Source organism: Tenrec ecaudatus, chromosome 11 (genome assembly GCF_050624435.1).
Source record: "Tenrec ecaudatus isolate mTenEca1 chromosome 11, mTenEca1.hap1, whole genome shotgun sequence".
Lineage (NCBI taxonomy): Eukaryota > Metazoa > Chordata > Mammalia > Afrosoricida > Tenrecidae > Tenrec > Tenrec ecaudatus.
Genome location: NC_134540.1, coordinates 64,894,132 through 65,038,310, shown reverse-complemented (window position 1 = coordinate 65,038,310; position 144,179 = coordinate 64,894,132). Strand labels below are relative to the sequence as shown.

General features: G+C 45.3%; 3 protein-coding genes and 2 pseudogenes across 6 annotated transcripts in view; 3 read left to right on the top strand and 2 right to left on the bottom strand.

Moving 5' to 3' along the window:
* The window catches only part of CD8B (CD8 subunit beta), a 13,195-nt gene extending 11,573 nt beyond the window's left edge, over positions 1-1,622 (top strand). The window contains exon 5 of the mRNA XM_075562538.1: positions 1,582-1,622. Coding sequence (XP_075418653.1) covers positions 1,582-1,622 — 41 coding nt within the window. The remainder of the gene's footprint in view (positions 1-1,581) is intronic.
* A 42,600-nt stretch (positions 1,623-44,222) lies between these two features.
* LOC142460743 (cytochrome c oxidase subunit 7A2, mitochondrial pseudogene) lies at positions 44,223-44,431 on the bottom strand (annotated as a pseudogene).
* Positions 44,432-48,328: 3,897 nt separating this feature from the next.
* On the top strand, positions 48,329-52,339 carry CD8A (CD8 subunit alpha). The gene is made up of 6 exons (XM_075562537.1): positions 48,329-48,377; positions 48,473-48,844; positions 49,520-49,630; positions 49,759-49,869; positions 50,427-50,457; positions 52,288-52,339. The coding sequence occupies exons 1-6, from the start codon at positions 48,329-48,331 to the stop codon at positions 52,337-52,339; spliced, it is 726 nt and encodes a 241-aa protein (XP_075418652.1).
* Positions 52,340-60,867: 8,528 nt separating this feature from the next.
* LOC142460948 (U6 snRNA-associated Sm-like protein LSm5 pseudogene) lies at positions 60,868-62,189 on the top strand (annotated as a pseudogene).
* An 11,069-nt stretch (positions 62,190-73,258) lies between these two features.
* On the bottom strand, positions 73,259-123,296 carry RMND5A (required for meiotic nuclear division 5 homolog A). 4 transcript variants are annotated; one of them, XM_075563116.1, is made up of 10 exons: positions 122,688-122,950; positions 100,927-101,069; positions 88,717-88,851; positions 88,022-88,122; positions 83,533-83,699; positions 82,717-82,882; positions 80,266-80,368; positions 78,802-78,956; positions 77,604-77,691; positions 73,259-76,464 (listed from the first exon to the last, which is right to left on the bottom strand). In XM_075563116.1, exons 1-9 carry the CDS (start codon positions 122,827-122,829, stop codon positions 77,628-77,630), a joined length of 1,176 nt encoding a protein of 391 aa, XP_075419231.1. In that variant the 5' UTR covers positions 122,830-122,950; the 3' UTR covers positions 73,259-76,464; positions 77,604-77,627. The 4 variants fall into 4 exon arrangements, with proteins under 4 accessions (XP_075419231.1, XP_075419229.1, XP_075419230.1 ...); XM_075563114.1 differs by lacking the exon at positions 73,259-76,464 and adding an exon at positions 76,842-77,108; XM_075563115.1 differs by lacking the exon at positions 73,259-76,464 and adding an exon at positions 76,842-77,104.
* Between the last annotated feature and the right edge of the window lie 20,883 nt (positions 123,297-144,179).

Sequence of the window (144,179 nt, the reverse complement as noted above, 5' to 3'; positions counted from 1 at the left end):
GCCCAGATGTCACTCTGGGTTCTACCATGCACCTGTGCCACTTTGAACATGTCGTTTACCATTTGGCTTCTCTGAAGTAGGGGAGGGGGCACGGGGGCATCAGAGACAAAGACTAGCTTAAACAAGTTCCCTGCCATCCAGTCGATTTTGACTCCCAGCGACCCAGAAGGGCAGAGTAGAACTGCCCCGGGAGTTCTTGAGGCTGTAACTCTTGGCAGAAACAGAAAGCCTCCTCTTTCTCCCACAGAGCAGGTGGTGGGTTCAAACTGCTGACCTTGTAGTTAGAAGCCCAGCGCATAGCTGAATCTGCCACCAGGACTCCTGGGCCAGACTAGTGTCGTGAGCCTTAGCTTTTATAGGTCACAGACCCCTTTGAACATTCGGTGACAATGTGGCCCTTTTACAGAGAAACACCTGCACACACTTGGGTACACAATAGCCACCACGGTGGGGTCTCTCTAATCCCAGGAGAGCCTTGGAGTTTAAAAGCTTTTTAGATCACGGGCCTTATCAGTATAAAAAACAACAACAAAATGTGACTATGACTTGCAATTCAATGTGCCGTATATGCTCGTGTATAAGCCGAGTTTTTCAGCACATTTTAATGCAGTTTTTGTGGTAAAATTAGGTGCCTCGGCTGATATTGGTCAGTTTATACTCAAATATATACTGTATTTGTTTGCTATATATTGTTAAATGTACTTGAGAAATAAGAAAGCAATAGAGGGTGAGATGCATGTGTAAATATACATATTTCTGTTTTCTGCCCCCAGCAGAAAATGGGACATTTTGCAGACCTGCAGAGTACACTGGCAAGAGCCCTGGTGGCACAATGGGTTAAGCCCTGAAGGTCCGCATTTTGCATCCACCAGCCTCCCTAGGGGAGAAAGCTGGGGCACTCTGCTTCCATAAACATTCAACCACAAAACCAAACACGCTGGCTGGCTGGCTGACATCGAGTCAATGCTGACTCAGCGACCCCCGGTGGGTTTCCAAGACTATAACTGTTTATGGGAGTAGAACGCCCCACCTTGCTCCCAAGTAGTTGCTCTGTGGTTTTGAACTGCCAACCATAGGGATCACAGCCCAACTCATAACCACAACCCCACCACCAGCCTTGGAAAGCCTATGGAGCAGTTCTGTTCTGTTCTGTAGGGTTGCAATGAGTTGGAAGCGAGTCAAAGGCAGTGTTTTTTGGTGTTGGTGGTGGGGTTTTTTTTGGCGGGGAGGGTATTGATGATTGTTTGTGTTTATCAAAAAAGGGCCGGATTGCGTGTTTAAGGACACCGGTTCAGGGATAGATGACTGGCCTTATATTCTGGCTTTACCACTCATGCTGCATGATTTCGGTCAAGTTCTTGCCTCACTTTGAGCCTCAGTTTCCCTATGTATAAAGTGAAGAAAATCCTAACAGATCCCAACTCCCAGACCTGCTGGGGGTTAAGACAGTTGCAGTAGAGTCCCAGTGCCCAGCAAGGCACCTGGGAAGCGTTGATGTGAGCTATGCCCACCACCGCTCGGCTCAGTCCCTGGACCTGGGCACTGCCCCCACTGACTGGTCCCCTTGCTGTCTTCTTTCAGGCCTGTGGAGGAGAGCCCGGCTGCGCTTTGTGAAACAGTAAGTGTCTGCGGCCCCAGAAAAGCAGCCCGCTGGGCCCTGGGTGTGGCCCTGGGCTCCTTCCTTCCTGCTTCTCACAGCTGCGTCCGAGAGCCAAAGCTCAGGCATCTCCTTCCCAAGCCCCAGTCAGTGTGTGTGTGGGGGGGGGGGAGGGGGGGGATCCATGCACAGAGCTCACATAAATAAGCAAAACTGATTCGTCATCTAACTTTGTTCCATGGTCAGGTTTAGCTCTCAGCTCCCCTGCTGATAGCTCTCAACTCTAGCTTGCCGACAGCACTGCACCCGGGGCGTCCCAAACTCTGTGCCACCCATCATCCGCTTCAACTCGATCCTCCTTGAACCTGGAGGTTTACCACCCCCACTGTACATTGGGGAGACTCGTTCAAAACCTCTCAACTACTCAAGAGCAGAATCGAATTCAAAGACGAGCAGGTTCACGCCACGGCCGTTGCTCCCAACCCAGGGCCACTCCCTTTCCCAGAAGCTGCCGCTGTAAGTTGGTGGCCTGCTCTGGTCCCCTTGTCTGTCCTGGACCCCACTTGGAGTCCAAGAGCTGGCAAAGCCATAGGTTGAGTGGCAGAGACACTTACCTCCGTGGGTAAGCAGGTACAGAAGCGAGAGACCGTAAGCCACCCCAGACCAGAGGCTGCTCCAACCTCAAGGATTTCTGATTCCACACCCGGCCCCTGGCATTGTCTTTGAGTGTTGTTTTTCCTTCCTCAAAATAGAGGTTTTTGCTAACTCAAACTGTGTCACATCGGCCTACGTCCTTGCATGTATTTTCTGCTCAGGATCACCTGCAGCTATCTGGCAGCCTTTGAGGGGATGAGGGCCAGCACACTCTTAGAATGAAGAGGGCAGGAGGCCTGGAGGCTGGCTCTGGCAACTCTGCCTTGAGTCCCGTCTGCCACTCACCAGCCTGGTGCCTGTAGGCAAGACAGTGCACCTCTCTGAGCCTCCAGCACCTCCTCTGGAAAATGGGTGGTTCTTGTGAGGACTCTCCCTCCCTCCGAGGTATCCCCCTAAACTTCGTGGGCCCTGGTCTCCTGCAGCAGAAGCACAAACCCGTTTAGTCTAGGTAAGCTCCACCCTAAACCAGGGCCTGCCAGGGGGATGAGGTGGGGGCAGAGTTTTGTTTTGTCAAACACAAGGTCCCCAGGGGCCTGGCAATGACACTGAAAAGATCACGTTCAACTCCTGAGCCCGGCAACCAAGAAACAGAGTGCTTTCTCAAGTACTTACTCTACAAGGGACCTTCTCATATCGTGCTGGCCTGGGCTCTGTATGGTTATGCGTGCGTGTGTGTCTCGTAATCCAAGGTTACTGTTCCTCAGACATGTAGGCTGTATTCCATGAGCAGTTGTCAATCATCATTTTGACTTTGTGTCATGTTCAGTTTATGCACTGGATTCAGAAAAGACCCCCTACTGAAGAAATAGTACCTTGGCTGCAATTGTCTAAGTCTAGACCTCCAGAATCCCCCGGGGGGTCTTTTGGTGGAGGAGCAACTCCCTCCCGCCCCCCCAACCAGCATTGCTCCCTGCGCCACACCATACTCTTTAACTTGCCCCCAGATGACCTGGTGCCAGTTTTGCATAGCAGCCCCCCTGCTTTGGAAAGCTCAGAGATTCTGAGGACCAACCAGCATGGGGAAGGAGCTGAGGGAGGTCCAGGTGGTCCCTGCGCCCCTCACCTGCTTCCCTCATGTGTTGTCTGTGTGTGCACCTCTCTGTAAGGCACCGTTTGAACACAAGCATCTGAGACTAAATAAAAAGGGGGGGGGACGTTGTTTTGTTTTGAAACCCACCTAAGGTTTTGTTACAGTAACCCAGGTGTTCACACGATAGTCTCTTGGCCTCACAGAGCAACTGTTGAAAACTCACGTTGGGATTTGGGGCAGATGGTCCCGAGTTCCTAACTGTCCTGTGAAAATGATCCCGTCTGCAGGCCGCCTCCTCCCAGCACCTGAGTCTTCAAGTGTGAATAGTTCTCTTCGAAGAAGGTGCAGCCAGAAGTAACACTATCGAAAGCCTGAGTTCTTTGACCGCTTTCCGGGAGCCTAGTTATCATCTTCATTTTCAATACATGATTAAAAAGTGCACTCTTCGGCGGGGGTGCAAACAGTGAGTGCACTCAGCTGCTAACCCAAAGGGTGGAAGTTCCCCGGGTGCCTTGGAAGAAAGGCCTAAGGACCTGCTCCTCGGCCCCATTGTGCTCCCAGTGGAGCACAATTCTGCCCGCCGAGTTGCTGTGAGTCTGAATAGACAGAAAGGTAGCTGTTATTGGTTCTTTATCTTGTTTAAGTGTCAACACCGAGCTCTTGGGCCCAGGCGACTTGGAGTTGAACCCCGCTTTGCTGTTTGTCATCTATCTGTCTGTCTGACTGGGAAAGTCAACAGTATTGGCCAGAAAATAAGTGGTTCCACGACTTGCTGTTTTTCAGGTTTTACAAATGAACCAAGCATATGCCTTCGGTGTCCTGCACTGGTCAATAGCAGGAAGGGACACAGGAACTCAAGAGACTTGGCTGACCTGCTGAAGCTGCCCGCTTTTAACTACGACTGCTGCTTTCTGGGCCCTCAGGCCTGGGAGAAAGGGGTGAGCTGGCCACCGGGAGTCTAGAGAGAAGGCTTCAGGTCCGCAGGACACCGTCCATCTGTCACTCAAAGGCTGTGCTGAGGGTTGAGAGGGAGATGCTGCCCTGACACAACCCTCAACTTCCGATTCCTGGACTTGCATGGGACGAGGCCTGGACTTCGGTGTCGGTAGTCCAGCCTCCATCTTCGCATGTTGCTTTGTGCTGGTTGGGAAGTGACAGTGGGCCCAGGGTCCCTCCTGGGATGGGGCAGGGTTGACTCCCCATGGGGTTTACCAGGGTGGGAACGACCATCCTCGCAGAGACGGCCCGAGACCAGACCCCGTCTGGGCTTCTTGTGAAAGACTGCCTGGCTCCCAGGCACTGCTTCATGTCCCAGCAGGAAGGTCCTCAGCTCTCACTTCAGCTCCTCTACAGCTTGTCGATGTCTTCTCCCGCTTTGCGGTGCTCTTAAAGAAAATGTCTTGCATGTAAAAATAAAAGTCCCAAGTCAAAAGAGGAAACAGGCTCGTGTGGGGTGAAAACGCACATGCCGTTCAACAGCGAAGATGCTGCTGCGAGCCTCCTGGGGAGTCACTAGGAGCGCGCGGCACACCCCACTTTCCATCTGCGTTCCTTCTTGGCCCCCTAACACTCTGTAGGCCAGGATGAGTACAGAGAACGCCTAGAGAGGTTGGGAAACAGACCGAGCCTTGTGGAGGTGCCCCAGGGACCACTCCCAAGCTGCCTGCATCAGCACCTGCCTGTGGCTGCTGAGAGGTGAGCCCCAGGGACTCGTGCACCTGGGAGAGCTCAGTGACCACAGGTCCATCGATGTCCTGCCATCTCTCAGCTCCGAGTGCCAGAGAAAGGACATGTACGGAGAAAGGGCTGAGCTGGAGTGGGGAGCAGAGAGGAAGAGCTGGTGCCTTTGGGAAAAGCGACCTGGATGAGTCTCAGTTCCACTTGACTGTGAGCCACACGGGAATCCTGGAACCAAAACTAAAATAAGAGAACAGAATGCCACCTTGGGTCCCACTGATAGAAGCACTGTGTCTTTCCTCAGAGGAGGATAGAGTCCAGCCGGCTTCCAACCCAGTCAGGGCTGGGAGGTGCAAGTTCAGAAGGTCATTGGTGAGCCAGGTCATTCAGAGGCAGCCACAGAAGAGGAAGAAGAAAAAAATCTGTTACAGAGAACAGGAAAGGAGCGATGGCTTGAGGCGAGGGGGCTGGCTGGCTTGGGGAACCGGAGGGCACCGCAGAGCTAGGTGGGCGGGTAGGCAGTAGAGGCGGAAGATCTGGGTGTGCTGCTGGCCAGCCAAAGGTTTCTGCCCACCAGGTCTGAGGACAATGGCCAGGCCAGCTCCCCGACCATGGGGAGGACCTCAACTTTGGCGTTCCCTAGAATGGTGGGAGAAATAGAAAAAGAAGGGGTCAGGGTAAGTGTGTCCAGATTCTGCCAAGGTTCATTTTTAAGATAGGCTCCCCATTCCCAGAGGGCCCACTTAAGAGATAAGAGACAGATTACCCAGATGTGGGGCCTGCCTCATGCCCAGTGGACAGCTGAAGTAAGACCAGGCCTCACGGGCCCCAAGTCTCAGGACAGATCGGGCTGCTCTCCTGCCTGTCACACCCATGTGTTTGAAAGACCCCCTGGGGTGGAATGGGTGCGGCAGGCACCTGTGGAGGTAGGCCCAGCTGGGTGGGGGCCGGGGAGACCGCTGGAGCAGGCTGGGCTGCCAGCAGCAGGGGCTGCGGTGAGGAGGTCTGCACCCGGCACCTGACTTTGGTTTTGAAGAGGGAACTGAGCGGTTCCGTCTTTCTGGGGGGCATCATGTTAAAGCCTCAAAACATGTACCCAGGCCTTGGGGGGCTCGCAGTTGTACTGCTCAGCAAGTTATCCTCGCTCGTCAGGAACTGACATGCACAGGGGCACACGGCAAATTGTTCCTGTGGCGAGGCCGCTTGACAACAGCAGATGGAAACGGTCGAGGTGCTCATCAAAAGGGGACAGTCAGAGAAACTGTGGGACACGGACAGCAGCGCTCACGTGACTCGTCGGTTATGGGTCGGCAAACTGCGGCTCCAGAGCCACCGCGGTGCTTTTGGCACGCACAGGTGGCTCTGAAGCAGAATCGAAAAACATTATCCAGATGATGGTGATTTCATTTATTTATAAAAATAGATTTATGGCTCTCGAATAACTTTTAAATTGTCGTGAAAGACTGGATTGGCTCTCGTCTCAAAAGTTTGCAACCCCCTAAGCTAGAGCCCATTCAGCTGAGATGGACTCATGATAGATAGACTTCTCTGTCCCTGTCGATCTTACTTCACTAAAGAGATGTTTTAGTATGGATTTTTCTGCACGGTCTCTTAAGACAGAAACAATTAAACCTTATACTATAGGATATACAGGGAGGATATAGAAAGTGTAGTGCAGAAACTGAAGCTTATTCTGCAGATGTCGTTCTGTTTCTCTTTTAAAACGAGGCAGAAGGAACACCTGTCATATAATGATGAAGGCCTTTGGGGGTATTCGTGGGAGGAGCCTGAGCCCTTCCACTCCCGTAAACAGGGACAGGCGCCGAAACCCTGTCCCAGAATCACCATGAGTCGGAATCAACTCGACATCAGAGTTTGGTTTTGTTTGTTTGGGTTTGGGGATCTATTTGCTGTAATGAGCACAGAAGACCTAGAAACACATCGTCCAAACTGTGCATGGTAGTCAGTTTGGGGAATTTCCGTTGCTGCTTGGCGCATTTCTATGAGTTTTTATTACTTTCACAGTCAAGGAGAAAATGAAATGTTTGAAGAAAAGACGCTAAGCTTCTTTTAAAAGGGGGCTCTGACCACTCATTTAACAGTGGAAAGGGGAGAGATTTGTGATTTTTAAAGCCAATAATGTGGTGCTTGTCTGTGGCGGCCAGATTTCAAGTCCTAACTCAGACTAGCTCCGGGCCCAGCACCTTCCAGCTTCAGTTCCCCGTTCTGGATCTTCCTGGCCATCAATGGAAGGTTCTGCTGGCCGGCTGGTTCCCTGGCTCCTACCCTCTTGGAAGATTCTGGCTGCACCTGCAGGTGTGGAGCCCGTCCCTGCCACATGGCACCCCACCCCACCCCTGCCTTTCATCCTTACTCATCCCCACCCCGCCCCCACAGCCCACATCTCTCTACCTATAGGAAGTGGGCAACTTGTTTTCAGAAAGTGATCCCCAGGGCCCGTGGGGGCTGCACGCTGATCCGAATCTATCACCCAGTCAAAGGGAAAGCGAGAAAGGGCTGCTTCTACATGCAGAGGCCTTGCCTTTCCCGCTGTGGAGATCGAAGGAGACTTCCCCCCCCCCCGTCACTTCTTGGGAAACCTCCCCTGCGCGTCACTGACTCTCCTGAGTCACTGGTCCCCGGCCTCCCCTGGCTGCAGGCTCAGCACAGGCCTGTCGATTCCAGTAGGAAGGGGCCCTTTCCGGGCCACAGAAGTAGGCTGGCCATGACTGCTCTCCCGCAGAAAGCAGACACTTGGGAAAGGCTCCCTGGGCTCTCTGGCCTGGTCCTTTCTCCGTGAATCTGCAGTACTGCACGTCCACCCTTCTTAGAGCTTGGCCTCTGAAACTTGAAAGGGAGCCACCTGCATTTCTCTCCATACAATTTAAAATGTTGATTCCACCAGCACCCCCAGTCCTGACATGCATTTATCACTAAACCGATCAATCACCCTGCCCCATCTCTGCCCAGGGCTCTTTTCCATAAGCTTCACATAGTATATATATATATATATATATATATATATATATATATATATATATATATATATATATATATATATATACACACATACATACATATACACGTATATATGTATGTATATATATACATACATATATACGTGTATATGTATGTATATATATATATATACTTTTACTGATGCTTTTCTTCGTGGTTTATAATTTTTATGTTCTGTTTAAGAAACATCTGCCTACTCCGAAGTAGTAATATGTTATCATACACTCACACACACATGTGCAAAGGTAAGTTCAAAAGTCTTTTTTTTAAATCATTTTATTAGGGGCTCATACAACTCTTATCACAATCCATACATACAGCAATTGTGTACAACATATTTGGATATTCATTACCCTCATCATTCTCAAAACATTTGCTCTCCACTTAAGCCCCTGGCATCAGCTCCTTATTTTTCCCCTCCCTCCCCGCCCCCTACTCTATCATGAACCTTTAATAATTAATTTATAAATTATTATTTTGTCATATCTTTCGCTTCACCCACTTCTCTGTTGTCCGTCCCCCAGGGAGGAGGTCACATGTAGATCCTTGTAATTGGTTCCCTCTTTCCAACCCACCCTCCCTCTCCCCTCCCAGTATCGCCACTCACGCCACTGATCCTGAAGGGATGATCCACCCTGGATTCCCTGTATTTCCAGTTCCTATCTGCACCAGTGTACATCCTCTGGTCTAGCCAGACTTGCAAGGTAGAATTGGGATCATGATAGTTGGGGGGAGGGTGGAGGAAGCATTTAGGAATTAGAGGAAAGTTGTATGTTTCATCATTGCTACATCGCAACCTGTCTGGCTCATCATCTCCCCGAGACCTTTCTGTAAGGGGGTGTCCAGTGGCCTACAAATGGGCTTTGGGTCTCCACTCTGCACTCCCCGCCTCATTCACTATGGCAAGATTTTTTGTTCTGATGATGCCTGATCCCTTTGACACCTTGTGATTGCACAGGCTAGTGTGCTTCTTCCATGTCCGCTTTATTGCTTCTGAGCTAGATGGCTGCTTGTTTACCTTCAAGCCTTTAAGACCCTAGACACTATATCTTTTGATAGCCAGGCACTATCAGCTTTCTTCACCACATTTGCTTATGCACCCGCTTTGTCTTCAGTGGTTGTGTCGGGAAGGTGAGCATCACAGAATGCCAATTTAATAGAAGAAAGTATTCTTGCATTGAGGGAGTACTTGAGTGGAGGTCCAATGTCCATCTGCTACCTTAATACCAAACCTATAAATATATGCACAAAGATCTATTTCCCCATCCTCATATATAAATATATTTACATATGTACATATCATTATCTAGACCTCTATAAATACCCTTTGCCTCCCTGCTCTTTCCTCTATTCCCTTTGACTTTCCTCCTGTCCCTCTATCATCCTCAGTCCCCACCAGGGTTTCAGCAATTCCTTTTGGTTACATTACACTTGATCATGCCCTACCAGACCTCCCATACCCTCCTTACCACCGATTTGGATCACTTGTTCCCTTGTCCCTGGGTTTGTTAACATCACTTCCTTTCCACACACCTCCCCCTCTCCCATGTCCTCCCGGAACTATCGGTCCCGTTGTTTTCTCCTCCAGATTGTTCATCCAGCCTATCTTATTTAGACAGACCTGCGGAGATAATAACATGCACAAAAACAAGACAGTACAAAACCAAGCAACAATATACAACAAAACAACAACAAACCAATGACAAAAACAAAACACAAGAAAGAAAAGCATGTAGCTAGTTCAAGGATTGTTGGTTCGCCTTTAGGAGTGTTTTCCACTCCAGTCTGTTGGGGCACCACGCCCTGGTCCCAAAGCCCACCTTCAGCATTCCCTGGGGACCTCGCCGCTCCATTCCCTTGCTGTTCTGTTGCACCCCCTTAGTGTTTTGCCTGGGTGTGGTGGGATCAGATCGGGTGCAATTCCCACATTGTGTCTCTGGTGTTGTCTCCTGTAGAGCTGTGGGTCACTCAGGTGTGTCATGTGTCATAATGGGGCTGGCCATGTGGTCCTCTCTGTGGACTGGCTGCTCTAATTGGGAACATCATCCTCATGGCCTGGTGAGCCAGGATGTGCTCCACTCTCTCCTCCTTCCCCTTCATCTGGTCCCGTGTGCTCCAATCAGATATGCCTCTCTCCGGGAGCTGCAGATTTAATGCCGTACTGTGAAATAAATTCTTCTGGGGGGAGGGGAGTTCAAAAGGCTTGTTTACTGGGTTTCGGTTCACTTGAGGAGGCTTCAAAACTTCAGGGGAAAGTTCCATTATTGTGAAGAAAGCTGATGGTGCCAGCGATCAAAAGAGACAGTGTCTGGGGTCTTAAAGGCTTGTAGGTAAACAAGAGGCCTTGTAGCTCAGAAGCAACAAAGCACACATGGAAGAAGCATACCAGCCTGTGCGACCACAAGGTGTCGAAGGGATCAGCTATCAGGCATCATCAGAACAAAAAATCTTACCATAGTGAATGAGGCAGGGAGTGCAGAGTGAAGACCTAAGGCCCATTTGTAGGCCACTGGACATCCACTTAGAGAAGAGTCTCAGGGAGCAGATGAGCCAGTCAGGGTGCGATGTAGCAACGATGAAACATACAACTTTCCTCTATTTCCTAAATGCCCCCCCCACACACACACACACTGTCATGATCCCAATTCTACCTTACAAATCTGGCTAGACCAGAGGATGTACACTGGTACAGAGGGGAACTAAAAACACAGGGAATCCAGGGTGGTGATCCCTTCAGGACCAGTGTTGTGAGTGGTGATACTGGGAGGGTAGGTTGGAAAGGGGGAACCAATTGCAAGGATCTACATGTGACTTCCTCCCTGGGGCACGCACAACAGGGAAGTGGGTGAAGGGAGACATTGGACAGAGCAAGATATGACAAAATAATAATTTATAAATTATCAAGGGTTAATGAGGGAGGGGGAGCAGGGAGGGAAGGGAAAAATGAGGAGCTGATGCCAGGGGCTTTAGTGGAGAGCAAATGTTTTGAGAATGATGAGGACAATGAATGTCCAAATGTGCTTTACACAATTGATGTCTGTATGGATTATGATAAGAGTTGTATGAGCTCCTAATAAAACGATAAAAAAAAGAGAATGGTTCCATTATTTTTGACTCCATTTCCCCATACATTTCTTGAAGCTCCTTGGCACTTCTACAGGTTTATTCCAAACAAAACGTGCTTCTTGGATCCTATCTCTGGGATTGGTGGGTGGTTGCAGACAAGGTCTCTGGGTAATGCGCTTGTTTGGGTCTCATTGGTCTCAGTGTGGTAACCTTTAAAAAAAGTCCGATCCACACAGTGCCGTGGGGGGTGAAGCTTGAGGGTCTGTCGGGCCAGTGAAATTCAAGGCCTAGAGGTCAGCTCAGAAGGTTATGGTGAATTGTATTTAAAAGGAGTGATTGTGTTGGGCCCAGGATGACCACAGAGGCTTATGATGAAGCAGTTTTAAGAAAATTGAAAACTGCGTCGAAGAGGAAAACACCAAGAAAATTTCACCTCCAACTCTTCAAGGGGAACAAGGCCTGTCCTACAAGAATGTCATTGGGAAGCTTATCCTATCCACTCCACAACCCTGATCTTGCCCTCCAGACTTCTTTTAGTTCCCCAAACTCATGTCGCAGTTACAAAATCCACTGTCAACTTGAAGAAGAGGTGGAGTCTAGCCTGTCAGAGGTTGCAGCTTGATGACCTCATTTGGAGGCGCAATGGAGTTAAATAGCTCACTGGAGGCCAGACCCCACTCTCTGCTTCATCTTCCTGCTGACAAGCCACATGGAGCTATGTTGATGAAGCCAGAGCCCTGGAGCTGGAGGAGCCATGTGGAGACCCACATCAGTGCTGAGATGCTTCCACCGCCACTGGATCCACAAGACTTTCCACCCACTGACCTGTGACCTTCCTGTATTCTGCCTCATTGCATGTGTTGTGTGAGTCTGAAGAGAAATTTACAACTGGTATCAGACCTATGGGCTAATATCGGACTTATGGGTTTGAACTGGACTGGGCTGGGATGTTTTCTCAATATATAATTACTCTTTGACATAAAGCTCTTTATTATACACATCTGAGTGTCTGTGAACTTGTTTCTCTAGTCAACCTGGACCAACCCATCAAGGAACACTGAAAAGGATCCCAATGGGAGGCCCTTGGGATGGCCAAGGGATTTGCTGTTTTGACGTGGTGTCCACCAGAGCGGGCAGCAGTCTCTCTGGGAGGCTGAAAGAGGGAACATAGCCTCCAGAAACATGTAGACCTGGATGGCAGGGTATGTTGAGAAACAGAAGCTTCACCTTTTTTTTAATTTAATAAAAGTGTTTATGATTTTTGAAGCCATACCTTTTGACGTACCCTCATCTATATATTCTAAATTATTATGGCAGTGAAATGCAGAACAAAACGCTTGGCATTTCAACGATTTTCTGGCCTTCTTGATACTTGTTCAGATGTATTAGTTTCTGTTGAACATTGTCTATGTGTCTGATGGAGCATGTGTCTCCACACAATTCCAGGGCAGAAGGGGCAGCACGTAGGTCCACCTGTCCTCCAGGGCTAGAGCCTTGCTCACCCAACCTTACCAAAGAGGCTTCCTGTCTTCCATTCACTCCTTGCTGGCTGCTTCCTCACCTGCTGTGAGGACCAGAGCCTAGAGGAACCCTCAGCCTCTTTCCTGTCTGTCATCCACCCAAATGGTCAAAATCCTTATGCCTTGAGGCAGTCTAAGGGAATGAAAGAGAATGAACGCCAGAAGGCTCTGCCAGGAGCTTCCTCAGGTTGCCACAAGCACGCTCTGTCTCTGAAGGCAGTAGGCCCAGAGCACAGTCTTCCCTGCTTGTGCCCTCAGTGTCCCCTGGTGGCTGTCCCCACTGCCCCCTCCCTCTGCTTCTTATGTTCCCACCTGTGGGGAGAGGTCAGATGCTTACAGACATCCTCCCCTAGGACAGTTAGTCACCAGACTATATGGCAGGCCTCACCCCCTGCTACTGGGGACAATAAACTATTCCTCCCTGAGGCCTGTGACCAAGCGTTCTCACCCTACGAATAATGATCTCTATCAACCGAGTCAGGGAACAGGCCAAACTGACTCTGTGACGTCCAAAGTTAAGTTATCCGCCCATCTTATCACATGTATACCCCCAATCCCTTCTCTTACTATTGCATGTATGTCCCGAGACCACCCCCTCTCATTATCACTGTATTACCTATGGCACAACCCCTCCCTGTGATGTATGTCCTCACCTGGAATTAGGGGGCTTGCACGTCCCCAGAGAATATAAAAAGCCTGGGTTAACATTAAAGAAAGAAGACTCTCTCCCTCCACGTGGACCATCGAGTGGGGCAGAGGTGAGCATGCTACCATGAATCGTGACTGACTCCATTTATTTCAATACTTCACTTCTATCTCTCATGCTCTCAATAACTTTACTATGATCTTTACCTATTATCGCTGTACAATTGCGCCTACCGGACCCGTAATGATGTGTTAGGGGCTGGCTTCCCCTGACACCCACCCACAGCTTGGTTGTCCAACATCCCTGAATATTTATTCTGCCAAGCTTGGTCAACAAGCATTTGCAAGAACATAAACTCAACAAATGAGACACTCATTAGCTTTTCACAAGTGTTCTAGGCAAAGAGGAGACAGACACTGCCCCCACCCCCCTCCCCCATGGACTAACTTTATCTGAAGGGACGGAGACCTAGGAATGGCGCTTGCCCTCGGTGCCTGGACAAGGAACAAATAGACAGCGGGATGATGCTGACACCTGGCAGAAGGCATTCATTTCCTCCTCACAAGAAGTTTTATTTGGCTGAGGGGAAATTTTGCAGCCTCTTATAGTAGATTCTGTGGAGGTCTCTGTGGTCGGGTTGGGGCAAGAGGAAGCGGGGAAGGTTTGAATGGTATTGACTGAAAAGCAGAGACCCACCTTCTCCAAAGTAGCACCCCTTCATCCTGTGGCCAAAGTTGGCTGCCTGACTAGCCTTGCTGGCTGGTAAGACCAGACTAGACGAGAGGCCTGGTCCCCACCCACCACCTTCCCTCCTATCCACACCCCCACCTACACCCCCCCCCCCGCCCGCCTCCAGGCTTCCGCTAAGCTTGGGAGACACGGAGAAGGAGGAGGAGCAGGAGACTTGACCAGCATCAAAGATGGGCCTGGTCTGAGAGCACAGAGACTCTGAGTGGGAAACGCGGGGGGGAGCCTAGCGTCCTAGTCACCCCTTCTTTCTGTCTCACCATCGCCCCTGCAGTCACACTGGTGCTTCTGGGAAAGAGGTGGCTGCTACCAGACTAGCAGGCCTTTGTGGGAGTCTTTTTCTGGACCCAGCTCAGAGCCTACCGCCCAGAAACTCAAAATCCCATCTCTAGCTGTCCATCCTCAGGTGAGGGTCCAGGGGTTCAAGGAGGCAAGAAGAAAGATTCACTGGAGCTTGGATGGAAGCCAGTCCTGGGTCCAACCGTTTCTCACAGTTTCCTCTGGGCAGTCTTCAGGAACTTAATTTTTCTCCTTTTCTCCCCCCTTTTCTTTCCCTCCCTCCTTCCCTAGTTCCCTGTCCCTTCCTCTCCTCCTTACCACCAGGCCTGGCCTAGTCATAGACTTAAAAGTGTTTTCTTTTGATATGGAAACCAGTTTTCTTTTTCTTTCTTCCTTCGTAATAACGGTGGAATCATAAAATGGTAAGATATTTATCTTTACGTGAAAGACTCACTTTGTCCGTGTCATGAGTGTTTGGCAGACTCATTGTTTTTGTTTGCTTCCATAATAAGCATGAGGAGTGCAGCAGCATCAGGATTCCGTGGATCCAGACACTGTCCTTTATGTCACATCACGGAACAGGTTAAGCCCCCGAGTGCCTTTGTCAGGAGGCCGTCTTGCAGAGGGGCATGTCCTTGGGGCACTTACCAACACCAAAGGAGCCTTATAACACGCTGGAGCCAGCCAAGGCCAGCCACGGGAACAAGGACAAGAGAAAGCATGGCTGAGAAGAGACTCTGCTGCAGACACAAGAGCTGTGTCCTTACTGATCCCAACTTGTAACCTGTGACCGTCCCTAAACCCCTCCCCCCCCACCATCCTGAGTAGTGTGTGTGTCTGCGGCAAAGGACGGTCAAGCCCAACCGAGAAGTAGGGTCTGTGGGAAATACATTAGCGTCAAAACAGGGCTTGAAAGGACGGAGGGTGGAGGCATGTCTGACCTCTACCCCATGAGGATGAGTCACTCATGGGCGGGTAGAGAGTTGGAATCTCTTTCTCCTTAAGGAAGCCGGAGGAGGTCAGACGGTGGCCTCTCACCGCTATTCCTCCTTTTATGAATCAACTTGACTTATTTCAAATTCAGTTTTACATTGGAGAGCGCCCACGAATCTGCATCGCTTTAATTCGCACGCTGTCTAATTCCCGAAAGGATCTGAGCCAATGTAGAAAGAGCTAGACACAAGCAAGGAGTAAAATAAGGGCAGGTGAAGGCTGCGTGTGGAGGTGGAGCCTCCAAAACGCCTCCTCCCCTCACCCCTGTTCATTTGGTGCTCCAGAGCCACCCAGGGTCCCTGCTCCCGGCACCCGTCTGACAGGCCGCTGCCGCTCCCTCTCCAGTTATACTTTGCCAGACAGTCCACCCCATTGCCTGTCTCCTCATCTCTTCCTCCTGACCTTCGCCACAGAGCTAGCTGCTCTGTACAAACACCGCAGCGCTGCTCTGGCCTGGGTGCCAGCACGTCTGCACCAAACTGCTCAGAAGGGTAAGAGGAGAACAAAGAGCTCAAATCTTACTTTTAGGTTTTTAATTAAAAAGCGCAGATGCTTCTTCGACAGCTTAAGTAGATAGTATCCATTCGTGCATTTGAAAAGCTAACACTTCAGACACGTTCAAGGAGGTTACTGACATGTGGATGTGTCACGTCTTTGCTTTTCTTTCTTTTTAGAAGCCCAAGAGCAGCATTTCCTCCCGCTCTTCAGAGACCTAGTCTTGCAACTTCTTGTGGGAGGACTCTGAGGTTTGAAGTCCCAGGACTTGACTGCTGTCTCAGAGGACCCGTGTCTCCTCCAGGCTCCGCCACGGAAGCTTTGCGTGTTCCACAAACGTGCTGCTGGTCGGTCGCCAGGTTCTGGGTTCCTGCTTCCACACCATGGGGTCCTGTTCCTCCAAAGGATGAAATGCCCAAAATGGAGGAATGGGATTCCATCATCTTTTTACAATCACAAGGGGAAGTTTGTCTTTCTCAAAGAGAACAATCTCCCCCAGGAGCACAGCCTCGGAAACCCACAGGAGCAGTTCTCCCCCACCCTGCCTGGTCGCTGTGAATCAGAACCAACTCAAGAGCAGGGAGTTGGATTTCGGTTTGCGCTATGGACTGGTCACTTGACAACTCTTCGTTTCCGTGGTTAAAATGATGTGGTGCACAAAGAAACCCATTAGATGTGTGTGTCAGCTGCGTGATCCCAGAGGCATCCCATGTATGGGGGAACGGAGGGTTACATATTAAAGGACAATTGGTTAACTCTTAGTTCTTATATTACAGGAGAGTCCACGTGACTTAATTAAGAAAACATTTTAAAATATATGCAAAAAGAAAACAGAAAGCTGGTCATTGAATAAATAATAAGCTCTAATCAGAATCAAATACAAACTTTTTACAGTATAAAGTTGAGTCGTTTAAATGTTTTGAAAATTTTGGATCATCCTGGAATGCATTTCGGATCAATAAGGTGCTGACAGTGGGGCTCCTTGTCATCCATTGCTGGGAGTGTGGTTGAGAATGCCCCTTCAGAAGGACAATTTGGCAAGATGTATGAAGAGTCATTATACATATGACATGCATGTTGTATATATGTGATGTGTGTCGTGTGTACATATGTATGTCATCTATAATGGCAAAAAAGTTCAAAATTACCACTATGTTTTAAAAGTTAGAAAAGAGTATCAAAATAGTTACAATATAACCCTCATTTAAGAGTGTAGCAGAATCCAAAAGATATATACAGACCCGAGGTTGTGGGCTGTATCTTTGAATCTCCAGAACGATACAACTGCTTTCTTTTCCTCCGCTCTGTGTCTTCAGGGTAGTCCCTAGCTTTTCTTTAAAAAGACCCGTGATTTTGATAATAAAAAAAAGAATGTCTTTAGGGCTACGACTCTTGAAAACGTGCTTGCGCGGGACGTCACCCTTGCCCCTGGGCACCGGGGTCTGCTTGGCTGCAGCAGCTGGGTGGCTCTCCTGGCTCTGGGGCCCTTTGCAAGCTCTGGAGCTTCAGACATGAAAGCAACACACAGGAGCATGTCTCGCATCTGGAAAATCTCTCTCTCTCTTTAAAGTTCTATTGACGAATAATCCCACGCATCGTAGAATCCAACCGTTCCATCGCCTTAAAAAGAGCGGGACAATCATCACCACAAACAACTTCAAGACATTTTCTTCCTGCTCGTACTCACTGTGAGGGGGACAGAAGTAATCAAGGCGTAAACGACGACAACCTGCTGAGAAAATAAATGCTTACAGACTTGTCTGTGGCTCCCACCATGCACCCCCTTCTCTGGTTCCTTCTAGAGTGTGTTGCCACCTCCGCTCTAGATAAAAGTTTAAAGTGACCAGTTGATTGCAAATCATCACACATTGATTATTATAAATCTACCTTCCCTTCCCAGCTACCGTAGCCACGCATTAAGCACGTTCGGAAATGACTCTACTGCAATGCTTTCGACTTGCTTGGTTTTTTATTTTTTGGTTTTTTTTAAATTTTTTTTATTTTAGCAATTTATTAGGGGCTCATACAACTCTTATCACAGTCCATACATATACATACATCAATTGTATAAAGCACATCTGTACATTCCTTGCTTGGTTTTTTGTATCAAACACAGTCCCTGGGGTGGTGTAAATGGTGACTGCACTGGGCTGCTAACTGAAGCACTTCAGGTTCAAGTCCACAGCGGGGCCTGGACCTTGGGATCAACATGACGGCAGCTGGCACTGATGTGCACTAGATCCTGTGTGCTATTTGATAGGAGCTCTTGCCACGTTGCAGGCAGGATTCTGAGCTGAAGATAAGTCAAGCGGCTAACTCAATGTCCGGAGGCTGGAAAGGTCCCCTGCAGGGGTGGGGCTTCATCCCAACACCGCCCTGCAGTGCCGCCTGGGGCTCTCGCTCTGCTCTAGTCACAGGGAAAGCAGTAGCACGCGGCAGCTCTATTTCAAAAGGCCAGACCACAAGAATGTTGCAGTTAGCAAAATCTTATTTTAAAATGTAATAATTTTATTGACCGATAATTCACTTATCACACAATGTAATGGTTTCAACATAGCAAAATCGTTAGTGGAGAGTGGGAGATCTCTAAATTGGAAAAGGAACTCAACATTTACCTGGCTCAGCTTCCCAAATCATGTTTGAAAGGACCTTAGCAACAACACTACCAAGCAATCTTCCACTGTACTTAAAACAAACAAATAACTCCCTTATGTGGAACTACCCATCTCTGGGGGGTCCATTTCACCTTTAGTGAACGCTTCTAGGAAGTTTTACTTCTTCAAGGAAGCCCCTGCACGCGTCCTAGAACCACTGGAGAACAAGGGGGCTCCATGGCTTGGATTTGGCTGCAGCTTGAATCACTAGTGCCCTGCCCCCAAATCCATGCCTACCACTTCCAAGACTGATTGCTGGCGTAGTGCAATGCTGCCCTTTCCACCCCACTCAAGACAGCCTACCAGACCGCAAATGAGCATTCTCAAAAAGACAGAACTCGGGAGGGGGGAAAGGGGAGGGAGGGGGAAAATGAGGACCTGAAGCCAGGGCCTTAAGTGGAGAGCAAATGTTTTGAGAATGATGAGGGCAATGAATGTCCAAATGTGCTTTACACAATTGATGTATGTATGGATTGTGATAAGAGTTGTATTAGCCCCTAATAAAACGATTAAAAGAAAAAAATTGTGAAAAAAAAAGAAAGAACTCACAGCCTTCAAGTGTATGCCCACTCAGAGAGGCCCTATAGGGCAGAGAAGAACTGCTCCCGGTGAGTTTCTGAGACTGTAAATCTTCATGGGAGTAGAAAGCCTCCTCCATGTTACAGGAAAAAGCTTTAACTTGCTAGGCTTACTTTTTATGATACTTTATTTTTCAAACGGCTTTAGGCTTATAGTAAACCCTTGCGGAGAATATAGAGAATTCCCATATGCCCTCAGCCCAGACACATGGCTTCTCCTGTTGTTAACATCTTGTCCTAGAAGTATAGTGGCTTACATATTAGGCTGTTCACCACAAGGTCCAAGGTTCAAACCCACCAGTCGCATGGCAGGAGAAAGATGAGGCTTTCTGCTCCCGTAAAGATTTCCAGTTTCAGAAAGCCAATGAGCAGGTCTGCCCTGTCCTGCTGTCGGGTGCCTATGAGTCAGAATAGACAGGGAGTTTCTTCCTGGTACATTTGTTACAAATGATGGGCCCCAAAAGGATACATTTTTATTGAGTAATGTCCACAGTTTACACTATGATTCATTTTGTGCTATGCAGTTCTAAGGGTTTTGATGGGTCAACCATTATAATATCATGCTAAAAAGATTCACTGTCTTTAAAAATGTCCTGTGGGAAGAGAAAAAAATTGTAATTAAAAAAAAAAGTCCTGTGCACGGCGTGTATACCGCTTCCCCCTCCCAGGGCCTCTGAGAGCCACGGAGATATTTTACCTGTCTTGTATCTCTCTCCGCAGCCCTGGTGGCCCAGCAGGTGATGTGTCTTGTCTGGCTGCTAGTCACAAGGACCGAAGTCCAGACCTACCAGCCACTCCCTGGGAGAAAGATGGAGCTTCCTGCTCCCATGAAGAGGTCCAGCCTCGAACGCCCACAGGGACAGTTCTACTCCGTCCTATCGGGATTGCTAGGAGTTGAATCGACTGGACGTTCGGTCTTTGTGTTTTACTGTCTGTGCGGCTTGCCTTTTCCAGAACAGCCGGTCGCTGGAGCCACGCAGTGTGTGGGTTTTGTTTCCGTTCTTCAGATGGGCTCCAACCACTGAGCAATATGCACTTTAGGATCCGCTACTTTTTGTTTCAAGGAAACGAGTGTTTGCCTCAAAGCATCTAGTCCATGCGCAAAACAAGTTTGCATTTGATGTTCATTAGAATGCACTACCAAAGGAATCACTGCCTTTCGGCTTTTCAAAGACATCTGCTTACTGGAACCGTGCGGAAGTTGTTTTGGTGTAAAAAGGAAAGGGTCAGAGTGCAATTTGTTCCGAAGGGTTAACCAATTCCTTGGCACCTGTATCTCATCCATTCTCTCCCTGTGGGTCAGCACCTCTGCTATCAGACCACGCCCAGCAGCGACACCGTGGGTCTCCACGAAGAGAGGGTGGCTTGGGGTTCTCTCTCTGTGGCACAGTGACTCACTGCCACCTTCCCGGGCCATCTGCTGTCCCCGCACTTGGGTTGGTGTTCCCGTTCCATAACCACTGCCGCTTTCAGCGCAACCACGAGGAATGGGTCAGCTTCCTGTTTCCTCCCCGCTTGCAAGCCTGCAGAGACCTTACATTCTCAGAATATCCCATTCTTGATAAGAAGTTTGTCCTGTGAGAGGTGGTTTTTGTTTTGCTTTGTTGGGGGGCAGGGAGCGAGTAACATCTCGGTTTGATAGCTCTATCACCCTTCCACACCCAGAGAGGCGGCAGATGTTTGGGGTGGGCTACAGAGGGGCTCAGGGTGCCCCCTCTTCACTCTTGAGACCCCGCTGGACTTCTCTCGCAAGCTGAGACAGAGCTCCGAAGACAATGCAGGTCCCTGGACTGTCTCCACCAGCCCACCCTTCCTCCAGGCTTTGGAGAGTACATCCAGGGGCAAATGAGGAGACTTTCTAAAAACCTCCTGAAAACACGGGGGCCTCCACCCACTCGGTCTACAGGAGATTCATCAAAGATGGGCGCAGCAGCGAAGGACGAAGAGCTCCAGGCCTCTGTGGTTACACAGCCAGGTACAAACTCTCTTCTGGTCCCCAGCCGGGCCCTCCTGACCCCTCCCTGAGGAAGTGGCCCTGGAGCTCCCTCTCCACGCTGCTGCGTCTTGCTGGGTGAGGGCTGCGTGATCCTGGTGTGCTGAGTCACTGCCTGACAAGGCCAGATGCAGGGGCGGAAAGGCTAGCCTGGAAGGGTAGGAGGTGAGCCCTGAGCAGAAAAGGGACCCCTTCTGGGGGGTTTTCCTCTCTCTGGCAAATCCAGCTGGGGACTTAGACTTGGAAGTGGCAGCAAAGCCACTGGCTATTTCTTAGGAAACGTCAGTATACATTTCTTCAGAGAGGTGTCTGCCCGGGGTCATAAGCCAACAGAGGCTTGAATTCAAGACCTGTCCACCTAGCGTCAGGCCTGTCCACCCACCTGACACCTGCCTTGGGTACCAAGGCCCAGCCCCCACCCCCCACCCCCTGCCCTTCTTCGCCTCCAGCTGGATCACAGAGACCGAGAGCCAGCTGCGGCCTGGGGTTGGCAGCAACATGAGGGCTGCGTTTCAAATAGGATCCAATTAAAATGTACAAGGAGCCCCCTGTACCCCGAGAGCCTTTCCAAAGACATTCAAAGGAGGGCCCAGGGAGCAGCTGGAGGGGGGGTACCTTGAGGAAGGAGTCTGCCCCCAAGAGCAGAGGGAGTGGGGCAGAGCAGCCGTGGCCCGGGGTCCCATCTGCACACCTGGCTCTTTCATGTGGGCATGTTAGGTATCGTCACCCCCCACCCCTCCCGGCAGCACCCTCGCTCTGGGTGCCCATGCAGCTTGGAACAGAACAAACAAGGTCACCTAAATGCGGGTGCAGCTGCCATCCCTGCTCTCTAGCCTCCTGACACCCCCAAACCCACCGTAGGTGCCGTGGGAGTTCCAGACAGGCCCGGTCAACGTCCGCATGGTCTTGAAATCCCGTCTGGCGAGGGATTCTCAGGAAAGATTGCACTTTATGTTATGTTATTTATTTAATAGCTGTTATGTTATTTAATAGCATGACTTACTTATTGTAGAAATATGCAAAACCGCCTAGCTATCTGACAATAAAGGGGAACCTTTCAGCAAGCTGTGGTCCGTGTGCAGTGATAGATGATTATCAGACCTCAGCACTTAGGGTCCTCGGAGCTTGTGAGCAGTACAGAGAGATTTTACTCTGAGATGAGGAAAAGCAGGGTAATCTCCCTCCCCCCCCCCCCCTCCACTCCACGTTTACGGTCAAGCCCATGGAAACTAGGCTTTAGGAACGAAGCAAGACAACGTTCTCTCCACTCTGCTCAGGAGAGACAAGAACCTTCTTCTCATCTTCCAGGGTGGGCCCTGCCCCTCTCCCCTTCTCCAGTAGGGCCTCTAGTTCTCTTCCTGGGGCCCAGATGGATTAGTAATGCACCCTGTCACTTTCTGCCTTTGCTCTGTTCTCCGGGCAGGTGGCTACTGGTCCATGAGCCTCAGTTTACATTCTTGAAATCAGAAATAATAATCCCCTACCTGCCATGCCCCCAAGGCCACTGGACTGACCCTCTAGCTGCCCAAACAGGTGCAGAGGCATGGAACAAAGTGTTGTCCTGGGTGTGGGTCTTGCTGATGCCGTACCTCAGGGCCAGGCGAGAAGCAGCCTTGGCTCTCAGCCAGCTCCTCAGGGTACCTGGCCCAGAAGGGGTGTGGAGAAGAGAGTATGGCAGAGTCAGGCCCGGCACTAAATACCATACTGGTTCTCAGTTTTGACCAAGCCAGCACTCAGGCCTGCAGGGAGAAGGGGCTGCATGGCCACCTCCCCACCCAGATCACACTCCTCTGTGACAATCCTCTGTCATCCTCTGTGACAATCCCCTGCACACGCGCGCGCCACAAAGCACATGCCTAACAAAGGCACTCTCTCCTCAGAGCTCCCTCGGCGGGGACACCCAGGTTCCTCCTCAGCCCCACTGGCTGACCCGTTCCCTCCTGCACTCTCCCCCATCGTTAGACTCTGTCCCGAAGGGCCCTGTCCGGCTGGGCCTGCACAGTTGGCTCTTCTCTCCGCGTGTCGCACCATCTTCTCCGCGTTTCCACTCTTCTCTGTCTCCCTGGACCCTCAGCTTCAGAGACCTGAGCTCACTGCCAAAGGCAGCGCCCAGCATGCCTGCCAGGATGGACCCTAAACATGAAATAAATAAGCAGATGAACACTAGGTTTAAAATGACCACACATCGGGGGCCTGGGGCTTTTCCTCAAAGACTTTTTTAAAAATAGTTTTATTGGCATATGCCTCACATATCAGACAGTATAATCACTGAATCACTAAGAGGAGTGCCTTCATCACCATGCTCTCAGAATGTTTCCTCCCTGTACTCCTTGTTGTTAGATCCTCACTTCCCCCTCCTCCCCTGCCATGCCCCTACGCAGCCATCATTCAGGTACTGCCTCCATAGACCTGCCTGTCCTGGATTCCATAACGCAGAAAATCATACAAAACACACAGGGATCAAACAAACAAGCAAAACCCATCAACCACCACGACTGGACCAAGCACAGAAAAGCCTCCATCAAAGAGAAACAGAATGCAGAGGACGAAGATGAACACACAGAACCACTGGAGGATGGCGGGCAGCATAGGAAGAAACAGCCCAGGCCTCCCCGGGCGAGAACTCACACTCACGCACATCCGTGCACACTCACGCTCGGCCTGATCCAGGATCCCAAACAGCCAGGTGATGTGGTTTCCTGATTACCCGGGCCCCAGAGCACAGGACAGGGAAGGGGAAAGAAAAAGAGAGAAATACAACACCGGCGGAGGTTTTTCCAGAGCGCCAGTCTGTGCCGAGCTGGGTTCGTCTGGAATGGAGGTTCAGGGGCCCCAACACCACGGGCCCATTTACAGCTCCACGAAGCGTCCCCCTCGGCGATGCGACGTGAATCGTGTTTCAGTTTTCCGTGAGCAAAAGCGGTAGACCGATTCTGAGATGCTCAGGCCTCACTAGTTTCATTGGCCCCTCCGTAGCCCTGTCGATGGTTTGCCTGAAAGTGCGCTGGGGCGTGAGTTCGGTGCCAGACCTGACCGGCGACCTGAGGTGGGGGTGCCTTCAGTCTCCATCTGACTCGTTGCCCAGTTCTCATTAAAAACAGTCAGTAGCTAAAGGGGGGAAAGTGCTGAAACAACACGGCAGAGATTCAGGAACTGGAAGAAGAGCAGAGGCAAGGCATCGGGATGAGTCTGCTTTCAATGTTCGCCAACGTTCGCACACGGTTGCGTCTTTAAAAAGGCGCATCGGTTCCCCTTGGGTTTGCGTCGCTGCCATAATTACACTACACGTGTGTGATGCTAACCATTCTGTTGAAAGGCGTACCATAGTTTCCTTAAATATCCCTTTAATTCTGAACATACCATGGTTTAGCTTCAATTTATTGAATATTTACTGTATCTTAAACATGACACTTTTTTCCATTTTTGAATTTTATTTTCCTCCTTGGGGTAGTGATATATGTAACAAAAAAGGTGTCATTTTTAACATGTGTTACATATATACTTTCCTCCCCCCCCCCCAAGAGTTTGAATGGCATATAATTCACATGTCATACAATTCACTAATTCAATCACATTAAGAAGAGTTGTACAATCGTCACCATAGTCAGTTTTAGAATATTTTCTTGATTCTCACATTCATCATTATTAGCTCCGCATCTCTCCCAACTACCCCTACCGTGTCCCTAAGAATCATTAATCCAGTTACTGTCTCTAGAGAGTTACCTACACCGGATTTCATAGACAGAAAAAGATTTTTTTAAGACAAAAAAAAACTAAGAATAATATTAAAATAGCTAAAACCTCAATCAAAAATAAATCAGAAAATATTTAAAACTAGAATGAACTTAAATGGATCACGATGGGTCCTGAATTTTCACCTAACTGCATCTGCAACAATCCACTTTGCAGCTCTGCATTCTGCACGGTAGCAAGGCTCCGCACCTTGCTCTGCATTCTGCACGGTAGCAAGGCTACGCACGCCCTGGTCTGGGTAAGAGGGCCTTCGCCAGAGGCTTAATCCATGTGTATCTCCCCTTCACTTTCTCTTTTAACTGAAATAGCTTTTAAATGGGTCAAAAGGAAGATCAAAATGTTACATTTGACCTACCAACGTGTGCCATAATCAACTGTACAATGAATGCCCATGCATATTTTCAGCATTTAACTTCTCTATCCCTACATACCCTCTTCTACCAAGTTTAAGATTGTTGCCACTGGAGAAGCAGTCCAGATCAGAACTCCTAAATATACGGGTGTAAACTTTTCTTTTCAGCTTTCTATCCTGGTTTCAAATTGTTGTCTGACGTCGTCAGCATGGGCCGATTTATCCGATCTTACCAGCCGTCTGTATCTCCGGTCTCGGTTTTGCTTTCCTTGAGTGATGGCTGGGCACTGTTTCCCTGCCTTGGCATCATTCTGAATAGCAAGAAGGCAGCATTTCTACCTGTGCTTCTAACTGGAATACCTTTTCATACCTGGCGGATGTGCTTCTAGAACGAAAGCTGTAGAGTTTATGCTACAAAGTGACAGGCACCCCAAACCCTAGGGAGTTACCACACCGCCCGAGAGTTCCTGCAGCCACCAAGCGAGGTGCACTTGAGCGAGGATGTAAGAATGTTGAGGATGCTGGGCCCAGGCTGCCGGACAGGCGGACACTTTTGGGCCTGAAGGTCAAGTTCTGGACTAGTCTGCACCATACTTCCCGAGTGAGAGAGTAGCAGGAATGGTAAAGACAGAAGGACAAAGGGGTCAGGACAGATGGAGCTAAGGAACTAGCAACAGGAAAGAGATGAGTTTGTGCAGCAGGGCGCCCCAGGCTGTCACAGTTCAGCAAGAGTATCCGCCCTGGAGAGAGGGCTCGGCCTTGAGGGGCTTTCCCCCTCCACAGCAGGGTCTTGCTAAAAGTGAAACTGTGATTTCGAAGAGTGCTGAAGGGGTTTGCCCTAGGAGGCAAGATGTTCCATTTGGGGGTCCCACACTGACTTAAAAACACCATCTCGCACCTGCTTTCGGTTCTTGAGGTCCCCTCAAGCCAGCTGCCTCAGTCAGCGCCGGCTCATTCCCAGCCGGGAACTCTAGCCCATCCCGTGTCCCAGTCTGAGCCAGGAAGTGAAGGCCCCAGAAGAGTGGTGGCAGGACCAGACCCCGCCCTGCTTCCCGACCAGCACTCACGCAAGAGCACTACTGTTTTCACCTGTGGAGTGCTTATGTTCACAGCAGCCGACTGGGGTAGATATTAGGTGAGGAAACTGAGGCCCAGAGAGTTTCAGAGGCACACACAGAATAACACAGCTGAGGAGCCAGGGAGATGGGATTCAATTCCCAGCCTCCCCCTACATGCCAGAAGGAGCCCAGTTGTTCCTCTAGATCAGTGGTTCTCAACCTTCCTAAGGCTGCGACTCTTTCACACAGTTCCTCATGTCGTGGTGACCCCCAAATCAGAAAATTAGTTTCGTTGCTACTTTATCACTGTAATTTTGCTACTGTTATAAATCGGGAGATCCCTGTGAAAGGGTTGCTTGACCCCCAAAGGGGTCTCGACCCCCAGGTTGAGAACCACTGCTCTAGACACTGAAGAACAGCAAGCCTCCTGAGTTTAGGGGAAACTCAACAAACACATTGTCATCCAGTCAGCTCGGACCCATAGCCACCCAGTAGGGGGTGTAACCTACTAAGGAGACCTGCTAAAATGTCTGCTTGGTTGAATTTTTCAGAGGGAAATCATAGCGTGTCATTTTAAGATCATCTATATGCATTGTGGTTACCCGTGGGGCTGCTCACCACAAGGTCAGAAGTTCCAAACCACCAGCCACTCCAAGAGAGAAAGATGAGTCATTCTACTCCCGTAAGGAATTCATCCAGGAATGCACCAGGGCACGTCCACCCCGTCCTATAGGGTTGCGATGAGTCCAAGTGGCAGTGGGTTTCATCCAGGCAGGTAAACCCAGCTACACCGCAAGTGGTTCCAGCGAAGGGTGAAGACGGAGGAGAGGTCAGAGCATGTGGGACTGACAAGATGGGCTAGTAGTTAGGGCAGGGGCTGGACCCTCACACATCGGAGCTGCCTGTGTGGTCTTGGACAGGGGAGTGACCCTCTCTGACTCTCAGGACTGTCAGTCCTTTCCAGCACAGCAGGGAGCTTGTCGAGGGGAGAGCAACTGGTTCTGTGGGGCTTTCATAGACATCGTTTCAGGGTGGGTCTGCGTGTGTCATCAGTGTGGTTGAGGAAGGGGAGCCAACTGGCTTGATTGCCTGAGTGTTCCAAAGTGCAGGGCCCCTCAAAGGGAGCTCTCCACAGTGGGGCCTGGCCAGCGCCTGGTGATAGAAACCCGCAACGCTCCCCATTGCCTTCGCTCCTGCTTTCATTAGCCATACTAAATGATGGCCTGTGTGTGTGTGTGTGTGTGTGTGTGTGTGTTTGTGTCCAGGGGTCTAAAAGAAGATGAAGTTAGATCATACGTTCTCATTTCTCCTGCCATGATCGCTACACACAAATTTCACTTTACTAGAATGTGCTGTGTCCATGTCCTGCTTCAGAATACATTTCCCAGAAGAATGGAAGCCTGTTATTTGCATATGAATGTAACTGGGTGGGTGACAATGTGAAAGATCAGCTATACCCCCCACACGAGAGGTGAGGACATCGAGTGGCAGAGATGTGCTGACACATGACTGACTGCTGCAGCCTTTAGGAAAATGATTGGGCAATACTAATAACCTTGCATGTAAATCAGGTACTGATCTCACACACGAGCGTTCATCGATGATGCAGGTTAAATGGCTGGCATACAGTGCTCTCTCAAAGTCACAGTTGTCATTGTTATCTTCATGATCACGACTAATTACATTATATTCCAGAGCCCTGGTGGTGTAGTGGTTACGAGTTGGGCTGCCATCCTCATGGTCGGCAGTTCGAAACCACCAGCAGCTCCGAGGGAGAAGGACTGGGCTTTCTACTCCTGCAAACAGTTACAGACTGGAAACCCCCAGGGGTTGCTCTGAGTCAGCACTGACTCCACGGCAGTGAAACCCTCACTTCAGACCAGGTAACAGGTAGTTCATTAACATTGTAGATACTTTGGACAATCCTTACAATACAGAGGTGCTCATTGCATGGTTAGTCTATTACCTTCTAAAGAGGACAAGGTTTTCAAACGTCTGTTTTAAATTCTGAGCAAAAGAATTCTAAACTTTTGTTTTGTATGGTCAAGTACGCTTTTTTCAGGGAAAATCTTGAAGGAATGTCCTGATACCCACAGTCAGCTTTTGCAAATTTAGTATTTTGCCAAGTACACTTGCTTTTTATTTGAAGAAATAACATTTTATTGTGCAACTCTCTTTAATATATTTGAACCCTTGAATTGTATGGTACGTGAACAATATGTCATTAGAACTGTTAAAAATAAATAAATAAATAAAATTCTAGTGCTAAAATTCTGACTTCATTCGCCACCCCATAGATACCCTCCCTCTCCCACCCGCTACTTTGCAGTTTCTGGATTCTGTCTCTTCATGTTTTCTTACTTTTATATTTGTACTAGTTTTATTACAGAAGGTATATCTATAAATAATGATATAATCAGACTCTTGATATAGCATTGCTTTGCATGTGAATTTATCATTTACCAATGACGTCAGATTGGACGCACACGTGTGACATCGTGTTCCACGTTACTGTGTTTAGATTCTCTGTGTCGATGCCTGTGGAGCCCGTGTCCTCATCATCGTGCATTTTATTAACTCCACCCTCGTTTATCTTATTCATTGCCTGATCATCGGATGTTAAAGTTGTTCGCAACTTCGGGGAATTACCCATTTCTACTTTCCGTTACTTGTGCTTCAGTGAACATTCCTAAACCTTACGTTTCCTTGCAAGATGGGTGGAGCCAGGACAAAAGTCTTTTAAGGAAATATCCGTCATTGTCCTGAGGCGCTCTTCTTTGGCCGCGTCCTCACTCACACTTGGTAATAGTAGATCTGGTCCTTCTTGTTACTTCGGAGCAGACGTGACGCCAATTGCTCTCACTGACATTTCTTTGAATCAAGTAAGACTGAGTGTCTTTCGTCCGGAGACTGGCCTGGTTGAGGACTTTGGCCCATTTTGAGTTATTTGTCCTCCTCGTACTAATTTGTCAGAGTCCTGCACCTTGGGGAACATGATCTTTTGTTGCTTCAACGCACACAAACATCTCCTCCTGGTCTGTAGCTTGCCCCTTAACTCTGTTCCGGTTTTTGTTTTATGTACATTTAAATAAATAAATAAGTTTTCTGGTGGTAAAATTTCATCACGCTTTTCTCCAAAAAGGTTTAGAGTTTTGTTTTCTGTTCTCTGTTCTGAGTTGTGGAGGATTTCAGATCAAGCACAAGGTTTCATGTTCCCACACAGAAAGCCCACGGTCACAGCACCATGGACTGAATCTCCTACCCACCAATGTGCACGATCCCCTCCAACAAGGTCCTATTCGCGTGCGGTGTGTGAGGGTGTTTGTGGGCCCACTACTCCGCCCCACTGTTCTGTAACTATTTAAGTTAGTATCATTTCTAAATTGTAATTATGTGGAAGAGTGTATTTTCTTCCTTCTCCTGCACCAAAATTATCTTGGCTGGTTTTAATTTTTTTGTTTAGTTTTTTTATTGTGAATCAGGTGGAGATTTACATTTCAGATCATTGATTTTATCATGTTTTGGGGGTTGTTCGCTTGTTTGTTTGAGATGAACTTGATTGTCACTAAAGACTCCAACTCCAATTCAATCTTAATTATCCTCCTCTTTTTACTGTGTCTTTCAAGCCACTCAGACCATAGCTTAGGTTTGAGGGATAAGGAATCTGGAGGGATTTTTGTTTTTAAAGAAACAAACTATGTATATTTACACAGTTCCTCCTAAGAAGTGAAATCAACAACAATATCATGTTAAACCCTCCATATACGGGGTTCTTGTTCTCCCACCCTCCTCCCTCAATAACCTATCCCTCCCCTCACCCAGATCATTAATTTAGTATCCAAGAACTTAAACTATTTATCAAATCCCCAATAGTTTGCCCTGCCCTGACTTGGATTTCTCTTCTCCCTCTTGTGGAAAAATATCTTCCCCGGCACCCAAGTTACCACTGTGGACCCTCTAGTCTTTTGCTTCATCTTCCTCCCTCCCCCACCCACTGGTAACCACCAAAGTCTGCTTCCTTTGGCATGAAAACTCTGGTCTTGATTTGTAACAGTGGGCTCATGCCATAGCTGTCATTTCACGATGGTCTAATTTCACTCCGCATAATGTTCTCCACATCCATTCATGGATCTGGGCTATTTGGGGTGCTTTATATTTTGTATGACCTTATAATTGGCTTGTCACAGAAATCCCGTTGAAAAATGTTGAGTGCACTGAATGTTGAGATGAATTGTGGGGAAGTGGCATCTTCATGAAGTTGAATCTTCACGGCCAACTCTCGGAGAGAGCTTACAGTACAACAGACTCACTGACGTATGGGGCAGGCTGGCCGGTCTGTCAGCTGGGATGACAAAATCCAGTTTACCATACAGTCTGCTGGCATATTGCCTGAGTGCTTAGACAGGTGCTAACAAAATGTTAACAGTTAATTAATTAGTGGATGTGGCAGAGAAGAAAAAGGCAAGTACATTAAAAAAAAAGTTTCAAACACTAGATCAAGCCACTAAAATTGACAATCACTTTAAATGTGAGTGGTCTACATATCCTAGTCAAAAGAGATTACCATTGTAGACTCAAAAAACAACACATTATATGTTCTCTGTACAAACCCACTTGCAACATACTCAGATGCATTAAAAGTAAAGGGATGTAGGAAGATGTACCGGGTTGACACTAATAGAAAGAATTGAAGTCGACATACATTTCAGGCAGAGCAGACTTCAGAACCAAGAAAATGATCAGGGATAAAGTGGGGCACTACAGACACAGCAATCCTGAACATGAATGCCCCAAACAATAGAACATCAAAATGTACGAGACCCAAAGAGAGGGAACGAAATAGATCCAATACGTTAATCAGAGAATAGACCACCCCTTTCTGAGTAATCGATAAATCTAGCAGACAGAAAATCAGTAATAATACAGATGACCTGAACAGCACAACCAATCAATTAGCTTTAAGTGGCATTTGAAGAAATACTTCTTACCAAAACGGCAGAATATGTTGAAATTCCTCTATGCCCACACGGTTCATTCGCCAAAAGAGATCATATATTGGTCCATAAGATATACCTTAACATTTTTAAAAAATAGACCACAATGGAATTAATCTAGAAATCAATAAAATGCTTGAAAATCTCAATATATTTGAAGATTAAACACACTTCTAAATAACACTTGGGTCAAAGAAAATATCTTAAAAGAAACTTTAAAATATTTTGAACTAAGGGAAAATAGAAAGTATTGAAATTTGTAAGCTGCAGCAGAAGCAGTATCTAGAGGGAAACCTACAAGTATGGAATCTATGTGTCAGAAAAGAAGGAAGATCTAAAATTGTCATTAAACGTCGGTCTTAGAAAACTAGATCGAGACAAGTAATATCAGCAAACGACGAAGAAAAACATTGTTAACTAGAGCAGAAACTAATGAAATTAAAAACAGAAAAGCAATCAAAGAAATAAATGAAAATAAGAATGCTTCTTGGATTGAAAATATAATACATCTCTACCCACATTGACCAAGATAAAAGCGCAGAGGAGACACAAAGGACCAAAATCAGAAATGACAAAAGGTTATAAATAAATGAATAGAGACTATTGTACATGGTTGGGATCACTTGTGCCGAAAGCGCTGGGCCATTTCTCCCTTTGCCTCCCCAAGAAAGCCAAGCGCAGCCCCTGCAGTGCAGTGGACTCTGCCTCCTCCGGACCGGGTAGGAGGGAGCAGAACTGGCCCTGCGGGCTCCTCCGACTGCCAGTCTTCGCGGAGCAGAGGGGTTTCTAAGGGCCGGTTTCGCGGTTAGCAGCTCCCTGCTACCCTCTCTTTCTCTGAAACGCATTGACGCAGAAATCGCTCAATCCCCGGGAAATTTTGTAGTCGCGTATTTCAGGCAAATCACCCTAAAATCTAACCACCGCCACCCAAATTGGGGAGTGGGGAGTGGAGGATGCTAAAGAACGTGCTCCAAATTTTAGAGGCTTGTGAGGGTGGGGGTCTAGCTCTGGGCCAGAGCTGTCCTGTCAGTCAGGTTGCTTTCTTGCACAAATAAGAGAAGAAAAACTGGGGAAACTCCTAGCCAGAAGAGATGGACTCAAGAAGAGATGTACTCAAATTTGGGAACTCTTAGTCACAGGGTGAGTTAGGGTTGCAGAGCCCTATGTGTTAAGCACAGTGCTATGTGTTAAGCACGGTGCGCCTATAAAGGTTCCTAGTCTAGGAAACCCTAAGGCGCAGCTCTCCTCTGTCCTACAGGGGCGCTGTGCGTCGGCCGGGCAGTGAGTTTGGGGTTAGCCACCATCAGACCTCTGATCGTCTAACTGTGTGTAATGTATGCTGGAGGGCAGCTCGGGGTTTACATAACGAAGGGTGGCAGAGTTTAGGGATCTACCCAAAATATCTGCCCGCCCTTTCCTCCCCCCTCCCACCCCCACCAAATCCATCTTTGAGCTGTAATTGGATCCCTTATTAAAATTCAAACCCAGTCTCAGACTCCATCCCCAATAGGGGAAAAAACGGCTAGGGGGAGTGGGGGGCGGTGTAAGAGGACGAGCGATGGAGCAAGGCGAAAGCCCGAGCACAGCGAAGACGGAGGGGGTGGCGCGGCCACGCGGACCCGGGAGGGCTGGGTTCCCAGTGGCAGGGAGGGCAGCGCCCGGCCGCGCTCCTTGTGGCTGGAGGTCAAGAAACCCCCCGCAGCTCCCAGCCACCGAGGGATGCCGGCTGACAGCGACCCTGTGGGCCAGGGGACAGCTGCCCTGCGAGACAGACCCTCCGGACGCAGTAGACGGCCTCGCCTTTCCCCGGCGGGTGGTCGGGGGGCCTGCCGGCTTCCTAGCCTCCTTCCTCGGCGTCCCTGCAACGCCAGGCCAGCCCCAACTACCTCGACGTCGCCGCCTGCTGACGGCCGAGCACTGGCGTCACCGTTTTGACTCCGAGCGCGCAGCGGGTCCTCCGAGGGGACCCCGCCGCGCCCCGCCTGCAAGTCCCCAGCTGGGTCCTGAGCTCCGGGGTCCACAACGCCCCCTCTCAAAGCCCACTTCTGCCTCTGTGAGTGGAACGGGCCGCGCTGGGCCGCGCGACGGGAGACCCTGCCCCTCCTCGGCCCCTCCGCTCCGACGTCTGGCCCAGGGCTGCGCTCCGGACCTGCAGGCCCCCCGGAGTCATTGGGGGGCCACGGTTTCCGAAAGGTGCTTGCCTGGCGTTGGGGACAGGGTTCCGGCTCCTGGATCAACTGGTGTGGATAACTGAGTCTTGAATCAGACTGATTGGGAGAGGTGCACCGAAGGAGCGCCGGAAAAGGGAAGGAAAGAGAAAGGGGGTCCCCCACCCCCAGCTATTTGTTTCTGACCGCGGGGCCTGGGCTGCAGCCCGGCCGCCCAGCAGGAATAGCCTTGCGCCATTTCCCAGGGTCCCCCACCTTCCCTCCCGAGTGCCAGAGCCTGGGCTCCCCGACTCCCGGCCCCCTACCTCACCCCCGCCTCTGGTGGCTCGAGCTTAGCGGAGCCGCACCCAGCTCTCCCCGGCACCGCGCTGTCAGAACCTAGCTGGGATGCCCTTGGTGCCAGTGTCCCCAGCCGGCGAGGCGAGTCCCCTGGCCGCCAGCGTCCCGCAGCTCAACTCGCTGCACAGCTGGGGCGCGGTGGCCACACCTAGGTCCACTATGGCCCAGAGGAGCTTACCGCTCCCAACGACTGTGTGCCTCGGGGTCTGAAGCGTGGGGGACGGAGCTCATTACCCTCTGGACCGCCAAACGGGGAGGAACAGAATGCAAACCATTCCGAGAATTCCCCTGATCCCCCTCATCTAGCCCCCTCCAAAGTGCGGAGGGAGGAGGCCCTGGAATGAGGGAGGTAAAGTGGGAAAAAAGGGAGGGGGTGGGAGAGAGAGAAATTGATTTCCCTTCTGATTCTACCCCGCCCCCATCTCTTCCTGGAAGAAATCGGGTCTGCCAACGTGTTCCTGCACCCCAGAAGGAGCTGCGGCCTTGCACGCCCACCCTGAGTCTCAAGCGGTTTGGCTGGTGGAAACACTTGGCCCTCCATCACGCAGTGTTTCCATCGGAGCACCCGCAGCCCACCCCAGAGGAAAACCCTGGGGTCACTTCCCTGCCGCCGGCAAGGTTACAGTTTGTGAGTGTGGGCGTGGAAAGCTTAGTGGTAGCGCTGAGGTTACCTCCCTGATCCTCGGCCAAATGAAGAAGTCGCCACCTTATGCCCAAAGAAAAGACATTTCTACGACTCTGAAGTTTCTATTTGGGCTAAACTGTTTCCGACCCCTGCCTTAGAAAGAAAGATGTGTTTTAATGCAGTTTGCTTTGCCTCAAAACGTTTGTTTGTTAGTTGCCGACCTTAACTGAAAATATCATCAAATTTAGGGCAGCCTGCGAACAAAAAGGGCTGAAGCCTCCTTTGGTCGTGGAAATTAGTTGTGTAGGTTGGTTGGGAAGAAATCAGGTACTCTAAGCATCACTAAAATTTGTATTTTACATGATTGATTTGTGGGAGGCAGGGAATTCATACAGGGAGCAGGCAACTTAACTTAAATATTGTCAGACAGTCGAAAGGTGGGCAAAGGATGTGAACAGGATGTTTACAGAAAAGGAAGTTGAATGGCCAAGATGGCCTTCATAAGAGCTGTCATCAGCTGCCTGCCAGTTGGTTCTAGCCCACAGTGACCCACAGCACAACAGAACACCAGCCGGTCCGGTGCCGTCCTCACCACTATGTTCACGTTAGAGTCCATTGATGCAGCACTGCGTCAGTCCATCTTGTCATGGTCTTCCTCTTTTTGGATGTCCCTCTGCTGAACCCAGTCTGAGGTTTTCTTCTCCAGGGACTGGTCTTTCCTGATGCCATGACCAAAGTCCACGGGACAAAGTCTCCCCGTCCCTGCTTCCAAGGAGCAATGGCGGTACTTCTTCCAAGACCGGTTGATGTGTTCTTTCGGCCACCCACGGTACTTCTGAGATGCTTTGCTCACCGTGAGTGAACTGCATCAATTCTTCTCCAGCCTTCCTTAGTCAAGGTCCGGCTTTCGGATCAGAGATAGGCTGGCCTCGGTCAGGCTCGCCTTAGTCCTCAAAGTAACATCCGTGCTTTTTTCAACACTGTAAAGAGGTCTTGTGCAATTTACCAGATGCAAAATGGAGTTGGATCTCTTGACAATGTGATACCAATTCACACCTACCAGATTAGCAGAAATGAAAATACCGCCAAACCAAGAATTGCAAGCAAATGGGTAAAAGGAAACGCGCCCACTGTTAATGTGAGTGTAAACTGATACCACCACCTTGGATTAAAATTAGTCATTAGCTATGGAGTTTGGAGGGGCTCTAGTACTGTCATGGGTCACATGTTGGGCTGCTAACCACAGGTCCACAGAAGAACTGCGTGGGTGCTTGCTCTGGTGAAGGGCTATCTCCCAGCAACCCCAGAGGACAGTTCTGTTCTCTCCTGGAGGGTGCCAGTGAGCTGGAATTGATTTGATGGCAGTGGATTTGTTGGGAATTGGACAGAGCATATCTTTCAAGTCAGCGAATCCTCTTCCCAGACACCCCAGAGAAAATCTCGAACATAAACTTTAGCAATACCGAGGTAAGTAAAAAATATATTGTATGGGATCATAGAAACCGACACTATATGAAAAATATACAACTGTGAAGCTGTGGGTTCTTGGCATAGTCTCCATCCAAGTCTGTACCCTTCTACAAGGCATGCCTCCACCTCTCCAAACTCCCCCAAAGAATCCTGCTCTCTTGGATCAACACCATGCCCAAATGGCAGGGTAGGCTTGCTCAAGGGACTGGATCGTGTTTGGGGAATAAAAAGAAGGGTTGTAGGATGGGTGAGATAAGGCTCCTCAACAAAACCCTAATAGGACAGCCCTCACTAACCTTGAAGAATGAGCAGATTCATTGTTATGGTGGAGAAAAAAATTCCTGGCTTCCCCCCCCCCAACAATGAAGTTTTCCATGTTCTTAAAACGTAAACGCTTCTGTCATCGTCCTGTGTCCTTCAAGAAAGTCTATCAAGATTACTACTTTGGGAATTCCCAAAACCAGTTGCCATAACCTTCTGAGCTGACCCTTCAGCCTCAAAACTCACTGCCCCACAGATTGCTTTGGAAGCCTGTTTTGACTGGACTGTTTGCTCATCTGTTTTAAAGCGCTCTCATCAGACCAAGGCGCATGTGTTATGATGGATTAGAACCTTGCTTGTAGCCACGCGCTGATCATGGAGGCGTGTGAACACGTTTTGTTAGGAATCAACGTGTGTGTGTATGAACGGGAGCCCTGGGGGTAACACTGCATTGTCTTGTTTTCTTGTTTTCTAACCAGCATTTGTACAGGATGTTTTTTGCACGGGCAACAAAGGCAAAAGCCAGAGCAACCTAGAGGTTCATCGGCAGAGCCACAAATAACTAAACAGTGGTAGTTATTTTCAAACCTTTGGCTTTCGTATCTTCCAAAAGTGCGAACTAGCATTCCTTTCCTCATTAAAAACATACTTCGTTAGGAGTTTAGAGTTGATTAGAGTATAATTTCCAATGTGCTCTCAATCTTGATATTTTAAACTAAAACTTTTATATCACTCTCTTGAAATTGTTTCTAACAGAATATAAGTCATATGTCAATGTATTGCCACCATCATCCAGTTAAAACACAGAAGTTCTCTGTTGAAATTTTTCATCATCCCTTTTTTGCCTTGAACTTATAAATCCTATTTCACTTCCTCCATAGGCATTTATCCTAATAAAATATGCTCTTGTGTTGAAGGATGTTTTAGTCAGCATATTGCTCTGCCAGAAAAAGGAGATAAATTGGTATTTATAATAAAAATTCATACATATTTATAATAAATATCTAACTATTTTAATGTACACGTGGTAAGTCATCATTATATCATTATCAGCAGTACAAAATTGCTCAAACTATAAAAAGAATTTAAATATAAATCTTCAAAAACAATTATTAGACATATAACTACTGAGGGTATTGTACTAGCTATACAAGAAGATATCAGGGGAAAATAGATGTAGAGTACATAAGATCTCTCTCTATTATTTCTTAATATATGTGTATATATTATATATGCATACATATAATTGCATATGTGAATATCCGATTCTCTCAAAATCAGAAAATTTACTTTAGAAATTAATCTTAGGGAAATAGACGTTCTTAATGAGGTGATTAGGGCTCACCATAATCACTAGGTAATGAACCCGTGGATAAATATTACTAATTGTCAGCATCAGCTATTGCCCTATTGTTTTTTAATGTATACTATAAGTCCTGAGAAGTGTTTTTCCCATCAATAACTAGATTTTGTTGCAGCAGAGTCACTCAATCTTTCCATTTTTTCCAAGGTTTCCTTTTGTTGTTTTCCTATAAAAATTATGTAGAGATCAAAGTTAGTTTTGTTTTTCACAAAAATTACAGAGGTCTTATTTAAATTTAAGTTGGGGAAAGGCTAGTGAGCGCAATTGCAGACAGAACTTGAAGAATGGAATTCATGACACTGCAGAAGTGTGGAGTTGTCTATTTTGTTATCTGCATGTTCGCCGCAATTTAAAAGAGAAAAGCGTTACATTTAGAACACCAAACGAAAATGTTAATAAGTTCAAGGATTTACTGGTTGCCAATGCTAGTCAGTCTTCTTCCCATTTGATTGAAAGCAAAGGCTTGGAAAGCCTTGGACTTCGTGTGAATTTTCCCATGGTTTGTTACTGCCTCCGTAACTGGAAGCAAGCCCGGCTAAAGAGGCTTTACCAGAGCTTATCTACCTCTAAATGACAGTGTCTGCCTAGGAGCCCCTGTCTAAGCCAGTGGACTTAGAAATTGAACAAACAGGAGAAAAATAATATAGTTTAATTTTCAATATAATTTTTAAATGACATTCTAAAAAGATGTTTCATCTTACTATCTTCTGCAAGCTTTATTTTCAACAAAAAGTTGGAGCTAAATGCTAGTTTTCAAACCAGCAGCCATCCATCTGAGTGAGGTGTCAACTAAGTCCACACGGAAGAAGCACACCAGTCTGTGTGATCCAAGGACTGTAAACAATACATTCCAAATGCAAAGGAGAGGATGATGCCACAGCTTAAATAGTGAACACCAGCTTTGCAGAAGCCTCTGGACAACAGCGGAAGCCCAACATCGATTTGCAGTCTTCACATGGATGAAATCTCCCTTGAATGCCCTCTGAACATCGTCCAAGGACGTGAGTCACCTTGCTGTCAGAGAGCATTGTGAATCTGATTGTGGCAGATGCAGTTAAGTTAAAACGTCATACCTTATTATTTGATCTTCTGTTTGACCCAGTTTAAAGTTGCTTCCGCTTTTCGTATTTTCTGCGTTCTTTTCTATCGAGGTTTTTCTCCGTTTTGTTTTGCCATTGTTGTTGGTTTTAGGGTTTGTGTTTTGCATGTTTTTTTAATGTTTATGAAATCCAGTCTAGGTCAATCTATCGAGGTAGTAACTGGATTAATAGCTACCTAGGCCAGGGGAGGCGGGGGAAACGCGGAGCTAACAGTAACACGAGGGGGAAGGCTCTGGAACTGATTGTGATGATGATGGCACAATCCTTCTTAATATGACTGAGTGATTAAATTCTATGACATGTAGAGTATATGCCAATAAAACTATTAAAAAAGAAGAAACTTCACTCTGAAAATAAAAACGCTATCTGTGAGCTTCAACAGCAAAGCCAGACTTTAATATCAAGGCAGCCAGCAAGTCAGATTTACTTTCTGTTTTAAATAGGTCTAGTCCGGGGTGCAGGGGCAGAGAGTGGATGAGGCACATGCCAGCTTTAGGGCCCTGGGGCAGTTCTGCACTCTCCTCTAATCGTTGAGAGATACCAGTGTGCATTTGCCAAACCCCATGGAACTGAGTACCCAGAAGAATGAAACCCAAGGAAAACTGTGGCCTGTGGTCAGAGCTCCAATGGATAGATGTTGACTTAACAAATACACCCCCTGAGGACAAGATGGGAAAACTAGGAGACACTGGACGCAGGGAGGTGAGAATGCTCTCTACGTTCTGTGCACCTTTTTTGTACTCCTAAAAGTATTCATGGCAAAAAATCCATTTTGCAATCCAAATACACACAGGCACAATGCACATGAAGTACATCTCCACCATAACTGGGGGAGGGGTGGAGGCCTAGGTGCCCGCCAAGGCACTGCCCATCGAGCCGTTCGCCAAGATTCCCTTTTGCTTGGCTCTTGCAGGCTCTCCCACGGAGATGAATGGATAGAACATGAAAAATAGTTGGATTTGCCCATTGAAACGGCGCCCCAGAGGATTCTCTAACACCAGGACATTACCCCGCTGTGGTGGGGACAGGGGTATCACTTCCCGTCTGAAAGTGAGAGAAGAGCGCCCTGGGAAGAGGGAAGGCTGGAGGAGAACCTGCCTGACACAGTCCCTTGTCCTTTGGGCAGATCCATGAGGGACGAGAGCCATGGACTCCCTTCACGCGGCGCTTCCCACGTCCATGGGGAGAGCAGTGCGGTGGCGCCTGGAGAAACCAAATGTGAATTCCAAGCCAAACAGGAACTGCACCCCTTCCTGGGTGCACACCCCAGAGAACCGCAAGCAAGGGAGATGACTGGTACGCTGAATGTGGTGCCAACGTTCAATGGTTTAGTGTTGGCACTATTATTCGTGGTCTATTATTACAATGGTTTCTTTTTCAGTCGTAAAGAGAAATGAAATGCTGATATGTGCTACAACACGGACGATCCTGGAGGACGTTATGGTTCGTGACAAATACGGCCTGATCCCGTGTATACGAAATGTACAACATGCTCCACGCAGTGACCCCAAAGTTTATCAGTGCTTTCCTGGGGCACACGGGAGTGGGAAATGCGGAAGTGCTGCTTAAAGGGGGCAGAGTTGTTAAAGCGGAAGAAAACCATCTAGAAACAGATGGTGGCGATTATTATCTAATATGATTAACGCAGTCCATGCCACTGATTTGTGCATTCTTAAAAAGTTAAAAATGGGTTTCTTCCATGTATTTCACCACAATAACATTTTTTAATGTTAAAAAATGGTGTGTATTTACAAGCACAGTCTCCTTGCACCCCGAGGAGCATGAAGGCTCTGGAAGCCCGCTGGATTACGGTGTACTCACAAGATGGTAATAGCACCTTATTACTGTATTGTACATTGCAACGTATTGCAGTGCAGTGTTTGTAATCACGCAGCATTTAAAATAAATGACATCAATCTATATACTTCACCCTAACTCACAGACAGACAGTATGATAACAGTTCTGTATATGGAAATATTCTCATACAATAGTCTGTGCAGTGAATGGAGTCACAGAACTGTAGTAAAAGTATCTAAACAGCAAGGGACTGATTGGAAGTAAAAGACTTGAGTAAGGCTTCTTCCATAAGTAAAGCTCTTTGGAAGCCTACCAGCTGAAGGGTTCCAAACCCTTAGTGCCTCCGCCTCCTTGAGAGCAGAGCCCAGCGCACCACCATCTTCCTCTGTCTCCATCTTTCACTTTCACCAGGACGCCATCCCAGCCTCCAGCTCTGGAGACCCAACGTGCCGTGTGATCACTGTGAGCCAACCTAGGGGCTGAGTTTCACAAGAGTACCATCAGGCTTTTCTTCCTAGGCTGTCTTAGTCTAGAAGCTCTGCTAAAAACCTGTGCAACAGCATAACAACCCCCTGTTTGCAATGACAGGTGGGTGGTGGTGGCACAACTTTCAATCTCAACATCAGAAGTTGACGGTCGATGTGTTAGACAGGGTTCTCTAGAGAGATAAAACTAGATTGCTGATAATTATATATATATATATACATATATATATATAGATAACACAAGAAATGAACTGCTAAATTATATACAGATGGATAGATAACAGAAGAAATTAACTGCTAAATTATATACAGATGGATAGATAATACAAGAAATGAACGGTTAAATCATAAAGCAGTACAAATAAACTAACTGTCTAAGTCGAACATGTGGAGTTTGCATTATCTGGACCAGAAGTTAAATGTCTCACTCTAACCAACCGTTCTCCTAAAGTTTCATTTACTTCCAAATCCAATCACTTCGTAAAGCTTTCGCCTACCACTCTTGTCTCACCTAAACTCTCTCTGCCTCCTTTGGCCCCCTGTAACCTGCTAATGCCTTTACTTAACAAGTGTTTTTGAAGATCAAGTGTGTGCCAAGCCCTGGATTAGGCACCGTGGTATAAACATGAAAGACAAGACAGGTCTCTTCCTCAAGGATGCAAGGCTGAGGTAGTCAAGGGAGCCAGTCAGACAGCGTTGCTGTGCAGTAAGTATTGCAGCATAGGGATTCCCGATGACACAGGGGGAGACGTGGTCAATGTGGCCTGGGAGTGGATCAGGAGAGGTGGCTGAGCCCCACAGAAAGGGGGTGCTGGAGGCGGATCTGGAAAGGAGTTTGCTAAGTAGAGGGTGGAGAGGAGACCTCCCTAGGCTGCAGGAAAGCATGCAACAGCACTGAGGGGAGGTGGAAAGGAACAGGGCCCTAAAGGAACTGAGAAGCTGCGCTTGGGCTAAGTGAAGAGGAGGAGCAGGGGAGGTGCCCGAGAGCAGCTGTGGAGCCAAGGAAGGGCCAGAGTCAGCACGGCCTTAGCAGCAACGCCAGCCTACATTGTCCTCGGACAACAGGAAGCCCTTGCAGGTTGAAACACGGGGGTTGGGATGACAAAACGGTCCTTCTAGCGGAAACACTTGAAGAGCTCAGACTGGTCATGGGAGGCAGTTCGAAGACTATTGCACATGCTAGGACAGCAGCCCAGACGATCACGGTGGCCCAAGGATGCGGGAGTGTGAGGTAGACTGGTGAGTATCCGTGACTGAGATAAAGCAGCACTGTGGTAGGCTAGAGTCTGAAAGGTCTGTCTAGCCCTAAGCAACCTAACTCCATCCAAGACACCAATAACATCGTCCTGGGCGTGGATTGTTAAGGGGAATCTGCAGACCATGGCTGCAGCCAAGATTCCAGGTTATGCATGGACGGAGCTGTGTGCAGAGCCCAGATTAATTTGCAACCATGGTTGTTCCCAGGTCTCTGTTTCGAGAATGTCTTTAGTTAAAGTGAATTAACACGAATCTTAAACACACAACCTAGAAAGTTCCGCCCCAAACCAAGTGCCAACCCCATTGCTGTCGGGTCGATTTCGACTCGATGTGCACCTACATGCTACAGATTAAAGACATGTTTAAAATAAATCCCACATACAAACTGGTTATCATCTTACCCTCTCTCAACCTACATGGTTCTTAAAAATAAGACACGTTCTCGCCGAAGGCAGTTCCCATTTCTTGGTTCCATCTCACGTGGGTGCTGTCCTGTGGGATCTGGGAGCTCACCTGGCAGCACATGACCAGTTCCAGCCCAGGTATCTGCCCACCTGGACCTACAGCCAGCAAGCATCCCCAAACTTGGGCAATCATTGACTCTCCTTCTGCTGCAGGGCGGATGTCATTGTGGTTACACTGAGAATCCACTACAGTTCGTGAAAAATATAATTGGGGTCACAAACACTCCTTGGTGGCTTTCACATGTTTCCTTTGCATTCCCTACCCCCACTCCGTGCTACTCTACACAAAGGGGCTGCCACCCCCCCAGCGCTGACATTTTCTTAGCTACAAAGCCAGAAGGCTCCCCCACCAGCTGCAGCTCACTTCCTGGATACTGAAAGGGGACTACTCTGCAAGTATCTCACCCCAGATGCTGGTCAATATCACGATCAGGGACCTGTACCCAAGACCCAAGTATCCAGCAGTTGCCTCCGGTCCTCACAGGCTCCCTCCACGGAAGCAGAGATATGCTTTTGTTGCTCTATGGCATATTCCTGCTTGCAGCCTTGGGCAAGCCGGGGTTTGTGTCCCTCCTGCTGCAACGGGGGCAGGGACAAAGTAAAAGCAGACACTGCTCCCTGAAAATGAGGATGGCTGCTCAGTGGCCTGGGTGTGACTGCTTCCTTGTGCCCCTATTTCTGTCAACTAGTGAACTGCCCCACACCCTCTGTGATGCCAAGGAGTTGCGACCATCATCGAAAAGGGGCTTCTTCCCCAAGCGTCCTCATCTCCCACTTGAACATACTACAGGTGCCAAGTAGCACACGTTCTCCCTAAGACAAATACATGACACCAACTGCTGCCACCCTCAGAATTGGGGACATTTAAAAAAAATCTTTAAATGTCTGTTAGTAGAAGATTTCAATTATGCAACACCCACTTAAGGTGCCCTCTTAAAGAATGGCCATCAGTGGCCGTCCAAGGTACAGCTGGCCTCTATTTGCATGGAGGGACAGAGGGAGATGGAGACGTAACGACTAAGAGGAAGGTATGAAATGTGTTGCCTCCATGAACAACTGCCTCCTCTGCAGGAGACCAGAAGACCTACATGGTGCCTGGCTGCCACGACTGAAGATTTTGATCAAAGAGTCTATAGAAGGATCCTGGTCAAAAGGGAGAAATGCAGAACAAAATGCAAAGCTCATGAAACCCAAACTTTCTGGAGCCATGGAGGCTGGATGGACCCCCTAAAACTATCACCCTGAGATCATCTTTATACCTTGGACCAAAATTATCCCTTAAAGTCATCTTAAAGCCAAATAATAACTTTGCTTAATTAGTAAAGCATACCTGCCTTGAGCCTTGTGCTCTCTCAAGACAGCAAGATGGGATCCAATCAGCCACAGCAACTTGACAGATTCTCAAGATAGGGCCCAGAGAGTTTAGGTTAGTGGGGGTGTAGCAACTCAGAAAAGCAGGGTGAAAATGGTTGCCCAACCTAAAAAATGTAATCAGTATCACTAAACTGTATAATTGTGCATGTACCAGCTGCGGGATTGGTGTGTTTTGCTGTGCGTATCCTGAACAGGGCAACAAAATTAATTTAATTAAATTTTATTTATTTTTGTTGTTGAGAATATAATCAGGAGATCATTTTTATTTATAGATATCCTTTTTCTTTTTCATAGTAAAGACTGCTTTATTGGTGACAGTTAGTACAAGTCAATAAATATTGATCCCCAAAGAAGAACTGTTGTTTATAGAGCACTGAATTTAATGGAACCATCTGCTGGAATGATAAACTGAAGTCAATCCTGCTTCTTGGGAAATGAAGCCAGAGGCAGCTGCTATGTGGCATACGCTGTTCCACCAACTGTAAGAGCCATGGGGCTCTCTGGACAGGAGGACAGCAGCTGCTCCGCCCTCTAGATGAAATATTATTTTCAGACTGTCTGTGTGAAGCACTGCTTATGGTCCTTTGGGCAATTTGATGAAGAGTTTGTAGATTCTGCAGCATCTTAGGTCTGTTAATAGCAACCAATCACAACAAATATATATATATATATAATTATTAAACAAAATTATCAAAGTATGAAGCTACTGTATTTCAGAGTCTCTTGCATCTCAGCCTGGAAGCGATATCTCCATTTCTCTAGTCCTTTGCCCAAAAAATCCCATGCTCTTTGCTTTCCACTATCTCCAAACTACAGTTTCTCAAGGAACCCAAATCATGTTCCTCTTCTATGTGCATTGAGCATAGAGGAAGTCTGAAGGGACTTCTTCAAAAAGAAGTCAAGAGGCAAGATCAGGGCTGGAGGGTAGATGGGGTATGGCTTGGAAATGTCCATAGGATAAGCTTTGCTAACTTCAGAGAAGTGCATGGTCCTGTCGGGAAAAAATTCCCTGGCACAACTATCTGGACTTTTTTTCATCAATGCAGTCCTGTTTCTCACCAGTGCAGTTGTCAATTTTCTTAAAAGTTCTTCATACTAGGTTCCCATGAGGATCCCGTGTCCTTTGAGAAAATCTATCAAGATTACCCTTTTGGAATCCCCAAGCCAGTCACCAGAAGCATAGCATTAAAGAGGAAGCCTGTAGCATTAGACCATACATGTCAATTTGCAGGGAGGGGGGAATCTTGCTTGTACCCTAATTGAAAAGGACATGAGATTAGCAGCAGAAACAATAGCTAACACCAAAGGCCTATTGGTTGATTCAGCTGACAAAATTCTGACTGAAAATTAAAGTTAAGCAAACTCTCTTCTAGATGGATGTCGAAACCCCAGACAAGACCAGGGCTTTCAAGGGAAATATTAAACAAGTGGAACTAATGTCCTGAAGCATTTACTGGAAAATTTGTAGCAGGAGATGAAGCATGGATTTTACCAGAATGAGTCTGAGGACAAAGTACTATCAAACAATGGCTACCTAGAGACAGTGATCTAGTCAAACCTCCATCAGACCAGTCAAGTGCAAAGGTCAGGATTGGCTGTAGTATTTTAGAATTGCTCAAGGTATTTTGCTTGGTAGCTTTCTGGACGGCCAAAGTACAATAACATCTGCTTATGATGAGAGTATTTTGAGAAAGTTGATAAAAGTTTATGTAGAAAAATACCTGGGAAACATCAGCAGAGAATCCTTCTCTGCTATGACAACACTCCCGCTTATTCTCATCAAAACAAGGGCATTTGTGAGAATTTCTATGGAAAGTCACCAGACAACCCCCTACCCGTCCTGGTTTGGGTCCTTCTAACTTCTTTCTGTTTCTAATGTTAAAATTATGTTTCCTTTAGTTGGAAATGTAAAAAGACTACATTGACAGAGCTTAATTCCCATGGCTGGACTAAATGACTCTAGCATCACGGCTTATCAAAGTTTCTTGACCTTGATGGAGCTTTCTGTTGCAAAATAAAGCTTATATCTTTTATTTTCATCTTTTAATTCCATTTCTCCACAAATTAAAAAATTTCCCCTCGTGATATATATGTACATATATGTATATATCATACATATATATATATATATATATATTTACAAACATATGTCACTGCCATCAAGTCAATTCCAAGTCACAGAAGCCCTGTAAGACAGAGCAGAGTTTTCCTTGTGGGTTTCCAAAGCAGTAAATGCCCGTGGGAACAGCACACAGCGGAAGCGCTGTCCCCATGAAGTAGCTGGTGGGATCAAACTGCCGACCCTGCAGTCACTACGACACCACCAGGGTTCCTTTTAATATAAGTTTATATTTTAAAAACAAACAAATAAAATAAAAATAGAGGTTTACACATGCCAACAACCATCAAGTGCCTTCGACAGTACAATGAGAAAGGTAAGTTGTGCAACAACGTGTGCAGAGTTCAATCCCGTCTCTAGACAACGATGCATAAGCATCTGCGTGTGTGCAGATAATGTCTGATGGACTCATTCAACTCAAGCGTCACAGTGGCTTTTGCCACGTGTACATAAGGGGAGTGAGATACAGGACTTAGCCTGTATACATTTTTGTATTGATATTTTGAGACTATATCACTCTTGTAATTGTGAAAAAACACTTTTAAAAAACATTTCTAAATATTCCATGTAAGTTCCCCAAATGCTTTGAGAGAAAGGGATGTGGTTCTCAAAGTAATACAAACAGCCTTCGAACATTTGAGCTTGGACCCTGTGAGAGGAGTTGATTCCATCAACCTCGGTTCATCCCTGTGCTTTGATGTGGCATCCCCATCCCGGGGACAGGAAACAGACCACGAAGTGTGGAGCACGGTCCTCACCAGGTAGAACTCACAGGTGGGGCAGGCACATGGTACAGACAAGGCAGGGTGGCCTGACTCTATAATCCAGCACCAGCAGCACCAATCATGGGGTTCACAAAGGGGAAGAATGTGAGGCCAGGATGCTCAGGCCAGAGTTTCTAGGGCAGCAACTGGCAACTGGCCAAGGTGTGTGTGCCAATGTCAGAAAGACCTGCCTCTACAGAAGCCAACCTCCAGGCCACAGACGTGTTCCTACTGAGCATCCAGCTCTGGGAATACGGATACAGTGGCTAATCAGACAGCAGGTACCAGGGCCTCAGTGGAGGACACTCCAGACATGGGGGAAGGGACAGGAAGTGCAAAGGTTGGAAAGCACAGAGGAACCCAGAAGTTAGAGACCTGGAACCCTGGGAGGCGGCGGCAGCAGCAGCAGCAGCAGCAGCAGCGGTGTTGGTGGCATGAGAGTGAGAGCAACCAAATCAACCACGTTGAGCTTCCAACAGAGTGGCATTATCAGATACCCTTTAAAAACCAAAACTCACTACCATGGAGTCAATTCCAACTCATAGTGACCCTATAGGACCAAGAAGAACTGCCCCAGTGGGTTTCCACAGGAGAAGAAAGCCTCATCTTTCTTCACCAAGGCGCTGACAACAGTTAGCAGCCCGATATGTAACCCACTACACCATCAGGGCCGGATGCCCTTTAGAAGACTTTTCACAGCAGGATGGCTGGAGGACTGATCCCAAGAGACACCATGGTATGGGGTTATTGCCACATGCTCAGGGATGGAAGATGCTGTGTGCTTCAGGAGGGTTAGCAGCTAAGAGAGGGCCCCAAGGGTGTGGTCAGCAGGGGATGGCCAGCTCTACACAAAGCCTGGGCCACTGTCTTCCCCAGCCCCTCACCCAGGCAAGTCACTGATGTTACAGCCCTGCTCTGCTCCAGTTCAGAGAAGTGGGCAGGCCCACTTTCCTCCTCGGCACTCTGTTCTCATTGTGCAGACAAAAACCCCTAACACCCTGCCGGGTGCAAAAGGAAGTGGACAGTCCCGGCCCATTCTCATTCCCTCTTTCTCTACCTTCATCCTCTGTCCATCTCCCTTCATCCTGCATCACCCCCGCCCCCCCTGGAGAGCCAAGCCCTCAAGCAAGGTGGGCAGGTCTAACCCCCTCCCTTCTGCCGCTCCTCTCCTTGCGGGGAAGTAGGGGGCAGTCTGCTCCTCAAACATTCCAAACTCACTGCCATTTAGTGATTCCAACTTATTAGCGACCCTATAAAAATGACAGCCTTGGAAGCCCCCGAGACAATTCCGCTCTGTCCTATAAGGTCATTGTGAGTCCGAATCAATTGGATGGCAATGGGGTGGTTGTGGGTTAATTTCTAAGACCTTTCCTCCTCCTCCAAGCTGCACTTTTCACTGCCCACCGCTGCTGCGGGCAAGCCCGTTTCGAGGACCCCTCGCTCGCTCGGTCCCCCAGCTCTCCTCACCCGGCTGGAAGGAGACAACCGCAGAAAAGGGGGTGACGTTCTCAGTAGGGGCTCCAGGTGACATCACATCCTCCGTGGGCGAAATTGGGCGGCCGGTCTGAAGGCACGACCTCCTGTCTCCACCCCGCCGGCTCCTCCCGGGCGGGTCCCCTGGGTTTGAGCCCTGCGCCATGGCCGCCACCGTGACCGCCCTGCTACTGCCGCTGGCCCTTCTGCTCTGTGAGCGTGCGACCCCCGGGGCGGGCTAGGCTAGCGGGGGGGCGGGGCGCGGGGCTGGGGGGTTCCCGGCTCAGCTCGATGCCTGCCTCCCGCAGACGCCGCCGCGGGTCCCCCAGGACCGAAGTCGTTCCGGATGTCCCCGCTCAAAGTGGAGGCGAGCCTGGGGCAGACGGTGGAGCTCCGGTGCGAGGTGCTGCTGTCCAACACGGCTTTGAGCAGCTCGTGGCTCTTCCAGAAGCGCGCGCCCGCCGCCCGCCCCACCTTCCTCCTGTACATCAGTTCATCCTCCAAGTCCAAGGTGGCCGAAGGGCTGGACAGCTCGAAGTTCATGGGCAGCAAGGCCTCCAAGGACACCTTCAAGCTCACGCTGCTCTCCTTCCGGGAGGAGGACCAAGGCTACTACTTCTGCTTAGTGACCAGCAACTCCCAGCTGTACTTCAGCCCCTTCGTGCCCGTCTTCCTCCCAGGTGGGGGGCCGGCGTGCGTGCGGGTGCCAACTCAGCCTGCGGTCACAGGGACGCACAATTAGGGAGATGCTTAACGCCCGGGGCCTCCCTAGATCTGTTCTAGTCTCGTGGACCAGGAGGCGAAGGGTACGCGGCGGCGGACTAGGGACTGCAGATGGCTTCTCAGGACCAATGGGGCACGAGTTCGGGTGCTTGAGGCGCCCGGGTGGCGTAGTAGTTACGTGTTGGGTGCTGACTGCAAAGTCAGCAGTTCAGAACCACCAGCTGCTTTGGGGGAGAAAGACGGAGCTTTCTACTCCCATTAAAAAAAAAAAGCCTGTCCTATAGGGTCGCTAACCGTGGGCATCGGTGGGCAGCAGTGAGTTTGTTTTCTTGGTTTGGCGTGGCCTGGGCAGGTGCCTCCCTGCTCTGAGCCTCCGTTGGCTGCTGGGTAAAACGAGGCTGGCTGGACTCCGGGGGAGGGAGGAGGGGCCGAGGGGCGGGGGCGTCGGACAATCGGTCTTTAGCGATGGCAGGAGTTGAGGACCAAAGAGGGGGTGGCTGCAGCCCACAGCTCCCTGGCCGCCTCCGTCCGTGTCCAGAGAGCCGAGGTCACTCCGGCGGTGTGTAGGTGAGGCGCGCGCACAGACACAACGACCCAACTTGACCCCCGACCACGCTCCGTTGCTCCCGCAGAGAAGCCCACCTCGCCGCCACCACCGCCACCACCTGCGCCAGTCCCCACCAACGCGTCGCAGCCCGCGTCCCCGCGCCCAGACGCCTGCCGGCCCCCGGCGGACAGCGCAGGTGAAGGGGCTGGGACAGCGGCGAGCCTGCTCCAACTGCGGGGAAATCCGGGTCAGGAGGTGCGTGGAGAGGCGGACAGGGAAGCGGGCAGGCCCCATCCTAAACGTCTGCGTGCTTGCTGCCCTCAGCGAACAAGACCGGGCTGGACTTGACCTGTGACCTCTACATCTGGGCACCGCTGGCTGGGGCCTGTGTGGTCCTTCTCCTGTCATTGATAGCCACCATTATCTGCAGCTGCAGTAAGTCCTTGGTGAACCTTGGGTGGGGTGGCCTGGGGTGGGGGGTTGTCTCTTCCAGCCTGTGCGCTCCAGGCCACCTGTACCGGGAAGTAAGGTTGAGTTTTCATGCACCTCTGCGCCACTGGGCCCCAAGGTCTGTTTCTTAGAGAAAGAAGAAGGCCCGGTGCCTCTGGCCTCTGGCTCCCACTCTCCTCTTCCAGAGGCTTCCAGGAAGGCTGAGCGCCCACCCTCAGGGCTTAGGGCAAAGCGGTAACACAACTGACAACTGAGTTGGGGTTTGCTCCGGCCTTGCTCTCCTCTCCCCTCTCTACTCTTTTTTTTCCCCCTCTCTACTCTTTTATGTCCCAGACCCTCAGGTCCCCAAGCCACCTGGAGGGATGGTGGGAACAAAACCCTCACCTGGGTTCTCAAAGTTAGAATAATCCCCAAAGAAAAGGAAGGGAAGGGAAGGGAGGGGAGGGGAGGAGAGGGGAGGGGAGGGGAGGGGAGGGAAAGAACTTCTTTGGGCGCCTCAGGGGAGTGAGTGAAGTCATTTGAGCCCCCATTTTCTTTCCCAGAGAACCGAAGACGTGTGTGCAAGTGTGCGAGGTGAGTCTTTATAAGCCCTGCGCAGGCACTGCCTTCTTCCAGGGAAGCGGAGCCTTTCCCAGAGGGAGGCCCTTTCAGGGCTTCTGTGGGGATAGTGAGTGAGCACAGTCCCTGGAAGAGATGCAGAAGGTTGGCAATGAAGGGGCCTGGAAGGGCAGGTGGGGAGAGCAGAGTAGCTTCATTACACCTCCACTCTGCTTGACTCGTGGCCTTGACCAGTTGACCTGAGCTCCTCCTGTGCCTGAAATACTGTTGTCTGGTCAGTCCGGCAGTTCAAAACCTTGTCCTCCCTTCTCCCTGGGCCCCTGAGAGATGGCTACTCTTTTTTAAATCACCAGCACCAGATATAAAAATGGCATCGGGTTCTAATTTGCCTGGGAGAATGCAGGGCCTTGACCAGCTATCAGATCAGAGTAGCAGAATGAGGGACCCTTAGCTCAAGCCAAGCCCCCACCCAATTCTGGCCCGGATCTCTCTGGAAACACTCTGTAAGGGAAGCGACTCCTCTCTGCTGGGTGGCATGAGGCTGCACTGCAGGAATGTCCACCTTGCCCCCCCCTCAGAAGCCAGCACTGTGGGGCCACACTCACATCCGAGTCTCTGCATCTGCACCGCCTCCAGGCTCCCATCTCACACATCAGTGGCTCCGAGATTAGGAACCCTCTTGAAGGTGGCCGCAGTGTATGGAGCGCATGTTGGATGGATGCCTACAGTGCAATCGGTTCCTTGTTCTATATACATTGAAGTTCGCCAAGCTGGCACAGCACCCTCCATGGGATAGAGGAGGAAACCAAGGGTTAGAATATTGGGTGACGTGTCCAAGCCTGACCACCAGCAAGCAACAGAACTACAACTTCCAGCCAAAGCTCTTGTTCCTTTTCCGGACTGGCACCGGTCAGAGGGAGTGTGGGGTGGCAGCAGAGGGTAGGAGAGACTAGGAGTCACCCACCAGGGTTCCTACTGCTGCTGGGCGTTTCACACTCTGGTGACCCTCTGCAGGGTTCAAGGTCAGTGTCTGGCACGTGCTTGTTCCTCAGAGCAGACATGGAGCGGTTTTCCAGTGTCTGTTAAGGTCGCATGCCACAGTGCTACGGTCTCTTAAAAACAGAAAGGGGCTTCTGGTCACGACTTCGTGTGCCAATGGCTCTCTGCCCTTTCTGAACATTCTCCTGGGAAAGAGTGCACTGATGGAGGATAGAGCCTGCCACGAAGCACACAGCTGTCCCGAGTTAGTCTCCCTCTGAGGAAGTCACCCACCTGAGGGAATTCACTCCGTGAGGATTGTGGGCAGTCCGTCTCCACCCAGAGGCCGTGGGGGACTTCCGGGGTAGACAGGACACTCATACTATAGTAGACAGGACACTCATACTATAGTAGCTGTTTCAGCAGCCCAGCGCCAAAGCCGCACCCACTTGAGTGTTAGACAGCCAGTTTGAGTTTCCCTACTCAGGGAAGATGGCGGGTCCCAGGCCCCTGATGGGGGTGGGGGTGGGGGAGGTTGGTCATCAGGCCAAACTGAGGAGTTTTGTCATCTGCCCCATTCTCTGGCCTCCAAATGGACTTGACAAAAACAGGCCCCCTGGGTTAGGATTCTCCTCAGCAACCTCCCACGTGTGTGTGACCGTGGGCAGGTCCCCTCACTTCTCAAGTCCAATGTCGACCCCTAAGCTTGCTTGAAGATGAGATGAGATGGTTCCAGGAAGGCTTTCGGCAGTTACCCAGGTCACCCGCTCATGCTGGTCCTCAGGGGACACACCCTTTTCTACAGGGCAGGGGGTCAGAGCTGAAGGGGCTTCTTCCTACAATGATAGCCACCCGCCTCTCTTTCAGGCCGGTCGTCAGACAAGGAGGCAAGCTCAACCTTTCTGAGAGGTACGTCTAACCTGGACACGGACCTGACCGAGCCCTGGGAGGCGGCTGCTGCAAGACTTGACTTCAAAGGCAGATCTCTCCTCACAGGATAAGCCATAGCCACACCCCCTTCCATGTCTCTTCCTTGCAAATCCATTCACCTTATTGTTATTTTCGTGGGGGGCGGGGAAGGTAACTTTTTATTAAATGTGTTTCTTGTGATTGAAGCAACACTCTATCTTCCCTACACCACAGGCGTCACAATACCTTGGCGGGCAAATATTGGGGTCAAAGGTGGAAAGAGGTGGCCAGAGATCCCCATAAGTATTGTGTTTTCCAAGTCATGCTGGAAGAGCTGGTGGGGACCATGGCTCGGACTCAATCCAGACCTCCTCCCAGACTAGCTTACAACGCAGGGCACAGAAATTCCGAGGTGGGGAGCAGGTGGTGGAGTGACACAGGAAGCCAGGGTGGGGCCCTTGACTCGCTGCTCTCTGGAGGCTCTTTCCTCCAGCCATTGGGGTGCTGCTTCTCCAACCAGGAGGGAGCAAGGGGTTCTTGAGCTCCTGCGATCCACCCATTATTGGGTCCACAGACTTTGCTGATGCTGCGGGACAACCACCCATAGCCTGTTAATAACCCCACATGATATTGTATAAAGGTAGAAATTCATAAAATAACAAGGGAGGGGTGAGCCGATAGGAACAGAATCCTTTCAAATGAAGCCGTCCCCATCTCTACAGAAAACCCGTGTTGCTGCCAAGTTCATGGTCCTCAAGCCACTTCTAGTGCTTGGAGACTTTGTGTGGGCGGAGTAGAAGCCTTCCTCAGCGTTTCCGCAAGGCTGTGATGTGTTCTTTTTTTTCTCAAACTCTTTCTTGTGAATTATGAGGGGGTTTAAAATTTACATACTGGATCATTGATGTTGCAATCAACAATAGCAACGTAGCAAGCAAGCCTCCCAATGGCTTAGCCCAGCCCAGACCCCCCTACCCCACCTTTTACCCCGTCCCCCTCTAGTAGTCTATTATCTTCCCCTTCGCCCAAGTTAACACCTAGCTGACACCCTCTAGTCTAGCCCATTGCTTCCTCCCTTTTCTTCCCCTCCCACCCCTGGTAACCCCCAAAGTCTATTTCTTTGGGTATGACAAAAAGACTAATACTTTGTGAGACAACTGCTATTAAAATAAAAACAAAACACTTTTTAATCAAGAAAAGATTTTCATACCAAAAGGCTGCGGGATGTTTGAGAAGATCTTTGACAACATTTCCTCTCCCAGTGCTTGTGCTGCCGAGAGAGTGATTGAGAAGGGGGACTACCAATGTGCCTTGAGCCCGGTGGAGCTGAGTGGAGGCCTGGCAATGCGGAAACTCTAGGACTGTCACGCTGTCTTAGGGAGCAGAATTGTCGCAGGGCTGCCAGCCCAGCCCTCCTCTCAAACCAACCAGCAGCACAGACTGGTGAGGAGGCTGAGAGGGGAAACTGGTGCCCCGCACACACGTCTCTTCATTGGTGCTGCCAGAGGCGGTGGGACTCCTTGGGAGAACAGGCTCATCAATATGGAAATAAGAACCACCCCTTTCTTGACCTGAAGTATAATCGACAGCTAATGTTATGGTATCTAGTCCTGAACACTTCTTGCATATGCAGAAAATACCTATTTTTTCCATCTTTTTAAAAAATGGAATTGCACTATGGAGCTTTAATAAATCAACACTCGTAGCATCCTTTTTAAGGGGTAAATAGCATTTCATTTTGGGCTGATGGAACAAATAATTTATTTAATTTTTCATTACCTAGCAACTGTTTGCCATTTTTCACCACTATCTTAGCACTTGGAAGAGTTGGCCGACATCTTTGTTTCTTCAGGACAAACCCCCAGGAGTCCAGGGGGTCCCTGCCTTCACTCTGCCCCCCAATTTCATACCAACCAACATTTCACCTCTTTCTGCGTCACCTTCCTTCCTTCCTTTGGTTCTTTTTGTGTGGAGTCACAAAATCTAAGTTCTTGCACCTCTTTACTCTGTTAACACATCCCCACCCCTACACCCGCAAATGAGTCAGGTGAGATAGAAACTTTCATCCACACAGATGTGTCTGAGCACAGCACGTGGTTGGAAGGTGGATCAGCACGCTGGGCCACACACACCAGAGCTTCTGAAGCTGGTGAACAGACTCATGGCAAAATGACTGAGGATGCTGGCATTCAACCCGGGCCTTCTGGAGATGAGGCTTTGAACTGATGAAATAGTACGTTTTGGGGGTGAGGGCTGCAGGGAGAGGGAGCCTAGGCATGCCCTAGTCCCTCGGTGACATCCCCAGAAGCAGTCACTCTTCCCGAGAGCAGACCAGATCAGATGGAACCACTGGTGGAGGTTGAGTTGGCTAGGTTGGCACAGATACTAGCCTTGCCAGTATTGACCGACCAGGTTGTGTGAACAAGACAGTCAGGAGGCTCTGGTAAAAGGGAAGTCATATTAGCACTCGGGCTCTTAGGTAAAAATGCAGGCAGGGCTTTCAGGCAGGGTCAGGTACTGTCCAATAAGCTTTGAACTGCTAACCACTAGGTTGACAGTTCAAACCCATCAGCCAGTCTGTGGAAGAAAGCTGAGGCTCGGTAAAGATTTACAGCCCCAGAAACCCGTTAAACTGTTATTATGAGCCAGAATCGACTCCATGGCCATGGGTTCAGGGTTGTTGTTGGCTTTTTGCTTGGCTTTTATTCTCCCCAGTAATCCCTGCTTCAAAGGCACAAGTTGGGGGAGGTGGAGAGGGAAAAGAGGATAGAAGAAGGGAAAAGGAGACCGTAAAATAGGATGTGGGGCGAGTCAACAGAGCAGCCCTGCTCGCTTCCGGACGTCTCCGTGAGATCAGAAACCAAAACCCGTTGCCACTGAGTTGATTCCAACTCACAGCGACTCTGACAGAGGAGAAGGGCCCTGCAGGTGTTCAAAGACTGAAACCTGTGCAGAAACGGACTGCCACTTCTCCCTCCATGCAGTGGCTGGTGGCTAGAACCCTCGGACTTTCAGCTAGTAAACCAAGTGCTATAAGCACCATGCATCCAGAGCTCCATCCACAGCACCAGAGACACTTTAAGGAGCTCTGGCCAGGAGCAGAACGCCTTCCCTCTCGGTTGGGAAGCTTCCAACAGTCCGTACTGCTCCATTTTCACCACCTACAAAATGTGTTCCATCATTACCTGGAAGGAGCCCGGCGGACTTGTTCAAACAAAGGGCCTGGTGACCACATGTGCCGCTGCTCCTGGCACACTGATGCCCAGAACAAGGAGGCTGACAATGTATGTCAGCTCTGCCCCCACATTTCCTGTGTGACTTGAGGTCTGCCTCTTAACTGCTCTGGCCCTCTCTGATCCTCAAATGTGAGGCACCGACAGCTGCCTTTTGTCTACAAGGTTGTGGAGGAGCCAGGTGTTTGTGGAGAGTGAGAAGCAGAGGGGGCTCATGGCGCTGGCTCCTTTCAGCAGAGCACTGAATATTACTGCATTTAGGTATTTGTGACGTTATCACAAGAGCTATCTGCATCCTTGACATAAGACCTTATGTATCTTTTTATCGCAGTAATTATATACACATGTACTTCTGCGTACATATGGGTCCGTATGAAGTCCTGGTGGTGGTATGATGGTTAGGTGCTCAACTGCTAACCCAAAGGTTGGCAATTCGATACCATCTAGCAGTTGGGGAAAATTCTCACCAATGAACAAAGTTGTCAAAGATGTCATTTGACTTGGCTTCACAGTCAATGCTCACAGATGCAGCCGTTGACAAATCAGATAACACACTGCACTGGACAAGTCTGCAGCACCAGACCTCTTTACATTGTTGAAAAAACAAAGAGATCGCTTTGCAGACTGAGGTGCACTTGGCCAAACCCACGGTATTTTCAGTCACTGCATAGACATGGAAAACTGTACAACAGAATTAATGCTTTTGGGGAAAGAATACCAAATATACCAGGGACTGGCAGAAAATCAAAAAACCAACCTCACTGCCCCGGAGTCCATTTAGAATTGTCCCCAGGGGTTTCCCAGACTGTAAATCTTTACAGAAGTAAAAGCCTCATCTTGCTTCCAAAGAGTGGCTGGTTGTTTCAAACTGCTGACCTTGAGACTAGAAGTCCAACCTGTAATCCACAATGTCAGCAGGGCTCCTCACGGACTGGTCGAATTATAAACAAATATCCCTTGGAAGAAGTACAGCCAGAATTCTCCTTAGAAGACATTGTTGGAAGTTCCTTAGGGCATGTTATCGGGAGAGACCAGTCCCCAAAGAAGGACACCATGCTTGGTAAAGCAGAGGGGCAGTAAAAAAGAGGAAGATCTTCAACAGGATGGATTGGCATGGTAACTGTGTCCATGGCTCAAACTTCACGATTATGAGGATGGTGTTGGAAGACTGAGCAGTGTTTCCTCTGCTGTGTTACTATGAGTTAGAAGCAACTCAAAGGCACTCAAGAACACAGCGAGGTAGAAAATGCCTACAACATTTACCTTTGACCCTGAAAAGCACGAAGTTCAGAGATGAATTCTGTACTGAAAATGTGGTGTCACTTAACTGGAATCTCCCTAAACATGTTTCACTTTTTTTGTTTCTTTTTTTTAAAGTAGTTTTTAAATATAATCTTCACATATGATACACTTCCAAAGTTAAATCATTTATTAAAAGAGTTGTAGATACACTATATCAGGTTTAATGCTCCCTCCCCATTCATTGATTGCTCCCTAATTCTCCACACTCCCCTTTGCCCCCTCCCTCAATCCCAACAAACCATTGCATCAGGTATTGTCTCTATACATCCACTCCTTCTGTGCTTCTAAAACTGGGAGCCCTAACAGTAACAATAAAAAACAAAACAGTGAAACAGAAAGAAAAAAAGAGATAAGAATAAAGAGTAAGAAAGAAAAGACCACCAATAATATTTAACAAGCCAGAGAAGACATTTCTTGTCTTGGAACAATTGAGAAATATTTGAGCCTAGAGCAAATTCAGGTTGGGTGAAGAGAAAGGTTAACTGACCAAGTGTCCTATTACACCATGGTTAAATCTACCACATCAAACTTACAATAATCTGTCTCAGAGTCAAGCTGTTGGAGTCCCTTGCCTGTGGCTAGAAGGGATCTGCTGGAGGCTTTATCCGAGTAGATACTTTGCAGATGGAGTTTGCATTCCCACTGTCCTCTATAGCCTTCTGGAAATTGGGTGTTCACAATTTAAGCTCTGATACTTATCCCTTCATCATATTTGGATTTTGTTATTGTCACCTTTGGATCACACAGGCTGGCATGCTTCTTCTGTGTGGACTTAGTCGGCTCCTCGCTTAGAAGGCTGCTTGTTTGAATATAAGCCTTTAAGACCCCAGACACTATTTCATCTGATAGCCAGGCACCATCTGCCTTCTTCACCACACTTTCCTATAGAACCCTTATCTTCTGTGATCTTTTCATGAAGGTAACTACTGGCCAGCGCCATGTGATCAGAACAAGCTGTTCTTGGATTGGGGCAAGAATGACAATGGGGACCTAGAATCTATCTGTTGGTCCCAGGTTATGAATCACTCTGGTTACTTCGGTGGTTGTATTGTGACAAAAACATAAACAGAGCCAACCCGAACAAAAACAAACAAAGCAAAACAAACCCCTCCAACCCCCAAAGCAAACACGAAAGAAAACATGGTCAATCACCCCCTTAGGGTATAAGGCAACTGCATTGATAACATCAATAATTTATGCAATAGCATAGAATTTAAGGTATCCTTGATATGAGTTTTTGTGGGTATAGTCTAACTTTGAGTTGCAATCCATGGGTTGTGGCTCTGTACGGATTGATTACTTAATTGATTGAGCTCTGTTTACATTGAGCATGGGGTTGGTGCTGGGGGTGGTAGGGATTTTCTGTATCATTTCTTGCAAGGGCAAACCATTGCCTCCCAGATTAAAACCTGTCATGTTACTGCACGGGGAGCATTGAGACACGACATATATGGTGGTTCTGGGTCCCCTGTCATTGGACACTGTCTAAGACAGGGGTCCCGCCCAAGGTCCATCCACCACCATTTCCACAGTCTTGGGGTGGCCATCTTTTGCTTCCTCTCCAATCAGGGTATTTTAGCCCTAAGTCCAAGGGCACAGATAGTTTTGAGGATGGGTCCAGTTCATTCAGCCCGACTTTCCCATTGAGTCCTTCTGGGGTGGCCCTTGGGGGATGCCATGTTCCCTGCAAGGCCAACCTCTAAGGTCATCATAGTGTTTAGCCCATGGCGAGGTTCACCGAGAGTTGGGCAGAAACATATTCGAAGTGTCTACCCAGAACCACAGAACTGGGTTTATTCTCCCCGGGTTCCCTACAATTATAGTCTAGCATTCCTTCCCAATGTAAGGCTGCTCCTCCCCATTTCCCCGCCACACCCACCAAGAAGCCATCAGGGCCCCTCTGCAGTGTAGGTGCTCCGTCCCTGGCCTTCACTTGATTTCCCAGTGAGGCTCCCCTCTCGTCACTATGGAGGGCTGTTCGTCTGTCGCAGCCTAACGTGTTTCACCTGCATCCTTTTGCCAAAATCATCTATTTGTGCAAAGACAGAGAGAAACGAGCAGAGGGAGAGAAACTTGAAATTCTCCATTTGCTAAATGCACCTGGGGGTGTGGTGGGGACACGTTTGCGCTGCTAACTGCAGAGTCAAAACCACGAGCTGCTCCTTCCGCAGGAGAAACTCCAGGGGCAAGTCTACCCTGTTTCTAGGGTCCTTGTGAGTCGGAATCAACTTCCTGGCAGCAAGCTTGAGCTTACGGCTGTTTCTTTACCAGACACAACGTTAAATTTAAACTTGAGAGTACTCTCTATAGCAGTGTGAGACGGGGCGGGGGAGGGGCGGCAGCTTTTTTACGACCAAGGGCGACCTGGATATTCATAACATCATTTGCAGACCGCCCCCCCAAGGTCATCAACTTAAAGATTTAGCCTGCGATATTTGGTCAAACATGAACTCACTCGCAGTGCGATGGCTGGAGCTGCTTCTCTCTGGTGAGGTGCGTGGCATTAGCTAGTGTCAATGCTTCAGTGGGCCCTTATACAGCCCACAGGCTGGACAGTCCCCGCCCGCCTCTGATCTAGAGCAAAAGTAGGACAGGATACTGACCGGGCAAGACTCCTGCTTCTAACACACAAACTTAGCCAGGGTCTGAGAATTCCACCGCCCGGAGGTGCTTCACAGTCAGCTAACTCTTCACTCACTGTCAGAAGCGTGTGGATGCGAAGCAGGGAAAGACTGTATGTAGCAACTGTTGGTGCTGGTGGCTTAAGTCAGTACTGTCAATCAAATTTCACCTTGTTTCTTAGTCGAAATGCATACAGTGTGGCAGAGGCTGAAAACTGATTAACTAATATCCACTCTCCCCTTCTCTCTTACTAATAGAACCCAGACTTTATTCCAGGTATCAAGGCACATAGCTTAAAAAGACTACATTTCCCAGAATTCATTGCAGCAAAGTATGACTTAAAAATAAGTAGTGGGCCTCCCAAGGCTCTTGAATGAGGCCTGGTACTCATATAAGGATTGCTCTTGTCCCACCGTTTTCCTCCATCCTTCCTGGAACACACTACTGTTGAGATTGAAAAAGAAAAGAAAAAAGGAACATTGAGGCCACACATGAAGTCTGTAGAGTAGACAAACAGAAGGAGCCAGGGTCCTGATGGGCCCTCGTGGCCATCATAGAAACGCCAGGTGGCCTACTCCGTGGTGCCACCAAGCCAACTCCTCGCTGGGACAGACCAGGAGAGAAAAAGTCCCTGGGCCCCACACTTCCTGAACTGCCTCTGAAAACGTTCAAGACAAATCAGCAATCTCCTGTGAAATTCTTTAGTCCAGAGGATTGACTCACTCATCTGAAATGGCTACAAGCAACATGGTCTTTTTTTTTTAAGAATGAAAGATACTCTACCTGAATTTTTAATCTATTCAGAAGACAAAAACTCCAAAACGACTGGTCTTGGACATTCACCAAAGTGAGTAAGGGAACTCCGAATTAACAAGGACTGCTGACGTGAGATGGTGGCAATGCTGAGATCTGAGGCAAAATCTAATTTATTTTGAATAAACAAATAACTTCTGCATCATAGAGTTCAGTTGGTCATCCCTGTAACTGTCCACTAAACCCTGAGAAAATAACTTGGTAAACAATTTTAGAGAAGAATGCAATTTTGCTTGTCTAAGGGTTTTCTTGCTGCTTAGGAAGCCGGGTCCAAAGCAGTTCCCTGGATGTTTGCCTGTTCAACATCAGCGTTAGGGGTGTGCACGTCCTCCCTGTGGCCACACTAGGATAAATCCATAATTGTGTTGAGGTCTGATGCCCTCAATTTAAGAACTCTTGTAGGCCAAACACAACCCCCCAAAAGCGCTTTAGAAAATAAAAATGTATCTATTGCCAATCAGATGTACTCTCATCCAATTTTGTAATTATGACCTAAATGTCAACCTGTGGCAGAGTTTCACTGAAGTTCCTTATATCTTCTTATAAAAACTCTGAACTGTCTCCTACCTGGATGGCTTCGTTCAGTCCTCTGGACCCTGTGGTTCCTAATTTGCAAGCCGCCTGTCAGGAAAAGCTCAACTTTTCCTTTCCATCAGACTCCGATGACATTTCTGGAAGCCTGAAGGAAAGCTGCTGGAGTGACCCCTGGGAGGCTTGGAAACATGAGCCCCTGGACCAATAGGACCCTCTTAGTGTCCGCTTCCCCAGACCTCCACGGGAGTTGCCTCAGAAAGCGCCCTTTCAGATCCAAACCCCACTAGCTTTGAAAATAGTTCCCCAAGCTTTGTTGAGGATTACTTTCTTTCTCATGGTTGGTCCAGCTTTGGTTTCTTTTTTACTGGTCCTAGGACGCATGCACAGTTTGGTCTGTTGTCGTTGGGTGCCGCTGGGTCGATGCCAGCTCTTAGCAGCCCTCCTAGTCCTGCATCATTCTCCCAAGGGTGCTTCTGATGGCACCCCTGTGGCAGCCCCTGGGTCAAGTCATCTCATTGAGGACCTTCCTTTTGTGTGTGTGTGTGTGTGTGTGTGTGTGTGTGTGTGTGTGTGTCCTTCCACTTTACCACACGTGATGTCCTTCTCCAGGGAGAAGTGATATATCAGACGATGTCTCCCCGTCCTTGCCTCCAAGGAGTGTCTGGCTGCCCTACTTCCAACACACACTTGTCAGTTCTTTGGGCAGCCGGGAGGTGATGCATCTTCTCCCTGCTTGGGCAACCACAACAGCAATTCTGCTGTCAAAGAGCTCTAGATCACGAGAAGCTGCGAATCTGGGAGGCACCGGTATAGCAGTAAGCACCGTCAGAACAGGGGTCAGCACCCACGACACGCAAAAAAGACTCCCCTGACCGGATAAGGTGGTGGTGAGACAGGCTAGAGCGCGAGGCTGCTGGCACCTGCCAGCAAAGTCTTGCTCAATCAAAGGACACATTGGCCCGAGCAAACTGCTGTCCAGTTGCCGCGTGCTTCTGTCGCTGTCACTCCGAGGAAACTCGTACTCGAGCTCCCCGAGGCCTTTACCCCGAGGCCGGCCGTCAAGAATAGCGCTCTGGCACTTCCGGAGCAGCCATGGTGGCGAACACTGCTACACCCAGTCGCAGCTGCTGCCTCTGGAGCCTGTGGACACATGAATAGGATCAAGAATTCGCATTGTGATGAAGAGCGACAGGAAATTGTTGGCACCTTCTAGGTTTCGATGACTTTGTCAATATGGTATTGGAAGACGTCACTGACTTTGAAATCGCACCAGAAGGAAGAATTACTAAATTAGACCAGAGTTTGCTAAATGGAAATAACAGAACAATGCTGGTTCCTGGAGAAGGACCTGAAGCATGAGGGGATTTTCTTGACTTGCGTTTGCTTCTGTTTGGTTTATAAAAGCCACGAGATGGATTGTTTTTAGCTTTTTAATCTTGAGATACTATGATGCTAAGTTTCCCGCTAAAGGGAAATACTTTGAAGATGCAATGTAAATGCCCAATTTTTGTGAAAGGTAATCACAATCATCTTGGGAGAACAAAAAGTTAACAGTTTATTGTTTAATGATGAAAATAAAGGTGCTTTTGGTTAATTGCAGCTTTACTTATTTTACTGTAATGGTCAATGTGACAAAGATTGTCACTTGTTTTTATGCCTATTTGCTTCCTAAATTACACGGCCATTTGCTTTTCAAACAAAAATTATTCCAAAGAGATTGATGAACTTTGACTTTGAGTAAGTGCATTTTAAACATTTGAAGTGGTTACTAACAAAATTTAGTACAAGCTCTCACGTTTCATAAGAGGGGCTTTTCTATTGAATTCAAATTCTGTTAACCCCTTTAAAAATAAACAATGCACAGGTAATGTATACATGTTGTCGAAAATGTAGATAAGCCCATTTTACTGTATACTCTCTCTCAGTGTGTATTTTATTTTTTAAAAACTTGTTCATCTCAAACTTACTATTTTGTAGTCACTGTTTAAGTCCTCCTTTGAATTTAAACGGGAAACATTTTATATGTATACTACTTAATTAAGTTTTCCACACAGCGGCTTTTCTTTCTTCAATGAGTCATTTTAAACGGAGCATCCCCTCAGGAACTGCTGCTCAAGAGATGCGCAAGCGTCAGGGCCCTGTTGCTTGGTGTGTTTGAGCGCCTGGTACCATCTTACTGAAGACAGTTTGGAACACGTGTGGCTATCGCAGATCTTTGATTCCTCTAGATTAACCTTTTGCACAGCAAGTTAGAACCAAGTGTTCTTGAGTTAAACACGCCCAATTGGAGGCAATTATTTAATTGGTAATTTTGAAACTATCAAAAGAAACCATAAGAGCAAGATTGCCTCTCCACAAGATGTCGTCTCTAAAGTAATTTAACAGAATAACCAAACCATGCCACACTCACTGGTGAGCCAATGCTGACTCATACTGGCCCTCTCGGACAGGGGAGAAGAACACCCCTGTGAATTCTTTAAGGAGCGGCTGGTGGCTTCAAATTCCAACCTGTAACCACTAAGCCACCAGGGCTCCTTTGAACAGAATAAAGTATTGTCAACTTTCCAAAGCACCGTCTAATACTTTGGCGCCACCTACTGTTCCATCAGCTCCATCAAAGACTCCGATGCTTATCCCTCTCCTTTCTTCTTGCACTACTAGCATGATCTCCGAATTCCCCTTCTACCCTGATCGCGCGAAGGAAAGCAGGAAACCTTCACATGAGGAACCCAATGAACCCCATCAGTGACTCTCCCCAATCGAAAGCAGGGCTTCATGCAATTGTAAAAGAATTTCCTCAAGCGGAGAGCAAATGTTTTGAGAACGATGAGGGCAATGAACGTACAAATGTGCTTTACACAATTGATGTATGTATGGATTGTGATAAGAGTTGCATGAGCCGGTAATAAAATGATTTTTAAAAAAAGAATTGCCTCCACAAACCCACAAAAGCTCACTAGCGTGTTTAGAATATTGAGACGTATTAGCGTGGATTGCCAGATTTATATCAATTGATAAATATGCTGGTTGAGCCAGACTTGGATTCCTGATAGAAGAATCACATCAGAAACCCCTAAGCAATTGTCGGTGCTACACTAACCGGAGCAATACTGCTCCGTAAGCTAGAACAATTGCCAGAGTAAGTTTAAGATTCTATCCCAAAAGCTTTCTCTGGAACAAAACAAAAGGACCAAAGTTGCAGACAAGAAAAAGAAGTGAAATTGTATATAATTGTAGATCATGTGGCGAGCAACTTTTGTTGAACATTAAGGATTAAAGCCCGTGGAAGAAGTGTTTGAGATCGCTTTCAGTTTCCTGTTTTAAAATGATTTATATCCAGCATTGTCGAACAAGTGCCAAAACCTGGATTGGAAAACTCTTATCTCTTTCCAAATGGGCAGACCTAGCCAAGACTAGTCCAAATTCAGGAGCAAACAAATAAGCCACATAGAACAAATGCATGATGTTGCAACTGAAACACACTGAGCCAAGAAAAGCAGTAAGCTTTAGGGTCAGGACAAACACCACCCCTCCCCAGTTGTGCAATGAAGGCAAAAAAGCCCAGTCGTTGGCAAAAGATTGCTTCAAACTAAAAAGCCACAAGAGAAATTCTTAAGAATGATGGAGTTCTGGGAAACTGTGTTAGACATGGTTCTCTAGATAGACAAAACCAGATTGCTAGTAATTATATATATATACATATAGATAGATAACACAAGAAATGAACAGTTAAATTATAAAGCAGTATAAATGGCTCGGTGCAATTCACTCCCGTGAGAGTTGTGAGACCCTGGCAGTCCTTTAAGTCTTGAGGGCCGCCAGTTAGTTCTCTGTAGAGAGAGAGCTAGGCTATATATACCCAGGCAGCAAACAGCAAGGCAGGTCACCAACCGTCACTTCCCAGCTCCAGAGATGTACATTCCAATCGTGTGGGCTTAAGGGGACCTCAACTTACAGCGACACAGTCCACCAGTTAGGCGTCCCACAGGTAGTGTAGCCTGTAAATTGAGGCACAGACCAAGCAAGGCAGCTGCACACTGGTCTAATGGTCAACGAGAGAACAACAAGAAAGGTGAGGCTCACTGAGTCATTTATCTCTCCGCCCTTCAATTAATCCCACTTGTGTTTATCGGTCAGACTGGCACAATAAACTATCTCAGAAACACATACAGGTTTTCCCTATGGCGGCTTGAAATTCCCAAGGAGAAACTACCAGGAATGTTTAAGAAGAGCCTTTCAAGTTTCCAATTGCACAGGAGCCACTTAATTGTCTAGTAACCTGAGCGGCAGTGATTACTTAATGTGTCTCTTCTAGCCAAAGTCTCTAACTCCTGGCACATGACCTTTTCCTGCAGGTGTCTGGGCAAGAAGGTGGGGGAAGAGATGGAATTCACCTATGATAACTGTGCCCAAGATACACTGTGAATTCCATCCTGTTGTGTGCAGCATGAGCCAGTGGTGGGGTACATCCTCCGGGCTCAAGCTCCCTGCCCAGGGAACTGCCTCCATCCAGAAGACAGCTGTCAGCTGTAACCTCAGAGGCACAACAAGAAGTCAGAGCATGAGACAGCGAGGTGGGCTGCCTTTGAGCACTGAACTGGGGGAGCTGCACTTGCTGATCCACAGAGGTGGAGCTGAGTGCCTTCCAGCTGAGGCTTACTGGAGCAAGGTGCCTCTGGGCACTTAAGTCAAGGAGCTGGGCTCTCTGAGCCACAGACCTGGAGCTGAGTTGAGGCTGAGGCATACAGCCAAGTGGCATGCCCTTCGGGCATTTATCAGAAGCCCTAAAAGAACTCCGTGACATATTCTGACTGAACAACTGGGTCTTGAGCATTTCTCACCTGGATTGTGCCTGTCAGTTTCCTTAGAAAACCCTGTCATCATGACGACAGCCTGTGAGTTCTGTTGGGCCACTGCAGTGAATCATGGGACCTACACAGAACTAGAAGGGTGCTGCTTAAGGCAGAATATAATTCCACTGTGTACAAAACCCTCTGCTCCGCAGTTCCAAAGCCTCTGTACCAGTGGAAGCTACTAACCAAATACAGACTTTGTATCACTCTCAACCAGTAGCAACTTTCTCCAGACTATTGAGGACCTGCACGTTTTCCTCCTGAGTCCAGAGAGTGTTATAATGGGGGGAGGGGGACAGATATATATAAAATCTAAATGGAGCTGTCAAGTTACATTGGACAAAAAGGGAGGCACTCGATTTGCTCAGATCCCCTGCACAATTAGGAACAGAAATAGAAAGTGGGATGCTGTCTGTTACATGCAAGCTCTCTTTCTGCCACTTCGAACTCACGACTGAAGCTGGTCAGTGTCTCCTGCTCAGGCCCCCAAACTGTACGTGTGATCACAGAGAGCACTGTTGGATGAGCTGTGTTTGCTCAGCCTTTTAAAGCGCGAGTTGATAGCTAAACAATTGCCCCGTATCTCCAGCTAAGGAAGGATGAGCAACAATAATTCAAGACTTCCTTTCCAAGGGCCTGATTACTTCTTGCCCTAGCCCTTGTAACACCACAGAGCTTGGAGATTTGTCCAAGATGCAGGGGCAAGTTACTGCCCACTGCTAATCCCCAGTGGTCTGTAAACCTCGTTTATGATTTTCGAATGCCCCCGGAAGCCACTTCCTTTACAGTTATAGAACTTTGTGGTCAAACTTGTAGCAACCCTGGACACCCTGGCAGGTAATATTGATCTGCTTTCACGTGGGAGAAACAAAGTTTACTTGAACTTTGATGTTTAAAAGTATTATTGAGCTTCCTACTTGAAATTCTTCTTGATATAATTCCATGTTGTATAAATTGTTATAAGAGCTGTAAGAGCCCCCAATTGAATTATTTATTAAAATAAAAATTAAATAATGCCATGCTATTACAATAGACAAATGGCTCGTTAGTATGGCCCTTCTATCAAGAACCTTGCTTAAAAGAGCCTTTCATTTAAACACTTAAGATTCTGGAGGTCATCAGGCATCCAAACATAGCATTACAATTGGTCCAGCATAGGGTGCTATAGTTAGGTAATTTAAAATGAGCTTACGTCATTTCTACTGACTCTAAGAGTTAAGATACTATTCTAGCTTATCAATTTCAAAAACAACTCCAAGGATTCTTGGGGTCATATGTCTACTGTCTGTTAGGCCACAAATTTCACTTTGTTAGCCCAATTATTATGCAAATCTTTAAAGCGCTCAGAACCAGATTGCTCATTTACCACTGAGGACCACTACCAACCTGTAGACAATTTAAATGAAACCTTCACATTTGCCCCACTTTTAGGGCTCCCTAATTGCCAATTCAATTTTCTGTCATGAAAAAAATTTAAAAACATTAGGGCTTTTCTGTCTCAAAAGCCCCTCAGTCAACACTGGCCTCGAGGGCAATGCAGCCTCCATACAGTTTGGCCCGGAAGCCAGGGCTTACCTGGTCCATCCTCATCATGTAGCTGCTACCACAGACTTGTGAAACCAATTGCTACTACTTGGACATTTTTTAAGATGCTTATGTACAGCGTACGATGTCTGTCTTGCTTAGTTCTACCTTTACCCAACATTTGTCCACAGACAGACTTCTCTAATGAGATGATTCCTTTGGCAGCAGCCCGTGCGTGACTTCGTCTCCATCACATCCAGCTGCGCCAATTACTAAAGAGCACAGCTCTACTGCCCACAAGTTCATGGTACCAAGGACGCCTCAAGAGAGATTCCCTTCAACAATCCTGATTTAGTCCCATGTGAGATGGATCTTACTTGAAATCTAATCTTGATGGCCCCTACCAAGCAATGTATGCAGTTACCACATGCAGTGAAACATTAGAAAACAAACCATTTCCTGAAGCCACCTCAGCCCAACAAACTGAGTTAATAGCTTTACCTACAATCAATAGCTGAATGAACAGCTTACCAGAGATGTGCTACTGCTCCCTTCTGAGCCTGCAGTCAGGAAGGTCCAAGGCCATCCACCAACAGGGGAACCTCATCCCAGCTAAGTCCCAGGTAACCATCTTGTCAATACAGTATCCAAGCAAACCACCAAAGTTTGCCTTATTAAAATCACACAACTTCAACTTCACAAAGCCTTGCAGATACTTTTCTTTCACCAACAAATGGCCTCACAATTCGAAACGGCAGAATGGGAAAAGGCTGGAAACCACATATTCGGTCACAAAAGTACAGATCAGCACAAATAATAAAATTGCCATACCCAAATACTTATGTTGCACTGATTGTAACTTATTAAAAATAGTTCCCTTCATAAGGGGTGGGGGATTTTAACAAAACAGGAGAACCAGCCGTTGAAGTCATATGAAAATCTCTTTTGGAAAATACTAAGATCTCTTACTCAAGTAATCACAAATAGTGAAGACGCTGGAAAAAGATAGGATGTCATCAACAATCAACCTCCTGCTGTACTGGATGAACTCTTCCAGGCAAGTAAAGGACAAGTAGACAAATCTGCCAAGAAGCTGCATTCTACCGCTCCTCCGCCTCACTCCCCTTTTAGACATCTCTAGTTAGTTGCTCAAAAGCCTAGACCCTTGCTTCCTTCTATTTTACAAAACGGCATTCTACTCGTTATAACCACTTCTCCATCAGATGCAGCATGAGATACCTAATACATTCAAACAAGCTACTACATTCCTACAGGAAAAAAATATATGCTCTCATGACTGGGGCGAGTTTTTACTCAGGACTTCAACCTCTCACCACAGCCTCAGCCTCCTAATCATACCAGCTGGGCTCGCTCACCTCAGCCAGCATCTCTCCTCATCTGCTACCCATAAGTGTCCAGGGTCTAAACTTCTCTGTGGAGACAGACTGCCAGCTAACAAGATTTTTAAAATCATCTTATTGGGGGCTTGTACAACTCCTTATCACAATCCATACATATAGCTACTGTGTCAAGCACATTTGTTGCCATCATTTTAAAAACATTTGCTTTCTACTTGAGCCCTTGATATCAGCTCCTCATTCTTTTTCCTCCCTCCCCATCCCCTTTCCTCATGAACCCTTGATAATTTATAAATTATTTTGTCATGTCTTACTGTCCAACAACTTCTTTCACTCACTTTTCTTGTTGTCCGTCCCCCAGGGACGGGGTTATATGTAGATCCTTGTGATCAGTTTCCCCCTTTCAACCTCACCTTCCCTCACCTCCACACTCACTATTGGTCCTGAGGGTCCATCTGTCCTGGATTCCGTTTCCAGTTCCTTACCTGTACCATGTACATCCTTTGGTCTAGCCGGATTTGTAAGGTAGAATTGGGATCATGATAAGTGGGGCAGGGGCGGAGAGGAAGCATTAAAGAACTAGAGGAAAGTTGTATGTTTCATCGGTGCTACACTGCACCCTGACTGGCTGTCTCCTCCCCTCAACCCTTCTATAAGGGGATGTCCAGTTCCTATAGATGGGCTTTGGGTCCCCACTCACCCTCATTCACAATTATATGATTTTTTGTTCTTTGCCTGATACCTGCTCTTATCGACACCTTGTGATCACACAGGCTGGTGTGCTTCTTCCATGTGGGCTTTGTTGCTTCTGAGCTAGATGGCCACTTGTTTATCTTCCTGCCTTTAAGACCCCAGACGCAATATCTTTTGATAGCCAGACACCATCAGCTTTCTTCACATTTGCTTATGTTATCACTTTGTCTTCAGCAATCGTGTTAGGAAGGTGAGCATCATGGAATGCCAGTTTAAGAACAAAGTGTTCTTGCATTGAGGGAGTACTTGAGTGGAGGCCAATGTCCATTTGCTACCTTAACACTAAACCTATAAATATATGCACATAGATCTATTTCCCCATCATTGTATATATATTTACATATGTACATGTCTGTATTTAGACCTCTATAAATGCCCTTTGCCTCCTAGCTCTTTCCTCTATTTCCTTTTACTTTCCACTTGTCCCACTATCATTCTCAGCCTTTATTTGGGTTTCACTAATTCCTGTCAGCTACATTAACCTTGATCAAGCCCTACCAGGCCTCCTACATACCTCCTCGCCACCAATTTTGAATCACTTGTTATTCCCTTGTCCCTGGGTTTGTTAACACCCACTTCCTTTCCCCTACCTACCCCCTTCGCATGTTCCCCTGGAATCGAAGTCTCCCATGTCCCCCAAGTGCCATGTCCCACTGTTTACTCCTCCAGATTGTTTATTCATCCTATTTTACCCAGATAGACCTGCAGAGATAATATTATGCACAAAACCAAGGCAGGCAAAACAAAGCAACTAATGAAAACAAAACAACAAACCAATGACCAAAAAATGCTTGTAAATAGTTTAAGGTCTGTTTGTTGACTTTAGGAGTTTTCTGGTAGAGTTTGATGGGGTTCCATGCCCTGGCCCCAAAATATAATTTTGGTATGCCCTTGGGACTTCTTTGCTCTGCTCCCCTTGCTGTTCTGTTGCACGCCCTTTGTGTTTTGCCTCTGTGTGGTGGGGTCAGATGAGGCACAATTCCCAGTGTCTCCAGTGTTGTCCCCCATAGCCTTATGGGTCAGTGAGGGATGTCCTGTCTTGTAGTGGGGTTGGCCATATGGTTCTCTCTGTGCATTGGCTGCTCTGAGCGGGGATATCATCCTTAACGATTAGTGGGCCAGGAAGTGCTCAATTCTCCTCCTCTCCCTTCATTTGCTCCTGTGTGCTCTGATCAGACATGTCCCTCTCCCTGAGCTGTACCTTCAGTGCTGTCCTCTGAAGTAAATTCTTCTGGGGAAAGGGGGGCTGTCCATGTAGTTGGGATTGGGGCTGGCCCCTCAGACTGCTACTGGTTCCCTGCTTCATGCCAGTATGTTACATCCACATCTTGGAGCACCGGGTTGAAGTCTGGCTCCCCCTTTTCCTGTGGAGATATAAACAATAACCCTCCCCTTGGGTGGGTTAGTGCCATTCCCCACTACCCATTTTTTTCTCCCGCCCCTCCTTTTTAGTTGGCTACCATATGTATCCCTGGATTTGGTCCAGCTCCTGTCATATTACCTGGACCTCATCCCAGGAATGTTTGCACACAGCCGTTTTCCCTATGCCCCTTTTGCATTTTTTAAAAAGCTTACCCCAGCACTCATGTTGTACTTGTCCTTTTGTACTTCTAACAAGATTTTACCAAAGAAAAACCACTCTTTTGTGAGCAGAAAAATCTGAAAACCTACTCATCTTGAAGATGAGACCTTTCCCTTACCCAGAAAAGATGAAAAATTAAGATGATCAAGGAATCCCTTTATAATAAATTCCATAATAAAAGGGGAGAACTGAGTTATAGCAACTCAAATTGACATGACTTTTTACACAAGATGGTGGCTTTACTAGAGTCTGAGGCTAAAACTCCATTCTGGATCAAGAGTAGGCGCTGGTTCAGCAATGTGGTACACCCATTCCTGTAACTCTCCACCGCACCCTGCCTGAGAAAACATTTGGTAAGCAATATTGGAGAATATTATTTTGCTTGCTTACGGGTTTTGCTTGAGTGCTACGGTGGGCCTGACCCAAGCCATGGTATTTTATTTTTTTACAAGCCATGGTATTTTCAAGTACCTTAACCCTGTGGCTCCTTAGACAAGAACAGCTTAATGCTTCTGTCTAGAACAAGGTTTGGGGCATTGACATAAGTGGTCATAAGCACTTTTTTCATTATACTTGACCCTTTACTCATCAAGAATAGAGATCCAGTCTGTTTCGTCCATCACTCTATCCCCACAACCTAGAACAATATCCACTTCAAGATCAAAGCTCAGCAAATGTTAGCATTTGGCCTAACTTGGCTTCTTCCTCGAGTCTTGTCCCCCCCTGACCACCTTTCAGTCACTGTAATCTGTAAAAATGGACAACCTATTGCATATTCCTCTTGAAAGGCCATCAAACTTTCCAGTTGTCACGGCCCTGCATGTTCAATAGCCCCCCTAATTCCTGAACATATCCCGACCTTGCTGAATGGAACTCTTGCTTCCTGGCCTTTACACATCAATCCCCCTACCCACACGAGCGCTTCCTTGTGAACAACTCCGCCCTTGGTTCAGTTGACTGTCTGTTCCTCTGAGTCTTCCTGACCCCAAACTGGGCATTTTCTCTGTGCCCCTCCTGATATCACTCTCTAGTCTTCAGGTTACTGGTGGGAGTCATTGCCCTATTGGATTTTGACTCCTTTGCTAATTTTCAGTTGTCGCTAAGCTCCAAGAGATAAGGCACTTAGAGAGCCTTGTTGTCAAATGACGGCACCACAACACAATAAAGTATCTTCTGCACACAAGTGCGTCATTAAAGGATTCTAGTGCACCAGCCTAAATTTAGCATAAAGCTCTCCGTACTTTCTGAAGCTGGAAGAAAGCAGTTAAGTAAACCCAAGCTTCAGAGGCACAAGAACTCAGAAATCTGCAGCTTCAGATATGACAATATTATATTACATTCTGAACATATTAGATTCCCAGGAGTCTAACACCCCACTGTTATAATGGACACTTTGCTTGGCAGAAGAAAAGCACTGTTCCCCACCCATGTGCTGACGGCAATGTCAAAGTCATTGTGTGTATGGATCACTGTCTTTGGCTCACTGTCCCTTATTTCAGTTTTTTCAACTGTGGCTCTCCATTCATTAGTGGGTCACAAATAAATTTAGACAGTACTGATAAGAATTAAAACTATCACAGAGCAGCAAATATAAGCAGTGGATATTGTTTTGTAAACTTTATTTCAGAATTATAAATTTGTGTAGCAGGCTTATGTGAAATGTCTTACTGGATGCCCCAAAAAGTTAGGACTGTCCTCTGGGACAGCTACTTGTTTCAAGGTGCTCTGGTCCTATTTTGCCACTACAAAGATCCACTGTGCACATTTGGTGCTCATCCTTCTTGTTTTGGTGAGGAAGGGGTAGAAAGTCATTTCCACTATGCTACAGAGACACAACTTCCTTGACTACTTGAATGCTTCAAGAAATACACTAATTGTTTTATTAATGATAAGCTCATCCAAAACACCCTCGTAGAAAACGGTCAAGTTTTCCCTACTTAGAAATTCAGGATGTTGGCCGGTCACCACTTCTCACTCTGCTGGGGACACCTTTGACTGACTTACATCCGTTACACGCAGACCTCTAGGAAACAAGAGGACACAAAGTTCGCCTCCCTGCCTTAGCCTTCAGTCACCTGGCACATTTTCACAGACTGGTTTCACAAAACATTTTAAATGGTACTTCTTTCATTTTAAAAATTATATACAGGAAAACCTCTATGTTTTACATAGGAATACACAGATCAATAAATTATTTATCACTTTCCAAAACTGTTTTATCAGTCTGGATTTGATAAACTAAATGTATTAGAATTCCTTGAGTTAAAGTGGAATCTCTGAAACTGCTGGGTAAGCTAAACGTTTTATGCAAATCAAATGAACAGAGACTATGGATGCAGTTTGTTAAATAAGGTTTATTGTTAGCTTTATTGCCTATAGTCTCTACAATGCAACTTTATTGTGCCTTTGCAAACAGAATACATTTTTAAAAAACTGATCAAAATTTCCATACATATAGCTCTATATGATAGATAACAGTGCAACACTATTCTTGATACATCATTAGAGAAATACTATAGAACCCAAGAACACAGGGTAAGCAAAAAGAAATACAATCCTGAGCCATCTGAATAAGATGAATTGATGAATCCTTTTTAGAGTACGTTTAGAAAATACAAAGGGGAAAACAAAAACAAAACAGAACAACATGCACACGGCAATCATGAGCAAAATACATCGCACACCTGGTCCTCTCAACACAGGCCGGGACATGGTGAATTTCAGACATGCACGCACGCTCCCGCTTTCTCCTCCTGCTTCCCATCCATCCATCCATCCCCATCCATTCAGTCCCACCCCTTGCCAAAAGAAAAGATGAGGCACTAGATCCCAGTGAACCCCACATCTGCCTTGCTGGAGAACGTAAGTGACTCTAAGATAAGTGTGTAGGCAGCCCGCCCACAACACGAAAAGCATGTGCTCTACGCCAATCCCAGCTGTGCTGCCTCTCATGAAGTGACTGAGGCACAGGCCCACCACAGCAGAAAACTGTTTGGTGAAATGTCTGGAGAACAAAACTGCATTTCTCTTCCTATGTCTTGAAGTAAAATCACCCTAACACTAATTGCGACTCATTTGCTCCTAAAACACACTTGTTATTCTGCCTATTTTTGGTATCTATTCAATTATAGTTCAGTAAGAAGAGTTCATGAAGCTTGTACCTGTTTGGGGTAAACACTAGTAATAGTACCATGTAAAACCTGCCACAGCCGGGCAGGTTTACGGAGTACAAACCTGTGTGTCCCTTGCTAACATTCCGAGACCACAGAACTCTAGTGTTACCCAAGAGAACGTACAGAGTTAAATAATGAAAGGTATTTGGTTTGTTTGCATCTTACACATCCTAGTGATGAAACTAACCAAACCGTGCCTCTGTGCCTTCCCTGAAAATAACCTGAGTCAGCTGACTAAAGGGACTGACCAGTTTGGTGGTCAGTGCACTTAATCAGAGGCTGAGCTGGAACACCAGCAGGCTAATGACGCCTGCCAGTACTTTGTCTTGTGCGGATAACCAAGATCTCTTGGTTTTTGCTGTGTCCACTTGTCCCCAAGGCGGAAACCACTGTGGGGGGAAAGAACCGACAGCCTGAAGAATGCTGAACTTACACTGTCGCCCAAGGGACCACTTGGGAACGAAAAAAGGATCCTCTTGCCCCACAATTCAGCATGGGGGTTAGTGTCTGTACACATTAGCTGCTAGAGAAAAAAAAAATCAAAAGATTACACCTCATAATTTCCTTATTCTCAATTAAATGAGCACACTCGCAAAATACACACACATCCCATGAATATGAGGTGGCTCTTTAACATTTTTTTAAAATTAAGAGGCACCGATACCCGTTCATTTATGTATAGAGATTTAATAATAATCACCACTAAAACAATAGAAATGGCATCTGTGATAACTACACAGAGAAAAAATTTGAAAAGACAACTTTAGCCCTGTTGGACTGAGGTTGTATATGAAAATGCAGATGTTTGGGGCTAGCTAGACTCTAAGGACTTGACAATAGTTTTTTACAGTTTCACATAGTCCTGTGGCCTTTGTTCACAACGGATACACAAAATGGTTCCCAAAGAAGTCTAAGAAACCATCCTGAAATTGTTTCCAATGTACAACGTTAAAATCAATTGACTGTAAAAAACCCTGAAGGCTCATGGACTCTTCCAAGTGGAGGCACAGGGAAGTACATGGCACCCCTGCTGCACGGCTGAAGTCACATCAGAGAAGACCGATTCCTAACACCATTCTGTGCAGGTGTGTCTACAGCAGGAAGGGCAGAGCATTGTATTCCAGCATCTTTGGTTATGGCCTGGCCTCTTCAAATTCCATCTCTCCATGCTTAGTCTCCAAGGAACTTTAAGCTCATGTACTTAAAGGAGGTCAAAATGACGTCATTTGTCAGGGCAACAGAATTTCATTTTTCGGTCCTCTCTCTGGTTGGACAATAGGAATCTTGTAGAGGAAGCTATAAAATCACACGCTTCAGTTAAAGCATGCTTCATGAGCTACAGAAGAAACTTGCCCACAGGATTCCCAACCCAGGGAGAGGGGGCCAAGCAGCTCTGGCTTTGTCTTTGGAAGTGGCCTGAGCGAGCTGTGCTCAGCATCTGGCCCCCAAAATATTCACCACTAGCTTCTGTCCAGAGCAAGGGCTGGATTGCTCACCTAAAGTCAAATCTAAATGCTGTGTGTCTGAGGTGATAAAATGAGAATAAAGCTAAATTTAGCGCAAGGATGAAAAGATAAAAAAGGATGAAAGTCTGAGTTTTAACCCAAAGGGAGGGGCAGGATATATTGATATATACGTGTATATAATAAACTAGATTTTATACAACCAACCAGAATATTACCTGGATTCTTTCCCTTCTCTTTCACAGACCTAGGAGTTTCTCTGTTCTCTCTGGCCGCTGTCTTTGTGCAGAGAAAGCGATCTTTAGAGAAGCTCACTTTGGAACACTGAGGCAGAAATATGGGGCCAAAAGTTGCTGTGTGGTCAGAATGAGGCTGGCTAAAGCCAAGCACCGGGAGCTGACCAATCACGAGCCAATCACTGGCTCATGCACACAGCACAGTAGTGCTCCACTACAGCCTGCCCACACACAGTTAGCAAGCAGTGCTGTCTCTGCAGTACCTTCTCTCTCACAAGAGCATCCCAACTCTCCCAAGTAAACAATTTAGGATAAGCGATCCAGGCTGGGAAACTCTTACAAATGCTGCCAGTTACCAAAGAACTTAGCACCAAATCTGTTACTTTCCATCGCCCAAATGAAGTCAATCTGTAGTTTAAAATATGAAGTGTCAACTTCTTAGTTTCTGTGTCGTCTTTAATTTTCTCATGAAAGTTTTCCTATATGGGTGCTCCACTCCAAGTCCGATGAAAGAAAGTTTCAAAACATTTGGTGATTTCCATGTAACATTCCTCTCACAATGAAGTAGCCTCATGGCTTTAGGTCAACAGTATGTTCCCAGAAGTCTTTCCCATGTAGTTCTGCACACAGAGAAAGCCTCTTACTAAGTCTGACACATGGCTATTTCTGGGCAGTGCTTTAAATGATGGCGCCTGATGAGGAAAAAAGATCCATGAAAACAATATACAGATTCACAGTCAATGAGATGATACACTTTGCAAAAGAGAGGCGTTAAATTCAACAGCATACTAGTCAAATACCGAAACAGCATAAACAGTCTGCACTACAGAAAATTGGCTAAGCTTCAAACTTTAAGGGTTAAAAGTGATGAGGTTGGTAAACTGCATTTTAGGGCTGGAACATGCTTCTTCCCTTCCAGATACACAATGTTTGATGCTGGTGCACCTTGACACACGTGCACACACACAACACCGTGTCTTCAATGGTCTACAAATGCCAGGGACAGCCAAGTCCTGTAGGCAAATTCCAGGGAACGGTGCTGCCAACACCGAGAGAGCAAATAGAACACTTCTAACTTCAGAATTTCATTTTATTGAACACACTTTTAAAACAAGCACCTCGGGCAATAAAAGCACAGAAACAGGAGTACTCATTCCACTCTGCTTTAGCGGAAGACTTGTCACACCAGCCTGTCAATTGCATGAGGAGATCTGAACCAGGTCGCCCACTGGGGCGACAAAGGCAGCACATGAGCAGGTGGTGCTGGCTCCTCAGTGAGAGCTGGAGCAGAGGAAAACACCAAAGAGCAAATTTGGAATCTATCACAGCTTTCTTCCTTAAGCAAAGGAAAAACGCAAATTAGTTTTATAATCACAATTCCATTCCATCAAGCTTATTCTGAAGAACTTCCATTTAATTATGCATACATAACGTGAAGGAAAACTTTTTCACAAATATTCTCAAAGCATACAATTACCAAGAAAAAGGACAAAAGTAAAAGCTAGAGAAATATTAACCACATTGGGCAGGGGTTATCAATTTCTGTTTCGGTTCTTAAGAAGTAAAAAGAAAAAAATTACCATATAATTAAGTACAAAAACCTGCACTGAATGACAACTGCTGGTGTATTTACTTGATCAGAAATGAAGACCAAGAATAGAATAAAGCCCTATAATCATCATCATCTGGAGCACTCCCCTCAGTGGATGTATACTACAATGTTGGCAACAAGTTTCCGGAGCATTAGCTTATATAACACGGGAGTCCTTGATTAGCTGCATTAAATGGAACGTTCTCTTCTGATATGCGCTCACAATTCAGTTTCACTTACAAATTGCAAACTACAGTTATTTCTTCAGAAAAATATCTGTTTGGCATCTCCTGGACTTTGTTCCATTGGACAATATGGACACTTTAATCTGAAGACAAGGAACAAAAAATCAATACTGAATCAAGGGAGCATTTATTTTCATCTAGTTAAGAGATTATCTTTAACTACTGCCCGTGCGCACACACCCACACCCACACCCGCACTCTGGGTGTCTCTGCATTCCGCTCTGAGAATTAACTGTGCTTTCTTCCAAGTTCCAAAGGGTTACAAGTAAACACTGCCTAAGTCAGATCCTGAACTGCAAAGCCTTTCTCTAGTGAAAAGTATTTGGTAATAAAACAGAAAATTTTCCTCAAAATTATTACAGGGTGGTTGGATGGAGAATCTCAAGTAAATCAATCTCCTCTTCTACACAGATTTAGGTTGTCTCTGTCTCTGATTCTTCATCACCGTCGACTGTATTACACAGCTGACCCAGGCAAAGGCAGCAAATCTGACCGCAGCTGCCGAGGGCATAGACAGCTACGTTAACACGCCAAGGCCTCCCTGTGAAAGATGGGCCTTGCCACAGAAGTTCTGAAATTAACGCCAGCAAAACATTTTCTGGCTGCTCAAACTGGAAACAATACAAACAGGCTTCTGAAACTTAGTTCTATGAATGTATATATCATAGAGAGATGGGTCAATTAATTTAGTACGGTTTCCAATAGCAAAAAAATTGCAGCATCATAGAAACCCACCAAATGGTAAATGGTTGAATAAATGATCCTATTTCCACAGGGAAGAATACTCCGCATCTTCTTAAAAAGAATGAGGACTTTTCCTACAGCACCCAAGACCTCCGAGATATACGGCAAGATGAGAGAAGCAGAGTGCACCACAGAAAGCTTGCTATCACTGTGCAAAAATGGCACTGACTGGTTCAATTACACCCATCCAATTATATCACTCCAGATAAAAGATAATGATCAGGAAAGGCTCCTACCTTATTACGGTAAAAAAAAAATAAAAAGACCATGCTTATAAATATAACCATAAAACCTAGTTATAAATTATAAAGGCTGACAAAATATCAGTTCTACCCACTTCACCAATGCAATCTACTTACTCTGAGTCTAGCTATATTTACCTTTGTCACTTTTTAGCCTTCCCATAAAGTTCTGAGAGAAATTAGTAACACATAAAGTCAGGCACTTACTTGCTTCCATTAAACATTTTATTCAGGGCATCTCTTGATATAATATGACCACAGACCAATTTCATGGGTGGATTGTTATCTGTTGTTTGTTGACGGAGAATGGGACAAGCAAATATTGAATGATACCAACATTTTTTACCAAGGTCCACTTCAATCTGTTTAAAAAAAAAAGGTCAAAAGCAGAAGTCTTACTTCATTCCTTTCACTGTTCACAAACCCAAGGCAGGCTCCATGACGACCCATTTGGGGTGGTTTTCTCTTGTACAACGGAAAGGCTATTATTAAAACCCACTACCCAAACTCGTTTAAGAAAATTGACAAAGAATAACAACAATCTTGGGGGCCAGGGGGGAAATCACCCCAGGTCATTAGGCCAGAACATCAACTCCAGCCACTCTGTGAGCCTGACAGGTGAGTGTAGGTGAATTCAGACTGTAGTCTGTTCTGGTGTGCGGGTGTAAAAGATGCTCACAGCCGGAATCTGTAGCAGTTGAGCAAAGACAAGCGCTACTTTTTTTCCTGGCCACAATGCAGAGCTGGAACACACCTGCACTTCCAATCAACACAGATTTCTGAGGCTCGCCAACTGACACCAAACCTTGACAAGAACAATGATAATTCCCAGCAAGTTTTTAATCACTGCTATCAGAGACCCAGTGAAAATGGCAAAGTTCAACACAGACTGGCTTTTGCGACTCCATATCATAACTCTGTTAGCTGGGACATATGGGCTCTCCGCTCTGGGTCCCCCACATGAGCTGTGGCTAGCATTCAACATCCACACAATGAAAGGATGGTCCCCATTTGAGAGGCGAACCAACTGTTGCCTTAAGAAGTTACTGAGCACCACCACCCCAACACCCCACCGCTCCCACCACCACCACCACCACCAAAAAAAAAAAAACAAAGTTACTGAGTTGGCAAATGATTGGAATTAACAGCTAAAACTGTAGTTCTTTCCATCACAGCAGTGGACACAGAGCAGAGGTGTCATTTGTACATTTCTAGTGTTTAAGAAACAATTTTAACACTTAGGTCTTTAGTCTGATTGGCATTAGAACAATACGAACAAGTGAAAATTCATAACACAAAATTAATCCAATTAAACTCCCTATATTTGGGGTGGGGGAGCCACAATGTAAGGGGTGTGGGGACCTTGCAGAGTACAACAAGCACACAGCTTCTGGCATTGGCTTGCAGTGGGTTTCACGGTTACTTTACATTGAACTGAGAGTTATTTGGACAAAAGTCCTTCAGCGAAGGGGGACCTTCAGAAAGTTGATGAAAAAAACCAAAGAAAATTTCCACAAACTCTTTGAAACCCCACTGTACAGACAAGAACCCCTCAAAGGGCTACCACGTGGTTTTCTGGTTAAAAAGCAAACGAGGGGCATTGCAAACCTTTAGTATCTACTAGTCTCCCAGTCGCAGGAAAGGTAAATAGACAACAGAAAACGGACTCACAGGTAACTCATCTTTCTGGTTCCAAACTCCAGTGCACTGCCTCTGTTCGATCACGGCTTTAATATTAATTAAAGCTGGCAGCGCCACACACCCTGCTGAGAAACTGGGAGAGCAGAAGAGCTGTCAGCACCAGACTGTTTGGACTAAAGAAATAGCAATTCCTCCAGACTCAGAGTGTTGAGGCCATGACCAGTGGGTGGAGCACAAAACCCTGGGCTTAACCAAAAGCAAATGCAACGAATTTCCATTAAACCAGCCATCCTTCAAGTCTAGGGCTACACTCACCCTTATATCAGAATAATCAAGCAAAGGAGAAAGAGCAGCATTTAGTGAAGGGCGAGAGCTCAGAGAGATGGGAAAGGAAGAATGGAAACCGGAAACAGAGGGAGGATGTGGGATTGTTGCAATAAATGGGGTGCAACAATACGAATGAACTGTTGAATGTAGACTAATGATCTGCTCTGGAAACCTTCACCCAATTCACAATAAAGCTAAAATCCCAATCTGTGTCCTCTTACATCGGTAACAAACCACTGAAATGTAAGAGTGGTGAGTTCTGTGGGATCATCAACCCCAGCAGTGAAGTAGAGTTTGGGGAGAGAAGGTATCAGGTGGGTAGAAAAGTTGGTAAGGGAAGGTATATCTGACCTCCCACCTCAGAGCAATCTCTTTGGGTTGATCCCGAGCGTCGTCTCCCTGGAAATTAGGCAAGTTCTGACAATGCAAATACCACTGTTCCCATGAATTTAGATCCCCCCCCCTTCCTAATGCCTATGGCACAGTCCCACACACCGCCATACTTGTTTACAGTCCTTGTAAAATGTATGACCCAAAATATATATCTAACAAGAGCACCAATAAAAATGTAGTAAATGTTTATGCTTCAAGTGATACCAGTCTTTTTAAAACTGCAAGTATGGGGGTAAGTGAAAAAAATACTGTTGCTAGGGATCTAGCTCATATATGTCCTGGTTTATGCAAATAGCATATGTTCAAACATGTCTCTGTGTTAGTGGATGGTTGTAGAGAAGTTCTCTCATTAATACACTTGTGGTTTTAAACAAAGGTCCAATCAAAACAATGCATTCTAAGGGAGTGTGGCCACTTCCAGTCAATCTCAGAAGATGGTGGCAACTGCTTTTAGGCACTCTAAAGGGGCAATCTTGATAAGCAGTTCGTCAATGATAAAGAATGATTGTGGGGGCTTTACTATGAAGAAGTTTTTGAGAAAACTGAAAACTGCACTGGTTGAAAAAAAACCAGCAAAGTTACGCTAAATAAGTTTTTTCCCCATCACCACACACTCATTCTTAGAAGGTAACAAGGGCTGCCCTATGTTTTGTTAGGAAACTGTGGTCGTTACATAAGTTCGTGTCAACTTAAAAGTGTAGGGGTGGAGTCTAGCCTGTCCATCAGGTCACAGCAGGATGGTGCCTCCTTGTGAGTGTGACCTTCCCGCAAGGAGCATCCTGGGAACCTCTCCCACCCTCTGCTTCACCTTCCTGCTGTCCAGTCATCAGAAAGCTGCCAGAGACACCGCCTTTGGATCTGCAAAACTGCACCCACGGACCTGTGATCTTTCTGAATTTTGCATCGTTGCTTGTGGCTGCATGAGTCTGAAGGGGGCTTGTGGACTAGCATCAGACAGAAGGGCTAATATTGGACTTAAGGACTTGATCTGGACTGAGCTATTTTCCTGATATATAACTATTTCTTGACACAAAGCTCTCTCTTGTACATGTATACCATATATACTCGTGTATAAGAGGGTTTTGTGGTCAAAGTAGGTGCCTCAGCTGATATTCTGGTCGGCTTTACTCGAATATATACGGTAAGTGCGTCATTGGATTTGTTTCTCGAGTCAACCTGGTCTAACACAGAGACCAAACCACATTCACCCTCCCAGCCTTGGTCTTGCTTCTCCAGACGATTTTGTCCCCAAACACAAAGAACACTGAAAAGAAAGTGATCTGAGTCCCTTAATGGTGCCTGAACCACTGTTTTGACATGGTGAAAATCAGAGAGTACAATTCTTGGGGACATTAGAGATGGAAATATTGTCTTCAGAAGTGTACAGAATGAGATGAAGGATCTGCTGAGACATAGTAACAACTTAAATTTTGATCCTGCAAATTTTATCATTTTACAAATATCATTTGAAATTTGGTACTACGGTTATTTTGGTTTCTCTGTCTTTTTATGTGGCAATACTTTTTGACTTACCCTCATATATGGTGGTGAGGAATACAGGTGTTTGTAGTTTGGTGCCACTTCCAGCCCCCCGCACTCGTATTCAAGTGCTAACAGTTTTAGCCGCCATTGTCTCTGCTCCATCTGTGTAAATGCCACCACAGTGGAAACAGCTCTCGGGGACCTGAGACCCGGACTACACTGAGTTGTCTCTCTGTTCGGAGCATCTCGCCATTGCAGCACATGAGTCAATCCCCTTACCTGACGCTGAGAGGGGACTCCACAGAGAGCCCCAGCAGGGCACAGGCATCCCGCGTAAAGATGTCACAGATGTCCGCCCACTGGGTTGCATCAAGCAGGTGAACATAAGGCGAGTTCTCAATCCCTTGCCTCAGGTATACAAGGCTTCCCATCAAAACCTGAATGTCTGAACAAGACAGACAGTAATGAGGAGGTGTGAATGGCCCCACCTGAAATACAGCTTGCTTGCGGTAGCAGGCTGAAAAAAGGCAAATAAATATATTCCTATCTAATTTGGCCTAAAATAAGTAAGTATCCTTAAATTTGGCTTCTCTCTCCAAATCAAAAGAAATACATTTATGAAGGGAACATGAAAGAAAATGAAAATACTAAATATTAAACTTACAGTTTTATTCTTAGACACAGTAATATAACCATTATCCAGAAGAGTAGCAATCACATGGGTGAAACCATCACATATCCTGGGCTACAGGGCACAATGATCCTTGCAGTTAGCTCCTGCCACCCTGGCTCTCAAGACACTGCCTGCTGTGGACACAACAGCAGCAGGAGACAAGGCAGGGGTAGAACAAGAGGATGAGCATGCCTTGCTCTCTTGCACAGAGGATCTGTTTACTAAGGAATCCCAAAGACTTCAGTGGGTCACATTCTGACTCTTCATTTGAGAGAGTTTAATGTATTCTAGTCAGTCAGAGCTTTTCTCTTTGTTGTGGTTCATTAGCAAAGAACATCCTTGGTCTGCTGGTAAAGTTAAACTGTTGTGCTCTGGGGGTGGCTATGGCTTCAAAGGAGAAACCTGTCCGAGTGCAGACTCACCCTTTTGATGATTGAGGGCAAATGGCTGAAAATTTTTAGCATATTGTAATGCCTCTCGCTGATTGGTGGTTCCACCCATAAGCAAGCTAATAAAATACAGTCTGTGTAGCTTGAATTCCAAGGAGCTGTTCTGGGCTATGAGCATTTCTCGGTTTGATACTGCCCATCTAAAGAAAGGGGGAGACAATTATTTTTTAAATAACTAAGAGCCAAAAATAAAAACAAACAAAAATCCATAATGATATTAGGCACACAGTCAAAGTGTACTAAGCCCAGGAACACACAAAATAGGCCTCCTCTGCCATCTTGAGGATGACTTCGTTAACATCTGACCCTAGGTCCACACAGGATAAACCAAGTAAACATGCTAGAACGCCAAAAAGCTCATGGAAAATTGGAATTAAAAAATAGAATTTTTCAACAAACTTCCTGAAAGTCCCATAGATAGCCTCAACTACAACTAAAAAAGTCAAAGTAAGCCTACAGGACAAAGCAGAACCGCTCAGAGGTTTCTATACATCTTCACAGAAGCGGGTTGCTGTGTCTTTCTCTCAGGAAGGGGCTGGCAGGTTCACACCACTAATCTTTTTATTAGCAGCTGAACATGTTAATGTTACATTGCCAAGGCTCCTCAAAACTTAACTACCCATACTTAATTCCTAAATAGCTGTAGACCTACCTAGAATCTCATGCAGTTCTCTTGGGCTGTACTATCCAGCCACTACAGAATTTATGAGTCGACACTTACTCGATGGCGGCGAATTTGGGTTTCACAAAAAAAAAAACTAGAAAGATGTTTGAACCCATAGCAGCTTGCATGTCCTAAGACTCGGAATCGACTAGCAATGGGTTATGGGTTACACTGAAAGAAGGGGTGGGGGTGTAACGTTAGATGATAATGACATTATTTCATGTGGTTTTCAAACAAGGACTGTTGTATCACATGATGTATTTGGAACACTTTGAGATTCACTATGAAATCCCCTAGATTCTGTACTCCTTTTCTGCTCAATGAGTGCTTCCAAAATGGGCAGTTCCTCCCCATGGTCGGGGGGCGGGGAGCTAGAATAATTCAAGGGGACTAATAAACTGATTTCTACACTTTACCCTAGATTATGGGCTATAGGACAGACGTTTTGAATTGCCGAAGGGCAGTGAGAATTCCCACCCCTGCCTCTGAAGGGAGGGGGGGCAACAGGCCAAATAAGTCTGGGAACCTATGCTGTAGAGCAACAAAATGGCACGCCCCGGGGTCAGTGACTCCACAAGGATCTTTGCTCACAGCCTAGAGAGTCTCCTCTCACAGAGCCTTGTCGGGGTCCGCCCACAAAGGAAGTCTCAGATGCTGCCACCGGATATACTCGTGTATACTCTGAGCTCTTCCAGCACATTTTTAATGACGTTTCTGTGGTAAAATTAGGTGCCTCAGCTGATATTAGGGTCCACTTATGCTCGAGTATATACAGCACTTACTTTGGGAACTGAGTTAGAAGCAAGCTACATGTACACAATTATCCCGCAGAACCAGTAAACACTAGTCACCCTAATTGTCAAGCCTCTGAAAAAACCTGGCCCATTGCTGACTCCATATTTAGAATTTCTCTACTATCCCCCAAATAATTAAATAAACAAAACAAGATTGAACCTCAGAGTTAGCCTTTCTTCCCCATGTGTCTACCAGTACTTTGGTGACTATGCCTATCGCCTCTCAAAATTTTGCCAGTCTGGGCAGGTGTGTCTTTCTGGTAATACTGACATAAAAATGCACCTTGCTGCTTCCTACAGGACAACTCCTTTATACTCTTCTGAAAGACTTATAAACAACTTCTAGTTTTCTTGGAAACGATACTCTTGGAGGTAAAGGTTGAGGTTCAGGGGGATGCATGGTGCTTATTTGACTGTGTGGGCATGGGTGTGGCCAGTGCAGCTACAGCAATGGGCTGGACAGCATAAGCCACCAACTCAGAGGCTAAAGCATCTCGGAGAACGGCAGAAATAGCAAAGTTCTAAGTTCTGCCAGAACAAGTGATCAAACACCCCTGTCTCCACCCCCACCTGTATGTCAGCAACTGAAAGGGGTAGACAGCCCGTTTTTTATTTCCGAGATATTTTTTAAATGGCACTCTCTCAGACCTAGGTTGAGTCCTCTACCAGAATTAGTAATAATTCACTCATCTTAGAATTGGGTGTGATTTGCTGTCCTTCTTGCACATGTTTTCTATTGAAAACAAACATACCATAAATCATTTATTGTGTTTAAAAGAGCTACTGAACATACAAGACTTTCCAGCTTTGCATGAAGCCCCTCCCTGGCACTACAAAGACCTAGCTGACAGGGTGAGTGGCCACCATGGTAGGGGAGCGAGTTCTTCTTAAGACTTAGATATGACACTAGCTTACTTGCTACTAGGAGCCTTGGTGATGCGGTGGTGTGGTCACTCACTGGGCTGCCGGCTACGTGGTCGGCAATTCGAAACCACCAGCAGCTGCACGGGAGAAAGACTGGGCTTTCTGCTCCCATGAAGTCTGTCTCAGAATCGTGCCTCAGTGAGCTGGGTTTGTTTTAGTATTTGTTACTAGTTTCCGACAACAAAATCACAAGATTTGAATGATGTTAAATTCATAGTCAACATGTTACAAACACAAACTGGAGTGCCCCTTCCTCTTTTCCAAGGCACACTTCCCCGCCCCCGGCTCATTTAGCTCTTTCTTTTGAACAATTTCAGGGACAGTTACCAGAATACTACCTTTCTGTGTTAAGCAGATTCTCCATTTCTCCATAACTTACTTGCTCACTCCACTCCTTCCTGCCAATGCTCGTCTTTGGAGAGGAAGCAGTTAGATATTTCAGTAAACTGAAAATGGTGTTCTCACCCCAAGTAAGTTTTTCCTTCTGTCCATCATATTCCCTTGTCTCCTCTACCTTCGGTATCCTTATCCTCTCAACTACATACTTACATCTATTTCAGATGGCCTCTCTTTAATCGAGAAGATGGCACTATGGGCTAAGGCGTCGGATTGCTAGCTCTTTTTAAGGTTGGCATTCAAACCTAACCACCACTCCAAGGAAGAAAGAGGCGGCTGTGGAATTACGAATGGCTCATTTAAGGTAGGAAACATTATGTTCAGCACTTCTCATAGATCCTTTCGATTCAATAATCCCTTTCCTTTTTCCAGCATCTCTGTGCCCCCAAGTCCTCCTCTACAAACTGAGGACAGTGAGTACTTTACCTCACACGGTTATTACATGAATTGAACAATGCATCTAAAATGCTTACGACAATGCACATATTAAGCACAGAATTGTTAGTAATAATCCTAATTATCACCACATTTCCCTATGTTGATATAAACACAGCAATTTCCTCAGGCAAGTGAAATGAGAAAAAGTTTACTAGTTACCGTATAGACTCATGTGTAAGCCGAGTTCTACCACACATTTTTAATGCAGTTTAGTGGTACAATTAGGTGCCTCGGCTGATATTTGGGTTGGCTTATACTCAAGCATATACAGTAACTCCCAGTATGGCCACCAAGTGGATGAAACAAGTCCTCTTTGAAAATGGCTTGATGCTTAAAAAAACAAACAAACACCTACAGAAATAGCTGAAACTGACATATGTCATGGGCAAAAGAATTCTCGATCTCCTCCAATAAGGATTACAGCCTAGAAAACCCCATGGGCAGTTCTGTCACATGGTTCGAGTTGAGTTGGAACCTAACAGTCACAGATGGTTAAAAATGGTTTTCATAGTTTTAAAGGGCTGTGAAACAAACACAGAATTAGATGTGGGACTTTTGTGGCCTGCAAGCTTGAAATATTTATTATCTGGTCCTTTACAGAGACATCTGCTGACCCTGCTCTATGATAATATTTCTTATATGTTACTTAGTAGTTTGAGATAATTCTTATCAGTGACAAGTTACGGTGGATAATCAATTTTTACAGTGGTAATGAGGCTAGAGGGCTTTTATAACAATATTTGCTCTCAAATGTATACCATTTCGTTCCAATAGCTAACTAGATTGTTTTCAGAATGCTACAACACTATGGAAGCGCAGATTTCGAACCAGAACATCCGGGACAATCGTGCTTCAGTTATACTGCTTAGTCTACCCAAAGTGGGTGCACAGCCCGGCTACAGGAAACCTTTCTCTCTCAGGGAAAGGCAGACCAGCTGATAAATGAAGTATGGTCTCACCAGTTCCTCACAATGCACAGCCTTCCCGCCACCCCAACCCCCTGCCCATATTTCACTTAGTTGAGAGGAGTAGCACCAGTCCTTTCATTTCTCTAAAGTCTACCTCAGGGAGATAAGCTGAAAGGACTTCAAGAAGCTTGTGAAAAAAATTCCATTAACTTTTAATTTCAATTTTCCATTAGGTAGCTATGTGAAGCCCCCAAATATTTCTAAAAATCTCCAATGTGTTTTTAAATTAAATTTTCTTTCAGAATTCTCTCAAAGTATGCAAAAGAAAACAAACTCACTCCAGTGCAGGTCTCAGAACTCTAACTTTTAATGCTTCTAAGATTCGATTTAGCTCCACAAATGGTTCTTTCTGACTTGGGTCTACAGAAAGACCAGATTCCTGGAGGGGTGAAATAAAGAACTTTGTTACCAGCAGTGAGAACAAAGAGTGGTAAAGCATACTGTAGACATGAACTACAGGGAAAACCATTAAGAAGAATGTGTTTTTATTATGCACTCTCAAAACGGATACTCGGATGAACCTTCTAGCATCGTTCCTCCCCCCTTACCATAGAATTCCAAAATAAAAGGCAAACCCTGTTCATTTGAAATACACTTTAGTTTGGAATTTAACTGATATATATAGGCTGATCCAGACCAGAATATCCACCTCTTTGCCCCTGTTTCTCATCTCTGCCTTCCTAGCCTTCCTTGTCAATGGAGAAAATGGAAACAGTGGTATCACTTTGACCCCTTTTGTCATCATCCGAGGTCTGCCGTCTGGCCCAAGAACAAGGAAAGAACAATCCAGGAAGCTCTAGAACTATAATTTTCACAAAGTTAAAAAAAAAAAAAAAAGGACTTCCTAGTAAAATGAGGTCAGTCCAGATCATTAAAGCATCACCAGACTAAGGCTCAAAACCCACTCTTCCAGTAAGACAGTCCAAGGAGGGGTCGTTTCTTCCTCACACCCTCCCAGTTGCCCATGGGTCACCTGGCAGAGCTCCTCAGCCACATCCAGCATCCCTTGTCGAAAGAAGTGCTCCACCATCACCTCATTGAGAAGTCGTTGGCTGTCTGCCTGCCAGCAGCCATCGATCCCCACACTGCTAATGTCAGAATCAAAATTCTGAAAAAGAGAAAAGAAATCATAAACTGATTAGAAAGAATCATCACTCTACCTAACAGGAAAAATGCTTCTTCAGAGTTCACTCTCAGAGATGTCCTGAAAGTGTCCAACTTCAACCTACCTGTGGTCTATGACCAGACAGAATTTTCCCATCACTCCTCTCTCTAAAGCACGGTGCTCTCAAAAAGTATCTCTGCGAGAATTAACAAGGCAGTCCTGTTTTAGAGGGTAATTTGAGAAAATATCTAGAAATAATGTGTGTAAACTGACTTCCAGGCATTATACCACAGCAATATTTTCGAAGAATACAATGGCATGTGTTCCCTGAAGCACTGTTTGTAAATGGCAGGGCCAGGGGAGGACGGGATTGCCCACCAACCGAGGATTACCTACGTAATTTAAACCAGTATGCTCCCAAGTGGGCGATACTGCCCCCTACGAGACATTGGAATGATGGGAGAGGGAGAGTTGTAAAAGCATATACTTACACTTTATTTTGGATCAGCGGCTATAGTACGAGTGCTTTGAATTGCCAGTGCCACTGAATAATTTATTTTTCTTGAAAAAGTAGGTGGAGTAAATTCAGGAACCTATGAGCTAAATAATCTCAAACTCAATGGCATCAAGTTGATTCTGACTCATTTCAGATCTGATCCGAAAGTACACACAACAGACTGAAAACAACCTATTGCTCGGGTCCCAAACTGGCCATTGGGTGGCGGCACCAAGGGATAAAACTGAAATGGCAATGAAGTTGCCATTGAAACTACTATCCAGGAGACCTCATCAGTACTTGTGACCAGAACCCAACTGGACGGACTGCTTATTAAAACAAAAACAGCAACATTCTCCAATTAATTAAAATAAGGCCCAGGGTCTCATATTATTCAAAATATCTAGCCTACAATTATTTGTCTGTCTCTGCCCCCCCCCCTCTCTCTAAACCCCAAAAACATTTCAACTCAAGAGGCTCAGCAGACACCAATGCTAGGATGACAGAAAGGTTACAATCAAGCTTGCCACCACTGACTCACGGTGCCCCTACAGGGCAAAGCAGAACTGCATCTGTGGGTTTCCAAGGCTATAAATCTCCATGAGGGTGCACAGTCTCATCGTTAGCTGTGTAGTGGCTGGTGGGTTCAAACTGCTGACCTTCTAGTTAGCAGCCCAACATGAGACCTACTGTATCAAATAAGGGGGTATAAAAACCAAAAGGCAATTTCAGAAGAGAAAAAAAAAAAGTAAACCCCAATCCATTCAACACTCTACAGGGCAGAGGAGAACTGTCCCACAGGGCTTCCAAGGAACTCTATACAGAAGCAGACAGCCACATCTTTCTTCCAGGGAGCAGCGGTGGGTGGGGTGGGGTGGGGTGGGGGGAGAAGCCATCCACGTTCTGGGTTAGCAGCCCAACATTTATTTAGTCGCTGTGCCATCAGAAATGAATAAGCAGCGAATCCAATTAGTATCGAAACTTTAAAAGAAACCCTGATGGTGTAGTAGATTACACACTGGGCTGTTAACAGGAAGATCGGCTGTTCAAAACCACCTGACACTCCGCAGGAGAAAGTCAAGGCTTTCTATTCTTGTAGTTAAAGCCCCAGAAAGTCACAGTGGCATTTCTACTGTTCTATAGGGTCACTGTTCTACAGTCATAATAAACTTGATGGAAGACAACTCAAGGCTTTTCACCACTCAATGCTGCTTCCTCTCCCCTTATCTTTCATTAAGTACTACCCACTAGTAAATCTATATTTCCTTTATTAAAAGAACACTAATTTAATTAGAATTACTTAGATGCAACTGAATGACAATCATAGTCCACCACTACTTAAATATATTCAAAGCAATGTGGGATTATTTTAAGGGACAGACAAGAACAGGTGATTCGTTGCAAGCAGTAACAGCTGCAAGTACTCTACAGTTTGCCATGTAAGAGAGGTCTCCTATCCCAAATTAGGCACATTTTTCTTCCCTACAGAGCTATCTATCTACTCTTACATGTCATGCCAGCAGCCTATGACAGAATGAAAGCATAAATTAAGATTTGGAATTACTCAGGTGGTGGGGAGACTACTGTCAAGAGTCTTAATTTCTTTATGACATTTTGCCTATTGAGAATTGATTTTATAACAGTTCCATCACCATTTTTGTGCACATTATCCTATTTTGTGAGAGAATGCTGGAAGGGGAGAAGATGCTCCTTTGGTCATCTGGTGTTGAACAGAAACCCTGAGGGTGATCAATGTTACACTCACCACAATTTACTCCTCAGCAAAGAGCCATTGAAGTGACTAAAGGAATGGGTATCTGGAGTTGGGAAAATTTATTAGACACTCGGGGATCTGATGACAGCTTTCTAGATATCTAAATGATCCCTATAGGAAATCACTGACATTAATTAAGAAAGGTCCCTCACTCATCTGTCAACTTCTTTCAACCCAAATACACATTTCAGGGTTTTACCTATTTAATTAACGATTATGCTTCAATGGCACCAACCACCAATGCATTTATCAAGCACAATTTCACAGGAAATAACTTTGTAAGACACAATGGTTAAAAAAAAAATCACTGTACTTCACAAAGGATAACAGCCCAAAGTCTACTGTCATCAAAGCTAACCTATAGAACAGATCATGTTAAAATATTTATCTGGCAATATATATTCAGTCAGTGATGGAAAGTGAACACATGAGAAAACAATTAGTCCAGTGAGCTTATGGATCATACAAATATCCATCACTAGTGTAGAATAAAAGAATTAGACCCTGAGACCAGAAGAATTAGATGGTACCCAGTTACCACTACCAACTTATTTGAAAGGGATCACATTAGAAAGTGCTGGATGGTAAATGTGGAACAACATTCAAAATCATAAAGACCAGGCTTACCAGTCAGATAGTGACTGGCAGAGTTCCAAAGACTATGGCCCTTAATCACCCAACAGGTCTAGAAAGGAACTTACCTCTATGGCTCAGATTTTCAGGCAAACAATAGGCAGGTCTATAAGCAGAACAGTAACTCTAGGGAGGTAGACACACCTTCAAAAAATCAAGAATTTGAGACCAAAAGGACCAAGTTCAGAAGGGTTGGGAAAGGAGGAGGAATGGGAACAGCAAACACCTGGAGGAATGATGCTAATTTGGGACTGCAATCACTAGAGATGAAATAAAATGTGTATGAACTAGTGAGTGGAAAACCGATTTGCTCTGTAAATCTTCACCCAATTCACAACGAAGAGTTTACACAAACCAAGTTAGATTGTATTCCAGAGCTACCACACTATGATTACTCACACCAAGCAAAACAATGCTTTGATGCATTTCCTTAAATGCACACACCAAAGTAAATCTTCGGCACTCAGGAAGAGTAGCATTTAAAATTTCCCATCGGATTTGTTAAAAGTTTTATAAAGGTGCTTTTCCTGTGCTTTTACCTCCATAAGGAGATATGGTCACTACTGCACTGATAATAAATCTCCTTACACTCAGGATATGTCTACTACATTCAAGCTTTTTGACTTATTTTCCAGTTCTTGAAAACTACAACTAGGCAAGAATGAACAACCAGTAATCAAAATTATCTGAAATTCCTTCTACTTCTGATTTTACAGGTTAAGCAACTAGAATTCATTTTTTCATATTTATTTTTGTTCACGTGTGGTAAGAATCAATCTGGCTAAAATATACAGTGGCAGAATGCCTTTTGTTCTAAGTGCACGCTCTTCTTACAGGTGTCTCAGAGCTGGAATCAGGCCCAGCTTCTGTTGCTAAGTTACCAAACTTGTTTGCAGGACAGCCCAGGAAATCTGCAACACTGCAAACTAGCCAAAAGGTGGTTAAGAAACAAACACCTATTATCATCTTCTATTTTATTAGATTTGTTTCTTTCATATTTTTAAAGAAAAGAAATGCTTTGGCACATGGCTGGAAGGTCTTAAAGCAAAAAAACCCCACAAAAACTAACAACCAATGAAGGATGTGTCCACCTGGAAAAGCTGTTACAGCTCAGACAGAGAAACCTAGGACACAGTAACTGTCCACCACCGCTTGTATTTTTACTGCCATATTTATGATAAATTAAGTTCTAAAATCTGGAAGCTGAGGTAGAAAAGGAATAAATAATTTTAATATAACTGGAAATTCAAAGATTTTCATACCTCTTAGCCATATAATGAAATTCTCTACAAATCAGGCAGGCATTAGGACTGGTTTTCATTGTTCACTATCCAAACAATCTTTTTCTGAAATACATCTTATGAAATAATAACTACTGAACAAGCAGCAATTCAGTACATGATGATTCAGTATTTATTTTATTCTTAAGTGCCAATTCTGTACATCATTAAAAACAAAACTTGCCCATTCACTTGTTAAGAAAAAATGTATATGAACCTAACAATGCACTCATATTCCAACTACTGGGAATCAATATCCCTTCTAAACATCCAGTTCATCTGGTTTAGCAGGGAGGAATACTGCAAGATATTTAGCAAAATAAGAACTAGATTTTGATTCCACACAGACTAGGACAAATATCTATTGTACATACAATCCACAAACATATCCAAGAGGCTAAGAAGAAAATATCTATCAATCAATCAAACAGACAACCAATGAGAAAATAAACAAAAGATGCATAAGAAATTTACAAAGGGGGGAAATTGTAATGGTCAGACATATGAAAAGATGCTTTGCCTCAAAGACTACATTAATACTAGTTATTATTTCATATCTGATTAATATTTAAGTTCTGATAATACCAAATATAGATGAGAACTGTAGATCTTTCCTTCAAACAATCTATTCTCTCAGTAGTTCTGGGTGGGGGGGGGGCAGGTTTCCACTAAGGCCAATACTCTATATACAAACCATTGGCTCAAAATAAAGGTGCTTTTCCAAGCAATACCTAACTCCCTCCCCCTTTAGCTTATTCAATCAAGTATAAACTCAAAGTGGACATACAAACGCTCTGTAATCATAACCATATTGATTTCCATCACACAAATAGGCCTATTACACAATATCAGACAGGAGAAACATTCAATATCCATAGTGTAGTTTAAAAAAAACCAATTACCATTTACACTTGTGTATAAGCCGAGCTTTTCAGCACATTTTTAATGCAGTTTTGTGGTAAATTAGGTGCCTCGGCTGATATTTGGGTCGGCTTATACTACAGTTTATACAGGAACTCTGAACCCACTTAATACCCAAGTTTAATTTTTTAATTAAAAACATTTTTTGCGTGTATTGAAAAGGTTTATATTTAGCATTAGCCAGCTGGACTCCACTTAGATGCTTCCAGTTTTGTTGGCAACACCTAAAGCAGTGGTTCTCCACCTGTGGGTTGTCACCCCTTGGGGGGGGGGGGGGCGCATCAAACAGCCCTTTCACAGGGGTCGCCTAATACATCCTATGTATCAGATATTTATATTACGATTCATAACTAACAAAATTACAGCTATGAAGTAGCAACGAAAATAAGTTTATGGTTGGGGGTCACCACCACATGAGGAACTGTATTTAAGGGTCACAGCATTAGGAAGGTTGAGAATCACTGATCTAAAGCTTCATAAAATACCCAAGTTTGATCTTTTCTCTTCCAATCATGGACTGCCTCCATTTATGTACATCTAGGCTTGGGCCTCTGGCAGAATGAATCCAGTGGGCTGAGCCTCCAATCAATCTTGCTTAACCAGTGTGGCTTTTGTCCCAGGCCAACAAGTCTCAGAAGGACAGGTAAATGAACAAGCTCACTCACTGAGGGTGAGTCAGCTGACTCCGAGCAACCCTGTAGGACAGAGAACTCCTGTAGGTTTCCCAGCCTCATCTTTCTCCTCCAGAACAGCTGGTGGCTTTGAGCTGCTGACCTTGCAGTTAGCACCCCAAGTGAGAGCCCACTAAACCCCAGGGATCTTTTTCACCAGCATATCTCTTCCCCTTAAAACCTCAAACTCACTGCCATCAAGCTGATTCCAACTCATAGCGATCCTATAGGGCAGGGGAGAACTGCCACTGTTGGTTTCTGAGTCTGTAACTCTTCTCAGGAGTACAAAGTCTCATCTCATCTTTCTCCTGGGGAGCAGCTGGAGGTTTCAAATTGCTGAACTTGCAGCTAGCAGCCCGAAGCATAGCCACCCACCACAGCACCCCGCAGCTTAGCTCCGACTACCCCTCTAAACCATTAAAGGTAATAGCCACCAACATGACCATCGATCAAAGAGTCACACGTTTCACTTCCCACATCCTTTTGTTCTTTCTCTTATGCTTCCAACACGTTTTGAACTGTTGCAATGAATCCCACTTGGGAGGCCAACTGTAAAAATAAAATTCAACAGTTAAAAAAAGAATGTGAAGTGGGAGTGGCATGGTGTGGCATCTGAGCTCCTCCAGTTGCACACACGGGGAGGAGGAAAATTAACAGCATCAGCGTCTGCTACCCAAGACTGATTCCTATGAGGCTGAGGTCAGACAAGCTCCACCTTCCAGCCTTCCTACCTATTCTGACACCAACAACTGTCACTCCCACAGCACTCAGTAGGATTTGATAATTTATTGCAATGTCCACAGAGAATTCAGGCAAGATTCATAAATTTGGAGTTTATTAAGACTAAAAATACTCAGGATACAGTGATACAGACAGGACAGCCTTTTCTCAGCTGTGCCACAGGCAGATCTCTCTATGATCTTTCATGTCTCAGTCACACACAGCATGTCTGCCTCAGCCCTGCTCATGCAAAGTTACCAAAGGCTTTCAGGGCTGTCTATAAATGTTCAAATGACATGTCACTCCACCAAGAGCCTCAGCCCAAGGCATTTCGCTTTAGCTCCTTGGGGCAGCAAGCCTAGCTATCCCAAGTAAGTGCCTGGAGGTACCTCACTCCATAAGCCAGCCATCCTGCCTATGCAAGTTCACTATTCTGCTTCATGCTCACTCAGGCTCTTGGTGCGGTGGCAGCCACGGCCTTGTTGCACCCCTGGTGCCACAGCTGTCTCCTGGATCAAGGAGGTTCAATGCTCCACTCCTGGTTTTGAGGGTAGTGAGGGTCCCACTCCTGCTACGGAGATGGTTCACTTTTCACAGAGCAGGATAGAAAGCACAATCAACCCTGTTAAAAATCACTTAGAACCAAAGTCTCTCACACTGTCCTTGCCTCCACCCCCCACCACACCCCCAGCCTCTCACACTGTTTTTTCCCGCCTTCTCTTACCTAGACCCATCAGGAAAAGGTCACTTGGTGGGAGTAACAAAGGGTAATGCTAGTAGAAGAGCCATATTAAATAATTCACTGCACTACAGATAAACACCCTATGATTAAACAGTCCCAAATTTAGGTATATATCAAAGAGCACTGAATTACAAATTATAAGATGGGCGATAAATTTAGTAGTGTGTCGTAATCGACATTTGTTGATGCACTCTACATTTCTAGGTATTATTAATCTCCTCCATAAGATATTCATACCTTTTCTTTGGTTTTCAAATTAAGTTAAAGGTAGGTTGTGCTGGCTTATGGGAAGACTAATAAACTGATGCGTTCTTACATTATAAACCAAGGGGAGTAATTTCTCGTGGTCCCAAGGCCCTCAGTTGACCTTTTAAGACCCTTAAAATGCTTCATAATCTAACCATCTGTCACATTTGCATCCCGGTCCCCTACTTCTATTTTATAGTCAACTCATTGGTCAATCTGCTCCCTCACTGCCTCCTTAACTGAACAAAACTAATTATTTAATTCTCCATTGTATTCATTTTCCCAAGGAGAACATACAACAGCCAGCAGTCTAGATGCATAAGGGAGATATTCATTCATCCTGTGGGTGCCTTTGGGAACTAGGAAGTAATTCTTATGGAACCCCTAGTGAGAAAGGCTCTTTGAAGTCTTACAATCAGTATTTGAGCCTAGCTCGTCATTCTCACTGTCTCCATGATTTCAAGCAGGTTAGTAAACCTATCAGCTCCAATTTGCACCAGTATCTGGGGACAACAGTTCTGGCCTCACACAATGCTGGTAAACAAGACCACAGAGAAGCTGGACCTCTGCAATCAGGTCAACAAATAATTATTATCAACAAAATAATGTAGTTTCATTCTGTTCAAGGCAGGAATAATAAGAACAATTGTAGGCCCATAGCTCTGAGCTACTGATGTAACTGTGGCAGATGGCAGAGAAATGTTCATCAATTTGCCTTCGCTGTGGTCCATGGTCAGACTGAAGTGGGCTGAGTCATTGTTGTCTCAAAGGAGCTGAGACCTAGCCTTCAAATGATGGGCCCCTCCCCATCTCTTGTCTCTACTTCCCTTGGCAGCTGGGTTTTGTTTCCCCACAACAGACCAGTTTCTTCCAAGGTTTCTTACCACTCCCAGTCCCATTCCCACTAAAAGCTCTAATAGGCAAGATTCTGGGGAGGGGTTTTGAGGTAGCTTCCCTGGATCAAACAGTAGTAGCAAAGGACCTGAGGCCTGTGACGAGCCTGGTTAGGCCCACCCTAAGACCACCGTGGTCAAAGCAGACAGGAAACTAAGCATGTGGCAGCTTGCATGTGGCTATGAAGCTGGAGGTTGTGCCTCTGGTATCTCAAAATACCACCAGAATCACCCTTGGAAGGCCAGTTTTCAGTGGAGTTTTCAGTCTCGGGCAAATAGTCCTAGCACTCTACTTCCTAAAATCAGCCAGTGGAAACCTTATGGATCACAACAGAACACTCTCCTGCACCCGAACACACTACTGATTGTGACAGTGGCAAAGGAAGAGGCAACTTTTGGTTCTATAACACATAAAGTCATATGAGCCGGAGCCAACTTGACAACAAACAAAATTATTCATACCATGAATTTTTAAAATTATTGACCACAAAGATGAACAGTGTTATTAAATGCCTTGCAAAAGTATCAATACATTGCTTATGAAACTCTCCTAGACTGCTTACTGAGAGGAAGGGGATAAGAGGAGTTAGTTTGATGTAGTTTGTTATGCTTAGGGAACACATTCTTACCTTTTTATCACTTTTCTTTTCCTATGTCAACTATTTTTTTTACTACTCCTAAAAATCTCATCCAGAACATGTATCAGTGTAACTCTCTTTATTTCCCAACTTATTTTTTTCTTAATTTCTAAAAGACTTTCTATTTAGCCCTTTTCATTTTCCTTTTTCCTTCTTAACACTTGATATTTCTCTACTATATAAGAATTTATTCATTAGCTAATAATCAGAATTTTACACAAGCAAAAAATGGGGTGATGATAATGTAATTACATCATGAGAAATACATGGTGTAATGCACTGAGCTCAGTATCTAGGACAGTCAGTGCTCAGTAGGCGATGGCTATTACCTTCCTACTCCTGACTTTCCTTAGTCTAATTTCATCCTGTTTAATGAGGTCAAACAAACTCTCAGCTGTCTTTTCATCATTCACTCTCTTCTCCCTATTCTCCTGCGGGAACAAATTCCCATCTTCAGGTCTTCTATCACTTGCTTTCTCCCGATTTGATCTTCCCTCATGCCTGACAAGGACAGCACTCTAATCAAGCCAGTCCCTAAAATTTCCAAATTATTCTCAGTTGTCTCCCTTACCGCTCCAACATAAAATTCACACTTAGAGCTCTGCTCTCCTAAATCTTACCTAGTCCTCCAAGCCAAGTTTAACAAGCTCCACACCAAGGCAGATGAATCAAAAGCAAAATTATTATTACTATCACTACTGTTACTCTTAGTATGTAGTGCCCATTAGCTTACGGTTTATTGCCTTCGATTCTTTCCAGTTAGTTTGCACATACCAAAAAGCGTTCTTTGATGACCAAACTGTAATTTTCTAAAAGCCATATACTATGTTTTTAGCTCTTATTTATTCCAATATAGAGTCCACAAACACACACACACTTGTCATTGAGTTTTCATATTAGGTAGTAAATACACACACAGGCATATACACAGTCAAGACTAAGTAAAACATTTGATAAAATGCCATGAACATAACAGAATTCCAGATTTTCTTTCTAAAAATGAAGAAACTGAAAATAACACAGCATAATATTTGTTACTAAATTACTAAAAATTAATTCATCACAGATTCCAAGAGCTGATATGACTTTAAATCACTGGTTCCTAAAATAACTGCTACCGCCTCCTTAGTAGAAGGGGGGAGGACAAGTGGAATGATCCAGGGGGCTGCACAAGCAGCTAGCCGTACTTAACCCTGAATTATGGGTTATAGTACACAAGTTCTTAATTGCCAGGGGGCTGCTGAGTAACTCTGTTTCTGAAAAGGGAACATTAAGCCAAAAAAAGTCTGGGAACTTAAGCTTTAAAAAATGATCTAACAGTGGTTATCTCAAAATAGTCAACACATTGAAATAGAAATCTTAATAACTTTTCAAGCCCCTTTTGCAATAATACTTTTAAAAGCCAGAAAATGCCTTCGCTAATACCACAGATTTCTGCTTACATTCTCAGAACAGCAAAGAGAGAATTTTAAAAGAAGCACTGAACCATTAAACGGGAAAACATCACCATTTAGCACATCAAAAATTGATTTAAGTTCCTCACAAAACCAGCTTGCTCACAAAGGAGCCACCTGCCTCTCTGGTTGTCTTCCTCTTCTGAGGGCGGGACCAGGTGCCTATAATGCTACTCAGTAGCTGCTGGATGGCATTCCAGTTTATTGCTTAAGTCTGCTTGTTGTGGTACTTAAAAGTCGTGTGCCACAATGCCTTCCGCCTCATCCTGTTTGCTCATCTCTGGTTCATACGAGTCTGCCAGTGTTTACAGGCTGCCCCAGAAGCTTATGCAAATTGAGGGCTTCACAAGTCAAGAGAGTTATAGATGACAACAGTCTACTCAGAATTCCTCATGTGAGAAAAACCTAAGTAGTTTCCCTTAGAACTGTACCAAGTTAGATTGTCTGCACTGGGGAAGGGCCTCTGACAGACACAGAGAACTGTGCTAAATGAGACAGACTCTCCTCTGTGGCCCTGGACTACAATTCAACAGATACTTGTCACTATCGGCTAAATGATGTAGCTTCATACTATAGCTCGGAATTCAAATCCTAGACAAAAGGAAAATCCACGTCATCTATGACCTAAACTCATGGGAACAGAAGTATTTTCAAAGAAACTACTAAAGAACTGCCAATCTTTCACTTAGCAGCTGAACTCCTAACCATTGGGCCACCAGGGATCCTTAGTGCACACAAACCGAACAACTCATAGGATTGCTTAGGAGATGGTTTTGCTACAAAGAGCTTTCCCATGTGTTCTTCCCTCCTGTCCAGAAGTTTACAATGTGTGAATAGAAATGCCCATCCACAGCCCCCTTTCTCCACAGTAGCTGAAATAGTCCCAAGTACCATATTATAACTTGGGGTTCCTTCCTTTCGGCTCTGCCTCTAAAGGACTCCATGAACTTCAAAATGTACCCAATCCAAAAAAGAACTAGATGTAAACTAAGCACTAAGTCAAAGATACTGTACTCAAAAGAGATGTCACAAGAAGATACAATCAACAAATATGACAGACTTACTGGCTGGCAACCCACTTATTTACCCAGAAAGCAGCATTAGAAAAAAGCAAGTAGTATGCCCACCGGAAGACCAACAAGGATGTCAAAGCACGAGACCAGGTGAAGAATGATGCTAAACACAAAACAAACCAACACACCAAAAAAAACCCACCCGAAACAGAAACAAGGAGATGGTGCAGGGAAAAGAGGGGTTCAATCACAAGGATAGACATATAACCCCCTCCCAGGGGGACGAACAACAGAAAAGTGGGTGAAGGGAGACAGTGGACAATATAAGATATGAAAATAATAATTTATAATTTATCAAGGGCTCGTGAAGGAGGGAGAGTGGAGGAGTGAGGAGGGTGGGGGGGGGGAAATGAGGAACTGATGATATCAAGGGCTCAAATAGAAAGAAAATGCATTGAAAATGATGATGGCCACATAGGTACAAATGTGCTTGACACAATGGATGTATGCATGGATTGCGATAAGAGCTGTACGGGCTCCCAATAAAAGTATTTAATAATAATAATTTTAAAAAGAACAACTTCTTCAGGAACATACCTTATCAATGGCTTTTCCAACCCGAGAAACACTGCTGTGAATGTCTTTGTGGTCTGAGGCCAATTTTTGCACAGTGTCCTTGATTCTTTTACAGCATTGTGTCAAAACCAGAGACAGTGTCCCTGACAGTTCCGCATCTTGACCTATTGAAAAAAAGAAAGATCAGTTACCTATAAAAGCAAACGTAACGATGGTAAAGTTCAAACAGGTTTTTTGGAGCATGGTAGTAGAGAGAAAATTATTTTTTTAAATCAATATCTGCTATGAAGCAGATGGTCATGTTCATAGATGAAATTTTATTGTTGTTTTTTAAATAATTTTTGGAAATAAATTATTACTATGAAGCAAACCATTCTTGTTATTCTTAAAATCAGCATAGGTTGTAAATAATACTGCCAGGCATTTTTCAGAAAATGTCTAAATACATAAATCCATTTACTCAACCCTGGATAAGCAAGTATTCAAGTGATTAAAAAAAAAAATCAAAATTCCCAGTCTGGTTTTACTAAATTTCCAAAAGAGAGATGTGGTTTTATATAGATGCTTTATATCCCATATAAAAAAGTAGAAGCAAAATCCAAACCCCAAACTTGTCAGACACTTTAATGTGCAGAAAAGAGAGCAAGTATAACAGGTCTGACTACTATCCTAGAATGCAATGCTTGTAAGTTCATCCTTGAGAGTCTGGGAACTTGGATTTGGGGAGGTTTCCCATCAACTTAGCTGTAAAGGTAGCTCACCATGCTTAGACTGTTGGTGCACACAATGTGCTGAGGCTTGAATACTGGATTTTTTTGTGGAAATGTGCGGTTTTAGCATATGCTTAGCTGAGGGGGTCCACATGACCAGGCTCCAATAAAATACTTGGCTACTGTGCCTCTAATGAGCTTCCTTGAGAGACAACACTTCACCTTGGTTGTCACAATTTAATACTAGAAAATTAAGTGCATCCTCTATGACTAGGTGCTGTACTGCTAGTCATGAGGTCAGTGGTTCAAACCTACCAGCTGCCGCTCCTCAGGATAAATATGAAGCTGCCTGCTCCCATAAAGATGAACAGTCTCTGAAACTCTATACAGAGTTACTAGGGGTCAGATTCCTTATCAGTGAGCTTCAGTGACTTGATAGAGAAAGGACTCTTGAAAGTTTGCTCCCCCTGTCTCCTTCCTCTGTACTTAGGAGCCTTTGTTTTTTCCCTTTGCAAATTGTGCTTTGTGTGTGACTATATATTGGGTATGACTACATGGTGAATCCTATGGTCTTCTTAGCAAATCCCTTAACCTAGGGATGTTCTTGGTGACTAAAAATTAAAAGTTACAGTTTATATCATGCTCTTTCTATGTGCAGTGGCAGCTCCAGGAGTAGAAAGCTCATCTTCCATGAGGGAGGTTCAACTTTCAGCCAATGCGCTCCATGCAGAGCCACCACCCACATGTCAGTAGAGGACTGCATGAACAGATGCTGAACAGATTTCAGAAGGGCATCCAGATGAAGATACACTAGGAAGAAAAGCCTGGAGACCAATGTCCCCAAAATGGCCAATGACAACCATTTGGATCACAATGGTCTGATCCACAACTCACAATTGATCATTAGGATGGCATAATACTAGGCAGGTGTTTCATTCCATTGTGTATAGTTGCCAAGAGTCAGAAGCCAATGTGATGGCAGCTAACAATACCACCTTCAACTATCAACCTTGTTCCCCCTACCAGGAAAAAGATAGGAAGAGAGTAAGAGAGGGGGAGAAAACAAAATAATATTTATTAATTACCTCGTATGTCTACACACCCCCAATTTTAAGTATCCTACCCAACATTATATAGTAGCAGTAACATTTATCTCAGAATAACAAAAAAAAAAGCATACCAGGTAAAGGGACAAAAGCCCTATTGTATGCAAGCAAGCGAGCAATAAATAAAATGTCAATTTGAAGAATAACAAGGAGGTCAATAAGGTTAGAATGTCTTTCTGGCAAAGGAAAGAAAAGAAGTCCAGGAGACAATAGGAAGCGTCCTGGTATTATACAGCTTCTTCAGCCTTCCAGAAACCTTGGCTTTTACTGTGACAAAGGAAAAGACCCACTGCGATGCTCTGAACAGAAAGGGGACATGCACTGACATAACATTGCAATACGGTCAGAATCACTGGAAATAGAGGAAAAGGACCAGAAGCAGGGAACTAAGTTAGGCCTTGATGGCCGCATGCAGCTGAAACGGCAGTGGCTCAGACTAGGGTGGTAGCTGTAAGCATGGTGAGAAGTGGTTGGATCCTGATGTATGCTCAAGGTAAACAGGATTTCCTGAGTGGATAAGGAAGCAAAGACAAGACAATCACAAGTGACTCCAAAGTTTTTAGCCAGAATCAACTAGAAAGATGGTAAAAGTACAGGTTGAGCAGGTGTGAAGTGGGTGATGAGAAACAAAGGTTTCAGTTTAGGGCTTGTTAATAAACTTGAGATGTTCAAAAATTGTTGTTATAGAATATATTGTGTGGCCCAAAACTGGGGTTCTAAGCTCTATCCCTGTGAGCACTATGCATTACCATGAACTTCTACTGTTGTTAAGTCAACTCAAGTCCATTCTGACACACAGCAACCTAATGGGCAGAGTAGAGCAACCACATAGGACTGCCTAAATTATCTTTATCGGAGCAGATCACCAGGGCCTTTCTCTCTTGGAGGTGAGTGCTAATTGCCAACAATTTGGTTCTATGTAAAACCCTTAACCATTGTGCCACTAACCACTGCAGTGAAATTGATTCCAACTCATGGTAACTCAAGATTGAATAAACCAGCACCATAGGGTTTCTAGGGTGTCATTTCTTTTACAGAAGCAGACTGCCATAGTTCTCAAGTCCCAACCTTTCAGTTGGTAGCTGAGCACGTAACCACTGCATCACCTGGGCTCCAAAATTACCTTCTATAATGCCATCTAGTATACCAAGTCAGTTGAGGCCATGTTAGTGTAAGTTGGACCCTAAATCTAGTTACTTCTGAGTTACATCAAGAGCAGCACCCAGCATGACGGTGTGTGCGGTCAATTCTGCCTCAGAGACACTACAGTACAACTGCCCAATGGGGTTCTCAAGTCTGTACTCTTCACAGAAGCTGCCTATCTTTCTCAGCAGAGTGGCTGGTGCATTTGAACTACTGACCTTTGGATTAGCAGCCAGGCACTTAACCACTGAGCCAACAAGGTTCCTTAAAGAGCAGCACAGACACAGAAATAAACCTAAGCATGCACAGGGATGCCATGAAAGGCTCACCAAGGAACACCTAGGCAAGAAATGGATCCAGCTAGATTCTGGTTTTCAGCCTCTACAACTGTGAGAAAAATAAAATTCCTGTTCTTAAGCTCAACCATATGTGGCATGTATTACAACAGCAGTAGGTAACTAAGACAAATGACCCGGTGGCTACATGAAAGGGTCAGCTGGATATAATCTGGAGTTCAAGAGCAAGCCCAGGGCTAGAAACAGAAATTTGTGAGTTCCTGACATAGAGACATATGATACTAAATGAATCACTAAGAGTCCGTGTACATAGAGAAACAGAGGACTGTGTTTAAAATACAGTGGGTCTGGACGAGGAGGCGGACGAAATTCTAGTAAGGTACTAACCATGACGGGAAATGTAGCGGGGGTTGGGGGACATGCGGCGGTGGTGTGGATGAAGGAAGTGTGGTGTTCGGGAAGTGGAGGAAATGTGCCCGGGAAGAGTGAATACTGCATGGGTTTAAATGCACTGCTGAGCCCTGGAAGATGTGAAGTGACAACAAACTGAAGACTGGATTTACAGCATAGATGGTATCAGTGACCATCGCAGGAATAATGGTGATGGTTTCAAGAAAAGCAATCCTCCAGGTTTGCAGGCACTCTGGAGACAGAGTGTAGTAAGGCTGGTTCGATGAAGCCACGAGGGAAGGAAAAAGAGAAGGTCGTGTTCATCGGGTGTCAAACCAATCTGGGGTGGCTGAAGCAGAAACTCTGCCCCTATTTCTAATAGAAGAGCACATGATGCCAAATCACCTAGATGACCTCAGAGTATGGTCCTCAACTCCCAAGCCCAGTGACTCATTGCCTTAAGGTGGTCATGAGAAGAAGTTTTCTTAACTTTGCCTCTTGCACTCTACTGGATATACAAATGCTTATGTAGAAACAGCCTCTGCCAAACCTGTATAGATACTCATGAGTATACTCCCATGCGCCTTCCCACACCTGTTCAGCTTGCATGTCAACCTATGTACCCACTCGGGTTATTGTTTCACTCATGTGTCTTCAAATGGGTCTAGTGGAAAGCAGCCAAAGATAAAAACAGGTTTGAAAATTAATGACCAGAAGGAAAGTCAATGAAACTTTTGAGTTCTAAAGGACTTTCATCAGTCTCTCTCTATGAAAATACAACCTGTTTGAAGGAGAACCTTTCTGGGCAAGAAACCAAATTGGGATTTGTTTCTAGAGAACTACTGTGACAGCATTTTCACCCTAACTAGAGTGGAAGGAGAATGTTAAGAGTCTCAGGTGGGCCCGTGTGATGGTCACTTTTCACACGGGATCAAGTGCTGTGTGAAGTGCATCTCTCATGCAATAATCCTACCCAGTCCCATATCCAAGGAGGTGGTGGTGCTCTGTATTTATGGTCACAAGTTAGGTTTCTACATCAGTTTTATTATGACTTGAATCAAAATGTCAATAAAAGATTATAAAAATTAAGCAATGAACCAACACACAGTCTAAGTTAAAGATATTTTCCTTTCAATACAATTAGAATAGCATTTCCTGGATAATTTCACAGATAAGAATTAGTATGGCTCCAATCGCCCAAGTGGCGGCGAGATGGATACAATCCTCACCTTCACCTTCTCAATCATCTGACACCACCCATGCATGTGACTCTCTCTTCTCTCTGACACTAGCCCACGGCAACGTAGGTCTTACCAGTTAAGAGAACACAGTCCTTTAGACTGCCAAATAGGCAGACACTAAGTGTTCAGTATGGGGTATCAACACATCTTCACTTTTACTTGCTGGCTCCCCATCCTTTGGGTTAGATCATTCTTGGCATGACTCACAAAACTCAAAACTTATCTCCTTATCCAACATCTCCCTTCTATGACTAACGTAAAAAAACCTACTATTCAACTATGTGTACTGATGACACACACCTGGCAATAATCGAAGCTGAAGTGCAAGTTAAGATTAATGCAGCTTGTGATGGTTAAGGTAATTATGTCCACTTGGGTATCACGATTCTCAATGGTTTAGCGGTTATGTAATAATGCAGTCCTCCTGCATTTTGGGATCTGACATTGTCATTCATTTTGGCATAACAACATGATCTTTGGAACCTAATCATACATGTAAGTAAAAAATGTATAATTAGATAATGTTGCTCATATGCAAATTCAGGTTTAAGTTCCAGAAAATTCAGGTTCAGGTTGAAGTTGAAAAAAATTAAAACAAGTCCAAGAGAGACAAAATATGGACCTTGAGTGCATTGTACCGGAATTTTAAGATCATCTCAAGAATCGATTTGAATACTCCTTGAATACTCCTTGAATACTAATGACAGAATACTAATGACAGAAGGCCTGACAAGCTGTGGAATGGCATCAAGAATATAAAGTGAAGAAAGCAAAATGATTTAAAAATCACGAGAGAAAGAAAAGATCAAAATGGATGTCAGAAGACTCTGAAACTTACTCTTGATCATAGCGTGGCTAAAGCAAATGGAAAAAATAATGAAGAAAAGGAGCTAACCAGAAAATATCACAGGCCATGTCAAGAAGACCAAGTATTGTAATGAAATGTGCAAAAACGTGGAGTTAGAAAATCAAAAAGGAAAGACACACTCAAGTTTAGTTGTGTTTTATTGATTATGCAAAGGCATTCAACTGTGTGGATAACAAACAATGGATAACATTGGACAATAATGGGAATTCCAGAACACTTCATTGTGCTCATGGCAGGACCTATACATGGATCAAGTGGAATGGTTTAAAATCCTTTCACCATATTTACCAGATCTCTAATGCTAGACAAATAAGCAGAGACGTTGGATTATATGAAGAATGCAGCATCAAGATTGGAGGAAGGCTTATTAACAACCTGATATGCACATGACATGCATACTTGCTTAAAGTGAGGAGGACCTGAAGCACTTGCTCATGAAGATCAAGGACTCCAGCCTTCAGTATGGATTACAATTCCATATAAAGAAAAAATATTCACAATTGGACCAACAGGTAACATCATGATAAATGGAGAAAAAATTGAAGTTGTCAAGGATTTTGTCTTGGTTGGATCCACAATCGATGTTCATGGAGACAACAGTCAAGAAACCAAATGACACACTGCATTGGTTAAATCTATTGCACACGATCTCTTTAAAGTGTTGAAGGGCCAGGATGCCACTTTGAGGACAAAGGTGCAATTAACCCAAGGCATGGTTTTTGCAACGGCCTCATATGCATGTGAAAGCTGGACAATGAATAAAGACTGAAGAAGAATCCATGTTTTTGAATTACGGCGCTGGCAAAGAATATTCAACATGCCGTGGACTAAAAGAACAACTCAATCTGTCTTGGAAGAAGTACAGTCAAAATGTTCATTAGCAGTAAGGATAGTGAGACTTCCAGTACATAGTGATCCTATTTAGGGTTTCTGAGACTGTAAATCTTTATGAGAATATGTGGGAAACAGAAGGACTTCTCCAAAGTTGTCTCCCCCAAATATATGCCAAACTTAGCTGCTTGTAAATGACTATACACTTGGAGGTCATCAGAAGTAAATCAGGAGTTATACTCCCTAAGGGTTATCAGCCACCTAGAGCAAGCAGTCACCACTGTTTATCCCACAACAAGTAGGACCCACTCCCTTCTGATAAGGATAGTCATCTGTCTGTTGCCTTGTAGGAAACCCCTCAGAGGTCAAGGCGGCCCAAGGGTGACCAAGATTAGGCTGCCATCATGAATCTAGGGTCCGCCCATCTTGTCTTGACTCTCTTTTCTATCTCTCATGCTCGCTATGACTTTATTATAATCTTTATATATAATAACCGTATAATTGTGTCTATCGAATCCGTGATTAGTGGTGGGGAGCTGGCACCCCTTTCACGCACAAGGATAGGCAGTCTCATCTTTCTCCTTGAAGTAGCGAGTAAGTCTGAACCACTGTCCTTGCAGTTAGCAATCCCACAACTAACTCACAGCACTAAGATACCCTCATCACTCCAAAGGCAATTTTCAGGAGCCAAAAACAAAAGCCACCTTTAGGTAAAGCTAAATTTTTTGCCTCACAAAAATTCACTGACATGGAGTCAATCTAACTCACAGTGGTGCTATATTTTATATACAGATTTATGCACAATACTCTAAAAAAACGGTAATAGTCATGGCCTCCTCTAAAATAAAACATTCAAATTAAATTAGTCATTCTGTCAAGTTAGTGAACCTACAGGACAGGGTAGAAAATCCACTACAGATTTTCCTAGGCTATAAATCTTTATGTAAGCCAACTGTCATATCTTTCTCCCACAGGTTAGAACAGTTGGCTTTTGGGTTAGCAGCCAAGCACTTAATCACTGTGCCACCATAACTCCTTCAAATTACATTACACACATTTAATCTCTAAACTATTGTAGAGCTTAGCTAAGATTTTAAACTCTTCCCTCGGGCTTTCATTTCTAACCATTTCAGGATTACCGTCTACTAGTTCCACAAAGGAAGGAGCTCTGGTGGTATAGTGGTGACCAGTTGGACTGAGAGCTGCATGGTCTGCAGCTTGAACCATCAGCAGCTCACAGTTACAGTCTCTGACACTCACAGGGGTGGCGATGAGTCAGTGGTTATCAATGGCAGCAAGAGTTTCACCAAGGATCCCTGGTGTGGAGTGATTACAAGCTGGGCTGCTTAATGCTGCTAAGCAATCTGAAGCCCTCAGCTGCTCCGCGGGAGCAAGATGAGGCTTGCTTAGAGTCTCAGAAACCCACAGGGACAGGCCTGCCCTGCCCTGCCCTATAGGATTGCCAGGAGTCAGAATTCACTCCACTCCACAGAAATCATAAACTAGAAAAAAAGTTTGCTCCTATAACTTCCTACAATTTCCAATCAGGGTTTTACACTTCATTTTAAGTATTTGTCGTTTGCCTCTACAAAATTACTTGAAGATAGGAACAGGAATTCCGACTGTCTAATATCTAGCACTCAGTCCAGTGACTGTGACATGAGGCATCCAATAAATATTTACAAACAAACATTCGCCTTGTCTCAGTCTGTCAGACTGGTGCCGGAAGCTACATCAATCGCATTTTAAACAGCAAGAGGAGCCTTGGGGGTGTAGTGGTTACAAGGTGGGCTGCAATCTGCCTGGTCAGCTGTTTGAAACCACCAGCAACTCGCACATAAACAGTCTCCAAGAGTCACAGGCGGTCGTTATGAGTCAGCAGTGACTCGATGGCAGAGAGCGAGGGTCACCAAAAGTAAACAATTTTCAGCAGAGTTTATAGACTAAGAACAGACTGTGAAGAAGGAGTTGGCTGTTCACTTCTGAGGAATTAGCCACTGCAAGCAAGTCTTATGAATAGCAGGAAACATCGTCAGATATACTGAGAGGGATGGACACAGTGGCTGCAACAATGGGCTCAACATAGCAATTGCGAGGATGGCGCTGGACCGAGCAGTGTTTTGTTTTGTTGTACACGGGGTTGCTAGGAATTGGAACTGACTTGACAGGACCTGACAATAAATACAAAAATAATAAACGATGTATTACATATCCTCCATTTCGAGCCCTGCATTGGAGACTGCGTGGCACTACCAACACGGAGCCAGCACCCCCAGGAACTGCCAGCAGTTTCAGACTCAACAGCTCTTACTCTCTACGCTCTTTACAGCCGTCTGCACAGTAACGTGACAGCCTGAATTTCCAAAACACCAGTCAGCTCATACACCAATCCTCCAGTTTTCAAATAAGACATGTACACAAAATAAGTTTCTTCAGGTTTCTCCTCTATTCCAAATAATGATACCCTTCTTCTCCACACCCCTGTGCTTTACTCCCCAAACCTTAAACCCATAGATAAAGGGTTGGAATGAGAAGTTACCGGCTGTGTTCTGACACAAGTCACTTTTGAGCCAATTTCTTCGGTTTATTTTTCCCTTCATTACTGACCACCTAGACTATATTTTCAACTACACGGTAAGATTTACTCACCATATGGCCCACCCAGCACTGTACAATGAATACACAGCTACCATTAAGATCCAAAATTACATGTCTCATCCCTGCTCAGTAGTTACCCTTCCCATGATCTTTTTACCAAGAATTTTAATATCCAGAGAAAACAAAAACAAAAGATCCTCAAATAACTGTCAAACGCACATGTTGAAGAAAGGGCTACTAAAACTAAACAAAAGGCGATAGATAGTCCCACATTGTTACTGCCTGAAATTCCTGCTCATTAGCAGATAAATACAAGTTCCCATTTAGTTTATAAAAAAAATTTACCTACTGCTACACAGTTGGTCCCGACTCACAGCAAAACCAGTGAAACCACCTAGGGCAGCGGTTCTCAACCTGAGTCACCTGATTCATCACAGTAGCAAAATTACATTTATGAAGTAGCAACAAAAATAAATTTATGGTTGGGGGGGGTCATCACAACACGAGGAACTGTATTAAAGGGTCGTGGCATTAGGAAGGTTGAGAACCACTGACCTAGGGGTTTCTAAGACTATAGAGCATTCTATTACAAATGTTGAACAAAATACACAGAGGGGATGCTGATGATTATTTGGCTCTTCCAAGAGTGAAAGTTTCACCATCTAATATTCAAAATATTTTGGTAGAAATAAAGAAAACGTAGTATATTCCATAAGTCAATAATCTGACTTAATTCTTTATTAATATTCTGAAGAAACTATTTAAAAGCCAAATATGTAAACACTGTCTATGTTGTATATGGAGTCTTCTAAGTTATTAAAATTTTTACTCAATTTTCATAATTAGAATTAAATAGAAAACACAATAGTACAGAAGTCTTGATACAAATAACACAAAATCCTTCTAGAAAACATAATCCTAACTATACCTAAATGAAAATTCAGACCACACAGAGCTGCTGGGTGGGGGGAGGCTTCATGTTCAAAAATTCCATTATCTTTTCATTCCAGACTTTTTTTGAAGTTCCCAGGTGTAGTACTAGATTAATTCCTTTAAAGAAAAATGTGCTAAAATCAAAACAACCCCCCTTCCCCCAAATTAGGCATTATTAAGTAAGAAAGCTATGTCAAAATTTCTGTTTTAATATATAGGAAAAAATGAAAGAAAACAAAGGCAAAACAGGGGTGGTGTTAATACGAAAGTCTTAAGAAAAGGGGGACTGCACACTGTGGATTTTGATGAACATTCATTGAGTACTGGAGTCTTGTGTCAGTTACGTTCAAGGCACTTTCACACGTGCTACCAATTTCTAAGGAGACCCCGAAATTTGGGGCAGGCGTGAAGAGAGGGAAAGAGTAAAAGTAAAAAAGTCACTCACATGCTTGCAAAGTTCCAGAAAAGAAAGACTGAGAACTTGACAATGTAAGGCTAGTAGTAACAAGAACTGAAAAGGACTACCTCGCACTGTGAGCAATAAACTGAACGGTTAGCCTGTTAACACTTTAGCATCTTATGAGGCACATGACATCTACGGTGCAACTGCTTGAGAGATGTATTTAGAGCGTGGAGTCAAAAAGGCACAAATATAAACATCTTCTTTTCTAAAGGAGGTACACACTGAAAACTATTAAAACAGCCTTTTCTTTTCCGTAATCTGAATAGTTGGCAAATCCGCAGAGTATATGTGGTGGTCAAGCCCTGACTTTTCAGAATGGTTGAATTCACAACTCAGTATTCTGATCCAGAGAGGTTATTAAAGACCATTACTCCAAATCACAGGCCCTGTGTGTGGTAACACAAGCATGAGAGAAAAAAACAGCAGGAAGGTTTATATTTAAGAACTAATTACATGGTACAGACTAATAGTGCTCCTGGAGCAGGGAACCAGATCAGTGGCTGACATCTGGAAGAACTATAGACTACAAAATAGAGAAGCATGAACTGTGGAAATGCACTGTCAGCGCATCAGTTGCAACTCTCTATCACAGGGGAGAACTGCGAGGTTTTCAAGAACAAAAAGGAATGTAACTCTTAAGACTTTAAACCTTTCTTGGGAGTCCTATTTTCTAGAGCCTATATATACATCACTCCCTTCAAAGTCATAATATAGAGATGTACTTAATCTCTATTATCTATCTACCTACCTCTGGAATGAAAGGTGGAACTACATACGTTTCTTTTGGCATTTAAATCTGGATCCGTTTAAAAAGAAAAAACTTGTATCTCTATCTTCCCCCTATTTAATCGGATGTAGGCTGACAAGTAACCTTCACTATGCTTCTCTCTAGGCAAACCTCACTGCCTTCCGATCTAATCTAAATACTGATAACAATTCCCTGAATCCAGATGAAATACCCTCTCCCCTAAGTCATTCAATATCTTCCCGGTCTACTACTTTTCCTGGTCATATATTCACATATGTTAATCTCCAATTTCACTTTCTCCTCACCCCAATCGAGCCTCCACTGTTCCCCAAACCCCCTCTTGTATTCTCAGTCCTTTGCACCTTTTTTCTTGCCATCTTCTGTAATAAAAACTTCCCACAGGTCAGGAGATGTTCTATCTGGCTCAAATTTTACCTCTTCTCACCTGGTACCACTCATTCACCATTTGGCTGATACGAATGTAGGGCCTGGCATTACAGAGCACTAATCTTTTTTTCTTTCTTTCTTTTGTGGTTTGTTTTTTTTAAAAACCACATAGAAAGTTTTTAGAAGGAAAGGATGATTTCTTATGTGTTGTGAACTCCCACAAGAGTTCCTTAAACAACTGGTGATCGATAACTGTACACTCCCTGGTTTCCAATCCCTGGAGAAGGACACCAGGCCTGGTAAAGTGGAGGGGCAATGAAAAAGAGGAAGGCCCTTAGTGGCATGGATCGATACCTTGTCTGCAGCAATGGGCTCAGGCACAGGAACAATTGTGAGGATGGCACAGGACTGAGCAGGGTTGTCTTGCATAGGATCAACAAGGTCATAACTGACTCAATGTTACCTAAAGACAACTCATTAACTGCCATCAAGTCAATGCTGACTCATAGCAACCCCTTGTGGATTTCCAAAACTGTTGAAAGCCCAGTCTTTCTGCCTCGGAGCTGTTGATGTTCCATGCAGATCAGCCTAATACCTAGCCACTATACTGCCAGAGCACCAACAAAAGCTGACCTAAAACGCAATTAATACCACTACCCTTTTAATTCTCTGAATGAATATTTGTGAACCACCACAACCCGTGTTACATACTACATGCTATGCCTGTGTGTTCCCCTGAAATGTTAATTCCTTGGAGACTGCAGCTACACTTACCATAACACTGCTAAAGTGTTATGTAGACCAATAGTACTTAACAGACACTAGAAATAAGGACAGCGTGTCTAGATTTAAGAACTACTTAAAGTCAGTTCACATCTATTATCTATTAATTCTCTAACTCTGTGAGATATGAGGTTACTAATATGAATTTACAAAACTGAAATATCGAGTAGAATCTGCAGAGCAAGGACTCAAACCAAGATCTCCTAAGCTCAAGGACAGAGCCTTGGGGACTATTCCACATCTCAAGACTCAGTAATCTAAGGCTGTGGACTCCCCCAATGCTACCAAACAACCAAAAAACCATTCTGAACCCAGCCCTACAATCCTCAAACCCGAATAAAGTGAAGTTTTTAAAAGCCTCCAGCCTTGAGTCTAATATGTGTTGAACCAACACCTACCCCATCTTATGGGGAAAGGGCAGGAGTTTCTGCCACTCTTCTATAAATTCTCAGAACGTTCAGAAAATGAGCCAGAAGCCAAAAAGCATCATCTCCTTTCTGTCTATCGATATCTGGAAGAATTATGGCACTTAAAATATATAACTAAAGACCAGATCTCTCTACCTAGTTTCTCTAATACATTTGGGGATGAAAATGCAAGGCTCAAAATACAAGTAATTTATAATATTCCAATTGAACAATTTGCTAAAACTCCATTTTCACCTTCCTAATAATTAAAAGACGACAACACGAAAACACTGGAAAAATCTCTTTTAGCTCCAGTTTAATAGTATCATAAGGAGACTCTGAGTGTCACAAATGGTTAAGGGGGTCAACTACTAGCCCAAAGGGTGGCAGTTCAAATCCACTCACAGGCACCTAAGAAGGCAGACCTGAAGATCCGGCCTTGAAAGCTCTATGGAGCACAAGTCTACTCTGGTACATGGGGTCCCAATGAGTCAGGGGCAACACCACGGCAACTACCAATGTCCCCATAGCAGCATCACTGAAGTACTGTTTCTCTCCCTGGCACTAGACTTAAGAGGAGGGCTGGAAAATGTTAGAAGACACACGGTTAGAAACTCCTTAGACAATCTCACCTTAGGAAATATGATTTCATTATGCTAAGCATTAAAATAATTTCAAAGGAGATCTCAAAAGTAACAAGAATCAAGTTGTATTCTGTATTCTACACATTAAGTCGTACAACAAACTCAATCAGTGAGAAAAAAAGGTTGGCTGGTCAAGCAAACATCTCAAAAATCTCAAACTCACTGGCATTGATTCAATGCCGACTCATAGCAACCCTATAGGACAGGGTAGACCTGCCCCTGCGAGTTTCCAAGACTGTTAAGTCTTCACCAAGTAGGAAGCCCTGTCATTCCCCCATAGAGCAGCTGGTGGTTTCAAACTGCAGACCTTGTGGTTACCAGCCCAAAGTATAACCACTATGCCATCAGCGCTCCTGAAAACACGTGAGAACATTATTGTTGATGTACCTTGTAACTAGCTGTTCAAATGTAGGAGTATCTAAAATTTTTGTCTGGTGCAAGCCTTTCTAGAATCCTTTCCCTTCCCAATGGACTGTGCTAATCACATGGCCACACATCACTAGCACAGCTCAGGGGAGTCAGCTGAGTACAGGCCCTTGGGCCCAGGGACTAATTAAGGGAGAGGCATATGACCCAAACTAAGACAATAACTACATTCTGTGGGAATTTTATTAGAAATGCTGAAAAGGGCGAGGAATGTGCATGTTCCTGTCTTTGAGATCACTGGTGACAAGTATGACATGAGCACCATCAGCCATCTTCACCTCCAAGTGGAATAAGCTCTTTTGAAAATAAAGCCAAGGAAGTAAGGACACTGTGCTGCAGTGAATTACTCATTATGGCCCTTCTTAACCACTGTCTAGAACTCCCACCAAGGGTATGTGAACTTTAGCATGGGGGTTGGTTAGTTTTGCCATACCACTGGGTTCAGCCATTGCAGAAGCAGAATTGGGGGTCTCACTACCATCAAGAGCCAGGAGCAGAGGGTGTCCTTTCAGCCAGGAAATCCCTGAGCGCTGACCTTCCTTGATGCAGGTGACTGAGATCATGACAGTAAGGAGTTGGAAAGTAGCTGAGGCAGCAGAACAAAGAGCAGTAAGCAGAGCAGTGGGCTTCCTGGTCTAAGGAGAAAGTAAAGCTAAGTGCCTTTGGGCAAGAGACTCACTTGCAGAGTGGGGTGAATCTACACACTTAATAGGGAAAGCTGACTTTCGGAGCTGGAGCTAAGCTCGTTTGAGGCTTACTGAGGGTAGAGTAGAATACCTTTAGATAATTACTAGTAGTGCTAAAGGAGCTTTGCAACATTACCCTAGAGGCGGCTGAGGCCTAAAGGCAAACTGACTGAGAGGCTGAGGACCAAAAGAGAAAGGGACGCCTGAGGGCATGGCTGAGAACAGACTATCTCGGCCAAAGAACTGTAGCCTGTTATGTCTGCACCTGATTTTTAACTTGGTAATTATGGTGCTGGCGAAGAATACTGAAGTGCTGTGGACTGCCAAAATACACAAATCTGTTTTGAAAGAAGTACAGCCAGAATGTTCCTTAGAAACATTGGTGTGACGTCTTCTCACATACTTTGTGCATGTTTCAGGAGAGACCAGTCCCTGAAGGTTATCATGCTTCATAAAGTGGAGGGGCAATGAAAAAGAGGACCGCCCTCAACAAGATAGATGGACACAGCGGCTGTGTCCATGGGCTCCAATCGAACAATCGTGAGGACAGCACAGGACCAGGCAGTGTTTTGCTGTTGTGCACGGGGTTTGATAATGACACAATGGCACTAACAGCAATAACCTCCCTAGAGAGTCCATCACTGTCAGTATTGTCTGACCATTGCAGTGAATTAGCAAACCCGGCAGAGAAGTAGGGAGTATCTTGGGAGGCGTGGCTGGTGTAAGAATTTGTAAAGAAGGCTATAGAATGGGTGCATGTCTGACCTCTACCTCCCAGAAATCCGCCTCCTCAGGCTGATGAATCTGACTTTCCCCCTTTCTGGGGAAGGTGGAAGGGTCAGCTGCCTCCTTTGTCACTCTTTACACTACAGTTCTGATGATACCTTTTGTGCCCCTAGAACCAGTCTGGCCTGGCCCTGGTCTCGTTAGCTAAGCATCACAAATACTATTTTAACTCAAGTTCGTCTCTCACAGGCAACCAGAAGAATCCTGAGCAATATGCCAGTCTAAATGAATAAGCTGCCAAATAACAAAGAAATGTTTCATAAATAAGCCTGATAGGGAATGGCTAGCAATGTTAAATCTGCTTCTAAACTCAATTTGAACTCCAATATTGACCTATTATTCCAAACCAAACTCATGGCCATTGAGACTGTTTCAACTCAGAGACTCCATATGACAGGGCAAGACTGCCCCTGTGGATTCTGAGACTCTTTACAGGAGTAGAAAGCCTGATTTGTTCCCCCAAGGAGCAAGCTGATGGTTTCAAACTACTGGCCAACTCATAGCCACTATGCCACTAGGGGTCTGACCTACACCATTTTTTAAAAGGTCATTTAACTTAGTAAAAGGTCTGTTCTCCTTTTAGAATAATCAAATAATGTCATCCATGCAAACTTATTTCTGACCTACTTTCTAGGCTAAATGTAGATACCACATTATTCTATCAAAACTTGAAAATACTATTCTTCAGAGAATACCATTTGTTCTTGTTAATGTTCACGAAGATGTTTGGGTATTAAGGGGAAAAAACCCCACTAGCCCACCAAACTTGGATCCTTTGACAGTCATCCAAGACAACGGTGGTGTAGTGGGTCAATTTTATCTGGCTTTTCTCACCATGGGCACTTGTGACTACTAGGTGAATTACACTGTTAATGATGCAAATGGGCTGTTATGATCATGCAAGTGGGTATGTAAAGTCCTAGTGAGAGGATTGGTCAGTTTACCATCTCAGTGGGATAAATGAATGAGCCATCCCAGTGGGAGAAAGAGGCTGATGATCACCAACAATGAGTGGGGTGTGTCCTCTGAAACTGGGATCCCTGCACTAAGAACTTCCTGGATCCAGAAGGAAGAGAGTTGTAGGACCAACATCCAGAAGGAAGAGTTGTAGGATATATATCACATCACTCCCACAAATAAAATTCTCCTTCCCAGCATATAACTGGGATAAGACGAGGCCTTTTCCAGGCTAAGTGGAACTATACATGGAATGCCTTTAGAGCAGTGGTTCTCGGCCTTCCTAATGCAGTGGCCCTTTAATACAGGTCCTCAAGTTGTGGTGACACCCCCCCCCCAACCATAAAATTTCCATTGCTACTTCATAACTGTCATTTTGCTACTGTTATGAATCGGGCAACCCTATGAAAGGGTCATTCGACCCCCAAAGGGTTGAGACCCAAAGGTTGAGAACTGCTATTTTAGACAAACACAAGGAGTGACAAAACTATCACTTCCCAGAATCCTCTGAAAAGATTTCTTAGAAACTAACATGGATAAGATGGGAACTAGCCAGGGAAACAAGTGGAGGGAGACTTTTTTCCCACTGGTTACCTTTCTCTGTTTGAATTTATACCATATGAACATGCTGTTTACTCAAAAGAAAATGAATTTAAATTTAGAAAATTGTACTAGAGTCATTCGGAAACTCTCCTGTAATCGTCCACAAATTAATCCTATACCCTTTATGCTACAAGTCTGTGCCTTTCCCAATTACACTTTAAACATGCCCTAGAACCTTTACCCATTTCAGCCTCACCTACTTGCTCCAAATGTCATTCACAGTACCAGCACACATAATTTATAGTTCTTTTCTTTTCTCCCACCATGGAAGGGCTAACGGAGAGCAAAACCATAAATGTATTTATCAATAGAAAAACATTTTGAAAGAATATAATCACAAGTTAGGTTAACCTTCCAGTTAGCAGTTTAACATTTACCCAACAGTCCCACTAGGGCTCCTCCCTCACTAACAAACTTTACAATCGTGCATATTGTTTGTGAGTTTTGTGTGGCCACTGCAGCGAACAAACAAGTTCGCAGAGAAATAGAGTTAAGTGGGAGGGATGTCTGATGCAAAATTTATTCATGCTGTTTTATCAGTTAACCGAAGGCTGTTAAAATATGGTCCCATACCATGGGTGCAAAGTGTTTTCTAGTATGCCAACTAATATTTTAACAGTTGTGAGGTCATTTTTAATCAGTAGTTTATCTAACATCTGTCATGCCCAGCCTGATTTCATAAACAGCTGATTGCCTAAAATGAGGGATAACCCAAAACCAAACCCACTGCCATCTAGTCAACTCCAACTCCCAAGATGAAGTTACGTAAGCAAAATGGTGAATTTCTGAAAACAAACAAAAAAATGAGTGTGGCACATGTGTGACTGACCTTTGAAAAGTGCCACTCCTCTGCAAATGAGATCAAGAGGACATGGGGAACTGCCAGCACCCATCAACCACACTGAATCCAAGAGTAGACCAGATCCTCAACATAACATCTCATTTGACCAAATGACAAGAGCACCTCCTCTCATAGGTGAGCACTGCTGGATAAGCTATGGATGAATGCCCACAAGACTGGTGTTAAAAGCGCTTCTTGGGAGAAAGATGAGGCTATCTGCTTCTATAAAGATTTATAGGCCCAGAAGCCTGTGAGACTGCTATCAGTCGGGATCACCTTAATGACAGTGAGTTTTGGTTTGTTTGTTTTTTAAGGAGCTCTAGTGGTGTTGTGGGAAAGGCACTGGGCTGCTAACCACATGGTCAGTAGTTCAAACCCACCTGTTAATCGCAGAAGAAAAAAATGTTCTCTGTTCCCATAAAGATTTACAGCAGGGGTGCTCAATACACCAATCATGATCTACTAGTCACCGCAAATGTAGTGTGGGTAGATTGCATGGCATTAAAAAATAGACGTAAGCCTATCATCAACCCCATCGCTTAATCGATATACAGCGCAGCCAATCAAATGCAATCAGGTGTCAGATGTATGCGCAAACAACTGCACTAAGTGCAGCAAAACTGACAAGCTTATCGCCAATTTTTAGACCTTGGTTTTGTTCTCTTAAACATAGGGGCATTAAAATGAGTGGGGGAGCTGGACCAAGTAAGAAGGCAAAAACATCACTTTCATGCGGAATGGGAGATTTTGACACTACAAGCCAACATTCAGCTGAAGTCCAGAGCGCATGAACAGTTCTGGAACTTACTCGCAGACAGAAAGTATCCAAACATGAGAAAATGTGCTACCTCATTGTCTGCATTATTCGGCTCTACTTATTCATGTGAGTCAGCCTGTTCCCACATAAAGATCATTAAGTGCAAGTACCGTTCCACCAGGACTGATGATCATTTGGAAGTGCACTTAAGGCTGGCTGTCAGCAGCTACTATGCATCCCTGGCTCATTCCATTCAGTGCAAGTCATCAAACTCAGGTCATGACAAAAAATGTACATATGTGTTTTGTTGTGCAATGTGGACTCATGCGGTTATGCAAAGTACATAAACATACATTGTACATAAAGAATTCTCCGTGCATTTAAGAATAAATGTGATAAATAAAAATATGCTTTGCATCTTTGTAGTTGGTAGATCATTTTATCAGTAGCTCATATGCTGAAAAAGCGTGAGCACCCCGATTTAGTTTTAATTCTAGCAGACCACACACTCCTAGAAGGTCCTGATTCCGTGCAAAGAAATCGAAAGCCAATTCCTGCATGGATAATTCCTCACAATCACTTGATCTAACTGGGATGATGCACAAATCCCCTACAACAAAGCTCATGATCATCCCCCTTCAATAAATATACCCTTCTCTCACACACAAAGCAAAGTACTTCACTTTCCACTTTCTCAGACCCTCAATCTCTGAGCTTGTCCCTAGAAAGGAAATGTTCCTTCCACCTAAGTCTAGTCCCTTCATTCATTTTCTTCCCCAGACCCCTTCCTTTTAGTCTTTAAGGCAAAGGAAGAGAAGGGAAAATAACCACCACCAAGTTGAGCAGCAAGTCTTTAACATGTGAGTGTGCTTCATCAGTCCTCTCAACCCCTTTTGTAATCAGGACTGCTTTAGCAACTCTATAAAACTGCAAGCACAGAGAACTGCTGACTCCCAATAGCCAAAAGCACCTGATCAACACTTCGCGGTGACCTTTTGGTTCTTGCTGCCTCCTCTGCTGTCCTCTACTCTCTAAGGGGAGTTTTCAAGGTTGTTTGTGTTTTTAGACCAATGGTTCTCAACCTTGGGGTCAAACGACCCTTTCATGGGTGTCACCAGATTCATAACAGTAGCAAAATTACAATTATGAAGGAGCAACAAAAATAATTTTATGGTTGGGGGCTCACCACAACATGAGGTACTGTATTAAAGGGTTGAGGCATTAGGAAAGTTGAGAACCACTCAGTTAGACCTACAGTGTTTTCTCCCTGCATCCTTTTCTCTGCAAAAATGACATCAGAAAACAGTTTTAGTCATTGGTTTTTATCTAAACTGCCATCTACGCATCTCCAGCCACCAGTTAACATCAAATCTGTCTATTTCTTCAGAAGCCCTGCAGAGCTACCTCACATGTCCAAAAGCAAACTCCCCAAACCCTTCCCAGGACTCACACCACTCCACCTCCACTTCCCCATTTCTACCAGCTGTGTCAATCACCAGACAAGTCAGCGAACCTCCCTTCCTTCCTTCATTATTGGCCATCAAGCTCTGCTGGTTCTTCCACATTAATATTTCAACTTCCCTTCCTCTCTAATCCCTCTCCCACTGTGGCTGCCCGGTTGCTTCCTCCCTGGAGTTCAGAAGTGGCTGCTGTGTCCAGGATGTGAGGCTGTTTTAAGACTGACTCCCTTACTACACATGAGCACTTCCTCTCTCCTGAAAGGTGTCCTGGGCAGGGGCGGGGTAGAATAAAGGGGAAGAGATCTAAGAGAAGCTTGGAGAGGGCACTGTTCTCATCCCAACTCCCACTGCATCATCGACTCCCCAGCCACCATTCCTTTCCATCAATTCCTGTTTCCCCCACTGGGTGAGCAGCGGATACCCAACTTCTTAAAGAACCCCACTAAACGACAAGGCCTTTCTTTACTTCATGACCAGAAAGAATGACCACTGTAACCACAGGTAGTCATGACGGATTCTGAAGTAGACAAATACAGCTTTTTTTTACTCCCCCCCCATTATGATTGCCTTTTGTTATCTTTATAAATACGACCTTTAAACACATGCAAGCAATCTAAGAACCACAGCAAATTTGGAGCTGCAATATTGTCATTAAGGATAAAGTATTGTCTGGAAAAAAAAAAGATAAAGTATTAAAAATGTAAAAAAAAAAGAAAAGGGAAAGTAGCAAGAATAACTACCTGTATAGTAAAGAGAACAGATCTTTTAATGCTATTTAAAGAGGGGTGGGACCTCTCTCAACCAGCTGCTTCCACGCGGTAACTCTGGCGAACTATCTGTCCCCAGGGCCTAGGGCCATAAGGATCTACCCTCCCATCGAAAGTCTGTTTTCCGAATGGAAAACAAGTGACTCCCTGGCCTGGAAAGGAGAATTAGAACTTAGGCCCCGTTGGCGGGCGCGCGGCGGCCGGCTGCTCCTCCTCAGCAGCTACCCCAGGAGGGAGCTTCAGTTTGAGCCTGGTCTGCGAGGCAGCCAGTCAGGGCGGCGGGCGGCGTTCTAGCAGCGCCGCTTCCACCCAGCCGTCAAATGCTGAAGTTGCGGGAGCAACTGTTCAGTTAGCCTAGCCTGAGGAATAACACTCGACTTTGCGAGGGTAAAAAAAGAAAAAAAGGCGAAGAAAGAAAGTCCATCGGCGGAGGGTTTGTGTGGGGCTGGGGAGGAGGGATGGGCTTCCAGCACGGTCTCACCACCTACAGCCAGGCGCCCAGTCTAACCCACCAACGCCCGCCCTCCGGACAGGACTCGGGCCCGGGGGTGAGGGGTGGGGGGCAAGGTGGGAGCCTGCGGGGCGAGGGGTGCGCACCCCGGGGCAGACAGGCAGTTTGTAGAGGCGGTGGGCGGTACACACACACACCCCCGCCCCCACTACGCATATTTAACCCGCCAGACCCCGCAGCTCGCGACCCGGTTCCCCCGCGGGTTCTCGGTTCGCGACCGCACGCCGACAGGACCGACGTGCACCGGCCGGGACGAGAGGGCACAGTCACAAGCGTCCGAGAGCTCGTCTCGGCGCCGCAGGGGCGGCCCTCCCCGGAGGGGCCGCTTCCCGACCCGCCGGAGCCCGGGGCAGGACGGGTGGGTGCGGGTTCTCCGAGCGGGGCTTGGGGATGAGGCTCCGGAGGATGGGCCCAGCCGCGCGCCCCGCCGGCCGCCCTACCGTGGCTCTGCAGGATCTCGTGCTTGAGGCCGCCCGTGTAGTCGATGAGCTCCTCCAGGCCGCGCTCGCACAGCTGCCCGTAGCCCGAGAACTTGTGCAGCACCTTCTCCAGCTCGCGCTCCACCGTCACGCACTGATCCATCCCGGAGGCGGCGGCGGCGCTCGGCTCGTCGGCGCCCGGGTCTCCGCAGCCGTTCGGCCCGGGCCCGGCCGAGGCCGCGTCCTCCTCCTCGTCCCCCAGGCGTGCGGCGCGGGCGGCTGAGGCGACCGAAGCGACAGGCGCGCTAGCCGCGGCGCCGGGGGAGCCCCGCGCAGCCCGCGCCCGCCGGCCCCATGGCACTCCGGTCCCGTCCCCCCCCTCCCCTGCCGCCGCCTCCGCGCGTCGCCGCCGCTCCCGCTGGTCCCTCCCCGGACCCGAGTCCCAGGAACCCGCGCGGAGCGTTCGGGAGCCCGCGGCAGCGCCGCCGATTGTTTTTGTTTTCACGGGACCCGACTGATGACCTGGTTCTCCCGGGAGGCACCAACCGCCTCCGTCCGACGGGGGGGGGGCAACCGCCCCAGCAGGGAAAGGAGGCGGCGCGGGCCGTACCAAGCGCACTCTCCAGGGGGAACAGCCCGGCGAGCGCGGGGGAGGAGCGAGACGGGAGTCCGCACGCGCCGCGCCGCTCGAAAGGTGTGGGCAGGACCCCGCGGGAGGCGGGGAAGGGCGAGGGAGAGGGTGGAGCGAAGAGCCAATTGGTCTGAGGAGCCGAACGGGGAACTTTTGAGGCAGCCCCGGCGCTCGGAGTGCGCAACAACTACGCGCTCCGTAAACAAGGGGGTGGTAACTGTCCCTGACCACGCCCCCAGACACAGGACAGCGGACCAATGGGCGCAGGGGAGACGCAAGAAACCAACGTCTTCCAATCCCTGACCCGGACTTAACGCTGCGGCCAATCGGGATTGAGGGGCCAAACCAACGCGCTCGCTGTTGGAGGGGTTGACTTGAAGGGAGAGTTGAGCGAGACGCAAATCGTTTCTGGGAAGCACGCGTGCAAACCGAGCCAAAGAGAAACAAATAAGGAATATTCTTTCCCCCAGACTGTACCCTAAGCACCGGTTGCTTCATCTTTCCGTCCTTCCTAAGAAGGGCCATTGTCACGCCGAAGTTGTGGAAGCACCACCCGCCCCTGGCGGGAAGCCCAGCCAGGCCGTGCGACCGGCGGGAGTCACTAACCGGAATGAAGCGAGGGCGGTCCTGGCGCCAAGTGGGGCTCCCTGCTGGCGGGCGGCCCGGGAGGCGCCGCGACCGCCGCTACTGCCTCCACGGGGCCGCGCGGGAGCGGTCACGGCCCCCCGCCTGCGGTTGCGGCCAGGACCCTCCCCGGAGCGGCCGCCTCTCGACGCCACGTGCCGCAGCGGCCAGCTCCGCAGCACGGGGAGCGGCTTCCCGGCGCCGCGGACTTGGAAGTGGACCCGGTTGCTCCTCTGAGGGAAATCCTTCCCCTTTCTCATGGCGCCTCCCTGCCCCTTCTCCCTGTGCCTCCGCTAGGCATTAACTTCAGTGCTGCTTTTACCAACCTGCCTACTTCTTCCCGCGGGTCGCCACACGTGTCCCGGAAAACTCTGCCCGCATCCACCTTCTTCGAGAACTCTCCACACACCTGTCCAAGCTTACTTCGCCTCGACCTGCCCGCACTCCTTACCCCTATGCTAGATCAGAGCTGATATGATATCTATCAAATAGAGTGTAACCAATTTCATTTTCTTCACACCGCTTATCAAAATGTGGAATTCTCGTGTTCATATAGTCGTTTACGTCTTTCAGTTTTCACTCCAGAAAAGCTCCATGATGACAGACAGCTCCACCTTTTCCGTGCCCAGAACAGTGTATGGAAACTTGATAGCAACCATTTTATAGATAGCTATATGTGTAGGTATTCATATATGTGTATGCATATTTAATTACGACGGCAATCTTTCTAAGTCGTAGTTTCTGTTTTTATACCTTGGAAATCATAATACCTATTTTCATTAGATTGGACCCTTGGTGGTGAATTGACTCAATGGCAGTGGGTTTGTGTTTGGGTTGCCTCCTTAGATGAACAGGAAAATCAAGTGAGATAATACTTGTAAATGCTCATAGCAGGCACATGATAACCACGTGATAAATGATGGTGGTCATAGTTACTACTGTAATTTCCTGTAACAAATCGTCGCAGCTGGCAACATGGAAATCTTGGAATCATGTTGATTCGAGTCCCGTCCTTTTTTGGTGATTCTCAAAGACAAGAACAGCCTCAACTATTGCTATTACAGACCTTTGTCCTCCCCATTCACCCCACTTTTCCTTCTTCCCTCATTCTTGGCAGTTGGCCCTGGTTCCTGTTTCACTGAAAAGCTTAAAAGAGACCCAGCACCAGCACCCTTTACTGGTGAAGACATTTACCCAACGTTCTTTGCTCCACCTTCCTTTCTTCCTTTACTCTAAGCCTTGGAGAACATATCACAATCGCCCCTTGAACTATTACCTCTGGATAATCTCTTTCTCCAGCCTTGATATGCTTAATAAACTCTAGCCTCACATGACCCCCAACCAGCAATTCATTATCCAGGGACCTCATCATTCACAAGACATTACCCAGATTCAAGATTATTTCCCATCAACATATCAATAGCCTTGCTAAGATGCAGAATACATTAGCAAGTGGATTGTTACAGATGCAATTAAGTTATAATTAAACATTCTATCATTTGATCTCCCTTATGAGCCATTTAACTTTTTTTAGTTTTTAATATTTTTTGCTTTCTTTTTTATTGAGGTTTTATCTGTTTTACTTTTTAATTTTTATTAGTTGTTTGTTTTTTAATGTTTTTCTATATATGAAATTCAGGAAAGGTAAATCTATAGTGACAGAAACTGGGTTAGTAGTTCATTGTGGGTATGACGGAAGGTTGTGGGGAGCTAATAACGATGAGCACAAAAATAAAATGTTCTAAAACCGATTGTGGTGATTATTGCACAGCTCTTCCTCATGTGATTAAACTATTGGATTGTATACTATGTGAATTAAATGCCAATAAAACTATTAAAAATAGAGTCCAAAATTCACTTTCCTCTCTGACCCCTCAGTTTTTGTCAACATTACCTTAACCTTTCAGGTTCCTCTACCACTTCTCCCTCCTCATCTTTATTTTATCCCATTCCCATGGAGTCAATTCCAACACATAGTAACCCCCAAAGACAGAACAGAGCTTTAGGGTTTCTGAAACTAAATCTTTATGGAAGTAGACAACCTCACCTTACTCTCATGAAATGGCTGGTGGATTTGAGTTGCTGACTTTGATGTTAGCAGCCTAATTACCTAACACACAGCACCACCAAGCCTCTTCTAACTACCTATACACCAAAGCCGCTGCCATTAAGTCAATTCTAAGTCATAGCAACCTTACATAGGGTTCCTAAGACTAGGTCTTTACGGAAGCAGACAGCCTCATCTTTCTCCATCAGAGTGGCTCGTGGGTTTAAATCACCAAACTTGTAGTCAGCTGTCCAGAACCTAACCTACAGCACAACCAGGGCTCAGCTCCTTACCTGTAGGACTCTTGAAAACTTTTTCTCCATCAGATTTATTCAACTCCACTAATCTGGTTCCATTGCCATCCACTAGATCAATGTTTCCCAAAGTGGGAAAAGGGGGCAGGCAGCAGTTCCAACATGTTTGTGAACCTATGATCTAGATCTTTCTCAAGCATCTTCTAAGATGCTGTCTTAGTGCTTTCACCCACCCCAGAATCACTGACGGTCCGCAGGGTTTGTCCTCATATATCCCTAACGATACATCATTTCTCTTTTTTATTCACCATCCATGTGTAGTCAGACATGAAGTTCTATTGCCTCTAACTTTCTAATACATTTCGTGAGGCTTTTTCATTTCTACCTCTCTCACCTTCACCAGTATCTTTTACATTTGTTTTCAAGATACTTTTTTTCTTGTTATCTCTCTTGGGTTTCTTACCCCTACAGTGTCACCAACTTAATTATCCTTCCTCTCAAAAGGCTGTTATATTAGTTAAATGAGATAATCCATGTAAGATACTCAAAGTGGCACATGGGAAGAACAAGCATTCACTGATCAAAATAATCAGTGGCTCCTCTTTAACCTACTGCTTGAAATCTCAGCTCAGTTGCATGGTCTGCCCAGTATAGCCACCTATTACAATCCCTCATCCATATGTGCGCTTTCACACACATGCATGCAAGCCCATTCACACTTTCCATAAGAATTGAGCATTCATCTTTTTTTCTTGTGCTAGAATGGTTTTCTACACTCTCAGCCATTCCCATATGGGCCTTTCTTCAAGTAACAGAACAAATCATATTTTAACTATTGACACTATCTATGGTAGCCATTAGCCACAGATACAACCAACCCCAATCCCACCCCAAAACACTGCCACCCTGCAGATCTAATTAATAGTGATGCCGTATAGGGTTTCCAAGGCTGTAAATTCTTATAAGAGCGGAGAGCCTCATCTTTCTCCCAAGGAACTTCTGGTGGATTTGACCTGCTTACTATGCGGTTAGCAGTTCAACACGTAACCCAACAATGCCACCAGTGCCCAAATATAGTGAAACAGGTAGTATTATTTCCAAATTATAAAGAAGGAAACTAAGGCTCAAGAAAGTGATATTCTTAATGTAATTAAAATTTTTAATTCAATACTTCCAAAGCCACTGTAGCCACAAATACCTGTAGCCACTGTGGAAAAATAATTTGTCAGCTCCTGCAAAAGTTTAATACATGACCCACACAATGAAAATGTTTCTATCACTGTAGAAAGTTCTATTGAATCATGCAGATGTGGACCTTGATCGCTCACCAGTCTATGGTTTCATTGCTGTAGAACTTTTCCAGGTGAGTCATTTATTGCTTAATTGCGCAGAGCTCCTATACTTTTAGTTTACTTTTCTAAACTGTAACTTATCTATTCAACTAGACTGCAGACTCTTAGATGAGAGGCTGATTTCCTTATTTCTGTCCCAGGACTTAACCATCACACACACACACACACACACACACACACACACACACACACACACATTGTTCTAAATATTTGTTAAAGGGAAACAGAATAAATAGAAAGGAAAGGAAGAGGTTGTAGGGTTAGCCAAGAAAAAAGAAAGAAAAATAGTACTTTTAAGGATAGAGACTTGGGGTTAGAAAACCAAGAAAGAAGAAACGCTCAGCATATTGCATGCTGAAAGAACTGAAAAAAAATTCAGACCTAGAGTTGTGATAATAAACATTGGGCGAAACACTGGAAGCTGTTATTGTTATTAGGTGCAGGTTGGTTCCCATTCATAGCGAACCTATGAACAACAGAAAGAAACAAAGCTTGGTCTTATGCCACCTTCACAGTTATTCCTATGTTTGAGTGCATCCGTGCAGCCACCTGTGTCCATTCTTCATGTCAAAAATCGTCCTCTTTTAGGCTGCCCCGCGAGTGTCCTCAGTATGAAGTAGTCGGGCAGCATCAGAGGCTAGGAGGAACACAGAGTGCCATAGCAAAAACAACTGGTTGACATTCAGACATTTCAATCAGTACCACATGACCAAGAGTCAATAATAAGGAAAAAGGCTGAGTGAGATATAGTCAACTCATATGGTCCAATATAGCCATAATCAGTCAATTATGTGAAGTATTATAACTTATGGCTTCTATGCCTGTGGCTATAATACCATTTTGGAAGGAGTTCTCTGCTATCCTATTGGGTAGACTTAAGTCTCAACTTTAGTAGGGAGTGTGAACCAAGTCACCACCCTTTGTTTCTTTGAAAGTATAGTCTGCTGGAAGACAAAATCCACACGTACACCAAAGCCACTACTGTGTATGTAAGGACCATCTCAGAAGTAGAGAGAAATCCCAGGACCATCAGAAGAAGAGCCACCAGGGGAGCACATTTGAGATCTCTGGCCAAAGTGGTAGAGGCCAAGACCAGAGGCACCAGAGGCTGTGGTATGGCAACCATGCCACAGAACAAAAGAGCCGGGCCAAGACCAGAAGCCAAGGCAAGGAGGCCGTGAGATAAAACAGAGGAGCAAAGGGGAAACCATAAGATCTTGAGGAAGCAAGTGAGCTTCCTGGCTCACAGAGGCAGAAACCAAGGGACCATGTGGCTAAGGACCAGAGAAAGACTTGGCGGCTGGCTGAGAAGTGGTTTTGCTGTGGACCAATGACAATAACCTTACTGTTTACTGATCCTGACTTGAGGTAGCATGTTAAATTCCCTCATAAATCCCAAAATTGTGAGTTTTGTCTGTGAGTTCCGTGCGGCCATTGCAACAAATCATTAAGCCTAGCAGAAAAGTTAAGTGTGATGGAAGGAGCATTCAATGTCAGGTGTCAGAAGAATTGGTGTCAGGTGAAGAAGGATGGAGGGTGGAGGTATATCTGACCTTTTCTGCATGGCAATAGGGAAGCCAGAGGAGGTTAGATATACCCCTTCCATGCTGTTTTACTCCAAGTCCAAATTACACTAAAAAAAAAATAAAAACAAGATTCCAGGAATTTATGGAATACTGAATTAAATGTCTCAAAAAACTTATGAAGCACTGAAAATCCTTCCTTGTCTATATCAAGAAATATGAAAACGGCAGCAATTGTACAATTATGCTTGATCTAATTGAATTATGGATTGTTATAATATCTGTAAGAGAAGCCAATAAAATTATTACTTAAAAAAAGAAAGAAAGAAATATGGAAGACGGTCACCTGGTCAATAAGATGGAAGAAAACCATATTTGGGCCAAAAGAAAGGGGACCAAAAAATGTGGAAATTCTCAAACAATATCAGTAATATCACATGGCAACAAAATTTTGCTAAAGAGCCTGCAATGATGGCATTGGTACACAGACAGGGAGTTTCCAGAAATTCAAACTGGATACAGAAGACATAGAATGAGGATATCATTGCTAACACCAGATGGAACTTAGCTAAGTCCAGAGAATACCATAAAAGTGCTTACTTGTGTTTTATTGGCTACGCAGAAGCATTTGACTGTGTGGCTTCTGAAAAATGATGCACAGCTTTGAGAGGAATGGACATACCAGAACACTTCACTGTGCTGACACTGCATGGGTACACTGCCCAAGAGACAGCCATCCTGACAGAACAAGGGATCACTGTGTGGTTTAAACTTAGGAAGCCCTGAGGACGATATTCCTGCTCAGAGCAGACAATGCACATGGAGGACCATAGGGTGGGTCCCACCACGAGGCAAGACGTCCCTCACTGACCCATAGCCCTACAGGAGACAACACTGGAGACACAGTGCGAGAGTTGTGCCCGACCTGACCCCACCACACAGGGTGAAACACTAAGCGCGTGCAACGGAGAGGCAAGGGGAACAGCAATGAAGTCCCTGGGGAATACAGAAAATAGACTTTGGGCCCAGAGTGTGGCACCCCAGCAGAACAGACCAGACCAGAAAACACTCCTAAAGATCAATAAACAGACCTCAAGCTATGTATAGGCTTTTTTGTTGTTGTCGGTTTTGCTTTCTTTTGTTGTTTGATTTTGCTCTGTCTTGTTTTTGTGCTTATTATTGCGTCTGCATGCATATCTAGATCAGATAGGCGGGATAAGCAATCCAGCGGAGAAAACCACGGGACTGATGGTTCTGGGGATACATGAGATAAGGGGAGGCGGTTGGAGGGAGGGAAGTGGGTGTTAACAAACCCAGGGACAAGGGAACAACAGTGGTCTAAAATCGACAGAGAGGAGGGTGTGGGATGCCTGGTAGGGCTTGATCAAGGGCAATGTAACAGAGGACTTACTGAAACCCAAACAAAGGCCGAACATGATAGTGGGACAAGAAGAAAGTAAAAGGAAATAGAGGAAAGAACTAGGAAGCAAAGGGCATTTATAGAGGTCTAAATACAGGCATGTACATATATATATATTTCTATATAACAACAGGGAAAAATATCTATATACATTTATTTATATTTTAAGTATTAAGTTAGTAGGTAGACATTGGGCCTCTACTCAAGGACTCCCTCAATACAAGAACACTTTGTTCTAATAAGCTGGCATTCCATGATGCTCACCTTCTTGACACAATTGCTGAAGACAAAATGGATGCATAGCAAATGTGGTGGAAAAAATGGATGGTTCCTAGCTATCAAAAGATATAGCGTCTGGGGTCTTAAAGGCCTGAAGACAAACAAGCGGCCATCTAGCAGAGAAGCAGCAAGCCCACATGGAAGAAGCACAGCAGTCTGTGTGATCACGAAGTGTCGATGGGATCAGGTATCAGCCATCAAAGACTGAGAACAAAAAAAATCATAGCAATATGAGTGAGGGGGAGTACATAGTAGAGATCCAAAGCCCATCTGTAGACAATTGGACATCCCTTACAGAAGGGTCACAAGGAAGAGAATAGCCAGTCAGGGTGCAGTGTAGCAACATGAAACATGCAGCTTCCCTCTAGTTCTTTAATGCTCCTCCCCCCCACTATGCTTTCTTCTTCCACTATGCTTCCTCCTCCTAATTCTACTTTACAAATCCGGTCAGACCAGGGCATGTACACGGGCACAGATAAGAACTGGAAGCACAAGAAAGCTAGAACAGATAACCCCTCAGAACCAATAATGAGAGTAGCGATACTGGGAAGGTAAGGGGAAGGTGTGGGGAGAAAGGAGGAACTGATCACAATGATCTACATATAACCTCCTCCCTGGGGGAGGGACAAGAAAAAAGTGGGTGAAGGGAAACATAGGTCAGTGTAAGACATGAAAAAATAATAATTTATAAATTATCAAGGGTTTGTAAAGGAGGAAGGGTTGGGGAAGGAGGGGGAAAAATGAGGAAGCTGATACCAAGGGCTCAAGTACAAAGAAAATGTTTTGAGAATGATGATGGCAATTAATGTACAAATGTACTTGACACAATGGATGCATGTATGGATTGTGATAAGATCTGTATGAACTCCCAATAGAAAGATTTTTAAAAAGATGCATGCAAAAGCAAATGTGGTGAAGAAAGCTGATGGTGCCCGGTTATCAAAAGATATCACATCTGGGATCTTAAAGACTTGAAGGTAAACAAGCAGCCATCTTGCTCAAAAGCAACAAAGTCTGCCTGTGTGATCACGAGGTGTCAAAGGGATCAGGTGTCAGGCATCAAAGAACCAAAAATCATATCATTGTGAATGAAGGGGAGTGCAGATTGGGGACCCAAAGCTCATCTGCAGGCAACTGGACATCCCCTTACAAAAGGGTCGAGGGGAGGAGATGAGCCAGTCAGGGAGCAGTGCAGCAAACATACAACTTTCCTCTAGTTCCTAAATTCTTCCTCCCCTGCCCCCCACTATCATGATCCCAATTCTACCTTACAAATCCGGCTAGACCAGAGGATGTACACTGATACAGATAGGAACTGGAAACACAGGGAATCCAGGACAGATGATCCCTTCAGGACCAGTGGTGAGAGTGGCGATACAGGGAGGGTGGAGGGAGGATGGGGTGGAAAGGGGGATCCTATTATAAGCATCTAAATATAACCTCCTTCCTGGGGGATGGACAACAGAAAAGTGGATGAAGGGAGACATCAGACAGTGTAAGATATGACAAAATAATAATAATTTATAAATTATCAAGGGTTCATGAGGGAGGGGAGAGTGGGGAGGGAGGGGGGAATGAGGAACTGATATCAAGGTCTTAAGTAGAAAGCAAATGTTTTGAGAATGATGAGGGCAACACATGTACAAATGTCCTTGACACAATGGATGGATGGATGAATTGTGATGAGTTGTATGAGCTCTCAATAAAATGATAAAAAAAAAAAAGAAACAGAGAACTGAGTTGAGAAATCGATGGTGGTGATGATTTTACAACTCTTTTTAATATGATTGAACAATTGAATTGTATGACTGATGACTTACAAGCCAATAAAACTGCTTGTTTTTTTAATTTTATAAGGGCTCTTACAACTCTTGCAACAATCCATACATCAATTGCATGAAGCATATTTGTACATATATTGCCATCATTATTTTCTAGACATTTATTTTCTATTGAGCCTTTAGTGTCAGCTCCTCTTTTCCCCACATCCCTCCCCACCCCTCACCACCATCCTTATGGCCCCTTGATAAATTATAAATTATTATTACTTTCATATCTTATACCGACCACTGTTTCCATTCATCCTGGGACAGGGTTGGGGTGTGGTTATGTGTCATCATTGCAATCGGTTCCCCCCTCCTCCCTTCCCTTCTCCACCTTCCCCCTGGCCTCCTGGTATCACTACTCCCATTCCTGTTCCTGGATTCTCTGGGCCATGAGCTCTATCTCTTATCTGTACCTGTTCACATGTTCTGGTCTAGTCCAAAGTGAAAGGCAGCACTGGGGTCATGATAGTGGGGGGTGAGGAAGCCTCAAGGAACCAGAAGAATATTGTGTGTTTCATCGGTGCTTTACTGCTCCCAGATTGACTCATCCCTTCCCTGTGACCTCTCTCTCAGGGGATGCCCCATTTCTACAGATGGGCTTTGTGTCTTTGCTCTGAGCCCACTCATTCTCAACAATATGGTTTTTGTTTGTTTCTTTCTTTGTTTGTTTGGGGGTATTCTCATGCCTGTTACCCAGGTCCAGCTGCCCCTCATGATTGCACAGGCTGGTGTGATTCTTCCATGTGGGCTTGCTGCTTCTCAACTAGATGACCACTTGTTTACCTTCAAGCCTTTAAGACCCCAGACGCTATATCTTTTGATAGCTGGGAACCATCAGCTTTCTTCACCACATTTGCTATGCATCCATTATGTCTTCAGCGATTTTGTAGGGAGGGTGAGCATCACAGATGCTAGGTTGTTAGAACAAAGTGTTCTTGTATTGAGGGAGGTCATGAGCTGAGGCCCAGAGTCCATCCACTTCCACAATGTATTGCCATATAAATATATGTACATAGGTCAATACCTCTATTTTTATGAATTAATATGTTAGTATATGTACACACCTATGATTATACCTTTATCCATAGCTTTGCTTCCTAGATCATTTCTCTGTTTTCTTTCACCTCTTCCTTTCCCACCATCACGCTCGCCCTACTTTCTCCTCAACGTAATTCCTCTCAGCTACATTGCTGGTGCTCCCACACCCCCCAGAATCTCTACGTCCTTGTTGTTGATTTTAATCCCTAACCACTGTTTTTATTTTTTAAGACAAAAACAAAAAAGATGAGGAACTGATTTTATGGCACTTACCAACAACAGCAACTATGATAGAGACTTACTCTTGATCTTCTTTCTATTAGTCCTTCCTAGCCAGTGCACCCTAGCTTTAAGAATTCGCAGAGCCTGGTCTCAGTAAGCAAGAGAACAGTTCCCTTTGCCGAAGAATGGGGAATTGTTTCTCTGGTGCGTCTTCACAACACAACAAAAAGAACTGAAGCATATGGTCCAATGTGAAATCCTGCCCCACATTCTGTTCAGCTGGAGAAACGCTAATTTGCCCTCACTGTGCTCTCCTGACCTTTGATTCTCTGTAACATGTATGAAAATACTCAAAATAGTGGAAAAGGAAAACCCTTTGTCTTCTGGACAAATAAATATTCACTACAGGAAAATTAGATAATACCAATTACCAATCTATAAGAATCCCCTGAAATCCCAGCATTAACAGTTTTTAAATTAGTTTTTAAATTTCTTGTGCATGTGCATTTTTACAAAAATAGCTCCCATTATGCTATTGTCATGTGCTTTTCTTTTCCACTCGGCATTTCTCTAAACAACAGAAAAGAATACAGAGGACATCTTCTGACAACTTTTTGAAATGTCAAAAAAACATTTTTGATATTTCTTATTAGCTATTATCTAGTTAGAGCTTAATTCTCACTCTGAATCAATATATCAAAATATCCTTTGATTCATTTTTACAAGTATATATACATATATAAGCCTCACTGGCTCTGCTTTAGAGAACCCAGCCAAAGGCACTCCCCATCGATACAAACAAACAACAACGGCAGATTTGATCAATTCAATTACCCTTTGCTGCCAAATCTTCATATGAGACATTTCTGGAAATCGCTATGATGACCAGTTTAAGATATGGTGAAAGCAGAGCCACTAGCTAAAAAACATTGATCTGAGTGATTCCTATATCTGTGTGGTTTGGCACATGTTACCACTTAATATTGGCTGGCTGGCTAGAGGATACGTTAATGACCTATGATTGGATTAGCAGTGTTGACAATAAAGTCTTTTCTTCTGCATCCACCAACCTCCCTTTCAGTTCCACTAATGATATTTGGGGATAATAGTCTCTCCATAGTAACAAAACCCTCCCTAGTGACATCTTTACAACTTTTTGAGAATAGGGCTGCTCTAGTCTGATTGACTCCCAGCTCCTCCCTAGGATCTGCTATGAGGATAGTAGGCAGCCATTGCCTTAGTACCCAGCCTTCTGTGGGTTGTTTATACCTTACAGGGCTTCAACTAGGGTTTTATTTATATGAATATTTTCCTTTATGGCATTTGGTGTGTCTTTCTCACCGTGTGTGTGTGTGTGTGTGTGTGTGTGTGTGTGTGTGGCAAAAGGGGGTTAGCACTATAACCTTAGCATAATTAATGTAATCCCTCCCATCCTCACTTTCCTTAGCTATAAAATGAAACACTTGGAAGACATGACCTTTAAGATCTTTGCCAGTTCTAAAATGACAGAGATGGCAATGCTCATTAAGAGACATGTGCAGGGTCCAAACAGAAACGAACAGATGCACCCTCCCTGTTTTTGAAAGCATTGAGTCTGAATCATTATTTCCTGATTACGAAAATGCAGTTTTTGCCTTTACTTTAATATCTTTAACAATACTAGCTACCATTTATTGAGTACTTCTGATATGCCAAACATTCTGCCTTAAATGTATGATTATCTAAATAACTTTTCTAAACAGTCTTTCGATGTAACTATCATTGCTGTTTTTCACAAATTAAGAAACTGAGTCACAGAGGGGCTGAGTAATTTGTCCTACATCAAACAGCTCGTAAGTGTTAGTTGTGGGGAGCTCGTTCAAGACTATACAAAGAGACACAAGCAAAAACACTGTCAATCATCGTGTAACTGTGAAAAGGTTCAAGTAGTGCGAAGGATAACTGCATAAAGAAAACCGAGAAAGAAAGAGCAAAAGAGCAGAAAGGAATAGATAAAACGACAGCTGTAAGTTCTCAATGTAAATTATAAATTGTAGGGCTATTAGAGATGAGAGAGGCAGAATGGATTAGAAAACATAATTCGGCAATATGCTGCCTACAAAAAATTCATTTCAATGGACTGATTGAGCATAAAATAATGAGCAAGGGTGTATTATGCAAACGAATGAAAAGAAAGGAGTGGCTATGTTAATATCAGATAAAACTGACATTGGAGGAAAATAAAATGATCCGAAAGAGAGATGGACATTATACCATGCAACCAAGTAGACACAGCAGTCCGAACGGTATCTGCACTAACAACAGAACTGCAAAACATGACACCAAACTGCTAAACAGAGAACTAGATAAATAGCTAGTTTTAGGTATTTGGGATTTAACGTCCATGGCAGTTAGATGTTATGTCAACTTGAAGCTGGGTGAAGTATATGGGAGGAATCTAACCGATCTGAAGGTCACAGTCTGATGATGCTTCCTTGGGGGTATGGCCTTTTCTATAAGAAAGACAGTGAGAAATCCTCGTCGTCTCTCTGCTTCTCCACTCTCCCTGCTTGCTGTAATTCTGTGCCTACCTCCATGGGTGGTCCCACACAGGCCATTGACCCTGGGAGCCAACCTGGGGGTGTCGTGGTCTGCTATGTTTCCACAGACCCTGGATCCACTTGAATCTGCATCCACCGGCCTGCGATCTCCCTTCATCCCACTCCACCTTTCTGTTACACTGACCTGTGGCTACTTGAGTCTGAAGAGGGTTCCAGCTAGCATCACACCCAGGAACTTCAGTTGAAATGAGCTGGGGTGCCTCTTGACTTAAAATGGCTTCTTATTATAAAGTTCCTTCTTATACCTATGTGAGTGTGACTGGTTGTGTTTCTCTAGACAACTCAGACAAACACAACATCCTTATCCCAAAAATTGCTAGATCAGTTAGATCAGAATATCAGCATGAATACAGAAGAACATCATAAAGCAACAAGATTGAATTGATACAAAATACTTCATCCAATAAAAGCAGAATACAAGTGTCTTTTCAAGTTTCCACAGCATATAAGGGGTGGTGGTGGTAGGGTGCCAAAACAACAACAGAAAAAGCTCCACTGGGTGGAAGTATCATAGGACACATTTTCCCCCTCTAGATGAGCATCCAGCAACTCACTCTGAGTCACTGCACCCAGTGAATTTTTTTTTTGCAAAAGCAGAACCTCGTTTTTTGTGATGAGCAGATTAAGAGAACAGGTGTAGCTGTGAAAATTTGTTTCCTGCTTGGAAAAAAAAATGCTACAGAAAATGTTGTGATGTGAACAAAGCTTACAAGGACAGTGCTGTGGCAAAAATTCAAGTGTACAAGTGGTTTTCTTGCTTCAAAAAAGGTGTAGAGTCGATTATTGACAAGCGCTCAAAATGTGACAGAGGAGGCATTGTCTTCTCCAAGCAGAGTCGACCACGGTGACACGAACGGAGTAAAGCCTGCTGGCATACAACCCGCGGGGTCTTCATCCTCTGGTGGGCACAACTGAAAATGAGAGGAAGTGGCTGCCAGAACCTGCCAATGGTCAGAACTTGAAATGTGCAAAGAAAGTATAAATCTAGGAAAACTGGAAGTCATCAAAAATGAACTGGAAGGAATAAAGGCCAATATCACAGGCATTTGTGAGCTGAAATGGACTGGTATTGGCCATTTTGAATCAGAAAATCTTACTGTTTGTTATGCCAGGAAGGACGCTCATCATCATCAAGAAAGACATTTCCAGATCTATCCTGAAGGATATTGCATCTGTGATAGGATTTTGTCTAACAAATTCAAGGAAATCCATTCAGTACAACTGCACCAGTTGTACATAGGGTCGTTTTTTGTTAGAACAGATTCGATGGGGGACCTAATAATAACACACTATCATCATAGTCTGCTTCCTTGGTCCTCAATGATGAGAGCCCTTCCACATGCAAAATGTACTCACTGCCTTCCAAAAGTTCCCCAAACCATTGTAGCCAGGAACTCCAGTAGTTTCCTAAAGTGACCGATATCATCCGCTGTGGGGTGCTGGAGTGATCCGCTGGGGCTTCAAAAGTAGCTACCTACATTTTATCTTGGATGATGGGCTAAATTACAAATGTTTTTAATTGTCAGGGGGTACTGAATATATATATTGAAAAAGAAGATGGTACCCCAAATAAGTTTGAGAACCTATGTGCTATATCTTATTTATATTTGAAAGACTGGGAATAATCGTTTCTTTGGTATGAAAGAAGAGTATATAGAATCTCATATAGATAAAACTTGTTATTCTTGTTGTTCGGTGCCATCTAGTCGGTTCCGGGTCATAGTGCCCCTGTGCACAACAGAGAGAAGCGCTGCCCGGACTTTCACCGTCCTCACAATTGTGCTGATGTCTGAACCTCTGAGATAAACCTTAAGCTAGATGAGTAAAATTTTTTTAAATCGTTTTATTAGGGGTACATACAACTCTTATCACAGTCCATACAAACATCAATTGTGTAAAGCACATCTGTACATTCATTGCCCTCATCATTCTCAAAATATTTGCTCTCCACTTAGGCCCCTGGCATCAGGTCCTCGAGTAAAATTTTATAATACAAATAGAATCATATCTTTTTCTCAGCTACAATTTGTAATGCCCTGAACATTATTACTGTACAATTTTGACTATATAATTTTTTTTAATATTCACGATTTTATTTTATCCTTATTTTGATTTAAGGAGTTCTCACTCATGGCGCTGTGAGTTAGCATTTGACTGCTAACTTCAAGGTTAGTGGTTCAAACTCACCAGCTGCTCTACTGGAGAAAGATGAGGCCACCTACTCCCATAAAGATTTACAGACTTGGACACCTTGTATCGGGTCGTTATGAGTCAGAATCAACTCAATGGCAGTACAAAAAGTTTGATATGAATGTGGAGATGTTCTAAAAGAACATCTAATTCTACAGCTTAAAATCCAGCAAGTTCATCCTTATACTGTTATCTGCTCTGTTTACAATTGAACTCATAATGCCAAGCAATGTGAATAACTTAAACCCTCTGTTACAAAGCAAAGGAGCTCTGGTGGCCCAGTGGTTAATGGTTCAAACGTACCAGATATTCCAAGGAAGAAAGGCGTGGTGCTCTGTCTCTACAAAGCCGCAGCAACCCTGAGAGCCCCTGCTACCATTCTGTAGTGTAGACTGGCTATACACGGGGAATCAACTCAGCAGTGGATTTTGGCTTTGGTTGCAAATCAGTTGCTGATCTCGATTTTCCAATTAGGTATCATCAACTAAAACACATTACTGCATTAAAATGGAACTCTTCTATCTAGCCATTCACAGGATATTTCTCCAATTTCTAGATACAGGCATATTCACATTAGTGTACAACTTATGACATGAAAGGAATGCAAGACAGGTAGACCCCCAAACCACGCAGCTCCTTGCTCTCTAACCCTGTCCCCCATGAAACCCACTTTTCAAACGCAAACTCAATGCCAGCGGGTTGATCCCGACTCCTAATGACCCCATAGGCCTGGGTAGAACTGCCTCTGTGGGTTTGCAAGACGGTGGCTCTTTAGGGGAGTCAAAGCCTCGTCTGTCTCTTGAGGAGCGGGTGCTGGTTTCTAACTGCTAACCTCGCAGTTACCTCCAGGACTGCTTTTCCTAGACATAAGCAAAAAGACAGACCAATCGCTTTGCCGTGGAGCAGAAGGCCCAGATCAGCCGCAGTCCATTTGAGAAAAGACTTTGGAGAAGGACAGGCATGCGAGATGTTATCTTCTTCTTTTTTTCTTTTAGAGAGTTTATCTTCAGGGAAGCAGAGTTCCGTGCCTGTCGTAGTCACTATTGTGCCACGAAAACTTACACCTTGAGAAGCCGTCTCAAACATCTGTTATTCTTGATCCCCACCCACTTCCGCTTTGAAATCTTTGGAGTTCAACACCAAATGCAAGCTCTTATATGACAATTCAACCAAGAGATTCTCAAACAAGTGCATTCGTCCCAGTTGCAAACCCTGGGACCCTGTTCTCATTTATTATTGCTGTCACGTGGGGTGCCGCGAAGTCAGCGCTGACTCACGGAAACCCCGTGTCCGACCGAAGAAAGTCTTCCCGTCCCATGCCGTCCTCGAGAGTGGTCCCACGTTTGAGCCAGTCGTGGCAGCCACGGGGTCAATGCAGCCCGTGAAGGGTCCGCCCGGATCTTATTTACTCCTGCCCCCACGCCCCAAAAAAAAGAAAGAAAAGAAAAAGTAATAAAGTCCCTCAGTAGGGATCTTTGGGGTTCTTGTGTTTTATTTCATGAGAAATTATAAAGGATATTATTCATAAAGCAAATGGCATCTCAGAAGTAAAAATACCTCTGTCTAAAGACAATCAAAAACTCCGCTGCTGCTGAGTCCATTCACACTTATACTGACCACACGGGCAGAATGGGGTTTCCAAAGACTGTAAATCTTTACAGAAGCAGACTGCCTCATCCGTCTCCTGTGGAGCACTCAGTGGGTTCGAACTACTAACCTTTCAGTTTGCAGCTGAACCTTTAACCCCTGCGCCACCAGAGCTTTTCAAGGATGCCCCACCTGTTGCCTGAAATAGCACTTTGATGAGGGTCTCCTCTTACAAAATCTTGTAACCTTTTGTGTCCCCTACACTCTCAATGGCACCAATTGTTCTTGAAATTACTCCACTCTATAAATGTTCGGTTCTGACTTAAATGATTCTCCTCATTTTCCCCGTTTAGGCTGTCCTCTCTTCTGCTCCACCTCCTGCTGATTTAATGCCTTCAACTTAATCCCCTGAGGGTTGACCTCACCCGCAGAACTCCTTTGAAATCTTCCTTTTCCTTGAAGATGCTCCACATTACTGAACTCTCTTGGAGGTCTCCCTCTGGTGGCTTCCTCTTGTAGGTACTTTGGTCCCTGTCACTGCTCATTTGGTCCTTAGGATCCCCGGTAATGGTAAGGCATTGCACTGCTGTCCGCAAGGTTGGTGGTTCAAACCCACCAGCCCAGCCCCACCAAGAAAACCCCTCTGTAGGGTTGTCAGTCGGAATCGACTTGATAGTGGTGGGCTGAGTTTGATTTATTTTGATTTTTTAATTGTTTTATTAGGCGCTCATACAACTCTTATCACAATCCATACATACATCAATTGTGTAAAGCACATTTGTAAATTCATTGCCCTCGTCAATCTCAAAACATTTCCTCTCCACCTAAGCCCCTGGTATCAGCTCCTCATTTTATCCCTCCTTCCTGCTCCCCATCCCTCATGAACCCTTGATAATTTACAAATTATTATTTTGTCGTATCTTGCCCTGCCCGACGTCTCCTTTCACACACTTTTCTGCTGTCTGTCCCCCAGGTAGGAGGTCACATGTAAATCCTTGTAATTGGTTCCCCCTTTCCAACCCACCCTTCCTCAACCCTCCCAGTATCGCCACTTACACCATTGGTCCTAAAGGGACCATCCGCCCTGGATACCTTACGTTTCCAGTTCCTATCTGTACATCCTCTGGTACATCCTCTGTACATCCAGTGTGCATCCTCTGGTCTAGCCAGATGTGTAAGGTAGAATTGGGATCATGATCGTGGGGGAGGAGGAAGCATTTAGGAACTAGAGGAAAGTTTTATGTTTCATCATTGCTACATCACATCCTGACTAGCTCCTCTCCTCTCCAAGACCCTTCTGTAAGGGGATGCCCAGTGGCCTACAAATGGGCTTTGGGTCTCCACTCTGCACTCACCCCATCTTTCACTATGATAAGAATTTTTGTTTGATGATACCTGATACCTAATCCCTTTGACACCTCGTGATCGCACAGGCTCGTGTGCTTCTTCCATGTGGGCTTTGTTGCTTCTGAGATAGATGGCCACTTGTTTACTTTGAAGCCTTTAAGACCTCAGATGCTATATCTTTTGATAGCCGGGCACCATCAGCTTTCTTCACCACATTTGCTTATTCAACCACTTTGCCTTTAGCAGCTGTATGAGGAAGGTGAGCATTATAGAATGCCAATTTAATAGAAGAAAGTATTCTTGCATTGAGGGAGTACTTGAGTGGAGGCCCAATGTCCTTCTGCTACCTTAATAATAAACCTATAAATATATGCACATAGATCTATTTCCCCATCATCATATGTAAATATATTTGCATATGTACATGCCTTTATTTAGACCTCTATAAATGCCCTTTGCCTACTAGCTCTTTCCTCTATTTCCTTTGACTTTCCTCTTGTCCCACTATCATGCTCAGTCTTCATTTGGGATTCAGTAATTCATTTTGGTTACATCACCCTTGATCATGCCCTACCAGGCCTCCTACACCCTCCTCACCACTGATTTGGATCACTTGTTGTTCCCTTGTCCCTGGGTTTGTTAACACCACTACCTTTTCCCCCATCTCCCCCTCTCCCATATGCCCCCGGAACTGTCAGTCCTGTTGTTTTCTCCTCCAGATTGTTCATCCAGCCTATCTTATTTAGACAGACCTGCGGAGATAATAACATGCACAAAAACAAGACAGAGCAAAACCAAGCAACAATATACAACAAAACAGCAACCACAAACCAATGACAAAAGCAAAACACAACAAGAAAGAAAAGCCTGTAGTTAGTTCAAGGACTGTTTGTTGGCCTTTAGGAGTGTTTTTCTGTCCAGTCAGTTGGGGTACCATGCCTTGGCCCCAAAGCCCACTGTCAGCATGCCCTGGGGACCTCGCCTCTCCATTCCCTTGTTGTTCTGTTGCACCCCCTTAGTGTTTTGCCTTGGTGTGGTGGGGTCAGATCTGGCACAATTCCCACACTGTGTCTCTGGTGTTGTCCCCTGTAGGGTGTGGGTCAGTGAGGGACATCGTGTCTCATAGTGGGGCTGGCCATGTGGTCCTCTTTGTGGACTGGCTGCTCTAATCGGGAACATCACCCTCAAGGCCTGCTGGGCCAGGATGTGCTCCATTCTCACCTCCTCCCCCTGCATCTGCTCCAGTGTGCTCCAGTCAGATATGTCCCTCTCCCGGAGCTGCAGATTCAATACCGTCCTTGAAATAAATTCTTCTGTGGGAGGGGCAGGTGTTCACATAGTAGTTGGGATTGGGGCCGGCCCCCCAGACCTCTCCATTGGTTCCCTACTCCATGCCAGCATTTTGCATTCACATCTTGGAGCACTGGATTGAAGTCTGGTCCTGCTTTCCCTGTAGAGATATAAACAGTTGCCTTCCCTTGGATGGGTTAGTGCCCTGTGCCCCCGCTACCCCAATTCTTTATTATTATTTTTCCTTTCCCTACCTCCTTTTTAGCTGTCTACCATGTGTATCCCTGTATTTGTCTGGTCCTTGCCATATTACCTGGTCCTCACCCCAGGAATGTTTGTACACAGTAGCTTTTGCCCTATACCCCTTTTGCATTTTTTTTTTTTAGAGCTTACTTCAGCAGACTCATTCTGTGATTTATTCTGTATTTTTAACCAAGTTTCTCTTTTTAGTTCTCATTTAACCTTTGCATGGATGTATATCTATTACAAAGTTTGTACTTCGTGGTATTTGTTTGGCAACTTCAGGCCTTTGGAAATTAACAAATGGTGAATGGCTCTAGTCCTGCAAATGCTGTATAATGCTACCCAGTGATGGTAAACTGTTAGCTCATCTTGGGATTGAAGGATGCAGGAGGTGGGAAAACGTGCCTTTCCTGAATTACATGGTGGTTCTCTGCCTGACCTTATACCAAATTCAATTTCCAAACTGAAGAAGCTAAAACATTTCACAATAAAAAGGTTGCCTAAAGATGATATTTCCCTAGAGCAGTTTACTTAAAACTGTGTGTGACGAGGGGGGTGCAGGGTAAAAAGAGGAGCTGATACCAAGGGCTCAAATAGAATGAAAATGTTTATAAAATAATGATGGCAACATATGTACAAATATGCTTGATACAATTGAATTGTTCTAAGAACTGTAAGAGCCCCCAATAAAATGATTGTTTAGACATAATAATATTTTTTAAACTGTGAGTGTACGCAGATGGACTTCATTCGCATGACTTCTTAATTATTTCTAAAAACGATGGTTTTCCAATTTCCTGAGATTTTACTTAGGCCAAGCATTTTTGTGGACAATTTGCCAAACTTATTGCTCTCTTTTTGGCAAGAGTTTTATGTAACTGTTTCCTGAGGCTCCAAAGTAAAACCTCTACATCCTTCTAACTTAAATGACTCTAACTGTGATAGGTTGTTTTCACTCTTTTCTGGGCAGCTTCGCACATAATTTTCCAACCTCTCCCTTACTTCACTCTCCAGCCATTTTTTCCATATAAAATATACAA

Excerpts from the sequence above, each read along its gene's own strand:
- CD8A (XM_075562537.1), top strand. The coding sequence starts at position 48,329 with ATGGCCGCCACCGTGACCGCCCTGCTACTGCCGCTGGCCCTTCTGCTC. Across the intron at positions 49,631-49,758 it reads GCCCCCGGCGGACAGCGCAG|CGAACAAGACCGGGCTGGAC; the intron begins GTGAAGGGGCTG and ends TGCTGCCCTCAG. Across the intron at positions 49,870-50,426 it reads CACCATTATCTGCAGCTGCA|AGAACCGAAGACGTGTGTGC; the intron begins GTAAGTCCTTGG and ends TTTCTTTCCCAG.
- RMND5A (XM_075563117.1), bottom strand. The coding sequence starts at position 122,829 with ATGGATCAGTGCGTGACGGTGGAGCGCGAGCTGGAGAAGGTGCTGCAC. Across the intron at positions 82,883-83,532 it reads TGCCCTCAATCATCAAAAGG|ACATTCAGGTTTTGATGGGA; the intron begins GTGAGTCTGCAC and ends TGTCTTGTTCAG. Across the intron at positions 78,957-80,265 it reads ACCAGAAAGATGAGTTACCT|ATTGAAGTGGACCTTGGTAA; the intron begins GTGAGTCCGTTT and ends TTTTTTAAACAG.